This window comes from Eucalyptus grandis, chromosome 5 (assembly GCF_016545825.1).
Source record: "Eucalyptus grandis isolate ANBG69807.140 chromosome 5, ASM1654582v1, whole genome shotgun sequence".
In the NCBI taxonomy this organism is placed as follows: domain Eukaryota; kingdom Viridiplantae; phylum Streptophyta; class Magnoliopsida; order Myrtales; family Myrtaceae; genus Eucalyptus; species Eucalyptus grandis.
Genome location: NC_052616.1, coordinates 54,507,318 through 54,651,496, shown reverse-complemented (window position 1 = coordinate 54,651,496; position 144,179 = coordinate 54,507,318). Strand labels below are relative to the sequence as shown.

The 144,179-nt window shown below is 40.0% G+C and overlaps 6 protein-coding genes and 3 pseudogenes across 6 annotated transcripts; all 9 read right to left on the bottom strand.

Annotated features, from left to right (window-relative positions):
* Positions 1-3,246: 3,246 nt before the first annotated feature.
* Positions 3,247-5,582, bottom strand: LOC104447675 (annotated as a pseudogene).
* A 28-nt stretch (positions 5,583-5,610) lies between these two features.
* On the bottom strand, positions 5,611-13,567 carry LOC120294034 (cysteine-rich receptor-like protein kinase 14). Its single transcript, XM_039313904.1, has 3 exons — positions 13,364-13,567; positions 5,714-6,152; positions 5,611-5,615 (listed from the first exon to the last, which is right to left on the bottom strand). Exons 1-3 carry the CDS (start codon positions 13,565-13,567, stop codon positions 5,611-5,613), a joined length of 648 nt encoding a protein of 215 aa, XP_039169838.1.
* Positions 13,568-17,227: 3,660 nt separating this feature from the next.
* On the bottom strand, positions 17,228-21,547 carry LOC104447674 (annotated as a pseudogene).
* An 18,453-nt stretch (positions 21,548-40,000) lies between these two features.
* LOC104447056 (cysteine-rich receptor-like protein kinase 14) lies at positions 40,001-109,788 on the bottom strand. Its single transcript, XM_039313903.1, has 9 exons — positions 108,703-109,788; positions 108,319-108,447; positions 107,927-108,048; positions 67,966-68,176; positions 67,574-67,811; positions 67,315-67,465; positions 45,622-45,751; positions 40,180-40,349; positions 40,001-40,096 (listed from the first exon to the last, which is right to left on the bottom strand). Exons 1-9 carry the CDS (start codon positions 109,553-109,555, stop codon positions 40,001-40,003), a joined length of 2,100 nt encoding a protein of 699 aa, XP_039169837.1. The 5' UTR covers positions 109,556-109,788.
* A 5,217-nt stretch (positions 109,789-115,005) lies between these two features.
* Positions 115,006-118,930, bottom strand: LOC120293317 (annotated as a pseudogene).
* LOC120294033 (cysteine-rich receptor-like protein kinase 29) lies at positions 118,905-119,583 on the bottom strand. The gene is made up of 2 exons (XM_039313902.1): positions 118,957-119,583; positions 118,905-118,910 (listed from the first exon to the last, which is right to left on the bottom strand). Exons 1-2 carry the CDS (start codon positions 119,581-119,583, stop codon positions 118,905-118,907), a joined length of 633 nt encoding a protein of 210 aa, XP_039169836.1.
* An 11,701-nt stretch (positions 119,584-131,284) lies between these two features.
* Positions 131,285-134,260, bottom strand: LOC104447052 (putative cysteine-rich receptor-like protein kinase 35). Its single transcript, XM_039312411.1, has 7 exons — positions 133,808-134,260; positions 133,424-133,552; positions 133,018-133,139; positions 132,544-132,754; positions 132,142-132,379; positions 131,876-132,026; positions 131,285-131,780 (listed from the first exon to the last, which is right to left on the bottom strand). Exons 1-7 carry the CDS (start codon positions 134,169-134,171, stop codon positions 131,418-131,420), a joined length of 1,578 nt encoding a protein of 525 aa, XP_039168345.1. The 5' UTR covers positions 134,172-134,260; the 3' UTR covers positions 131,285-131,417.
* LOC120293318 (cysteine-rich repeat secretory protein 1-like) lies at positions 134,210-134,692 on the bottom strand. The gene has a single exon (XM_039312413.1). It carries the CDS (start codon positions 134,683-134,685, stop codon positions 134,245-134,247), a length of 441 nt encoding a protein of 146 aa, XP_039168347.1. The 5' UTR covers positions 134,686-134,692; the 3' UTR covers positions 134,210-134,244.
* Positions 134,693-142,640: 7,948 nt separating this feature from the next.
* On the bottom strand, positions 142,641-143,582 carry LOC104446728. Its single transcript, XM_039312414.1, has 4 exons — positions 143,513-143,582; positions 143,247-143,311; positions 143,018-143,068; positions 142,641-142,933 (listed from the first exon to the last, which is right to left on the bottom strand). Exons 1-4 carry the CDS (start codon positions 143,543-143,545, stop codon positions 142,660-142,662), a joined length of 423 nt encoding a protein of 140 aa, XP_039168348.1. The 5' UTR covers positions 143,546-143,582; the 3' UTR covers positions 142,641-142,659.
* Positions 143,583-144,179: the final 597 nt, after the last annotated feature.

The following is a 144,179-nucleotide window of genomic DNA, read 5'->3' as shown; positions in this document are numbered from 1 at the left end:
TTTGCCTTCTTTGGCTCACAACAGTCACGAGCATAGTGACCCTTTTTGTCACAATTGTAACACCTCACCCTTGACATTTTCTTCACTTGAGGACATTTTCCTCTCTTGTGTTAGTTAACTCTTGATTTCTTGCAATAAGGACTTGATCCTTTGCATTCCCACATATTGAACGAATCAATACACTTGCGCTTAGAGCTCAAAGCCCTTTTCGAGCTAGAACCAGCATTGCAAATGTCTATTTTCGACTCAAATGCCGTTAGGCGGTCCTCTACTAGCTCAAGGTGGCGCACGGCATCCTCATAATCATCCATAATATGGTCAAGAGCTTCTAGTACTTCTTGCTTTTCTAGCACATATTGAATCTTCATATTCAATATTTCACAATTGTTGCCGTTCATATAAGCAATTACGTTCTTAGTTGCTGAAACCATCGAACCGAACACATCGGACATATATGCACGAATTATTAATGCCTATCATTTATGTATCCCTATTTGCATAGACCCATCATATTAATGAATAATTTCAAGTAAGGCTTCAGAATCAAAACGTCACTATGTTTCCAATCATCCTCCAAAAATCCTAACTCAAAATTATTATTAATATAATTGTTTTATGCAAATAAATTCTATGAAGTTACAAAAACTTCTATTACTACCCACAGCTAACTACCCACAGCAACTAGCAATAACAAAAAGCAAATAATAATTGACATCCAATAAAACAATAATGCTTTCACATAATACAACTAACATATCAGTTGCTACATCAACAACAATCAGGTAATAAACATTACATAATTAATCTAAGAAATAAGTAGGGAATGTCCTTTCTAATCTATCAGTCAAAACATTTGAGAAAACTGAAGGCACATTTGTCATCAATGGAAAAACTTTTGGAGAGCTTTCATGTCGCCACCAAGGCACATTTACTCTACGCCATGTGGCGCTCAATCTAAGGGTTGAAGTTTTGGCCAACTCAATCCTATAGTACTCTTTTACAAAAGCTTCCACTAGCATCCTATAACCCGAGACCATGTTGACCTTCCATAGCCGATCTAACACCGCTTGCCATTCAAGTGGAAGAGGGTTCATCAAAGCTGCCACCTTCTCAAAATCCGGCATAAGATAACCATTCCAGATGATTTCTTGTATCATCTTATTGACCCCGACCACATGTGATACTAAATCACCGTCATGCCACTAATAATCAACTAACTCTGTCATCAACCTTTTAAGTCTTGCACTTCCCTCGTCCGTTCTCGGGATTGCGGTATTCGTGCATAACGCATCATAGTTCTTGCAACAAATGCAGAACTAAAAATGGATCACTTTATAATCCATAATGAACATAAGAGAAAATACATAATTTTCCATGATTCATGCAACAAATGCATAATTAAAAAAAAAAATGGATTACCTATAACCCACACTAGCATAAGTGAAAAAGAAACAAATTCCTTTTTCTTTTTTTTTTTTTTTCGGGTCAACGGTCAACGGTCGGTCAATGGTCAACTGTAGGTCAATGGGTCAACGGGTCAACGGGTCGGGTCGACGGGCGCACAGGTCGAACCGGTTGGACCGGTTGGGCCGGTCGGACCGACCGGGCCCGGTCGAACGAACCGACCGGCACGTGCCATGCGCATGCACGGGCCGACGTCACGCGACGTCGGCCGGCACGTGCCGCGTGTGAGGGCGACGTCACGCAAACGTTAGCCAGGCGTGTGCGTTCGGGTCGCCGTCAGGTCGCGTCGCCGGCTGGTGACGGCCGGTCAACGGCTGTCGGCGATGACATCATCAATGACATCATCCCAACGGTTACCGTGACGTCACGGTGACGTCGGCACGCGCCGGTTCGCCGACCAGCGCGTGTGCCGCACTTGCCGGGCGAGCAGCGCTCCCGGCGCGTGGCGCCCATGCGCAGCACCTTCGGCCACGCGTGTAGGCGCATGTGGCGTTGCTCGGCAGCGCACGACATGTCGCCGACTTGCCTCGATGACCTCTTTCACCTAGTGCCCTTCAATTGATTTCGACTTACGGAAACTCAGAAAAAGGACGAACAGCGCTCGGGTGTTGGGATTTCGCCCGATCCGTATGGCCGAAAAGTTTTGCAAAAATCAATCAAAAAACATCAAACGGGTCCGGGAAACGTGAACTAGGGCTCGATACCAATGTGGAGAATAACGGATCCCCGAAAACCGGATTCGACACTAAATCGAACCCCTAAAACGAATGTGGAAGCGAAGCCCGGGGAAAATCACGTATCACCGATCATAAAGCACACCACGATTCGAGCGTACCTTGTTAGCCACAGATTAAACACCAACACCGAAAAGAGGAAGAGAATTTATTCTGTTTGATCCAATGATGACAATTCGCTTGGAAGGAAGACGGGCGTCGCTTCTTTTTGCTTACTATTCCTTGGAGGAGAGAGAACGTTGAAAGAGAGGAGACGTACGTTAATTCCAAAAAAGTGCGTTCTCCCTCTCTCTCCTCCCTTTTATACGTCCCTCCATCCACGGGCCCTAATTCTATGGGCTGGGCTTTTAGGCCCAACATGGGCGGATGGGCCTTAAGCCCATCTCATATAAAACCATCGGGGACCATAAAGGCGAAGGCCATCACAAGATCTTCAAATTTAGTTGTTGATTTTTTTGCCAACATTGGGCTTGGTTCAAGTCAAAAGCGCGTTTTGTAATAAAGAAATTATGCCAATGCCAAAGATGGTGCTTCAGCGTGGCGGGGGCAACATTGGGCAACGGGTAGCTAGAAGAAATGTATGAAGCTCAAATGGTTTAATGCAGAAATCTCTCCAGTCGATACACTAACCATCAGCGAAATGCAAGCAACAAATTTGAACGTCCAAGTTCGTACCAGAAACAAATCCGGTGTGAACTCGAGAATAAGAAAAGGGCAAAAGAGTTGGAGAAAGAGAGCATAAATATCTTATCATGACTTAAATTTTTTTTTTTCTAAGAGACAAAAGTTGTTCATGATACAAAGAAAAAAAAAAACAACCGCTTTACTACCAGTTTATTAGTGACTACAACCGCACTCATCAAACAGTTCATGTAAAACTAAATAGTACTTTGGATGCAACATCCACATAATTAGCTTGAGAAGCAGATGAAATCATGTCATGAATAGATGTTCATGTGCTTCATCGAGCGGAGAGTTGTGATCGACACTCCATTGACCGACAAAGGTGTGGAGCCGTTGGTATTTTGATCATGTCCTTGGTCATTTGCTATGATGTTATTTGGTGGTTCCGTCCAGCTTCGGAGGAAAAAGGCAGGTTCCGTGGCTTTGGCAGACTAAGAGCTTGGCTGCTCAACGCAAGAACTATGCTTGCCATGGTCGGTCTATCAGCCGAATCTTCGAACACATAGAAAGCCAATGTGTATGCATCTTAGCACTTGGCTTCGGAATAAGATTCTCCCAATACCGGGTCCAAGATTTCCCAAGGCACATTGTCCCTCCAATGTTTCCAAGCCTAGAGCAGTTCAATTGGACACAACAAGTGAACCACAGAACAATATCGTTGCTTGTGAGCACAAAACAATTAAATCATTTAAAAAAAATGAAAAAAACTTACATAGCTTGCGAGAGCTTCACCTCCATCAGATTGGTAGTAGTAGTCATTCCTCTTGCCGCAAATGATCTCGAGGAGGAGGACGCTGAAGCTGTAAACATCGGACTTTTGAGAGAATTGCCCATGTATCGCATATTCCGGGGACATGTAACCGCTGAAAACCACCACCAAAACCATAAATGTATGGATAACAGTCATCTATACTTATACCCTTATCAATTCTTAACCAGAAGAACCTAGTAGTAAACTTGGAAAAATGCAAAACTTACTAGGTTCCTACGATTCTTCTAGTGCTTGCGTTAGTTTGATCAACTCCGAAAATCCTTGCCATGCCAAAATCCAAAATCTTTGGGTTCATATTGTTGTCCAGCAAGATGTTGCTAGCTTTTAAATCACGGTGAATGATTCGAAGCCGAGAATCTTCATGAAGATAGAGTATCCGTTGAGCAATGCCTGATATTATGTTGTAACGTCTTGGCCAGTCCAATTGTTTGCTTTTCTCAGGGTCTAAGTAGTGATTTAAGGATGTGAATGAGAGTAAGTATAATCTAGGAAGTCTAGGAGTTAGATTCGAAATGTCATACAAGATATAGTAAACAAGTATTTGCTCAATCATCTATATCGGACATTAACTTAAGAGCTGAGCATAAAGCCGGTGAAGTGGAACTAACCGAACATGAAGTAGTCAAGACTTTTGTTGGGCATAAGCTCGTATACCAGTAGCTTTTCCTCTTCTTCGAAGCAAAATCCAAGCAGTCTCACTAAATTCCGGTGTTGAAGCCTTGCGACCAACACAATCTCATTCTTAAATTCTTGGAGGCCTTGCCCTGAGCTTTGTGATAGCCTCTTCACAGCTATTTCTTGCCCGTTGGGAAGCCTACCCTGAAAAAAATTGTTAATGGTGACAAGGTCTCATGAACTCTTCACGTCATTTCCTTTATTTGTTAATTTAGGTTAATGACTTCCTGAACTTTTAAGCGATATTCAATGTTTGTTTACGTCGTCCACACAAGAGTGCCGTGGATACCTTTAATGATAACAAGTAAGCGCTGACCAAAGTCATTCTTATAGCTAGAGAGACCAAATTAGAAACTTTATCATTAAAATTCTTAAGAAAAAGAGAAAGATATAGCCCACTTCTTATACCCGATACACTTTCCCGAATCCCCCTTCTCCAAGCTTATTGCCTTCTGCAAAGGAATTTGTGGCGGCCCTGATCTCGCTTATTTTGAACTGTAAGCTTTCAGCAGTTTTGACCTCGTCTTTTGCTGAAGAAAATGCAGAGCAATCAACATGAGATCTCCAGAATCCGATAAATAAATAAAAAAAGTTAAAATTCTATTGCTCTTAGCATGCCATTTGGGTTTTCGTAATTATTTAACAAAAATGTGGGATTGGTTTTAGATTCTGCACCGTCTCTCAGAAAGGGAATATAAAACAAAATCACGCGTTTCTCCTTCCCACACTACTCCATCCTTATGCTAGGCTTGATAAGAAGTCAGTCAATAACAACTACAAAACTACCAACAAATCCACTAACCAGATGAAACCATCCATGGATTACTTCTTCTCCTTCTAATCAAGCAACACACGGAGACAATAACCAGCACGAAGAAATTTGCCGAACCTACCACAGCAACCACAATGCGTAATGACTTCAAGATATTACCTGCCAACATCAAGCAATAAGTTTAATCCAATTTGAAATCGAAACTCCTGATTGCTAGCATTTCAGAATAAAAATGATTCTTTCTATGGCATGGACATCCAAACATTCAACTCTACTAATCACCGTTGATTGATACATGTATAGGAATTTTCATGTGTCTCGGATAAACTTTATCCCACTTAGCAGGTGCGGACTTTGAATGAGAGTTGGTTTTCATGAATTTAAAATCAGCAGTAACCTTGAAATTGAACCAACCATTGGTGACTTGTGCATTTGCAGGTGGAGGAGCAGCAGGGTCGGCCTTGGTGACTGCAGTTGGTGGTGGCGGACATGGCAGAAGATTGATGGAATCAGACTTGAAAAACGGGTACAAGTCCCATCGGAAAATGCAGCTCGGCTTGCCAACAAACCCGCATCGTCTTCCATGGCAACAATCTTGAAAATCATTTATACATTCCCACAGGCAACTCTGGCAATCAATCTGAGACAAATCAGGGCTGCACTGTGACAGCACGAACATGGTCTGGAAGTTCGGCAACACCGTTCTCCCTGCTGCAAACTTGAGCTCTGACGTCCCCATCGAAGTGCTTGTTGCCAGCTCCTCCGTAAAGTTCCTCCATATTGGATCGAACTGATTCTGATCCATCGTGATGTTGTCTACGTTAGGTGACTTTAGTGTCGGAAATGTCATCTTCTTGCCGTACATCGGACCATCAGCGTAAATGATGATGCAAGGAGGCTCTCCTGTCCCCCAGGTGACCGCAACTTTTTGGTTTGGACACTTGATCATCAAATCTTCAGCAGCAGAGCTTAAGCACTTGAAGCAAGAGTTGTTCGAAGAGTCACCTCTGCAGAAACTGAGCACATAAACAACGTCCGAGCTGTTCCCTACCTTCCCAGAGTAGAACCCACGGTTTGAAGTCACATCGCTAGGGAGAGAAGAGAGGACAAGCTCGCAGTTCTTGGCGTAGGTGCTGGCGGCCGTGAAGTTTCTCGTGTTGTAGTAGTATTCAGCGTTTGAGAGATTGAAAGGTGTTGAGATAAGGCGAGCGATCGAACAATAATATAGACAGAAAAAAAGAAAATAAATCGGACACCAGATTTACGTGGTTCAGTTGTAAAGACCTACGTCCACGGAGAGAGCAGCAGCGAATTTCACTATAGATCAAGCGATACAAAGAGATTACACACTCGAGTCACTCAAACACTCTCTCAGTGTTTTCCAAGCCCCAATTATACCCAATAACACACACAGTGTTTAGCCCCGAAATTCCTCAAGAAATAATATCTCAATCTCACGAAGGAATTACACGCAAATCTTACCACAAGATTTAATTGGCTTTAACACTAAACCTTCTTGGATGTAATTCACGACATAGAAAATCCCTCCCAAGCACTCGACAACGAGGCGATGCCTCAAGACCAATTCTTCACGATCAACGGCGGAACACCAAGCACTCACGTGGCGCTTCAAAACAACTTGTGATCCACATCTATCACCCATGGCCTTAAGTCTATATATAAGTAAAACTCTTATTCTTTTGCCAACTTCTCATAGGATTTTGTTTCCTATCCAAAACATATTTTTGTATATTTTAAACAAAAATCCAAGTCCTAGTCAAAGTTGGACTTTCCTATTTTAACAGCCAGACTCTCCAACGCAGATTCAAATTTGGGAAGTTGATCTTCGGATCTTCTTTGCTCGACTTCGAACATCCACAACATATCCAATTCGGAATATTCGTAATTTTGCATTGGGCTTAAACTCGAGACATATTTTAACAATCTCGACCTTGGCTCGACGTTTGAGCTAAGTCGCAATCGCTTCGTAAAAATTCAAACTCGCTGCTACTTTCCCTAGCCCCCAATGGACTCAACCACCACAGATATTGTGCAAGTCCAAGCCTCGTTTGAACTTCGCCATAACCGAGGACCTCATCAAAATACCAACTCCACATGCACCTTTAACTGCTCCACAAGGATTTTCCGACATAACCTCCTTAACCGCAGATAAAGCAAAACCATTGTTGCATCCATATCTCGTAAGGAGATTGAATACATACCTTGTTAATTTCAGCAGTTACAACAACCATTGGCTCTATAGGCTCCACCTCGCTATGAGCACCATCTGTGTTGATTACTTTGCTAGTACTCGTACTCGCTACCTCAGGAGTTTCTGGTCGCAACTCCACCTCAAGCTGAACACCGTTCAGATCCGTTTGAACACTTGCTATAATCACTCCTAGCCGAAGTACCGGAGACTCGTCAAAAGTAACTTCTCGCTGTTAACAGTGAATTTATATCTAGGCACCACAACCGATCGCCTCGCTCACCTTGTGCATAGCCATGAAATATGCACCTTGCCCTCCCATCGAGCTTACCACCACTCACTTGAAAATAGTACGGGCAACATAACATTCTAATGATAGAATAACCAGCAACGTTACCGACCACACTTCTTTAGGAGTCCGCCATTCAATAGCAAAGTTGATGGGGATCTATTCACCAGGTAGTTTACCGTACTTAGCATATCAGCTAGGATTCTCCTAGCAATACCAGCACTAGAGATAATTTTTTCGGGCCATCTCTAGTAATCTTCTGCTCATCAATTCTGCAAATTATTGTGATTTACTAGCACTAGTGCGGTGTTTCACTATGCTCTCTTTCATGTAGAATTTATTTGTCAGCTCCGAGCATAACTCCATGCTATTGTCAATCCGCACATGCTTGATCGACTTACCAGTCTTCGTCTCGATCAAAGCTTTTGACTGCGAGATCCTAACACTAGCAGCAAACTTGTGCATTGGCACAAACACCCAGTCTTCCTTGAGCAGTCAATAGACTCTCGAACAGATGCATTCGACGTCTCGCAGCGAAATTTATCACTGTCTCACCTTGAAGTTTATACATGCCATTGTGCTTGATTCCTTTCATTATCACCAGGGCACCTCGAACAACCTTCAAAACTCCACCTTTTGAAGAATACCTACAACTAGCTGAATCTAGGGCACCCAAGGAAATTAAGTTCTTTTTCAATTCTAGAACATGCCTCACTCCAGTCAATGTCCTCACGATACCATCATGCATTCTGATTTTAACATCACCAACACCCACAACATTGCACTCAGCATTGTTCCCTAACTGAACTTTACTACTACCCGTGCACCGATAAGTGATAAACCAGTTTTTATTTGGTGTGACATGAAAAGAACAACCAGAATCCATAATCCATCCATCAAGCGATGAATTATTAGTGACAGAGACAAGACATAATCGGCATTATCTGTTACAGCTGCAACATTATCTGCAGAATCAACCATAATTCCTTTACCCTTTTCGTTCTTCAGCTTAAGGCAATCCCTTCTAAGATGTCCCCTCTTGCCATAGCTCCAAAGACAACATTAGTAGTCCTAGATTGGCTACGTCTGTTCATATTAGTACTACCATTACCCACACGTGTTACGAGATCTTCCTCTATTTTCACCTACTAGAGTAGTAGATGCAGATTCACCAGATTCTCTTCTACGAATATCCTCGCTCAGAATCAAATCTCGAATCCCATCAAACGTCAAACTTGTTGACCTAGAGGAATTACTAACAGTAGTAATGGTAGTATTCCAACTATTAGGCAATGAGGATAATAGAATCAAAGCACATACCTCATCTTCAAAATCAATCTCAACTAAACTCAATTGACTAACAATCACATTGAATTCATTGATATGATCTGCAAGCGACGCGCCTTCTTTCATCTTCAAGTTAAACGGACGTCGCATCAAACAGACCTTGTTGATCGCAGAGGGCTTCTCGTACATATCCGACAGGGGCTTGCATCAAATCAGCGGTGGTCTTTTCCTTCAGGATGTTAAACGCAACATTACAAGCCAACGTCGGTCAAATAACACCCATAGCTTGTCTATCTAGCAAATCCCAATCAGTTTGCTTCATCGTCGCTAGTTTCTCCCCAGACAAGGGCAAGTGTAGTTTCATCGATAAAGATAATCTTCAATCTGCATCTTCTAGAAACTAAAATCCTTCCCATCAAATCTGTCGATTCTCACTTTTACTTCTTCTGTTGCTATCGATTCGCTTCAATTTAGCCAAGCCTGGCTCGATACCACTTGTTGAGATAAGGTGAGCGATCGAACAATAATATAGACAGAAAAAGAAAATAAATCGGACACCAGATTTACGGGGTTCGATCGTAAAGACCTACGTCCACGGGGAGAGCAGCAGCGAATTTCACTATAGATCAAGCGATACAAAGAGATTACACACTCGAGTCACTCAAACACTCTCTCGGTGTTTTCCAAGCCCCAATTACACCCAATAACACACACAGTGTTTAGCCCCGAAATTCCTCAAGAAATAATATCTCAATCTCACGAAGAAATTACACGCAAATCTTACCACAAGATTTAATTGGCTTTAACACTAAACCTTCTTGGATGTAATTCACGACATAGAAAATCCCTCCCAAGCACTCGACAACGAGGCGGTGCTTCAAGACCAATTCTTCACGATCAATGGCGGAACACCAAGCACTCACGTGGCGCTTCAAAACAACTTGTGATCCACATCTATCACCCATGGCCTTAAGTCTATATATAAGTAAAACTCTTATTCTTTTGCCAACTTCTCATAGGATTTTGTTTCCTATCCAAAACATATCTTTGTATATTTTAAACAAAAATCCAAGTCCTAGTCAAAGTTGGACTTTCCTATTTTAACAGCCAGACTCTCCAACGCAGATTCAAATTTGGGAAGTTGATCTTCGGATCTTCTTTGCTCGATTTGAACATCCACAACATATCCAATTCGGAATATTCGTAATTTTGCATTGGGCTTAAACTCGAGACATATTTTAACAAAAGGTAATTAGAGAAGACAGAGAAGGACAGAAGTAAGACGGAGAAGAAAAGGACAGATTGAAGGAGGCTGTGCAGACATGGTGGATGCTGGCTGCTTCAGCTCCATTGTTGAAGATGAGACGGAGCCGTCCTCAGTGGAGGTCATGGTTGGATTTTAGTAGTAAATGGAGCAAAAAAAAAAAAAAAAAGTGGTTCATAGAGATTGAAGTAGATGAGAACGAAAAAGGAAGAAGACCATTACAAGACCTACACAGGAAGTGGCCCATGTGAAAGCGCATTTTCATAATCAAGAAACTAGAACAACTGTGGGGGCTTTAATCGCGCGGGATACTTTTCCTTCCACAAAGGGTGGTGCTAGCATTCCTTCTCAAACAGAAGAACTAGGAATTTTCCAAGCAAGACACAAATCCCCGTCTCTCTCATCCAAGATGTGTGGCTGAGGATTCACCATCCATTTTCCAAGCTAAGCAAATTCACAAACGGGTGGTCGCTCTCAACGGGGCCAAAGTTGGTCGTAGGAGCAACGCGTGCATCTAGCTATCATGGATGAGTTTGGAACTTTGGTACCTATAGTCGGGGCTGCCAGAATGCGATTTATTTGCTTTGTCAGACCACGTGAAGAAACAACTTGATAGGATCCCATGAGGATTATAAGTTATGTAACATCAATATGAATATGCAATACACGACACAACACGACACAATACAACACGCTGACGTGTCATTTCTAAATAAAAAATTGAGAATTCGATACATTAAGACACGTTGTATAATAGATAAAAAAATTTCTATATACATAATAAATTATCATTTTTATTATTATTTCAAAATAGAGAGTATAGTCAACTTATTTAGATAAATGATCTTCTACGACGATTAGAATTTATTATTATTCAACATTCAGTCATTTTATTTTCTGAATTTTTTTCTAAAATAATTTTTTATTAATCTAAAAGCAAATCTGATAGAAAAGACAAAAAAGTCCCTAAAAATATTTGGCTTCATCTATAATAACTCTAACCCTTAACAGCTCAAGTATAAACTCAAAGTCATAGAGCTTTCCTTCTCTCTCACGTTGTTAGTTGGATATATGATGGTGTATGTTATATAAATTCTTCTTTACAATAGTGATTGAAGTTACATACGATCTAGAAAAAAAAATATATTTTCACATTGAGTGTGGGATTACAAGCTTTTTGGTTGGTTACTACGAGGAAAAATCGATATCAAGGTGTTTTTGAATTTTTAAAGATGAACCTTACACATTATATAGTATGCCTAAATAAGGATGAAGTCCTTTGATGTAAAATGAAAAAGAAAAAACAGACAATATTTTCCTCTAACCTTGATAGGAGTCCTCCCGCCACATGTCTAATTGATGAATTATAAATTATGAAAGTTAATGGTAAATATTAAATCAAAATAAAATTCATGCGATGTCTATATTTATAAACTCATCAATTAGAGATATGGTTGGAAGTTAGTGGGAGTTTCTTCGGACATGGCAAAAAAGAAAAACATTGACATCAAATTCTGCACATATGAATTTCTTACTCAAATCGTAAGCGGCAATGGTTTCACAAAGGAAAATCGAGGTGATGTCACACACTCGAATAATTGTGTTTGCCATTTTGCCTAGTGCGAAAGTTCAATTCTCAATTTCCTTCTTTGTAGGGATCAAGAAAAATTAAAGGAATAATTGGGTTGTGGAAAGGAAATCAATCGAGTCCACTGATTTCGTTCAGCCCCGAAATTAGGAAAAGGTCAAGAATTGGTGGGTCAGTCAACCCATTCCATAATTCACATCTTTTTTTTTTTTTAGAGATAGGAGGAGGGATCAGTCGCACCGTAAGAAAAATTAGCACAAGACCCACCACCACGGCATCACTCTTAAAACACCTAACATCTCCTGCCAGCTCCCTTGCGTTGCAGAACCTCTTCCCCTCCTATGCAAAGGGTCAAGAAGCCTACCCAGTCAAGCCACCATGGCCGGTGGTATAATTCACATCTTTTGTACCTTCTTCTTCACGGGCTCTTGGAAAAGACATTGCCTATATTTTCTTTTGTCTAGGGCAAAATAAAACATGAAATCACATTTCCCACCATCTAAAATAATGTGTAGTGATAGTTTTAATGTTACTGTTGCCTACGGTGACAATGTTACGTCTATGCGCATCACTGCAACATTATGTAACGCGTTTACATGTATTTAAGCAATTTGTATGAAAATTTGGTGGATGATTTGTACAAATAGTCCCTTCCATATGCCATTGGAAATACTTTCAAGTGAATTGACTTAAAGGATGTGAACTAGTTTGTTCAGCTCAAAAAAAAAGACGAAATGAGAAATTACCACACGATATTATTACTGTGAACATGCAATAGAATTAATACACATATAACGCACTAATTTTTGGATGTGGGACTTTTCAGTACAGCTTACACTTGCATTCAATCGTTCTTTTATTGGTTACTCACGAACTAGCATTGAATAAATAAATACACACGTGCAAGTTTCAATACACCGCTCTTAGGAACATATAATTACTTCATTGTAGAGTAGTTCACAATTATCATGATCCTTTTTCTAAGAGCATTGTAACTTGTAGATCAAGGTTGTGAATTAGAACAATGGTGTAATTCATGGGCATGAATTTCTTTTATAAGCGTTAAATTACCTATGTATGTGCAAGCACCGATTATTTAACATCCATACTATAAAGTATAGGGCAAGAATTTATTCGGGTCATTTATTACTGAAAGCAATAGCAAATCATTCTTCGAATATGTAGTAATTTGCAGGGCATGCGGTGGCAACTCTTGTTCAAGACAGACTTTCTGTGAATTTTGGTACCTGTGCCACTAATTTAGACCCCAGCTTTGTAGTCTTGCCCGATCAAATGGCCATAGGAATTTCCATATTATTTAAACTTGAGTAACGACTTTCTTCCTCATTTGAATCATGACGCTTTGTTTGGCAGACCGAGGAGTAGTTGGTAACCTATTTCTCCTGATTGAAAGAACAATATTTTCCCCCTCTTAATCCTCATTATTTAAATATGAATGAAAACTTTCTTTCCCCATCTAAATCATAATACTCTGTTTGGTACCCAAAGCATCCAAAACTCGAGAATCAGTTAATAACTCTCTTTGGGAGCTACCCTCCGATAGGGAGATTCCACTTGATCTTGTGTTAGCCTAGTGTTGAACCTCTCGTTGAATATTCCTTTACCTTTCTCCTTGCTTCAATCTTTTCAAGATTATAATTATTACTCACATATTCCACGTCCACCAAATTAGCTGCAGGATGATCCAAATCTTCATTACCAACCTCAATCCGGCTCCCATCATCATCCGTATTTCCAACCACATATACAACCACATTACTAGCCGCGTATGCAACCCTTTCCACATTGACATTATCTAGACCTTCCATTTGCTTTGAGTTCCCCCAATCTCAACATTTGTCTATCATCATCACCATAAATATCGATTAGGTCAATGATTTCACAATATAGATGATGATATATGAAATCAATCACTGCAAAGTTATCTCTTAACAACCTAAGACCATCTTTGAAAGTATTATTTGTAGGAACTCTGTAACAGAGTTTAACAATTTTACACCAAACCTCTGTCACAATAGGGTCAGTAATATGAAAGAGTGAACCCTAATCTAGGTCTATTTCGATAACATTGTCTCTTTCACTTCCGCATTCAAAGGACCAAAGAAAACTATAGCAGAGACATTGTGGTACTGGTCGGCCTTTAGACCTGCAAAGGACCAAAACTACGTGAGGAATACCTTTTTATAATTTGCATAAACAAAGCAAGTGGTCCAAAAAATTGAAGATTCTGGCCATACAAAAAACACCAATTTTCGGAAGACCCTAAATGCAGTACGTCTGGATTCCAAAGTCAAATGCAGCATGACAATGGAGCGAATGCTTGATGCGCATTATGTGAAGGAATCTTCGTTCCCTCCAATGCCCTCGCTTTTTTTCCTCTAAATGTCGATTCTTGCATGTAGGGCTCGCGCGGAGAAGATGACCGGGGCATCCCATTTGGAGATGTAATTACGAGACGATGCCATTTTGAAATGTTACAGGGACAAACTAACATCGTTTTAATATATCATGGAAGACATAGTTAAATAAACCACCACATAATAGAGAGAAAATTAATAAATAAAATTATATCATTTCATCCTTTTCTATCCATCAATTTGGACAGAGCTAAGGCAAAAACTTAATTGCACTAGTATTACAAGTTTTAGGATTATATTGCACTATCTGAAAGTTCTAGTATACAATTACACTTTTGTGACAAGTTTTATGAATTTTGGTGCACTTTTCCTAGATATTTACTGCACTATTACATTCTCTTACTCAATGGCACATATATCATTTACGTACAAATATTTGCTTTCCTCTCAATTTATTCCTCTTTTCAGACAAAGTAATTCTTAATTCTTTCACATAATTTCTGTGTTTCGCTCTTGCAAACAATTAGCAGAAATACATTCCTTCAATAATTCTATCCTTGCTCCATATTTCCTTATCTCTTGAAATATCTTTTTTTTTTTTTTCAAACCCCAAACAACGACAGTCTGCAAGACTTTGGTCATGGGGAGGCTTCCTCCCATGACCCAATTGATGAGTCTTCTACGCAATTTAAAGTAGCCACCACGGCACGTCGGTCGTCCTATGGGGTGACCCATCTGGGAATTGAGTGCACATGGAAGAAAAACGCTTCCGCTTTTGTTTCTTTCTTTCTACGTCTCTATTCGCTGACTCGACTAACAACAGTTCCTTTTCCAATTGACTTTACTGCCAGATGGCGTAATGCTATGATAATTTCATGTGCAGTGAAGTTGCTCATCGAGGGTTTCAATTTGTGGTGTATGATTCCAGCAACAGCATTTGCCCTAAAATTAATATGTCGCCTGATGCGACTCATTATTTCACCATGGACTACAAAGGGAAGAGAATTTCTATATTAGAATAATCTCACTTGGGGTGTATAATTCGAAAGGAAAGAAGGGATCTCAATAATGATGAGAAAAGAACAGAGACGATATACAGAAATTGAGTTGATATGGTGTTTGGATATTAGTGAGGGAAAAGAAAGGAAAATAATATCTTTGTTATGTTTCTAGAAATAGACGTAAGGTATAAGTGAGAAAAAGAATAAATTTGTTTGTTAATATACAAATTTTTTTATTTGGAGAGGTTCGAAGAATTTTAAAATGTTCATAAAATTGGCTTTATCAATCCCTTCTAATCATGGGAGGTTTTGAGCTAGTTTTGCTCTCTCCTCTCTTTTGTTGATTTTGTTTGCATTTTATTGTTTTGTTTTTTTTTTTTTTTTACCTTTTATTCTCTCTCAATTTAGATTTGTGAGCTCTCTTTTCCCGATCTAATTCTTGATTTAAGAGGTTGAACTCTCCTGATCTAACTCTAGATTTGGGAGTTTAATAAATATACTTTTGGGGATTCGATACTCTTCTACTTTGTTTGTGTACAGGTTCTCTACCTTAAGCTTCAATAATGATCACAAGAGTTTTGACGTCTCGTTGAATCATGAAGATTTGTTCCTCCATATGTTAGATCTGTGTTTGTTCAACCTATTTTGGTTGTCTTAGTATGGTGGTGGTGAGAAAGCCAAACTTAGGTGCGCACCACCAATTGGTAATGTTGTGGTTATTGGAAAAAGAATTTCTGGCATGTGCTCATCACTAACAAAGACACGGAATCCAGTGATCGGTGACCGATTATTTTGCTTGATAGATCCATTCTTGTTGAACAAGTGTGTGCTTAACTTTGTTGATGCTCCGTTGATCTTCCTTGTTTACTGGATTTGGCTTTGCTTTTTAGTATTCTTGCTCTATCTCGATTTGCTTTATCATAAAAACTATGTACTTATTATTTATCCTTTTGAACAATAAATATAAATTTCTTTAGACAAAAAGAAAAAATCCCTTCTAACCTCTTATAATATTTTCTGTGTCTCTTTCCGTCCATTAAAATAAGATTAGATACACTTTTAAAAAATTCTCTTATGTCCTAATTTCTCCTAACAAACGCTAATGATTAGAAGAGAGGAATGATCGTAATTATTGGAAGAATAATCAAAGGATTGTATTGATTTTATCTCATGATCTGTAATCTAGAGTACTAGTCTTGCCATTTTCTTTTTTTTTTTTCTTTCAAATTTTGAGTATTAGGGACTATGATGTTGGTCTTAAAAGCATTTCAAACAATTCATAATAAATTTCCTGCCCAATCAATTTAATTTACATTTTATATTTACAATGAACAAGTTGAGGTGTTAAAATATATTTCAAATTTACGCCCATTTAACCAAGTCCAATCCTTAAAAGAAAAGTAGAAAGTGGACTTTGGTACGTGATCTTGGTAAAAGTACATAAAGAGAACATATTCTGTTATAGAAGTCATATTTTTAACTCAAACTCTGACAATATCAATGTTCGATGAAAAAACATAATTTGCTATTGATTTGTTCTGTCATTGGTTTGATTGAATAAATATTGGCTTTAAGCCAGCCAAACAAATATGCAAGAAACTACGGCCATGGGTTGCCGAATAGCGTAGCGAAAGGCTGGCCCACGGATCATAGGTTACAAAAAAAAAAAAAAAAAATGCAACAAACTTAATATTTATATATTTTCATAGTTTATATTTCCAATATCAAACGAGAAAGGACAAGCGCCTCCATACATCCATAACAATTAATTAAAACCAAACAACACCAGGACATGTGGTATGAATCCTCGGACCTATTGGATTTTGTAAGAGCAAGTTGTTCTGGCTGTTCTTGTCTTTTCACATGAAGTGTAAGGCAACTATTTGTGAGCATCCTTAACTTCCAACATTCTACGAGTCTGGATCTGATCCCAAGCCGATGAAGCCAGATAAGTCTTTACTAATCTAGAGGAACAATTAAAACACAGGCATGTGATGATAAAAAAAAAAAACCATAACAAACACAAAAATTAAAGTGGAGGGCACGCTGAGCTCCTGTTTTTCAAGGCTAACGTGGATATGGCTCGGTCATAGAGGCCTCGTTTTCGAGTTCAGGTTCGATTTGCTGCTTGATCTCTCAATCTCAGATACCCTCGAATTGTATTGTAATCCTGCATGGATGACATATCAGATTCTATGCCACCATGCATAAAGAATGCAGGTCTCGAGGGCACTTGGAGAGTGACTGAGTGGCTGTTAAGCATGAGAAGGACCGATGCCATTGTTGGTCGGCGAGCCACGTTTTCTTGGACACATAGTAGACCAATGTGGATGCACCTCTCAATTTCGATACTCAAACCAGAAGTTATAGGGGGATCGATAATGTTTGATATTGATCCTTCCTTCCAATTCTTTCAAACCTAGAAACATTTGACAAACATTGAGCAAATTGATCTCTAGAATATTATCCGAAATGAGAAGGTATGTTCTTATACTCACATAGCTTATAAGGACCTCTGAGTCATCGCCCATATGAAAAAGATTGTTCCTCTGACCACTGACAATCTCCAAAACCAGCACTCCGAAACTAAATACATCTGACTTGATTGAGAAGTTTCCGTGCATCGCATACTCTGGTGCCATATATCCGCTGTGCATCACAATAAGTCCATTATATTAGCTCTATAGTATGCCTTTGTTCTTTTAGTAAGTGTTAACTCTAGGATGTTGATGCACTTACTAGGTCCCCACGATTTGGTTTGTCTCAGCTTGAGTTTGGTTCAAATCAAACAGCCTCGCCATACCAAAATCTGATATCTTAGGATTCATATCTGAGTCCAATAAAATGTTACTGGCTTTGAGATCTCGATGGATGATACGAAGTCGAGAGTCTTCATGTAGGTAAAGCAGCCCTCGAGCGACACCCATTATTATCTTGTGACGCGTATCCCAAAGAGATTTGCACGCTTCACAGGATCTACATTTTGGCAAAATCACATTACATAAGATGTCCCTTATTCAATTCATGAGGATCTAATTTCATGAATGAAACCCAAGAAACATACCGATTATGATCTGGTCAAGGCTCGAATTGGGCAGAAATTCGTAAATGAGAAGTCGTTCGACTCCTTCTAGACAGAAACCTAAGAGCCTAACTAAGTTCCTATGTTGTAGCCTAGTTAGTAACATGACCTCGTTCATGAATTCTACTTCACCTTGGCTGGAATTACTGGACAGTCGTTTCACTGCGATGTCCAGTCCGTTGGAGAGCCGGCCCTAAATTTTCATCAAAGTAGGTCCATGTGAGTATTGATTGGTACATTGAAGCATTTCAAAGAGAATCAAATTGATGTCATCTGTGACCATTTTATTGCTAAAATTCTGAATACAAGAGACTGGAGGATGCTTTGTCAATTATTACCATGTAAACAGCACCAAAACCGCCTTGTCCAAGCTTTCGGGAATTAGAGAAGTTATCAGTTGCTGCTCTGATAGTGCCGAAATCAAATTGCAGTGACGCCACCGTGTTAATTTCATCCTCAACTTCACCTAGAGAGAATCATTTTCTTTTCATGGTTTTCTTAATGAAAGTCTCACAAACTTTTAGATTATATAATTGCACCAGCATTCAACTTGCTATTTTGGCCTGCATAATCAGCCAATGGTAACTATGGACAATGAGAAATGTGTACATGGGCATGTACGAGCAGTACGCATGAAAGGAAAAGATGGAACTATCAATTCCATGTTTTTTCGAAATTCTCAACCCGTGCAGCTCTTGCTATTTTTCTGGTGCAAACGCCGTAGTAATTGGTCAACTTCATTATTTTCGTGATCTTTTTAACCTCCTATCAGTTGATGTTCAAATGCCAAAATGCAAAAACTCACCTTCAATTCTTTCTCCGCGCTGCTGCTTCTTCCATTTCTCTATCAAGAGTATGAGAATGCCGATAACAAGTCCTGCAGAAAAACTTGTGGCGGCCGCAATGATCACGGTCCCCGTCGAATTGCCCTTTCCACCTGCAAGAGCAATTTTTGATCATTACTAACTGATTACTGAGTAATACACTGGAGAAATTATTAGAGCAGCAATCTGAATGCGGAAACGAAACGCATGTTGCAAACATATAACAAGAAGACAGAACGCACCACAGGTTACGATGTGAAAAATATACATCACGCCATTCTTCGATAACTCAAGGTAAGTTTACTCGGATTTCTTGATTTCGTCAAGCAAAGATTCTTTCATTGTTGAAAAAACTTTCTGCATTGATGCGAAACATCAAATTGGTGGTGACTGAATGATGAGAAGCAACGAACATCTGCTATTATTAAATTAAATATCTCATGTGACAGCTTGAGAGCTATGATTGTCATAAGTTGTGATAAAGTGACTAGGTTAGTTGACTATTAGCCAAGATAAAGACATGGACTCATGCCCACTTTTACTGAATAAATGGACCGAACCATAATTTAGCAAAAAAGCAAATATCCAACGCGGACAAACAATATTGTGTGGTCTATAGACCATATATCGATCCAAACAGAAGTTGCATGGTAAATAGAGCATGTAGATTTAGCTCATTGAACGATTAACGGTGTGAATCTCAAGTGGAATCCACATAATTGATAATTCAGATGATCATAATCCACTTGGATTGTAGAAAAATAAAAACACAAACCCCGTGTACCTAACTCCAAGACAAGAGCCAATGTACCTGGTGGTGGAGGCGGTGGTGGAGGCAATTGCGGAAGTGGCTCGCCGATGGGGTTGAGGAACCGATAACTGGTCTCATACCGGAACTGGCAACTCGGCGCCATGTAATTCACTCCTATCCTCCCGGCACAGCAGCCCGCGAGCCTCGAGATGACTTTCACCAGGCAGTCAATGCATCGCTGCTCCGTCAAGTCCGGTGTGCACTGCACCATTGCATAGATCACGTCGAACCCTACTGAGGTGTTCCCTGCCGCATACTTGTTGGAGAAATCTTTCCAGAATATTTTGAAGTGACAAAACATTTCTATCAGTCTAAGTTTGGATATCGATAGTTAAAGTCTCAAGCTTTTATAGTCTCAAGACTTTGTTATCTCAAGACTCAAGACTCAAGACTCAAGACTCAAGACTCAAAATTATTCTCACTTGTGAGTCTTTCTAATCCCGGTGTTGAAGAGAATCCAAAGTCGAGGTTTATGGTTGAGGATTTGATTCTATCCTCTGGAATAGATTCTTTGGTTGGATAATCATTTCGGATTCTTTAATTCTTATCTAAGATCAATTGAAGATCCGATGGTCGACGGAATAATCTTGGATTATTCTATTCTTGAAACCGAGATCCCGATTGTATGGGCGAACGGATTGATGGGCTATCATCGATTCCTTAAATAGCTCGGATGATCTTCTTGATTGATTCCGTCCAACGGGTAGATTGGAGGAATTCCTTTGGTAAGTGCCAACGGCTATGATGGCATGAAGGAATATAAAAGGAAGATGTTCTAGTTGTTTTAAGTGTGTGATCGATAGAAAAATTCCAGTCTCGAAGATCCTTGATTGTTAGTCGAGGCGAGCGAAATTGTACACAGAGAGTGTTTATACTTGGTAACGCCTTGAGCGAGTGTGGTAGATCATCTACACCTAGAAATCAAGGAAGATCAACACTGTAACAACTCTTTGATCATAGTGGAATCCAGCCAATCGGCTGTCGGTGCGAAAAGAGTGGATGTAGGCTTGAATCAAGCCAAACCACTATAAAGCGAGTGTTCAATTCTCTCTTTCCCTTACTCAATCTTGTGATTGAATTTTTAACTGTTGCAAATTCTTTAATTGTCTAAATATCGTGCAAGCTTCGAGAAATTTTTTTATATACCTATTCACCCCCTCTAGGTACTCGTACTAGCTATTTCAATACTTCCTCGGTGAGCCGCCACCCGCGGCCTCGCCCTGCAGCCTACCTAGCAGCTTCATCGGTTCCGCGTTGTACGTGTCCGGGCTCGAGACGTTATTCGGGTTGTACAACGGGTAGTCGGGGTCGACCACAACTTCGCCAAAGATTGAGGCGTTTTTGTACCGAAGGGTGCGGTTCCGTAGAAACCTTTGCCTCCTTACGGAGGGGGCAGAGGCGGCGGATGTCGAGGCCGAGGCATCGAGGCAGGCGCGCAGCTCTCGCGGTGAGGTTGCCGCGGCAGGAGCCAATGACATAGATGGTTTGGGAGGTGCCGGAGACGGCGGAGGAGGCGTTGAAGAAGCCGTACTTGAGGGGCACGGAGTTGGTGGTGGAGATGGAGGAGAGGAGGGTGGTGAGGGTGGTTTGGTAGGTGCTGTTGGCGGTGAAGTTGCTGGTGGTGGCACAGATCGCGTGTGGCGTGTAATCTTGGGCACTAATGGCGGAAGCAAACACGAGAAGAAGCAAGAGACGGAGATTTGGAGAATCCATTTTTCTTAGTTTTTCTTTTTATTGGGTGTTTCGGGTCTTTCTTTGATTAATGTCGAAAGGCATACTTTGTGGAAATCTATTTTGTCCACAACTTCTACTCTTGCTTGAGGGCTGTGACGTGTTTTGTTTTCATACTTTAGATTGTGGAAATCTATTTCCTCCACAACTTTTACTCTTGCACGAGGGCTGTGGCGTGTTGAACTTTCATACTGATTAATTCATCATGAAAAATTCAAACCGATATATCTGTGATAAATTTATCAAAAATTAATTTTTAACTGCAAAAAAATCTCAAATTGATATATACGTAATAAATTCACTTTGTTGATTTCCATTAAATTTTATTATCAAATTTTTGAATTAAATAACACATGACAATTAACGGATATACCGGCTTTAGGTTTTATCCTCTATTTATCACAAGTGTATTAGTTTGTGATTTTTGTAGTACTAATATAATTTAACAGAAATTAAGGGGGATAAATTTATTATAAATATGTCGATTTATAGTTTTAACGATTAAAAAATTAGTTTGGAATAAATTTATCACATGTATATTAATTTATGGTTTTTGATAGTTAAAATATTAATTTAGGATAAACTTATCATAGATGTACCGATTTCAGCTTCTTTTTTTCGGTATTAACCATTAATAGAATGGAGGTTAGATAGAATATAACTTTTCGATAAAAAGTATTATTCAATTGGTTAATTCCGTAAATAATGTGACGAAGGTGATCAATATGGTGCCAAAGGAATGTGTTGAAACATTGTACATGGGGGTGGCTACCGAGCCAAGCAACGTTGGACCCAGCGCATAATTGTGCCATGCTAAACCAACGATCTGGGCTCGCTAAGGTTGGGTCAAGCCCTTTTTCAAAATAATATAGAAATAATAATTCTTTATAAAGAGAAATTAAAAAAATAGAGTTGAATTTGTGAATTGTGATAACTGTGATAAATGGAAATACAATAACATCTAGGATAATTAAGAGATTGCATAATACATTTAAACATGATATACTAATATGCTAATACTATTAAAATTTGATTGGACATAGCTACACTTCCCCGGTTAACTCGGTGCTACCCACACGCTCCTCTTGATGGCAATTGTGCTCCTTGTGCCATCACATATGGCCCGTCCCCTTGTTTGGATTATATGCAAAAGTTTGGTGAATATGTTTGAACAATTACCATTTGCTGATGCCATTTCCTCTCAGTCGATTATCCAACTTGAGTACATTAGACGTTCAAACTGGCCATATGTTATTTGGTTGGATTGGTAATGTGAAGAGTGTAAGAATTCTGAACTTATGAATGTCGATTTACAAGAGGTTCGTGAATAGTGATTTGTGGATATGTAATACAGAGTTGGTGCTCTGCTTATACGCCAATTGGTAATGTGTAGTTTTTTTTTTCTTTTTTAATTATAGTGGTTGATTTTATTTTATTTTTTGGTCGAAGTTATAGTCATTGGTTCAACAGCTAGAAAATGTAGCCATTTTTGTTGCCAGTTTTCTTTTCGTTTTATAACATAAAATATAATTCATATAGTTATTGAGGAAAATTAATGAAGATACTTATTCAATTAAACGCGAATAAGTACATCTTCCAATTAGGAATAAAAATTACATGTATGAGTGCCCCAATAAAGATTAAAAATGAACTACACCCAAGAATGGCTAATTTATTCGGTGGATTGGCGTTGTGCCCTCACCAAGATTCAGATCATAAAGTGCGTCGTTGTCCTCTTCTTTGCATTGGGCATCTTTAATGGAGTCAATTTTTGCAATAATCAATCATGCTTGCAGATAACTATTTCTGTAATTTTTGTAGTCAAGCTACAACTATCTCTTTCATAATCCGCTGACTAGCACTGAACATGAACTATGGTATCATGCCCCGTGAGGTTAGCAAGTCATGAGTCATGGTGAGAAGAATCGAGAAACATGGAGCTTCGCTCTGCCACCACTTCAGAATATCAATGTTGTCTTCTCCAACTCTTTCAATGTACTTGGAGTAGGTCGTTGTGAAGTACATCTTGACCTCATTTGTAAATGACGATGAGACGAAGAGCTAGTGAAAGCCAATGGCTTGTTCTTTATTTTACAAAGCAATGGCCAAGAGACTTCTCCTCAATGCTTAAAGCCGGCGCTATCTCCAGCCATGGGTTGGAGTTCATCTTATCAAATTGATAGGCATATGTATCATACAGATTTAGGAGCCAATTCCTCATCGTCTCCAATAGCTACTCCACCTGGACGTCATTGCCTAGCCCTATATTTTCGTAGTATGGACCAATTAGCGTTTCAAATTCCTCCAACTTAAATCTTGAATGCCAAACAATGGGCACAAAAACATGTGGAAAGTTCTCATACCATTTAAGGGATCTTGCCTTTGTGCTACTTCATTGAAAAAATATCACCCTCCTGTTTGCTGATTCAATTGACATCATGTACGAAAAGAAAACCTGCAAGAAGTCCCTAAGGATTTCGGCAACTCTCCAATCTTATTGTGTAGGTTGCGAGCGATGACATTTATACTCCGAGTGATGGACAGTGTTTATATATCCATCTACTTGCATGCCTTGTTCAACATCTTATATGCTGAATTTTTACCTCATTTTCACGTGCAGTCTAATACGTGATGATATATCATAAGTTTATTCATCATCCTTCCATTACCTATCGTGCTGGTATTACATAAAAGACTAGTGGTGTTGCCCATGCTTTACATGGATTACTGTGAAACTCAATTATGTTATAGATAAACCTAATATACGGATGTTAATCCAATCATAAATCTATTAATTTGGATCACGTGAAGCAACTGGCTTGATTGGACCACATGGTGCATTATGATTAAAGAGTCAAAATTATGATAAATTACACATATATTTGACTTACATATTTTAGATTATCTCTCTCTACACACACATATATATATATATATATATATATATATTATGTGGCGGTGCATTGAATGAATTTAATGTACAAAAGATAGTTGTGCTAATATTTATTAGATTGTTATTTACATCTAGCATTATTCTTTCTAAACGATTGACTTCAATTTAGAGAACCTTCCAACTTATCAACTACCAACAATTTGGAAAAACAATTTTACGGGTGTTGTCATTAGCCTTTTCTTTCTCGTTTGGTAATCGTCTTGATGTTGAAAACTCGTGCTTGAACGAATGAAAGCGGTGTTCCAAAAGTGAAGCATGGATTTTGGTCAAAATCAACATTCAATAGTAACATCAACTAATAAAATTCAATATTAAAATAAGTTTACTATACACTTGATCCATCACGGTAGCCTTAATATCAACTTTTTTAAAAAAAAATTTCCATAGAGTTTTACGGGCAAGTGCTCAAAATCTACAAGAGTACGAGTTTGGGCATATATTATTTTAAAAAGATTTATAGTTTATCGTGTGCATTATAAGCTATACTTTCAATTGATCACTTGAGTCCATGACCTTTAAAAAATTATTTAGTTGAATACCATAACTTTTCAATGGGAGAATAATAAAAAAAGTCCTAAACCTATTGTAATTGTATCAATTTAGTCATAAACTTTTTCTTTGGCCAACTTAGTTCTAAACCTTTTACAATTATACAAATTTAGTCCATCGATCAAATTTGGACGCCACTCGACACCGTTCGTCCAACGAATGCTGACGTGGCAATTTTTAATGGCCCTCACCTAGTGGCTGGTGAGCCCCACCGAAACCTCGCTTGCCATTGTTGGGGAGAAGAAGCCAAAGAAGAAGAAGAGAAAAAGAAAAGGAAAAAGGAAAAATAAAAAAATTAATAACAAAATTGAAAAAATGTAGAATATTATTAAAAATTGCCACTACAATGTTTGCCGGACAGCCAACGCCGACGGGCGTCCATGTTAGCAGGTGTCCATGTCGGCACCGGCTGGACAAATTTGGATGGATGGACTAAATTGGTGCAATTGCAAAGGTTTAGGTTTAGAACACCCTTGAAGCCTCTTGATTGCAATGAATTGTCCATTTTCAAGCTTGCCCTATATTCAAAAGAAACAACTTTTATCTCCATGTGATGATGTAATTCCCGGACAACCATTGAATAAATTTTCTAGCTACGATACACTTTTCCGAAAGCCTCCTCTCCAAGCTTATTGCCTTCGAAAAGAAATTTGTGATCTTGATCTCGCTTATTATTTTTTTTTTTTGTCGGAAAAGGAGAACTTTCATTTAAGAAAATGAACCATTACAACCTGCAACTATAGCATCCGAAGCAAGAAGATCAAGTAAGCGGGGAGGGAGTGTAGAGGCCCAATTAGCAGCTAGGGTTCTATTTTTGTGGGCCTTTGCGGCCGTGATCGGCCGCAAAGTTAGCTTCACGCTTGCAAAGCTTCATCTGTAGAGAAGAAAATCGGCACAAAAGGACAGCGGCTTCAACGAGCAGGGGTTGCACCTCCCATGGCGTCAATCGATCATCAAGCCTTTGCGTTAACCAACAACAAGCGGTCGATTCAATCACAATCGGATCCTGTGTTCTACCTTGCTAGATCAAGTGTTCTAGGTGTTGGAGAAATCTTCTTGAAGTGTTTTGAAGTTGACAAATCGTTTCTATCAGTCTAGTCGAAGGCTTGCGAGACTCTGCTATTTAAAGTCGAAGACCTTGGGACAGCCCGGACTCAAGACTCAAAGTCTATCTTCATTGTGAGTCTCTAATCCGTTGAAGAAAGGTTATCCCGAACTGGATGTTTCGTTGAGGATTTAACCTTATCAACTGGAGAAGATCTCATGGCTGGAGAAGACATAAACGGAGTCCTTTGATTGATCGAAGATTGATTCGATAAATTGAAGATCCGGTGATTGCCTAAATATTATTGGAAGGTTTACGCTTATGGAAACCGAGATCCCGATTGTATGGGCGAACGGGATTGATGGGCTATCAACACGTTCCATTTATAGCTTGGACAATCTTCCTAATTGATTCCGTCCAACGGGTAGATTGGAGGAATTCCTTTGGTAAGTGCCAACGGGTATGATGGCATAAAGGAGTATATAAGGAAGACTGTCTTAGTTGTTCAAGGTGTGCGCGATAGAAGAATTCCAAAGTCGAAGCTCCTTTTTGTTTAGACAAATCCTTTGAGCGAATACTTATATACGAAAGAGAGAGTCTATATTTGTGAGAGACCTTGAGGAGGTGTGGTAGAACATCTACACTTTGTGGAATCAAGGCAAAGCTGTGCTGTAACTTCTCTTTTGATCATAGTGAAATCCAGCCGGTGGGGTGTCGGTGCGGAAGAGTGGACGTAGGCTTGGAATAAGCCGAACCACTATAAATCCCTGTGTTCAATTTTCTCTTCCTTACTCTCTCTACCTCAATCGTATTTCATTTTGTTAATTAAGAGAGAATTTACTTTCTATTATATGCTAAGAATCGCTTCCGTATATCGATAAATTGTTTAGGCACCTATTCACCCCCTCTAGGTACTCATACTAGCAATATCAATTGGTATCGAGCCCGTGTACTTACTTTATTTGAAGTGTTTTACTTCATAGTAAAAGATCCATGGCTAGTATGCTAGCACCGGGGCTGATGGAAGGGCAAAGCAATACCGAGACCACCCTACTTTGATGGAAAGGATTACAACATACGGAAGAACAAGATGAAAGCTTTCCTACGATCAAAGGATCCTCTCGGAATGGGACGTTGTAGAAAAAGAATTACTCCTACCCTTTGCATCGAGTCTCGAAAGAGGAAAAGAAAGCGAAGAAACCGGCGGAATGTCTCGGGAAGAAATAATCAAGAGACAAACACTCGATGCGAAGCAATTTACTCCTTATATTGTGCTTTATCACCAACTGAATATAATAGAATATCTTCTTGTGGTACAGCAAAAGAAGTTTGGGCAGATTGCATATCACTTATGAAGGAACGGTCAGTGAAGGAAACAAGAATCAACATTCTTCTCGGTCAATACGAAGCCTTCAGAATGAAACCAGGAGAATCTATATCTGACATGTTTAGTCGTTTTACAGATATTGTGAATGGTCTTGAAAATCAAGGTCAACCAACTTCTGATCCCATGAAGGTAAACAAGCTACTGCGTGGACTCTCCAGGGATTGGAATCACATAAAGACTTCGATAAGAGAGACGCAAAGAATTATGCCACTATCGTCGACGAGCTAATTGGAACTCTTCGGTCTTATGAAGTGGAACGGATCAATGAAGATGAAGATCCAAAAGGTAAGAAATCCATTGCATTAAAATCAAATGATGATTCGATGATACAGATTCGAAGAAGATATGGATGATGAGGAGCTTGCTCTCATGATAAGAAGATTCAGAAAACTGAATAGAAAAGGAAGAAGGTTCAACTCAAAGAAACAAAGCTTTCAAAGACAGCGGACCAAGTACGTTGATGATGAGGAACCAAATAAAGACATAGTCTCGCTTTGAATGTAAGAAAAATGGACACATCGGACCCAACTATCCTCTTCGAAGAAGAAGAAAGGAAAAGCTGAAAGATTTCGAAAAGCTCTCAAAGCCGAAACATGGAGTGACACGAGTGTGAAGAAAGTGATAATGAATATGCCAATCTATGTCGATGGCACAATCGGACTCTCGGACTCTGGATCGGACTCGAGACGGTGAATTTGAGGCAAGTGATATTAAAATTCTGTCAAAGTTTCTAAATATATTGATGAATTATGTTTTAGTCTTAAGACTTCTCTCAAAAGAATTTCCGAACTAAAAAGGAAAACTCAGCTCTAAAACAAAAGGAAAATGTTTTAGTAGAAAGAGTTAAAAGTCTAGACTTGACTATTTCCAATCTTAAAGAAAATGGAGATAATCTTTCAAAAGAAAATGTCTTTTTAAAAACAGACTTATCAAATATATCAAAGAAATTTTCAATAGGGTCTGAAAAACTTGAGAAAATTCTTTCAAAGCACAAAGACCTTACTTCAATAAGTCGGTCTAGGTATGTGAAGAAACAATTCCCTGATTGATTTCCCTAAAGTAAAAGAAAGAATTAAGAAAAGACTCTCGAGTGAGGTTTACAAAAATCACTTCAAGAAAGTCTTTGTTAAATCTGTAGGTAGAAATGCTCTAAAATGTTCAAAATGTAACAGTCCGGATCATTTTGAAAAAGAGTGTCCTATGGTTTGGAAAACTGTTAAGAAAATATGGGCTAATACGCTTATGTTACTAACACCAAAGGACCCAAGAAAGTTTGGGTACCAAAGAAAGCTTGAGACTCTTTTTTAAATGCAGGTCACCGTCAAGAGAAAGGTAAAGTGGTATCTTGACAGTGGATGCTCAAGACACATGACAGGAGACTCAAAATGTTTCATAAAGCTTGCTCAAGTAAATGGTGGAAAAGTTTCATTTGGAGGAAACAGCAAAGGAAGTATTGTGGGATTTGGAACTGTTAAAATTGGAAATCTCACAATAAGTAATGTTTCCTTAGTGGAAGGACTCAATTACAATCTTCTCAGCATTAGTCAATTGTGTGATACTGGTTTCAAGATCTTTTTCAAGAAGGAATATGTTCGGAATCGGTAAAGACTCTACTCGAGTCTTTCATGGGTCGTAGACATGGAAACATTTATCTTACGGATGTGAAACCAAATGAATCGCAATGTTTTATCTCAATTCAAGACGAAGCAAGCTTATGGCACGAAAGCTTGGGCATGTCAACATGAAGCAATTAGCCAAAATCTCATCAAAGCAGCTTGTTCGAGGACTACCTAAATTACCTTATCAAAAGACGATCCATGCACTCCATGTATTCGGGGAAAGCAGGTAAGAAATTCATTCAAGCCAATAAATCATGTCTCTACTAATCACGTACTACGGTTGCTGCATATGGATCTCTTCGGACCAACGAGAACACGAGTAGTGGAGGTAAGAAATATTGCCTAGTAATTGTGGACGATTACTCTCGTTTTACTTGGGTATATGTCCTTGCAAGTAAGTCCGAAACCTTCTCGTATTTTGAAAAGTTTGCTAAAAAGGTTCAAAATGAAAAAGGCTGTGTTATCTCTTGTATAAGAACAGATCATGGAGGTGAATTTGAAAATCAAGATTTTACAAAATTTTGTGATGAATCTGGCTTTAATCATGTGTTCTCCTCTCCATATACTCCTCAGCAAAATGGAGTTGTGGAAAGAAAGAACAGATCTCTTCAGAAATGGCTAGAACTCTTTTAATAGAAAGCAAGATTTCTTCACGATTTTGGGCTGAAATTTGTTTCAACAGCTTGTTATATCATCAATAGAGTCTTCTTAAGACCTATTCTAGAGAAAACCCCTTATGAATTGTTCAAAGATAAGAAGCCTATTGTTTCATACTTTCATGTATTTGGTTGCAAATGCTTTATATTGAAAAATGCAGAAGATCGAGTTGGTAAGTTTGAAGAAAGATCGGATGAAGGTATCTTCCTTGGATATTCTACATCAAGCAAAGCCTTGAGTCTATAACAAGAAGAGCCGTCTGTGGAGGAGTCAATGAATGTCAAATTTCAAGACTCAACACAAGATGAATCAAGTCGAGACTCATCAAGAAGAGTCTCAACTGCTCCAGAACCTTCTAAAGCTTACGACTCAAGAAGCATCTCGGACTACGGAAAACCAGCATCGGGATGTTCGTGAAGATTCAATCAAAAGAGAGATCATCAAACAGAGACATATCAACAAGTAAGCTGGAAGCATAAGTCCAGTCATCCCAAAGATCTTATAATCGGCGAAATTAATGAAGGAATTCGCACCGAGATCCAAAAGGCAAGAAGAGTCTAGTCTTTGTAGCTCTTGTTTCGAAATTGAACCAAAAAGCATAGAAGAAGCTTTGTTTGATGAAAGCTGGATTGAAGCTATGCAAGAAGAGCTCGCAGTTCAGCATTAATGATGTCCAGGAATTGACATCCAAACCAAAAGGTAAAAGCGTTATTGGAGCTAAATGGGTGTTCGAAACAAGATGAATGAGAAAGGAAAAGTCGTACGAAACAAAGCAAGACTCGTGGCCAAGGGATATACGCAAGAAGGAATAGACTATGATGAGACTTACGCTCCGGTAGCAAGGTTAGAAGCTATTCGACTATTACTTGCGTTTGCTTGTTATAAGAATTTCAGGTTATTCCAAATGGACGTCAAAAGCGCCTTCCTAAATGGAGTCATCGAAGAGGAAGTTTATGTGGAACAACCACCAGGGTTTGAAGACCCAAAGAAGCTAGACTCGGTCTTATTTGAAGAAGGCTCTGTATGGTTTAAAGCAAGCACCTCGAGCTTGGTACGACAGATTAAGTAAGTTTTTAATACAAAATGGTTTTGTCAAAGGTAAAGTGGATACAACTTTATTTATCAAAAAGGAGAACAAAAGTTTCTTACTTGTTCAAATATATGTGGACGACATTATTTTCGGATCTTCTAATGAAAATATGTGCAATAAATTTTCTAAGTCTATGCGGGATGAATTTGAAATGAGTATGATGGGAGAGTTAACATTCTTTCTTGGTCTTCAAGTAAAACAATTGAAGGAAGGAACCTTTATTTATCAAGAAAAATATGTTAATGATCTTGTCAAAAGATTTGGACTGGAAAAATGCAAAAAGACCGACATACCGATGTCAAGTTCTTTGAAGATAGACAAAGATGAAGAAGGGAAGAAAGTTGATCAAAAGCTGTACGAAGCATCATTGGTTCACTCCTTTATCTTCGCTTCTAGACGACATCTTGTTGAGTGTTTGCATCCGTGCTAGGTTTCAATCGGATCCTAGAGAATCCCATCTCAATCTGCTAAACGCATCATTAAATATGTTGCTTCATCATCAAGCATCGGTCTTTGGTATCCTAAGAAGGAGACTTTAATCTTCGGGGATATTCAAACGCGAGATCCGGCCGGTTGCGAGTTGATAGAAAGAGTACTTTGGGAACTTGCCGTTGCTTGGAACGGGGACGGTGTCTTGGTTTTCAAGGAAACAAAGCACCTTTGTGTCTCTTTCAACAACGAAGCGAGTATGTAGCCACTGGGAAAGCTGCTGTTCGCAAATTCTATAGATAAAACAATAGCTAAGAGACTTTGAAATTGAAGACTCATGCACCGAGATTAATTGCGACAACACCAGCGCTATCAACCTCACCAAAAATCCAATTCTCCACTCAAGAGCAAAGCACATAGAGATTCGACATCATTTTATAAGAGACCATGTTCAAAATGGAGATGTTTCAATTCAATTTGTTGACTCAAAGAATCAAGCGGCGGATATATTCACAAAGCCTTTGGAGAAAAATCAATTTGAGTCTATACGCTCGAGACTCAACATTTTGAGGTATGGGGATATCAAAGTCTAAAGACTTTCGGACTCGAGACTTACAAGACTTTATCCGAAAGATAGTCTCGGTATGTCCGTCGTCGTAAGTCTTTCTCTCTTGAATCTCAACTTGAAAAGGTACGATTGTCGACTTGTGTTTAAATTGTTGCTATATTTAATTGACAAAAATATTGCATCGTTTCATTTTCAAAAGGAAGTTATTTTTGAAATGGCTATTTTGCGGAAAAAGACAAGTTATTTTGAAAAGGCATATTTTTATTTCCTTTATGACGGTTCGTTTATCCCTCTTTTAACCGATCTTGAACTGTCGATTCCTCTTCACTTTTCTCTCAAAAAACCCTAGAAAGCATCGATCCTCCATTCCCGTTTGTCTTCTTCGCTCAATCCTAAAAAAGTTGTCATCTTTTGGGAAAGTCAAGCAAGGAATCTTCCAAAAGCGAGAAATATGTCATCTTCAAGAAAGTCTTCGAGAATTGCAAGCGGGGGACCACGGCGGATGAGTGAGGGCCTACGCACTTCGATCTTGCGAAGATGAAGTGACTCCCGGATCAGCAAGCGAGCCCACAACATTCTCAACGGCGTCATTCTCCTCCATCTAGTCCTCAAGGCGTTGATCAACAACAACGGGAAGAAATCATCGAGGATGCGGACCACTGTAAGAGTTCAAAAGCCCGCTTATATTTATCGAGTTATATCGTGCCCTAAAAGGAATTCGTACCCCTTTGAACTACATTGATGATTTTCTTAAAGATAAAGGACATGGGAACGAATATATCTTTCTAAAAAAAATGGAAAGTTTGGGAATTGCTCGAAAATGGGTGGTGAGGAAACCCTTGCAAATATCCCAAGTGATCCTCGTATTTGTGGGCCGAATCCACGTAGATGAGAATGATGATGATAAATTGTACGGTCAATTCCAACCGAAAATGGGTGTTGCGGTTGATAACCAAAGAAAAATGGGACATTTGTTCAGATCAAAGGAGTAAAAGGATACGTACTCTAAATTGCTGAAGCGTGGGGTGATAAACCCTAGGAGCGTAGATTTTGATTTTCTCGGATCTTTGTGAATATGAACTTGAGGAAAAGTTCGGTTATCTTCAACTTGAAAAGTTCTGCTCGACTCTCTGAGAGGCCTATGCTGAATTAACTGCATATTTCTATTCAAATCTAAGCTTTTGGATATGAATATGCTAGCGAGATGTGTTAGAAGTCGAAAGAGGAAGATATCGGCCAATCAAAGTTTCTATTGCTCGGGCCACTCTTGGGCGGTGAAGGACGGAAGAACAGATGAAAAGATCACCTACTTAAGGATGGGTGCATTCAACATCTTGCTTCACAAGATTGTGATTAATTGCCTCCGACCGAAATCGACTTCCAAGACTGATGTTTCAAGTTCAGAGGCCAAGTTGATGTATGCCATTCTCTTTGGAAAAAGGTTTTCTCTCCCTCACACTGTGATGTTTCACATGTATAGAGCAATGATGAAGGACAGAGGTCAACTCCCTTATCCAAGCCTTGTTACGAAGTCATTCGGACATCTGAATATTCAACCTCCACAAATCTTTTGTGTTCGACCATGCGATCATATGGTGGTAGGTCTGAAAATGGTGACCAAAATGCGTCTCGAAAGAGGCGAGCAAGGAGTTGGAGAAATTCAGGAGAAGACTCTGCAAAATCTCATCAAATATCTTCGCAGCTAAAAAGAAAAGGGAAGGAGCCCATGGTTGCTCCATCCAAGAGAAGAAGAGCTCTCCTTGTTGAGGATGAAGATGATGAGGAAGACATCACCATCTCGCATTGGCTTTGAAGAATTTAAGTAGTCCTTTCCACGAGAAAGAATCGGAGCAAATGACGAAAGAAGCGAGAGGAGAAGGAAGAAGAAGAAATAAAAGCTGAAAAAGAAACATAAGAGGAAAGACTGAAGAAGAAAGAAGAAGAAGGAGAGAACTGAAGAACACTCTTCTCCACGTAGGCATGGAAACGGGGAGATCGGGGAGAAAGGAGTGAAGTCTTCATGTCGATGCAAGTGAAGGAGTCGATCGCTCACCAGCAGACCCGGAGGATGTTTATGCATCTCAATTTCCAGAAGAAGGTCATGAAGTTTCATCGCCAAACCTGCAAGATTATGCTGATCTACCATCTTACGCATTTACTCCATCACATCGAGCCGAAACAAGTAATCAAGCGATAATGGAGCAGATTTTCGCGAGAATCATGGATATTCTTTTGGAGATGCGAGGTCAGATTTATGCCTTGGGATGCGAAGTTCAAAGCTTGAAGAATGAAGGTCAAGCTTCTTCATGTTCATTGAATGATAAAATGCAAGCCCTCTCTATTCGAATCAGGCCAATGCCAAGAGTGAGGAGGTTGCACAGCTAAAGGAAGACTTTAAAAATTTGGAAGGCATCGTTCGAGTCTATGGAAGATTTCCAGCTTGTCCGCGTTCCCAAGCAATCTTAACTTCATCTCATCCTTTTTAATGATGACAAAAAGGGGGAGAGATGCAAGATTTGATCAAAAAACCTTTCATTCAACTTTTAATTGTTTTTGTTGGATTGTTTTGTGGTTTGAATCTGTTTGACTTTGGTTTGTGTCTAGATGAGAACTGAACTAGACTTGGACTTGATTTGCTTCTATTAAACTAATATTGATATCTTATGGATGGCTTCATCATATCTTTGGACTAACCTATTTTCGTTTGCAGATTCTAGTGTTATTCTGTTAAGACATTTACCTCTATAAGATATGCATATGTGTTTGAGAAATGTTTTGCGGGTCAAAGATATCCAAATCTGCAGGAAAGTTTTGTCACCATCAAAAGGGAGATTGTTGGAGAAATCTTCTTGAAGTGTTTTGAAGTTGACAAATCATTTCTATCAGTCTAGTCGAAGGCTTGGGACTCGCTATTTAAAGTCCGAAGACCTTGGGGCCAGACTCAAGACTCAAAGTCTATCTTCATTGACAGTCTCTAATCCGTTGAAGAAAGGTTATCCGAACTGGATGTTTCGTTGAGGATTTAACCTTATCAAGCTGGAGAAGATCTCATGGTGGAGAAGACATAAACGGAGTCCTTTGATTGATCGAAGATTGATTCGATAAATTGAAGATCCGGTGATTGCCTAAATATTATTGGAAGGTTACGCTTATGGAAACCGAGATCACGATTGTATGGGCGAACGGGATTGATGGGCTATCAACACGTTCCATTTATAGCTTGGACAATCTTCCTAATTGATTCCGTCCAACGGGTAGATTGGAGGAATTCCTTTGGTAAGTGCCAACGGGTATGATGGCATAAAGGAGTATATAAGGAAGACTGTCTTAGTTGTTCAAGGTGTGCGCGATAGAAGAATTCCAAAGTACGAAGCTCCTTTTGTTTAGACAAATCCTTTGAGCGAATACTTATATACGAAAGAGAGAGTCTATATTTGTGAGAGACCTTGAGGAGGTGTGGTAGAACATCTACCTTTGTGGAATCAAGGCAAAGCTGTGCTGTAACTTCTCTTTTGATCATAGTGAAATCCGGCCGGTGGGTGTCGGTGCGGAAGAGTGGACGTAGGCTTGGAATAAGCCGAACCACTATAAATCCTGTGTTCAATTTTCTCTTCCTTACTCTCTCTACCTCAATCGTATTTCATTTTGTTAATTAAGAGAGAATTTACTTTCTATTATATGCTAAGAATCGCTTCCGTATATCGATAAATTGTTTAGGCACCTATTCACCCCCTCTAGGTACTCATACTAGCAATATCACTAGGGTGATCAAGAAAGCTTGAGTTTCAGCTGCAGAGTCGAAGATGCGGTGAATCCTCGAGTAAAGTCTGCTATCAATTTTCCATTATGATCTGGACATAGACATGCCATTAAGCCTTCGTCGCTTGCAAGCTGAAAAGGCCTATCAATATTACACTTCGGGACACCTGGATCGGGAGGTCGCTAGCTATTGGAAGGTAGGATTAAGGTTTGACTGTTGGAGCGGATCGACGATGTAAAAGCCGAGCTGTGTGAACTTTGTGCGAATACGACATTCATAAGATGCATTGGATTAGGACAGTGGTGGCGGAAGACAAAGTTGTTTCTCGCCTTCCGGATCGCGAGAGAATCTCAGCTAGAGTGTCGAACTCGGGTAAGATTTGTTTCGAGCTACCTGTCTACTAGCCATTGATCTATGAGAGTAACATTTTGAGGTGTTAGATAAATGCCAATGGTGGGGTGAGACCAGATCTGTGTTGTCCATGGACAGAATAGGAAGACATGTTCAAAGGTTTCGGGGATTGTTGTTGTTGCATAGAGTGCATACCAAATCTATGTTTATGTGATGGCGAAAGAGGTTTTCCTTAGTTGCCAAAGCATTATGGCATAGGGACCAAAGAAAGGTCATTTTGGGTGCAAGCTTGAGACGCCAAATACTTTTCCATAGGTTCGTGGGTGCTTGATATGAGGATGATGGCATGTCTATTTGAATGCTTGATGCTGCTTTCTTTATTGCTCGATAGCCACTTTCTGCTTGTGTATTGTCCATGGAGAGTGTTTGTCCATATTTGTTTGTCCTCTGTATGGTTGGGTCTAACCGGAATGCTTGTGATTTCTTGGATTGTGTGGGCATCATAGTGCTGGTGTAATAAGCTAACATTCCAAGTTTGTTGTTGCGGTTCTAGTAATTCAGCAAGCAGATGAGGTTCCGTTAGATGTGCGGGACCACCTAAGATTCCTTTAGGAAGCCATCCGTCCTCACATATTCGATAGTTCGTCCATTTCCAACTGACCATTGAAGTTTGGTTGAAATCAAATCCTACCTAATAATAAACTCTACTAGCCCCAAGATGGACACCCCTTTACGCACATATCTAAACTCTCGTCGGTGAAAGTAAAGACCCTTTAGTAATGTGCTGCACGGCGATGATGGGTTCGTATTAAGCGCTAGGCTGTTTGCAGTAGTGCCTTATTGAAAGATAGAAGATCTTGAAAACCCAATCCACCCTCAATTTTGCTTCTCTTTAAAACGTCCCATTGTGTCCAATGAATACCAGATCTTCTTTGTCATTTTGCCACCAAAAGCGGGCAATCTTCTTTTTAATGGATTTGCAAAGCGATGTCGGAAGTTTAAAAATGGACATGGCATATTGCGGTATAACTTGTACAACAGCTTTAATGAGAACCTCTTTACCACCCTTCGATAAAAAATTTGCTTTCCATCCTTCTAGTTTGGCATTTACTTTAGCCATAATCCGAGAAGAACATATCTCTTCATGATTGACCCCATCGGAAGGGATCCCTAGGTATTTACCTATCTTGTGTAACACTAGGACCCTAAATTCAGCGGCCTAGTTGGCCCTTAAGCTATTAGGGCAATCTTGACCAAAGAAAATGCCGGATTTGTTTCTATTTATCAGTGACCCGTAGCCAAACAATATTGATTTAGAATATTGGCTAGGTTTTGACTTTCTGAATTTGTAGCATTTATGAAAAATATGGCATCATCAGCAAAAAATAAATGGGAAAGAGTTGGGCACCACCTGTTTAGCTGTATGCCTTTTAGATGTCCCATTTCAATTGCGTCGATAAAACGGATAAGACATTTGCCACCAAAATGAACAAGTAAGGTGATAGTGGGTCTCCCTATCTTAGTCCCCGAGATGGATGGAAATACTCTAATTGTTCGCCATTAAAATTGATATTGAAAGACGATGTTGTAACACACTACATTACCCATTAAACCCAAATAGCATGGAAACCCAATCTGATTAGATAATCTTGAAGAAAGTCTCATTCCACCCTATCATAGGCTTTTGCATGTCCACCTTTAAAAGCGCTTGAAAATTTCGTTTGCTTTTCCTAATCCTCGATTGATGAAGTACCTCTTGGACAATAAGAATATTATCCTAGATTTGCCAGCCGCTCACAAATGCAAATTGTTCAACAAATATTAGAACAGGTAGTAAGGGCTTAAGACAATTAGCTAACACTTTGAAGATGATTTTATATATATAGTTGCATAGGCTGATTGGTCGTATTAGTCTAGACTCTCTAGTTGAGCAACTTTTGGAATCGAGTAATGCTGGTTTTGTTTAGAGAAGCGAGATAGAGTGCCACTTGTCAAGAAAGCTTGAACAACTATAAAAATATCTTCTTGTAAAATATGCCAATGCTTCGATAAAATAGACCATTCATACCGTCGAGGTCTGATCTTTGTAGTAGCCACAATTTGGAAAGTGGCGCGTCGAACCTCATCTCTAGTAAGCGGGGCCGTTAACATATTGTTCATTTCAGAGTAATAGTAGTTGGGCATTTTGCAAGAATACGATCATAATTCCGATTGCCAACAAATGTATAGAGTGCTGAAAAGAAATTCCTCATCATATTTTTCAAAAGGTCATCATCCCTAATCCATGTATGATTGGCATCTCTCAACATTCATAATTGATTCCAAATTTGCCTCTGTAGAGTTGTCGCATGGAAGAATTTGGTATTTTTATCTCCCAGTTAAGCCGGTTTATCCTATATCGCATTGCCCAATGCTGTTCCTCCGCTACCATAAATGTTGAATGTCTACCTTCAAATTTATAATGAGCTGTTCATCGCCGTAGTTGGTAGGGGAATTGATATGTGTTTGAAGTTGCTGCCCGGGTACAATATTTGATTCGGTGCCTTTGAGAATTTGGATCAACTCCACTTGGTTAGGGCTAGAGCTACATGTTGTAGTCTTCGTGGCAGATTAGAAATAATAATATGTGGGGAATTCCAGGATTTTTCAACCACCTCACTACATTCCTTTTCTGAAGCCGGTAGGCCTCGAATATAAATCTTTTGTATCATCTACTTGGTTGAGCGTCGGTAGTCGGTAAAAAAGGGCTATGATCGAGCCCACTGGTGGAAATGCATACACCTCAGCCTTAGGGTAATTAAGACGCCACTCCATAGAACACAAAACTCGATCCAACCGTTCTTTGACTAGGTCATCACCCACACAATTATTCATCCAGGTGAAGGCATAACCCTTGTTATCCATGTCCATTAAAAAACAATCATGTAAAACTTCTCTGAAGGAATGCATTCTATGTGGTTCAGCTGCCCATCGCCCACCTTTTCCCTAGGAAACAAACTTCATGAAAGTCACCGGCATACACCCACGGTAGATTATTTGAATAAGCTATTAGTCGAAGTTCCGTCCATAGTTGTTGTTGAAGCTGATAAGTTGCTGGAGCATGAACACAAGTTAGACGCATAGTAGTCCCCACTCGAATATATGTGCGGGTTGTATCAAAAAGTGCTGAGAAGCTCTCTCTATATGGATTGTCAAGTCATCATTCCTGACATAGCTAGTCCGCCAACCAGTCCAACGGGATCAAGCACATGTGAATTGCTAAATTTCAAATGCTGTTTCATCTTTAGGATAACCACCTTCGATTCTTGGTCTTCGTCAAAAAGAGTAAATCGGGCTGTTCTTTGGCCACTAAGGCCTTTAGAGCCGAATCTGTCGGGAGAGCCCAAAGCACTGGCAGTTTCAACATAGTAGCTTCATTTGTCTTTTGGTGGCTGTTGAGGGCCAGCCACCAATGCTCATGTTCCGTCGCACACGGCCGATAAAATGGGTGTATCCATAAGTTGCAATTCATCGAGAGATTCTGATATATTCATTCGTGACTCATAAGGATTATATCGTGTAACTTTTTGCTGTTCCTACTTTTGCAGAAATCCTATTGGTTCTCAACTTCTTTCAACAAGGAATGCTCGGTTCAGTGCTGAAGTTCATTGTCCTTCACGGGAATAGGGTGCACCACTTTAGGAAAGGTAATAGGTTAGGTAATTGCTCTGTGATGTTGTTGATCGGATGGTAGTATATTAGTACCCAAAGATGAGCGTTTGAGATATCCTGTAGTAATGTTATAGCTGGAAGGTGGTTCTTTTTGAGTTTCGTTTAGCTTTGCGGGCGGTATGATTACAACATCGGCGAGATGATTCCCCATGTATAAATGCGGGCTGAAGGATCGTTTGAGTTGGGATGTTAGTGGACAGGATTGGTGGAAGTGCAAGGCACCGGAGATGGGTGGAAGAAGGTGGGGTCTCTGGTATGACTTCATCTTGATTATGTGGCTTTGCATAAAAGGTTAGCCAATATGGACTATGTTCTTTTACCTCAACTCACAACCAATGGCCAAAAGCAGTTTCTCTTTACCTTCCATCTTTGCCTCGGTGAAAGGAATAGTTGGGCGACGTAGCGTAATGTCCTATGGTACCACAAGAGTAACAAAAGTGTGGTAGACGCTCATAACGAAAGTCAAGCCATATGGCTTTTACGTGAGATGCGTACTAGTTGGCCAATTTTTAAGGGATCCTTGAGGTTTAGCTCAACTCGAGCACGACCTGTTCTAAGAGTCGTCCCATCTTTGTGGTCCAACTTAACCTGGATAACACGACCTACATGTCGCACAGCCTTTGCAATCATCTCCTCCGAACACCATTCTAGAGGTAAGCCATACACTTGCAATCAGAATTCACAAGTAGAGAAATCATAGCAATGTAAATGTGTGTTGGCCATCCAAGGTTTAAAAATTACTAAATTACTAGAGAATAGCCAAGGACCCTCCTCTAGTACCCTATGTTTGTCTTCTTCCGTCTGAAATTGCGCTACATATATGCCCGCTTCCCGTTGGGAAGTATCAACTCGATCGGTTCGCCATAGGCGTTTCAAGGTACTTTGAAAAGCCGGAAAATTTATAAAGGGTTCGATAGAATTTTACCAACTAGGATCAATTTGCATTCTTCAATCTTTGCCAAGGGCAGAGCTTCATTCAATCCTCTATTTGTTGTGCAGACCATAGACACCCCAATTTGTGAGGTTTTGGTGGTTTCAGCCGTCTTTTGTTGAAGAAAATACAGATCAATTAACGTGAGATCTAAATAATCCAATCAGAAAAAAAGGTTAGCTTATTCTTGTTCTTAACATGCCATTTGGGCTTTCTCAATCATTTTAACAAAACCTTAGGTTTGGTTTTAGTTCGCGCCATCTCTCGGTGAGGGAATGTAAACCAAAAAGGGCATGTAAACCAAAATTGCATCATCGTCCCTCCCACGCTATTTAATCCTTGTGCTAAGTTTGCTAAGAAGTCATTCAATAACAACTCAAATGCAAAACACTAAACAACCAATAAATCCACTAACCAAATGAGACCTTCCACGGATTACTTTTTCTCCATCTAATAAAGCAACATGCAAAGACAATAACCATCGGGAAGAGAACGTCGAAACTACCCCCGGCAATGATGGTGCGTAATGAGTTCGACATATTACTGCCAACATCAAGCAACGAGTTTAATCCAATTTGACATTGAAACTCATCATTACTCACATTGCAGGGGAAAAGTACCAAAAAAAGTCATAAACATTTTGTCTTTATGTCAATTTAGTCCTAAACCTTTTTTTTTTTTGTGTCGATTTAGTCCTAAACATTTTTAGGTTGTGCCAATTCAATCCTTTTCAGCCAATTTTGGCCAGATTTTGCTGATTGGATGCTGGTCGGCTAACACGACTTAATCGGCGACGTAGACAACTTTTAATAATATTTTAATATTTTTGAATTTTTTTCCGTTTTTTTTCTTTTTTTCATTTTTGTTCTCTTCTTCTTCCTCTAGCCGGTCATTTGGACCTTAGTGACCGACCAAAGGTGACGATCGGCGAGGTCGACCTCGACCTCGCCGACCACCTCGCCGGTGGTCGCGAGGGCAGCCTTGCACCGGGCGGTGAGGCTCGCCCTCGCCGGATCTAGCGAGGGTCGAGCCTCGCCCATGGCTGGCGAGGGCGAGCCCCGTCGGCTCATCGGATTTGGCGAGTAAGGGGGTTCAAGCGGGGGAGAGAGTTGGAGGGGTAGACCACTAGCCACCGCACTGAGCCACGGCCGTCGGCCTACGACCGCGCCTGGTTTCAGCGCGAAGCTCCGGTAGGCGTCTGTCCTTTTTGTGCCTTACGTTGGTCGGACCAGGCTGGATCTCGCAGTCATCCATCGCACAAGCTCGTCCCCGACCTTCCTTTGTTTGTTGTGCACATCTTGGATTGTTCTTCAAGGATTCGGTTCGAGATCCGAGGGCATTTGATCCGGGGCGGGAGAGAGAGAGAGAGAGAGAGAGAGAGAGAGAGAGAGAGAGAGAGAGAGAGAGAGAAAGAGAGAGAGAGTCCTTTCCGGCCAAGCCAAGGAAACCCTAGCCACACGAGACCACTGCCGCAACGTTGCCGCCCGATGCCGTCCACCCTTTGCTCGCCACTTCGCTAACTTTGTCGCCATATCCAGCGAGGCTGGCCGGGCTCGCCCTCACCGCCTAGGCTTCGAGGGTGGCCTCGCGGGCGGGAGAGGCTCACCTGGCCAAATCTAGCGAGGGCGAGCCTCGCCGCCTGCGCGAGGCCACCCTCGCGGCCACCGGCGAGGTGGCCGACGAGGTCGACCTCAACCCGGCTAGCTATTGCCTCGTTCGGTCGCCGAGGTCGACCTCGACCTGGCCGACTATCGCCTCTAGTCGATCACCGAGGTCTAGTAACCGAATTTGGAGGAAGAAGAGGAGAAGAAAAAAAAAATTAAAAATAAAAAAATTCTAAAATATTAAAATATTATTAAAAGATATCCACGTCGCGCCTATTAAGCCACGTCGGCCGACCGACATCCACTCAGCAAAATTCAGCCAAAATTGACCGGAAATGACTTAATCAAGCACAACCTAAAAATGTTTAGGACTAAATCGGCACAAAAAAAAAAGGTTTAGGACTTTTTAGCACTTTTCCCCACATTACGAGATTCAAATTATTCTTTTCATAGCATGCACACCTAGACATTTGGCTCGATTACATGGAACCGACAATTTCATGGGTATCTAATAAGGCTTTTTTTTCCAAATAGTAGGCACGGACCCTGGATAAGCATTTAATTCATGATTTTTAAATCACTAGTAACTGTCAAATTAAACTAATCGTTGGTGATTGGGGCATTTGCGGGCGGAGAGGGCAGCCGGACGTCGGGCACCCCGCCGCAACCCATATCCGGGCGGCGAGGTCGCGGGAGGACATTGCTTGCTCTCGGTGCAGGTCACGGCCGGGTCGCGCGACCTTGTTGGATCTGGGGCCAGCGAGGTCGTGCGACCCCGCCGTGACCCAAATCGGGGCGACAAGGTTCTCTCGCGACCTCGCTGCCCCAAAGCCGAGTCATGGCGGTCGCCGAGAGGATTCGCGACCTCGCCACGACCCAAGTCGGGGCAGCGAGGTCGCGTGACCCCACCATGACCTTGATCTCGAGGGCGGCGAGCTCCTCCCGCGACCTCCCCGGGACTGGGTTGCGGCGGGGTCGCCCGACCCCCGGCCCTCCCCGATTACCTCCGAGGCTGCCTGAGTTAGATGTCGGCCGTCGACGACAGATTTCGATTGCCGGCGGCACGCCCTTGCCGATCAATTTTTTTCTTTTAATAATTTTTTTATCACAAAAGTCCTTTGTAAATATAATTCCTCCAAATACCATTTTGTTCAAAGATATTTTTAAATTGTAATTTAACAAACGCAATTTGTATTACGAAAAGTCCCTTCAATGTAAAGTCATTTGTATTTTCCTAATAACTTTCCTCAAAAGTCTAACCAAACGCACCCTTAATAGTGCATGGAGCCAAAAAAAAAAAAAAAAAGTGGTCGATGGAGATTGAAGTAGATGAGGACAATAAAGGAAGAAGACCATTACAAGATCTTCAACTTTCATTGATAGATCTTTCCCTTCACAAGGAGTGGTCAACGATGGCGGCTTAAATGGCGCGGGATACTATTCTTTCCACAAAGAGTGGTGCTGGCATCACCGTCTCACACGGTATGACGGTCAAAGAATGTTTTCCGTCTCAAACACAAGCACTAGGAAGTTTCCGAGCAAGACACAAGTCTCCCTCTCTTTCATCCAAGATGTGTGGCTGAGGATTGACCGTCCATTTTCCAAGCTAACGGTACGGTTAGCTAAGCATTTTCCACAAACGCGGGGTCACTCTCATCGAGGCCAAAGTTGGTCGTAGGAGCAACGCCTGCATCTAGCTTTACGCGGATGAGTTTGGAACTTTGGCACTTGCAGTTGGGGCTGCAAGAATGCAGTTAATTTGCTTTGTCGAACCACGTGAAGAAATGATTTGATAGGATCGCATGGTGCATTATAAGTAAAGAATCCAAGCTATGATAAATCGCACATATACAGTAGAGTTACATATTCTTAAATTCTCTCTCTCTAAACATTTTTTAATTGGAAAACAAAATAATTATGTCATCCATGGCCATTGCGTTAAATGAATTACATGCACAAGAGGTAGCTTCACTTATATTTATAATATTAATTAGTACATCTAGCATTACTCTTTCTCAATGATTAACTTGAAACATTCAATGAGTTTAGAGAACTTTTCAACTTATCACATAACAACAAATGAAAAATGTTTTCTTTTATTAAAAATAATATTCTCAATCTCGTACTAACCAAGATTTTGAAACTTGCCCATAAAATTATGTGGAAATTCAATTATAGGGATGCAAATATAACAAGTACCATAACTCATGTACAATACTCATTAGAGTGCTATATCTTTTAATTGATTACAGAAATGCCATTACTATTAAAAGCATTCGCTTGAATGCAATAATTTTTAAATTTATCACCTGAGTGACATCTCTGTTGGATTTTTGACATTTATGGTGAACAATTATCAAAAGCTATGGCAATAGAGTGAGACTCATAGCGAATGACTACTTACGCATGATTTGTTTTGTTGAATATAAACTTTTTGCTCCTCTTGAATTGTTAATAATTTTTCTTGTCACGTGAGCCATCATGCCCGCGTACGTAAGACTGTTGTCTTGGACATAATTGATTTTGTCACAATTGTTGAACTTGACTTTTGCAATAAATCTTCGTCGAGCCCAGTTTCGTAAGTACTTTAATCACTTTGGTACAAAGGGTCAGAGAATGTCATATCCCATGATAGAGATTGGGATTGGGGTAGAAAAGGACCGCAACAAAAAGTATATGGCGAAATATTCAAAGTTGATCTTTTCCAACACAAGCTCCTATGGACCAGGTCAAAGTGTTTTTGCGTGACATGACTAAACCATGAGTGCTTCGTTTTCTTTACATAATATTAAATTATGATGAAAAAAAGTACAAAAAGATATTTTGATGATATATCAATAATTTTTGAATTTTTATTATTTTGAGTTCTATTATTTTATATTATTTTATTATTATTTCTTTCTTCTTCTTTTTTTCCTTCATTTTGGTTGGTGAGGTGGGCCCTGTCTAGATTTGACAAGGGCCGTGACCCTTACTAGTGGCTAGCGAGAGATTGCTAGCCATCACCCAATGGCTAGGGAGGATTGTTGGTGACCCTCACTGACCAAAACGAAGAAAAAAAAAAAAAAAAAAGAAATTATAAAAAATTCAAAAAATTATTAAAGTATTATTGAAAATGTCTACGTATTTGGTGTGTCACATAAGACAGTCGGTATTCACAGATAGTGACTTTCTACCTAAATTAACTAGATGAATTAAATTAGTACAAATATAAAATAGTTTATGACTAAATTAATTCAATTAAAATGTTTAATACTAAATTGACAACAATACATTAAATTTATGAATTTTTTGGTACTTTTTCCAATTAAGTTATAAACATCCTGTTGACACCTAATTTATTTTTGAAATACATATTTAAAAAAAAAAAGTGAGAGGGGGCTGGGTCGGGCCGAATCTGACCTTGGCCCAACCCGCCCCTCCTCTCTTCCTCTCCTTCTCGCGCAGCCCGGCCCAGCCTCCCTCTCTCTTCGGCCCGGCCTGCTCCCCCTGGCTTGTCTTCTTCCTCCAAGCTGTCCTGCGCGCGCAGGACCTACAAAAAGAAGAAAAAGAATGCAGCAACAAAGGACAGAGGCAGAGGAGGCAGTGGGAGCGTTCGACTGGAGTTGGTGGTCGGGGAAGCCACGCGCACCGGCCGGAGAGGGATAAGGGGGAGAGGACCATCTTCACCGAGACGATTTTCGCCTGGCCCAGGATCTTCTTCCATGCTTCAGAAAAGCGTCATTTCTAAGCATCACAAAGGAGAGCACGGCCTTTCCAGAGGAAGAAGCATCGCTCACCATCTTCAGGGTGCATTTTTCTTTTTAAAAAAAAGGAGCATTTCCCATCTTTTTTTCTCTTGAAACTCACCCGACTAGCCACCTCCACCATCTCCATCTAGCTACCTCCTGCCGGCGACTGCTCTCGCATTCCATTTCCGAAATCTTACTTCACTCCTTCCTCGTCACCTACTTCTCTTTTCCTCCAATGACGTCCCCCGACCCATCCATGGTGTCTTTACTCTCACGGAAAGAATAAAAAGAAGCATCTTGCTCTTTCTCTTACCTGGGCACGGTCGCCTTTGAAACCCCACACAAAACCTTAGAGCACAGCGGATCGACGTCGCCCTGCACCTCCAGAACGTCATCTGCCCTCTGCCATTCGTTGTCGCCATCCCCGACCTCGGTGGAATCAATTTGAAGCTAGGCACGAGTTTGGAGTCGCTATTCTCAACCTTCGCCGCCGGCAATGTCCGCGGCTTGAGGCCGCCAAGCCAGTCACCGATGGCATTTGTGGGTGAGTGGAGAACGGTGTGCCCATGACCTGAGCATTGACTATTGTGGGCATCTAGTTCGGTTTGCTTATGATCCTGCTGCGGTTTGAGCAGCAAATGGTGTCCCCCTTCTTGTACCATTGAATTCACAAGTACCGGCGGAGGATCAAGAAATTACCCGACCCTGTACATATGTAACAGTCACAATCGTATTGTTAAAACTTGCTTGAACATAAATAACTCCCTTTGATATTTTACATGTATTTTTATGTGAACCACTGCGGGCATTCCTACATGAACCAGTTCTTGGTATAGATTTTGCCATACTTTATCATTTCATAAATCAAAATTCGAGATATATGGATATATCCATTTCATGTTGAAACAGTTTTTTTCTTACATGCTTGTTCTAACAAATGCGCTGATGTTACGACGTTAAGAGTAAATCCTGGTAGATGATGGTATGAGCGGAGTAGATAGGTGCGGGGAGCCTAAGCCATTTTGATTAAGCTTAGGTTCTTGTAATGTTTTGAGTCATCAAATGTTTTTAGAGGCAAGGCTGGTATATTGTGGAGACCTTCGGCGAGTTACAGGAGGAGGGAGGTTGAAGACGTAGAGAATAAGACAAACGGAAAAGGACAAAAAAAGAGAAAAATATTAACAGAAAATAAAAAGGGAGAGAAAAAACATGAAAAGTGCGCATAGGTGTTCTGTTGTGGGCTGGGCTCATTTCAAATGTGGGCCAGAAAACGACTTAAAAAAAATAAAAAAATTCACGGGCTTTTATAATTAATTCCGAGCGGCCTTTTAGGGTTAATGTTTATGGTCTAACCCGATACAATAGGGTTCGGGTCTGTTTAGTTGGGTCAGGTCTCTTGACCTGGTCCGAATCCTTTTTTTTTTATCAACAATAAATAAATATTAAAAAGAACAAAAAATCAGTTAAAAAATTGAAAACAATAAATAAAATTAATTAATTAATCAAAATTTTAAAAAAATTCGAAAAATATTAAAAAAAAAATTTCAAAAATCCCAAAAAAAAAAATCGTAAAAAATTTAAATTAATATTCATAAAAAAAAGTTCAAATTAATCCTTTAGGTTAATTTCTTTTAAAAGGTAGGAGTCTTTCGGTTAAAAATTATGCTTAAGGTTGACCAAGTCCTTAGGGCTCTACCTTAGGGTTTCAATTGTCCTTAGAGACAAATGCCCTTGATTGTGCAATATTGATACGTTTATTATGACTTCCCTTAGCTTAGTTAGGAATTAATCTTAATTGTTAAATGCTTCTTTTCCTTGCAATTTAATCAATGCCTTTTCGATTATTGTTTGTTACTTTAATGATTGTGCACTCACATGATTACCTCACACGTTAGTCGAATAGGTGTAAAATTAATGCAAACCGCTTGACAAAAATCATTTTTTTTTTTCAAAATGAACAATATTAGGTACCAAAATGACACTAATAGTTTAATTAGTGTAATCAAATCCCCGAACCTAAATTTTCTAGTCGCGTAGGAAGTGAGGTATACTCTCATGCCTCACTTAATTTCTAGCCGACCTCAATAGGTTAGTGGTGACTCATTCTTTAGAAAATTTTCATACTCTCAATTTGAACATCCAATGTCGTGTGAGGTATGGGCTTGGGAGAGCTTATATCGATCATGGGCTGTAGGCTCGTATTTTAGGTAATGTCCCTAAACCTATTTCCGTCTCCAAGAGGTAGGTCGTAACACATATGGATTGGAATTTACTTTTCCTTACTCCTAATCTTGTTAGGTTCACACTTTAATTTTTTTCTAACTCTAAAAATATGAAACTTGAATAGAATATACTAGTTGACATATAAATTGGCCCATATAATATCTTAATATTTTTCTAAAATTTTTGATAACATTTTAATTTCAACGGGTAAAAAAAAAAAGTACATTCTCCCAACCCCGTCCTTTGGACGAGCACCATCATCTCCTTGAACCTGCCCCAAGATTGATTACCTGGGGATTGGTTTCACGAGGATCAGGCGTGCTGGCTGTGTCCCTTAAAGGGATCGTGGCCGGTCCAGCAATGGGGTTGGGAATCTTTTTAAGGCCCCAACCTTGCATTTACAGGAGACAGCACAGGGGACTCTCACCCCATGGCGGTTCTCCCACCTGTTTCTCCTTTGAGCAGTTTAAGGACCTGCTCAGGTCCATGTCACTATGTTTCTCATTAGATAAAAAGTCTATTCTTCCGAAAAGAATATGTACAATTATTACATCATTATTGCTGGGAGTAAACAAAAAAGAAAAAGAAAGTTGAAACTATTTCTGAAAAAAGAAGATTAGTGGGCAATGCCGATGGGAATGGAATGGGAGAGTACGATATGGTAGAAGGACGACCACAAAGTCTCTGAAGCAATGATTCGACGTAGAAGACTTCTAATATAAGAAGGAAATGACTTGCAAATTGAATGGATCAACCGTATATTGAACTCCTAAGCATAGCCTTGACCTTAAATTTCGATTTACAGATGGCTATTAACCACTAATGATAGAAGTTCTTTGTGGAGTTCTCTATGATACATCGACAGCGATATCGACAGCAAAAGCCGCGAGATACATCACCCGAGTGGTGAGAGGCGGCAGAGTTGTGAGGGGAGAGAGAGTGAGAGAGCTCAAAAAGCTGTTTTGTGGGTTTTTCTCGTTTTGGCTAAAAATTGGCGCATCAGTGTGTTTCTTTTTACTTGTTTGAGTTTGCTCTTCATGTTATGTTGACATTAGAAGTTTCATGAATGATTGAATGTGGTCGAGCAGCAGCATTAACGCGAGTCACTCGAGAGGGGGCCAGCTCTCCATAGGTCGTTAGTGAAGGCCATCCGGCAAAGGCGGGTGGAGGATGCCACCCCTCTGAAATAAGAAAATCAACTTTGCTTTTTACATTTCACTATTTCCCTATATTCCATTGAAAGAAGATATTAAGACATAATATCGTTATGTAGTGTGAAGCAAAAACAAAAATGTCTTTCGGAGATTATATTAAATCGATACAAGTTATAAGGAGAGAGAAGCTAATAAATTACTTGAATAGCTTGTTTTGTACATCATGTTAGATGATGAAGTAATATTTGCATCCTGACATATTTTCTTCAAAAAACCGACTCTTCAAAGCAAATTGCATCTATCAAAAGCTTGAATTAAATATTTATCTATCCGTGTACCTTGCATGGTGTTTTATGGATTTTCAGATAAATGGGTATGAGTTTATACCCTCTGATTATAAAAATAAATAAGAGCTTCCACTCTATTTCACCTTTCTACTGCATATTCTCCGATTAATTTTCTAATGAACTTACCACTTTAAGCCTTTCAAAAGCATAAACTTATCTTAACAACAGCTCACATCGTCTTATTTCCAAAGATCTAAAGCTCTAAAAGTAGCATAAAATTCTTTATCATAAGTACAGTAATTCTTGTGGGAATTATTCAAATTCTGTATTACTACAGAATGCAATAGGCTTTCCTTCTTGACTAAGAACCACACCAATTCTCACATTAGAAGCATCACAATCAATTTCAAAGACTTTATTAAAATCTGGAAATGCAAGAATTGGAGCCACAGTTACCTTTCTAGGGAGTTTGAAGCTTCGTTGTGCCTCTTTAGTCCACTTGAAACTTTCTCTCTTCAAGCATTTGGTGATAGGAGAAATGATGATATTGAAATGCTTGATAAAGTGGCGATAAAAAGATGTCAAACCATGGAAACTTCAAATATCATGAATAGAGGTTGGAATGGGTCAACTTATGATCACCTTCACCTTGCTAGAATCCATCTTGATGCCCTCCTTAGAAATAACATAGCCTAGGAAGACAAGGCTATTAGTAAAGAAGTGACACTTCTTTAAGTTGACATATAACTTTTGCTCCCGAAGAACCTCGAAAACTTGGAAAAGATGCTGCAAGTGTTGCTCATGAATAGAGCTACAAACAAGAACGTCATCAAAATAAACAACAAAGCTGCTAATGAATGGTTTGAAGATATGATTCATAAGGCGCATAAATGTACTAGGAGCATTAGAGAGGCTGAAAGGCATGACCATCCACTCATAGAGGCCATCTCTTGTTCTGAAGGCAGTTTTCCATTCATCTTTAGCTCTCATTCGAATTTGATGATATCCACTTCGAAGATCAATCTTAGAAATAATAATAGCACCATGGACTTGTTCAAGAAGATCATCAAATCAAGGAATAGGATAATGGTACTTGATGGTTATCTTGTTTACCACTCGACTATCGATACACATATGCCACGACCCATCCTTCTTTGGCACAAGAAGAGCAGGATCGCACATGGACTCATGCTTTTTCTCACCATTCATTTAGCCACGAGTTCATCCACTTGTCATTGAAGCTCTTCATGCTTTTTTAGGGCTCATTTGATGTGTTACCTTGTTTGGAATGGTGGCTCCCAAAACAAAATCAATACAATACTGAATTTCTCTTATGGGTGGAAGATCGGGCGGAATCTCTTTCAGAACAACATCCTTAAACTCTTGAAGAAGAGGTTCTACTTGAGAAGGGACATCATGGTGTTCTTCATTCTCTTATAACACCACAAGAGCATACGCCTCTGAGGATTCTTCCAAAGCCTTATCAACTTCAGATTTAGAAAGTAAATTATTTCCTTCCCCATTAGATGGTTTAGGAGTGCTCTTCATTTTAGAAGGACCCAAGGTGATTAACTCCATCTTTCTTAGAAGCATAAGTATTCTTGAACCCATCATGCTTAGTTTTTCTATCCAATTGCCATGGCCTCCCCAAGAAGCAAATGACAAGCATCCATGAGAACAATATCATACCACATTTCATCTTTATATATTTTCCGATGGAAAATTGAACAAGACATAGCTCATCAACCCTTACCTCATTCCCTTTGTGAAGCCAAGAGAGCTTGTAAGGTTGCGGGTGCTTTTCCGTCTTGAGGTGCAACTTCTCCACCATGCAATTTCCTCCATTGATGATGACATCACACACCTTTCCATGAGAAGTGCATTGAGTACAAAAATATTATTTCGAAGCCACATACCATCCTCACTAGGAGTAACATTAAAGACGCAATGAAGAATTAGAAACTCAACTTGATCTCCATAGATAACTTCATCTTTCTCCTCGGATGTTTCATTTGTACCAAGGAAATCTTCACATTGCTCTTCCTCAAGTTCTTATACTAGAGAGATGATCTTGTGATTTGGACATTTGGATGCAATATGTCCAAAACTAGACATTTGAAACATCGGATAGAGCTATGGCGCTTGGAACTTGACACTTCATCATTCTTAGGAGTCAACTTTGAAGCGGTCGCCCGAACATAGAAGTAGATGCTCTCTCGCCCTTAGAAAAGTCTTCTTTATTCCGATATTGAGAGGTATGCCCATGAGCCTCTTTAAGTTGTCGATCTACCTTAAGTGCAAGTTGACAAACATCATTATCAGTCCAATAAGGTTGAAGTTGGATAACATTACTGATTTCATATCGAAGTCCACTAGGGTAACGGGCAATAGTTTGCTCCTCTCCTTAAGAAACATCACAAACCATCATGAGGTGATCAAATTCAGCGGTATGTTCTTCCACGGATAGCTCCTTTTGTTTGAAATTGTGGAATTGAAGGAAAGTATCTTGATGATAGTTTGGTAGTAAAAACTTCTTCTTCAATTCTTGCCTCATCTTCTCCCACGTTACGATACGGCTTCTTTCTTCATGAGCTCTTTGTTTCTTCAAGTGCTCCCACCAAATTGAAGCATTCTTTTTAAGTTTGATAGCAACTAGCTTCACCTTTTAATCATTCGAAATGTCTTTGTAGTCAAAGACTCTTTCTACAGCATGCTTCTGATTGCATCTTCCCTCGAATTCAGGAATATCAACCTTTACATAGGAATCTTGCTCAATTCGATGAAACCTTCGATATTGACGTCGAGGAAGTTCTTCCTCACATGAAGCATGACTTCGAGCATCCACAAAGGGGTTGATGTCCTCTTCATCAAAGGGACCATCTTCTGAATCATGACGCGACTCATCACATTCCAGACGTTCGAAATGTTGCAAATGCTCCTACAGTTGCTGCACTTGTCTCCTTAAATCATCCACCTCCATGTCTCATAGGTCTCTTTCCTGAGCTATAGAAGACACAACTTTTGGTCCACATCGATGATGACCAGCCATTGAACCAAAGCTCTGATATCAATTTGATGCTAAAGAAAGTGTAGAGAAGTAGGAGGTAACACAAGTGAGAACTAAATTGGATATATCGCTTGCCACTTGTCGGAATCCACCTAAGAGATAAGAACATAACAAGAAATACTTCTTGTTCTCAAGCCGAGGATTAAATGACTTATCACTCAAAATAAATCTACATTCTTATTTATCATAGCATGTTTATATAGATGAACTTGGAACAACCCTCCAAGTATGAGTAATTAATAAGACTCTTTGGGAAGACAAATGACTCATAAATAAATACTCTAGAAACCTTATACACATTTACTAAACCTTGAAAATATAAGAAATAAATATTAGTGGGTGTAGCTATCCAAGACTTGCTTGATTTGATGAATGTGGACACCCTTCAAAACACGCGATTACGAAAGTATCGGTATGGTTACTGAAGTATTGGTAACTATGCGATCGATAGAACTTTCGTTGAACCGATATTGCCTCCGAATGCTCCGACATCAAACTTTCAGAGATATATGTAGAGAACTCCGTCGAATTGCTCGTCTGAATAATTCCTTCCACAGAAGTGCCAACTTTATATTCAATTTGCTAATCTAGAACCCAGGGCTCTTTTAGAATATTAATTAGAAGACTATAATTCCCTCAATACTGTGCTTTTGGAATTAAATGGTTTAAATGGTAACTCACTTGTTGTATACGTACAAAATTCAGCCATTTACATCAAGAGGGACAAGTTTCATATATCACTTAGGAGTTTTTATGCACGTTTGACTATATATTGAAAATTCGATGCTATTTTCTCTCGTCTTCAAAGAAAATCTTTATAACCAATCCAATCAAGAGCATACGTAAGGCCACGAAAACAGTAGTTTGTGGCCTTTGGTCACATTTTTATGTTGCCTTTAGTCTGACCAAAGGCGAGAAATTTCATGTTTTTCGTTGTAGATTCAAAAAGTCCCTCTTTGATTGGATTAATAGCGAGTGGCTTAAGTTTTATTTAAGGTGAACAAACTTCATTTTTATCTCCTAAGGGTGTGGTAAAAGGTGACAAACTGGTTCACCCTAAGGTGACAAAATCCAATATAGAGTATTATTTCTAGTGCCACCGGATAGGATTCATTAGCTAATGTTTCCAAATTTAATGTTTTTTCGTTGGAAACATATAAACCAATACCCATAATATAAAAATGGAACCTCCCTCAGTGAAGTAAATTGAAATTTGTCAGCTTTGGTTCATTATGTCGCCTTAACCTATTTTTCTTATAGCGCCTCTAGGCTTCACATTTTAATAGGCTGTTTAGATTCTTATAATATAATATATGCATGGAGTAGCCTGTTTTGTTTTTAAGTTTGAAATTAATTTGATTTTCATTTTCTTTGAATTTTTTAGATGTTGTGGGTGTACACTTTGGTTTTTTCCCTCGAAATCAATGCTCCTTCAAGGCCACTTTAGTGGGTTTAATCTCATGAATTTACATAAAAAAAAATCTCATGAATTTACAAAAAATGAAGAGAGAAAAAATGAAAGAAGAGAAACCAGTTCGATTTCTATTTCAAACTGAACTAAGCCCAAAAATATGGTTCAATTCAGTTCTTAACCACAACAACGTTTGATTTGGTTTCATTTTCCTTTAAATTGTATTTATTCGATGTGATTTGGTTTGACGTCAAAAACCTAAACAAATCATGCCATGCTTATCCCTACACTTTACTATTTTCATGGGGCTTATAAAGTGTGACATCCCGATTTTCCGATTCTATTTTCAATAAATTGAGACGGGCATTTCGTTGGCACGCATATAGTTCTTTTCCTTGAGTTGGCCACTCATGTGGAAACTAGTCTATCGAGTGAAGCTGTTAAGAGTTTCCAATGCATCGACTCGAGAATTTGACCGAAGCGACCTTTCGACCGAGCTAGTTTGCAAGGGTCATTACGGCACAATTAAAATCGATTAAAGATCGGAGATAGGTCGACTCGACAGAGGCATGTGATCAGGTGTGGGTGATTCCACCAGATCGCACAATTCATGTCGATCGGCACTGGACCGACTTTTCTATCAATTGGGTACCTTGTGTTCGTATTTGAAACCTTGAGATTACCCCGACAACCGAAAGTCGCCAATGTTTCAAAGATGTACATTGTGGCTTGAGATGATCAACCATAGGTCAAATGCATAAAAATCTCTAAAGGCTACCCGGTAGGTTGGACCGCGCGGTATCGTGCCAAAGTGAAATTAACCGCGGAATTGAGATCGAATTCAGAAATTGGAAGTCCGGGTGTGTCACAAATCATTTCCAGGATCATTGAATCATCTTTGGAAGATTTTTCATGCAATCAGAGTTTTTCAGCAATTAAATTAGAGAATGGTTATTTTGGCTTGAGAAATTAGTAGGCCCGCCTTTGGTCTTGCTTTTGGGAGTTAAGTTGGTTCTATAGACAAGTGAAGATGTGAATTGAAGTGTGGTGACATCGGACTAATTTTGTGGACTTCAATTTGATTCAATTGGAAGAGAATTGATGAAAATTGAAGAAATTGGATGTACAAAAATTGGACCCCGGAAAATGGAATTGAACCCATTGGAATAAGGTTGTGGGAGTTTTGAGTGAGTGGAGTATGACATCATCCATGAGGTCATGGTGGGCCATTTTTGTGGGATTAAAGAAAAAGGAAAAGAAAAGGGAATGGTCCCATCTCTCTCTCTCCCCTTCTCTCTCCTTCCTCTCTCCCTTCCGTTGGTTTCTCCTCCATCTTCTTTGTGCGAAAGACCAGAAAATTTGCAGAGGAAGAAGCCGAAGCAGTCCTCGTCGTCCGCCTCCTTCGCCGCTCATCGCTCGCCGCCGGTGCCGTCGTTGTCGCCGCCGTTCGCGCGCGCAGCCGCGTGTCCGCTCACCGTCGCCCTCTCTCCTCCATCTCGGGTTCTTGCTCGAAGACCCATCAAATCGAGCTTGTCGAAGAAGCTGCAGCCATGGCCGTCGCTCGTCGCCCGTTCGCCGGAGCTTGCCGTCGCTGCCCGTCCGCCCCGCTCGCCCGCGCTTGGCCGACGCCCAGCCGTCTCGGTGGGCCTGCTCGTGCGTCCCGGGGCTGTTCGGCCAGCTCAGCCGCGATTCAGTCACCTCCGGCCAGCGTGAGTCCCGCCGGAACCGCCACCTCGCCCACCAAGCTGCAGCCGCCGCTTCTCTGCCATTCCTCCGCCCATTCCGCGTCGGATCCGCCTCCTCCAGCCCCAAATCGGTGACTGGAAAAATGGGTATGGCAGCCCATGTTTGGCCCGTTTTGGCTGGCTTCCCGAGCCCGGATGCTCGGCCCGCCTTGAGGAAAGTTGATCCTCGCGTCGCCCTCGTCGTTTTGGTCCGCTCGGCTCGCTAATCCGGTGAGTTTAGCTCACTAAACCTCGCTTAGAGGGTTAATTATGCTTTAGGTGTGTTTAGCTTAAGTTAATTAAGCTTAGGTGGTTAGTTGAGTTTATTTAATTGTGAATTAGAATAAGAGGTTAGATTAACTTAAAGTATGTTTGGTTAAGGTTAAATTGATGTTTATATTAGTATAATGGTGATTTGACATAAATGAATTACTTTTGGGATTAAATAAATATTTCGAAATTGTTTAATAATTTAATAATATTTTATTATTCGAAATGATTAAAATATTATTATTTAATTATTTTCGGAATAAATTTAATTATTTATTAAATTCGAAAATTTTGTCAGGACCCTAAATTCTCGAATTTTCGTTGCATTTCTTTGTGTAGTCGATTTTGAAATTGACGTTTGGATATTATAAATTGAGTGTGGATCGTGAAATACATGGATATTATTATTTAATTAATTTTCGGAATTAAATTTAATTATTTAATAAATTCTGAAAATTATTTTGGAACCTTATTCTCCCATAATTCCGTCGATCGCCATTTGCTTTGTATTTAGAATTTGAATTTGATGACTGATTGTGGCAAATGGAGTGTGATTGTGATAAATAGGGATTCTTTATAAAATCCTAAGTGTAGAAATTGATGGAAGATTGGCTGTGATTGACCACCTAGTAGAGGTCGTGCTCGGTGAGGCCGTGATGTACCACCTAGGAGAGGTCGTGCCCAGTGAGGCCGTGATTGACCACCTATTAGAGGTCGTGCCCAAAAGGCCGTGATGGACCACCTATTAGAGGTCGTGCCCTAAAGTGAGGCCGTGATGGACCACCTATGAGAGGTCGTGCCTAATAGGGCCGTGATGAACCACCTATGAGAGGTCGTGCCCGGTGAGGCCGTGATGTACCACCTAGGAGAGGTCATGCCCGGTGAGGCCGTGATTGACCACCTATTAGAGGTCGTGCCTAGTGAGGCCGTGATGGACCACCTAATTAAAGGTCGTGCCGAGTGGGGCGTGATTGCCTTGTTTGTTAAACCTTCCTATAGGGCCGTGATTGAGAGCAATGATTGATTTGCTAGAATGACATATAATTGGCCGAGTCGATTGATCGCCGAGACGATCCAAGTAGTTGAATTGTTCCGATGATGTGATTGTGCCGCAGCTTGTTTGGTTATCATAATTGCACGTGGTTGAATTATATAAATTGTGCTAACTTGAGATGAAGGCTAATGCGAGGTAAGTCTTACGTGTGATGTGGTTAGGCCACTCGGGCGTATTTTCTTTCTAATAGGGGTTTAGGGGTTGAACTTGCTAAGACATTATCTCATCCCGGTTGTGGGATTAAAATTTCAGGTCCCGGTGGACGGAGTGGCCAGATATCTTTGGTTGGCCTTGAGGGGTTGCAGAGGTGAAGTCATAAGGATTGGAGAGCATGTCCGACTTGTAGGTCGTCGGACAGTTCATTTTAAGAGCCGTCTTTCGTAGACTTTTGGCTATAGGCCTTCGTCTCGTAACTCCGTTGGTTTATGTAAGTGATTGGTTGTGAAATTATTTCCTACTTTTCTATCCCGTTTTTTATTGTCGGGGTTTTATAATACGTTCGCGCAATAATAAAAAGAAATTGGGTCGGCGACTTAACCTGGGACGTCGCATTTGAATGACCATGGTAATTTGTTGACGCTCGAGGTTCGGGCGTGACATCCCCGTTTAAGTGGTATCGAGCATGGTCTGTGTATGGAGTGATAAGGTGCGATGAGTCATGGGATAGTTAGTAGGAAAGGCTTTTAATATGCTGATGCATGTGGTTGATAGGCTGCTTGGTAGCTTGTTTGTGGGGTCACTCAAATTCTAACCCGATGTTGGAATCGGAAAGCGGGTGTCTATAAAGAGCTGTAGGATGAGTGACCAGGAGTGGAGAACTCCTTGGAAGAGGACGATAGGACCTATACCTCGGGGTAGGATGCTGATAAGAGTTGGTATCCGAGGTAAAGCGTAGGCTTAGACCGGCGCGAGTGTGAGAGTACCGCTATAGGCTGGTACTTAGAGTGTAGTAGCACCGAGTGATCCTAGGTTTGATGGGATCATTCGGGCGCTAGTGTTCCTTGGAAGCTTGTTGGGTTAGTAAGTTCGGGATCGAGCCGCCGTTGTTGCCGTTGTTTCTACCGCTGCCGGTGTTGTGACCGTTTTATTCTTGCGCCGCGCCTTTGTTGAGGCCTAATCTGAGTTGTAATCGAGGATCAAGTCTCGTATCGAGTCAAGGTTCAGTTTAGACAGAGATGAAAATCGGTTGGGGAGAAAGGCCGATGTCGAAGAAAGATGCCTGTTTCACCCAACTCGGAAGAGTAGAATTGGAAAGTCGGTGCTCAACTCGATCGATGTGTGTTGTGTCGTAAGAAAAGACATGGATCTGTTCCGTGCTTTGTAAGAGGGAAATGACTTGTTACAAGTGTCGCCGGTAAAGCCATTTGATCAAAGATGGCTCGTATAGATGGATGGAACTATAGCTGTCTCGCCCGCCGTTGATGAGACGAGAATAGAGGAAACATGCTTCGGGACATTTAATGGGGTACTTGGAACAGACCCAGTGCAAAAAGGGTGCATGATATTCCTTGATAAGAGGTAAATGACTCCACGATTGTGTGCCGAGTCGGTGGAAAGGAGGCATGAGTCGGCCTAGTGTCGAGTAAAAAGGGAGCATGAGAGCTGTCGGCCGCAAAAGTTCAGGTGAGCGTAAGCACTTTCTGTTATCGCAGATTGGACACCGCTAGGACGGCTAGAGGAGCATGAAGGGATTGACCATGCATCAATCGGAAGAAGAATGTTTTTGAGATGTTGTTATCGAGTAGTACAGCAGAATTTTCAGTGAAGGTTATAGGATTTTCGTTGTGGTAATAAAGTGATAGAAAGATGAGTCTCTAACTATAGTTGTACTTGAAGGGTTGCTTAAGTATGACTTGGAAGTCATTTATGAAAGGGTTTGGCTCAATGAGCTTTCTATTGTTTTGAATCGTAGTAGTAACATAATTCAGTTTGTTGAGTTAGTGTGTGAAAGTTTTGAATCACTTTGAAAGTTGAAGAGGAACTTCGATCCTCGTTATTCGTCTTTGAAGATGACTTAGTTCTAGTTGTTGGTTACCGAATCTACTTGGTAACTATAATGGATAATGGATGTGTCGGTTGAGGAGCCGAATATGGAAAACTTAATCGTGGTACATACGTCTTCTAAGGTATTTTCGAAGAATTGTCGGGTTTCTTTGTCGAAAAGAGACATAGAGTTCGTGATTGAATTAGCACCGGAACAAAGCTAGTCCTTAAGGCTCCTTACCGGATGGTGTTACCTGAGTTAAAAGAACTAAAGGTGTAAATGCAGGAAGTGTTGGATAAGAGATTCATACTTTCCAAAGTGTATCACCTTGGGGAGCACTGTTCTATTCGTAAGGAAGAAAGTTGGTTCATTGTGCTTGTACATCGATATTTCTTAAGATCGACCGGAGGTCGGGTATCATTAGTTGAGAATCGGGAAGAAAGACATACCGAAGTTAGCATCTCGCACTCAATACGGCGGTTATGAGTTCATTGTAATACCGTGTGGTTTGATGGACACCTTAGTTGGTTGTTTGGGTCTAATGAGTAGAATGTTTAAGGGTACTTGAATCGGTTGTGATCATGCTCGGTAAAGTTATCCTGGTGTGTTCGAAGAGTGTCGAGGGACACAAGAGACATTCGAGGATGGTACTTTAGACCTTGAGTACTTTTGGATTTTACAATAAGCTTAGCAAATGTGAGTTTTGGGATGACTCGTGTTGCGTTCCTAGGTCACGTGATTTCGGAGAAGGAATCTCCGTAGACCCCCCCCAAGATTGAAGTAGTGAACAGTTGGCCAATATTGACTACGGTGACGAGAGATTAGAAGTTCGGGGATTAGCGAGATATTACATAAGTTTTATGGAAGGGTTTTCAGCATCAGCGTTGCGGTTGATTCGACTGCGAGGAAGTAAGAAAAGTTTGTGTGGACATATGAGTGCGGCGTAGTTTTCAAGAGCTTAAGAAGAAGCGACTACCGCACCCGTGTCTTGACCGTTCCATCTAGCCCCTGAAAGTTATGAGATCTATAGAGATGCGTCGTTTAAAGGATGGGGTTGCGTGTTGATACAACATGATAGGGTTGTTGCATACGCGTCCCGTCGATTGAGACCTCAAGAGTTGAGTATGAGACAGCTTATTTGGATGGAACTCCTTAAGGATTATGACTAGGATATTTGATATCACGGAAAGGTGAGCAAAGTTGCGGATGTACCGAGTCGAGAGTCCTTAGTTGCACAGTTGGTACTTAAGGATTGGATCTTATTTAAGTTCGAAATTCGATTTTCAAATTTAAGGTAAGCCACCTTTGAATCTTAAGACTACCCTCGAATTGAGCCGAAAGTTCAGATCGAGAATCAAATCGCTTCGGTGGATAGATTCATAAATTCAGAAGATTCTATAAGAGAATGTAGATGAGAGAGGTTGATTTTCAGATTTTTGATAACGAACGCTAAGGTTCGAGGACGATTGTATGTAATTGTCGATACGAGAGGTTAAAGAAGAGATCTTATGGGAAGCTCATCATAGCAACTTCAGCGTTGCCCAAAAAGTACGAAAATGAGTCGGAATCTATATCATCGGGATTGGTAGATCGGTATGAAGATGGATATCACCGATCAAGTTGTAAGTGTTGGATGCGCCGGTAAGTGAGAATTTGGTAATGTAAGCTAGGAAAGCTTTTCAAACTTGGAGAGAGTCTGTGTGAGAATGGAAGTATAGCATGATGGAATGTTATGACAGGTTATTAAGGAGTCGGGAAGAGTATCGATTCCTTTTGGGGTTGTGGTCGACAGAGGAACAGAGTCAACTCACCTAAGTAAGCCACGAAAAAATCTCGATTAGAGTAAGTATACCGAAGTGTGGGTATATCATATAAATCATCTGCATGAAGTGCCGGGGATGAATTGTATTTCAAATCTAGATCGATGTTCCAAGTTGGCGAGCTTTCGGATGGTTCTTTCTTAAGCGAGTGTATAGCGAGAGAGTGTGGAATTTCGATTGCTGAGATGAAGTTGGGGAAAGAAAGATCGCAGGCCAGGGTCAGTACAGTAGTCAGTGATTGCAATTGCCGAGATCAGTGTGAGAGTTATATCAGATCTTAACTAGAGGTTCCTAGTTTCAGCGGATCGGTCGGATAGTTTCTCTTTAATTAGTGTAGAGTAGAGTGTACGGGACTTAAGTCGGTTGAGATGAGATCGAGATCAGAAAATCGCAGGTCCGAGTTGGTTTAGAAATCGGTGATTCGGTTGCAATTATTAGAGACAGTTTAGAGATCGCTCGGTAATCGCTAGTTTAGCTTCGTAGATTTTGTGTTGAAGACCTTTGGAATTTTAAGTGGGTAAGTGTTTACTATTTTGGATCCGAAGTGGTTTGGGCAAGATAGCAATGATCTAGCAGCATTGTTACAAAAGGAGCAACCTTTGAGAAAGAGAAGATTATATGAGACGATTGTACCTCCACCTTTTTTTTTTGTTTAAGGATTGGTAAAGGTTTAAATTTCGAGGACAAAATTTTTATAAGAGGGGAAGAGTTGTGACATCCCGATTTTCCGATTCTATTTTCAATAAATTGAGACGAGCATTTCGTTGGCACGCATATAGTTATTTTCCTTGAGTTGGCCACTCATGTGGAAACTAGTCTATCGGGTGAAGCGGTTAAGAGTTTCTAATGCATCGACTCGAGAATTTGACCGGGAAGCGACCTTTCAACCGAGCTAGTTTGCAAGGGTCATTACGACACAATTAAAATCGATTAAAGATCGGAGATAGGTTATTTTGGCTTGAGAAATTAGTAGGCCCGCCTTTGGTCTTGCTTTTGGGAGTTAAGTTGGTTCTATAGACAAGTGAAGATGTGAATTGAAGTGTGGTGACATCGGACTAATTTTGTGGACTTCAATTTGATTCAATTGGAAGAGAATTGATGAAAATTGAAGAAATTGGATGTACAAAAATTGGACCCCGGCGGAAAATGGAATTGAACCCATTGGAATAAGGTTGTGGGAGTTTTGAGTGAGTGGAGTATGACATCATCCATGAGGTCATGGTGGGCCATTTTTGTGGGATTAAAGAAAAAGGAAAAGAAAAGGGAATGGTCCCATCTCTCTCTCTCCCCCTTCTCTCTCCTTCCTCTCTCCCTTCCGTTGGTTTCTCCTCCATCTTCTTTGTGCGAAAGACCAGAAAATTTGCGAGAGGAAGAAGCCGAAGCAGTCCCTCGTCGTCCGCCTCCTTCGCCGCTCATCGCTCGCCGCCGGTGCCGTCGTTGTCGCCGCCGTTCGCGCGTGCAGCCGCGTGTCCGCTCACCGTCGCCCTCTCTCCTCCATCTCGGGTTCTTGCTCGAAGACCCATCAGATTTGAGCTTGTCGAAGAAGCTGCAGCCATGGCCGTCGCTCGTCGCCCGTTCGCCGGAGCTCGCCGTCGCTGCCCGTCCGCCCGCTCGCCGCGCTTGGCCGACGCCTTGACCATCTCGGTGGGCCTCGCTCATGCGTCCCGAGGGCTGTTCGGCCAGCTCGAGCCGCGGTCGATCACCTCCGGCCACCGTGAGTCCCGCCGGAGCCACCGCCTCGCCCACCAAGTAGCCGCCGCTTCTCGCCGTTCCTCCGCCCATTCGCGCCGGATCCGCCTCCTCCAGCCCCAAATCGGTGACTAGAAAAATGGGTATGGAAGCCCATGTTTGGCCCGTTTTGGCCGGCTTCCCGAGCCCGGATGCTCGGCCCGCCTTGAGGAAAGTTGATCCTCGCATCGCCCTCGTCGTTTTGGTCCGCTCGGCTCGCTAATCCGGTGAGTTTAGCTCACTAAACCTCGCTTAGAGGGTTAATTATGCTTTAGGTGTGTTTAGCTTAAGTTAATTAAGCTTAGGTGGTTAGTTGAGTTTATTTAATTGTGAATTAGATTAAGAGGTTAGATTAACTTAAAGTATGCTTGGTTAAGGTTAAATTGATGTTTATATTAGTATAATGGTGATTTGACATAAATGAATTACTTTTGGGATTAAATAAATATTTCGAAATTGTTTAATAATTTAATAATATTTTATTATTCGAAATGATTAAAATATTATTATTTAATTATTTTCGGAATAAATTTAATTATTTATTAAATTCGAAAATTTTGTCGGGACCCTAAATTCTCGAATTTCGTACCGTCATTTATTTGTGTAGTCAGATTTTGAAATTGACGTTTGGATGTTATAAATTGATTGTGGATCGTGAAATACATGGATATTATTATTTAATTAATTTTCGGAATTAAATTTAATTATTTAATAAATTCTGAAAATTATTTTGGAACCTTATTCTCCCATAATTTCGTGCCGATCATTTCTTTGTGTATTTAGAATTTGAATTTGATGACTGATTGTGGCAAATGGAGTGTGATTGTGATAAATAGGGATTCTTTATAAAATCCTAAGTGTAGAAATTGATGGAAGATTGGTGTGATTGACCACCTATTAGAGGTCGTGCCCAGTGAGGCCGTGATGTACCACCTAGGAGAGGTCGTGCCCGGTGAGGCCGTGATTGGCCACCTATTAGAGGTCGTGCCCGGTAAGGCCGTGATGGACCACCTATTAGAGGTCGTGCCGGTGAGGCCTTGATGGACCACCTATGAGAGGTCGTGCCTAATAGGGCCGTGATGAACCACCTATGAGAGGTCGTGCCAGTGAGGCCGTGATGTACCACCTAGGAGAGGTCGTGCCCGGTGAGGCCGTGATTGACCACCTATTAGAGGTCGTGCCCGGTGAGGCCGTGATGAACCACCTAATTAAAGGTCATGCCGAGTGGGGCCGTGATTGCCACTTTGTTTGTTAAACCTTCTGTAGGGCCGTGATTGAGAGCAATGATTGATTTGCTAGAATGACATATAATCGCCGAGTCGATTGATCGCGAGACGATCCAAGTAGTTGAATTGTTCCGATGATTTGATTGTGCCGCAGTTGTTTGGTTATCATAATTGCACGTGGTTGAATTATATAAATTGTGCTAACTCGGATGAAGGCTAATGCGAGGTAAGTCTTCGTGTGATGTGGTTAGGCCACTAGGGGCATATTTTCTTTCTAATAGGGGTTTAGGGGTTGAACTTGCTGAGACATTTTCTCATCCCGGTTGTGGGATTAAAATTTCAGGTCCCCGGTGGGACGAAGTGGCCAGATATCTTTGGTTGGCCTTGAGGGGTTGCAGAGGTGAAGTCATAAGGATTGGAGAGCGTGTCCGACTTGTAGGTCGTAGGACAGTTCATTTTTAAGAGCGTCTTTCGTAGACTTTTGGCTATAGGCCTTCGTCTGTAACTCCGTTGGTTTATGTAAGTGATTGGTTGTGAAATTATTTCCTGCTTTTCTATCCCGTATTTTATTGTCGGGGTTTTATAATACGTTCGCTTGCGCAATAATAAAAGAAATTGGGTCGGCGACTTAACCTGGGACGTCGCATTTGAATGACCATGGTGGGATGTTGACGCGCTCGAGGTTCGGGCGTGACATAAAGTGCTCCATGGGTTTTAAATGATCGGATCTTTGCATTAATGGCTCTCGGATAATTAAAAGAAAGCCAACAAAAAAGAACCTTTTGATACTTCAACTTGGAAAACCACTTTTCAGCTCGATTTTCAAGGGCGGGAAATGTTTAATTTGCATCCACGTGAAACACCTACCTAGCTGTTTCTTGTTTTAGCGGTCTTTGTTAACAAGTGAACCAAACTTAAGCATCATTTAGTATATTGGAGCATAAAACAAAGGGTAAGAGAGTTAAAGAAAGAGAGGACAAATAGTTTATCATGACTAAAAATGTTTTTTTTTTAAGATGAAAAAGTTGTTCATAATAGAGATGTGGAATCGGTGAGGATACAATGAGATAGTTGTTATAAGTTTTTTTAGCTGCACATTTAAAGAATCTAAGTTCTGTCATAAGATTCTAAAATGACATGAACTAAGCAAGGTAATAATCCCAAAAGCTCAAGAATAAGCGGTGATTATTAGGTGAAAAAATAAACATAAAATAAAGGACAGAATCCATGTCGCAAACAAGTTAAGTATGTTATAAAAGTACATGGACAAAAATTCCTTGCTCAACCTGACCGCAAAGACCCAAAAATTTCAAGTCGGTTCAATTCACACAATAAGTAAAGGATTTCGGGTAATTCTTCGGTTAGGGTTTTTTTTTTTTTTTTTTTTTTTTGGTGTCTTCTCACTTTTGTTCCCAAGAATTCTCAAAGAGTACTATAATTCATCAAAACAAAATTTTTAAGGATTCAATCCAAAAATGGCAAAAATAAGATTGAAAATAAGAAACTTTACATGGTCTTAGCTTAAGGACAATGAGATTAAAGAAAAAAATGCAAGATACTCCCAAAATTAATCATTAGAGAAATCTTTTTCAAGGTACTCTGGCATTTCCAAGAGAGTGAAACCGAAGTCGAGGGCATTCTGACTTCTTACATCACCAAATAAATGAATAAATAAAACGGAAGACAATCCTTTTCGCATTTTTATATAACTTGAAGAATCATCTGAAGATTTAACACTGCAAAAACATTTCAAGCCAACATCGATCCTTTTTGGAGTGAATGATAGAAAACTTGTCCACATCATGTTGGGGAGTTGATGTCACCGTCATTATCCATACGGACGGGTGAAGTACCAAGATTGATCTGTTAGGAGAGTGAATGATCTGTAAACATTGACCTAGAGATATTTTAGTTGTCGTAAATATTCTCTTTACATAGTTGTAAGATTGTAATATTAGGTAATCTTTTATTTTCATCATATTTTGATTTCCTTACAATTTTATTGTAGAATCCCATTCATTAAGGGATTTCGTGGTGTATATATATTTGCTACAATTGTTGCTGATGCTAACATACAATATCATTTTCCTCGTTAAAGTGGGATAGATCGTGTGGAGAAAATAAAAGATCATTTTTCACTATTTTTTGGGAAAAAATACTAAAATACAAAGGAGAAAAAATCCTCGAAAGCCCGAGCCGGTCTAAACCAACCTGACAACTTGGGGTGTATGTGGTTTTCGGTGGGGACGGGTCTGGCGTGCTTTCATTTAAGGTCGGGTTCGAACTATTGACGCCCCTACGTCCGTGGATATAAATATCACTTAGATTGTTCAATAGAACGAAACAAGACAATAATAGAGAGAAACAAAGATAAAGACAAGAAGTGGCTGCTTTTGAGAGAATGTAGCTACCACTTTTGGGCTATGCGCGCCAGGTAATTAGAGGCATGCCCGACGAGAGCAATACAACGCCAAGCTGCTTCCGGAATGTGACGGAATTGGGGCCCAACCTCACCAATGTTTGTTCTTTCCTTGGTGCCAATTTGTCCATGGTGGATGATATTTTTTACTTAAAAGAAAAATTTAGAACGCGATCCAATCAGAAAAAGGTGGCTTTTCTAATACAAAGAGAAAAGGAAACAACCGCATCGCTACCGGTTCATTAGTAGTGACGACAAGCGCACTCATCAAATAGTTCATATAAAACTAAATAGCACTTCTGGACGCAACATCCACATAATTAGCTCGAGAAGCAGATGAAATCATGCCGTGAATAGATGTTCATGTGCTTCATCGGGGTAGACTTCAGTGATCGACATTCCATTGACCGACAAAGGTGCAGAGCCGCTGTTGTTTTGATCATGTCCCTGGTCATTTGCTATATTCGGCTGTTCCGTCCAGCTTCGGAAAAAAAGGCGGGTCCTTGTGGCACCGGCGAATAAGAGTTTGGCTGCTCGGCGCAAGAACTATGCTCGCCATTGTTGGTCTATCAGCCGGATCTTCTTGAACACATAGAAAGCCAATGTGTATGCATCTTAGCACTTGGCTTCTGGAATAAGATTCTCCCAATGCTGGGTCCAAGATTTCCGAAGGCACATCGTCTCTCAATGCTTCCAAGCCGGATACAAGTGAACCACGGAATAATATTGTTGCTTGAGAGTGCGAAACAATTTAATAATAATAATAATAATAATAATAATAATAATAATAATAATAATAATAATAATAATAATAATAATAATAATAATAATAATAATAATAATAATAATAATAATAATAATAATAATAATAATAATAATAATAATAATAATAATAATAATAATAATAATAATAATAATAATAATAATAATAATAATAATAATAATAATAATAATAATAATAATAATAATAATAATAATAATAACAACAAAAACTTACATAGCTTTCGAGAGTTTCACCTCCATCGGATCGGTAGTAGTAGTCATTCCTCTTGCCGCAAATGATCTCGAGGAGGAGGACGCCGAAACTGTAAACATCGGACTTTTGAGAGAATTGCCCATGCATCGCATATTCCGGGGACATGTACCCACTGAAAACCACCACCAGAACCATAGGATGCCCGTTGTCAATGTTCGTACCCTTATCAATTCTTAAGCAGAAGCTACCTAATATTAAACTCCAAAAATGGAGAACTTACTAGGTTCCTACGATTCTTCTAGTGTTTGCCTTAGTTTGATCGACTCCAAAAATCCTCGCCATGCCAAAATCTGAGATCTTTGGATTCATATCATTGTCCAACAAGACGTTGCTAGCTTTTAAATCACGGTGAATGATTCGAAGCTGAGAATCTTCATGAAGATAGAGCATCCCTCGAGCGATGCCTGATATTATGTTGTAACGTCTTGGCCAATTTAATTGTTTGCTTTTGTCGGGGTCTGTGTAGTGATTTAAGGATGTGAATGAGACTAAGTATAATCTTGAAAGTCTAGGAGTTAGATTCGAAAGATGATATATGATATAATAAAGAAGTATTCACTCAATCATCTATACCTAAGAGATGAAGATAAAGCCATTGTAAGTGGAACTAACCAAACACGAAGTAGTCGAGACTTTTGTTGGGCACACACTCATATATGAGTAGCTTTTCCTCTCCTTCCAAGCAAAATCCGAGCAATCTCACTAGATTCCGGTGCTGAAGCTTCGCCACCAACACAATCTCATTCTTAAATTCTTGGATGCCTTGCCCTGAGCTTTGGGATAGCCTCTTCACAGCTATTTCTTGCCCGTTGGGAAGCCTACCCTGCAAAAAATTTGTAAAAGGGGACAAGATCTCATGAACTCTCCACCTCTTTTTTTATCTTGTAAAATTGTTTGTTTACGTCGTTCACAAGATAGGGCCGTGGACATCTCTTATGATAATAAGAGTCGCTGACCACAGTAATTCGTAGGGCTGAAGAGACAAAATTAGAATAAATTCTTCATAAAAAGAGAATGATATAGCCCACTTAACGTCCATTGCGATTTAAGTGAGCTGAAAGTTCATGACATGGGTTTGGTTCAATAATGGTTGAGTTGTCAATGTACACGGTAAAAATAAACTACATCTAGCACTATTCAGCGAAGAAGCACTTCTAAAAAAATTCAGGTACCCTACTGAGCCAAAATAAAGTTCACGGACGATATTATATCACCATCATTTCAATTTCAATTCCAAACCGAGCATCGAGTGACTTCTGAAAGCATTTGACGTCTTTCATAATCACTAATATACCTGGTAAACCTCCCCGAATCCACCTCGGCCAAGCTTGTTTTCTTGAGAAAAATTGTTTGTGGCGGCAAGCAAAGTATCCCAATCGAATTGCAAGGACTTCAAGGATGTGATCTCGCTTACACCTTCATGAGTGAACAACAAAGTCGTTTAGACTTGGACTTGTTTTTCGTGTCTTCCGGTCATAGCTTCAAAATGTTTTGAGTTTCTCATTTGAAAGTTTCTTTTTGAAAGTTTCATTTTTGTGTTTATTTTTATAAAAGGACAATCATTACCACTTCCTTCTTGTACAGCTTCATATTTCTTCTCTGCTGGCCTCCTCCGAAGGTAACAACAACTGATGAAGAGAAGCATTACAAAAACAGCGACTGAAGAGATGATAGCAGCCAAGGTGCCTGATCAGATGACTGTTTTTGTCAGCATAACTAAAACCATCAATTAAATTGCAATCCTAAAAGAGTGAGTGCCCAGCACACCTAACAGGAATATTATGATTTCCAAAAAGTGTTGATTACACTTAAAAGAGAAAAATATTGTATAGTAGACTTCGAAGTTACTTTAAATGGCTTGTTAACAAGTGCCTTGCAGGCATTCTTTAGCAAAATCCATTAGCTATTAGCCCACTCAAATAAATTGATGAAGGTTTACATACACTTTTGACCTTGATACATAAAAAATTTCATTTAGGTTCTCATAGTTTTTGCCCTTGCAATGCACAAATTGCCCATATTAGCCCATGTACATAGGAGGATATTATTTTTTCCATGAGCTTAAACGCCGTACCTTTGGCAATATCTTCTTTGGGAGACGGCGGAGTAGCTGGATGTGATGGAGAAGATGGAGATGGTGGAGAAGACGAATATGGACTGGGGCTTGACTCGAAAAACTTGTGCAATTCCCATCGGAAATTACAGCTCGGCTTGTAAACATAACCGCCTTGCCATCCGTGGCAACACCTATAGTAATCATGAATGGCTTCCCTCAAGCAACTCTCGCAATCGTTTGGCAACAAGTCGGGACTACACTGTAACAATAAGTAGATCGTCTTGTTGTCCGGCAAGTTGTTCTGTCCCGTGGCGTACTTAGAGAAAGATGTAAAACTAGGATACGACAAGAGCATCATGAATTCTTCGGCTGCACACCAAGTGAATAAGTTTCAGCATCAAGATTCTAATCCAGTAAGAACCGAGCATGGTAATCACCGATCAAGAAAGGACAAGCGATGAGTTTTAGGTGAAGCACGTCATCGTAGACGTCACTACGAAAAGGAGGGCGTGACAATTAATGCTGCAACCGAGCTCAGCATTTCAAAAGGCCCGGGGCATTCCAGCAAAGAAAACAGGAAGTCAGAGAGAAACGAAGGTATGGAGAAACGAAAATGGCTTCTATTAAGAGAATCGTGGCTACTACCATCATCGGTCTTCACTATATCTGCCAGATTGCGAAAGCCTTGACGGATGAAACCGTGGTGCAGCAAATATGCAATGGAGTCAAATACAACGAGGGAGATGATTACTATTACTGTTAGATCTACAGATCAATACCGCAGAATCTGGATATAACTACTATGGACATAACACGGTTTTCAGATTTGGTCATGCGGCTTGCAACGGCGCCCTTGCTGATTATGACTGTACTAGGTGCTTGGAGTATGCTCATGACGTGCTCCTTACACAGTGCTCGGGAGTCGGGGCTCAGCTCCAACTCAAAGACTGCAAAATGAGACACGAGGCATACTCATTTACTGAATAAATCTTTTCTCTATGAAGAAATTGCTCTTTGTGCATGGTCATTACTATACTTCCTTCAATGAATATAGGCGATATATTCTTGCCAATCCCAGAATTTTCTAGCGTTCCATAATTAGAATTTATTCAGTACTGGGGGTGTGCGTGACTGAATTCGTGCAACTTAAGACTACGAGGACTACATCATAATACCTTGGTTTGCAATGTCGTATTTTCTGAACATGTATTGGCAAAAATATCGCGAAGAAAATAGAAGTTGACCATTAGAAAAGGTCGATGGAGTCAACTTGGACGATTTTCTTAGCCCTAGTTCTCAATAACTTTTGGACCAACGTTCCTATTGTTAGTCGTGAATATGGCACCTAAAGTCTCCATAGCTAAAATCTAGAAAATATTAATGGAGAAAAGTGATTTGTGCACTTGATTTGAGGTCACTCGTTTTTATGCGAAATAATGATGATCCAGAGCTCAAGTGCTTCTCTTATATTACCCTTATATCATTGGCTTAATGAGACTGCTCCCCACCATTAGGGTTCGGTGAATGCTCCTTATGTGAGGTTATTTGTGCATCGGGGTTAAAATATAGACTTGAACACTATTTATAGAGTTTTAAATCATAGACCCTCTCATCACTGGCCGGGTTTCACACTATCCCGCCTCATACTAAACCAATTAAGAATCTTTATATATCATCTTATTGGACCAATCCCACAAAATAATAAATTATAATATCAATTTATGTAGCACATGTCACATCAGAAAAACTCTTACACTTGTGGCCAAATAGCTTGTCTCATCTGGTCTCCCATGACTACAAGCTGCCGAAAACTTATTTGTGAAATATCTTCGGTGTTTGCCATGCACACAGACAACATAACACCATGCACGCTCACGAGACAATGCCTCTTTTTAATTGCATGTGAGTACAAGTGTAAAAGTGGGTCAAACACCACTTCTTAACTCACATTTAGAGTCTAACCAAAAAAAAAAAGAAAATATTGCATTTAGAGAGATTGGGTCTTGATGAGTTAGCTAAAATTAAATAAGGAATTGTCATAGGTTTCGAGTAGTTAAGCCTAACTAGATATGAGTTTGATAGATATGGACTATACCCACTTGCAACCAATGTTAATCAAATGGGAAAATTGAAAAGAAGAAACAAGTTTGGAGACTGGAAAAAGCTAATGCAAATATGCTAATAGAGTGAGAGAGAGAGAGAGAGAGAGAGAGAGAGAGAGAGAGAGAGAGAGAGAGAGAGAGAGAGAGAGAGGTGGTGACTAGAGATGGGACTGTTAGCTGAGTTCATTCTTATGTGGAGGAAGCCTAATGAATAGCAAACCCAAAAAGACTTGAGCCCATATGATAATTCATATGGAGAAATAGAGTGTTTCACTATTTTTTAAGTGGTAGCTGCAAAGAAGTTAATAGAGAGTAATTTTAAAAGAAAAGAGAAAGCAGAAAATCTATAGTTTGGAGATTAGTCTAATTTATATCAAGCTAGCGTTAAAGGTCGATTCATGATTCGATTAAGCTGAAATTTTGTCAGCGTGTTCATGGCGCCCTTTTCTCAAATTTGGACGGTTTGATTTTCATTTCAAGCTCCATACACTAATTTTTTCGTGGGTTGAACAAAACTTGCATTTTTTGTCAGATTTATTCTTGATCTCTTATGAAATTTATACATATTGCCAATAATGATGTTCTTGAGGTCTTTGCTGCTATGTACCTTTAATATTTACTATAATAGAACTTTGTTCACCCGATTTTATTGATAGTGAAGATTTTTGGTGGGCTCCGGTCTCATGGTTTTTTATCTCCTCACATCGAAGAGGTTTTCCACGTAAAAAATCGACTTGTATTTGCGTGTTTGATATTTATTTTTCTCTATTATATCAATTCATATTAGGTTTGCATAAGATGAGAGATTATTTTATTACACTGCATTAATTCGATATTGTTCATGTTGTTATTGTTCTCCCATCAAAGTGGTATCAGAGCTTTGGTTATTGCTTGATTTTTTTACCTTGTGTTAAACAATGGAAATGAATATAAGTAGAATGGTTACATTGAATGATTCGAATTATCACATTTGGAAAGATGGAAGACCTTTTATTTGTGAAGGATTATTATTTGCCTATATTTGCTTAAGAGAAGCTAGAGAATAAAACCGATGCTGAATGATCTATATTTCATTGTCAAGTGTGTGTGTGGTTATATTAGACAGTGGGTGGATGATAATGTTTTGAACCATATCATTGAGGAAACACATGCACACGGTTTGTGGAATAAGCTCGAATAGTTATATGCTCGAAAACTAAGAATAATAAGTATTTATGATGAAATAGATTTTGGCTTTGAGATATTAAGATGATACATGTTTGATTGATCATTTAAATTTTTTTTCAAGGAATTATAATCAGTTAGCTGCGATTGGAATCAAGTTTGATGATGAGATATAAGCGTTATGGTTGATTGGTACTTTGTCGGACTCGTGTGAGACATTTTGAACATCTTTATCTAATTATGTGGATTTAACCAAGAGTGGTGCTTTAAATAAAGAGATGAGAAGAAAGATGCAAGGATCATCCTCTTCACATTTTGATGCTTTGATTGTTGAGAAAAAATGGGAATGAGTGAGTCTCGAGATCCATGAAATAGAGATAAAAGTAGAGGCAAATACAATAGATTTGCTAATGTTGAGTCTCATTATTTCCATTAGAATGGACATATCCAAAGGTTTTGCCGTTAGTTCAGAAAGGAAAAAAAATGATAATTACAGTGGTGACAATCATGTTGCTACACTTAAAAGATACATTTTCATTGTCTTTGATGGTGATGTGATGAATCTTGTATGTCATGAAACCAGCTGGGTAATTGATATTGGTGCATCTATTCTCGTAGAGATTTCTTTATATCATACAAGTTAGATAACTTTAGATATGTGAATATAGGAAACAATGGACTAGCTGAAATTGTAGGTTTTGGTAATGCGTGTCTAGAAACCAACAATAGCGCTAGGTTGCTATTGAATAATGTTAGGCATATACCTGATATTCATTTGAATTTGATTTCCATAGGCAACCTAGATGATGAGGGGTATTACAATTGGTGATAGTCGATGGAAGCTCACCAAATGTTCTCTCGGTTGTGGCTAGAGGTGATTCCTCATTATACATTATGTAGGCAAAGTTGTCCATGAACAAAATTAATGCAGTAAACAATGAAGATAAAGCTGAGTTATAATACAAGAGGTTTAGTCACATTAGTGAGAAGAGATTGTCAATATTCGCGAAGAAAAAGCCTCTTTCAGGTATGAAAAGTTCAGTGTTGAAGAAGTATACTCACTGTTTAGTAGGAAAGCAAAATAGAGTTTTATTCAAAAGTTTTCTTCCTTCAAGAAAGTCTGGAATACTTGATTTAGTGCATTTTGTTGTTTGTGGTCCTATGAAGATAAAATCACTTGGTGTGTCACGCCCGAACCTCGAGCACGCCAACATCCCGCCATGGTCATTCAAATGCGACATTCCCGGGTAGTGTCGCCGACCCCATTCATTTATTATTGCGCAAGTGGAACGTATTATAAAACCCATGACACTGAAATATGGGATAGAAAAGCAGGAAGCAAAACCATAACATAACACTAGCAAAATTCAACAGAATTACAAACCGAGGTCTACGGCCAAAAATCTACAAAAGACCGACTCTTAAAAGGAACGTCCTACGACCTACAAGTCGGACACGTTCTCCAATCCTTATGACTTCACCTCTGCAACTCCTCAAGGCCAACCAAAGTTATCTGCCCGCTCCGTTCACCAAGGACCTGAAATTTTAATCCCACAACCGGGATGAGACATTGTCTCAGCAAGTTCAACCCCCTAAACCCCTATTAGAAAGAAAATACGCCCCGGGTGGCCTAGCCACATCACGCAAAGACTTACCTCGCATTAGTCTTCATTTGCAGGTTAGCACAGTTTATATAATTCAACCATGTGCAATTATGATAACCAAACAACGTGGCACAATCACATTATCGAACAATTCAACCACTTGGATCGTCTCGGCGATCAATCGACTCGGCCGATTACATGTCATTCTAGCAAATCAATCACTGCTTCCAATCGCGGCCCTATAGGAAGGTTTAATAACCAGTGGCAATCATGGCCCCACTTGGCACAACCTTTAATTAGGTGGTAAATCACAGCCCGGTTGGGCGCGACCTTTATCAGGTGGCGAATCATGGCTCGATTGGGCGCGACCTTTATCAGGTGGCGAATCACGGCTTGATTGGGCGCGACCTTTATCGTGGCGAATCACGGCTCGATTAGGCACGACCTCTAATAGGTGGTTAATCACGGCCAATCTCCCATCAATTTCAGCACTTGGGATTTTATAAAAAGAATCCCTATTTATCGCAATCACACTCCATTTGCCACAATCAATCATCAAATTCAAATTCTAAATACACAGCAGCGATTGACACGAAATCCCGAGCAATCGGGGTCAAAAAATAATTTTTCCGTTTTTTTATTAGTAATAATTTCGGAATATAATATAAGATTATAAATTCCAGAATTTGAAACAATTAAATAATTCAAAATTAAAATCCTATTATGTCCCATCAAGGTTTATTATTAAATAAACTCTCTTAGCCTTTAATTAAACATGCTTTAAATTAAACAAATATCTTAATCTAAATCACAATTAAATAAACTAAACTAACCACCTAAACTTACTTAACTTAGACTAAGCACACTTAGGGCATCATTAACCGTCTAATCAAGATTTAGTGAGCTAAACTCACCCGATTAACAAACCGATAAGATCAAAACGACGAGGATGATGCGAGGATCAACTGTCATCAAGGCGGGCCAAGCATTCGGGATCGGGAAGGTGGCCAAAACGGGCCTAGACCGAGTTGCCATACCCATTTTTGTAGCTGCTGGTTGAGGCCGAAGGAGGGGGAAACGGTGGTTGGTTGGGCGCAAAACCGGTGGAGATGGAGGGCGGCAGCTGATGTGATTGTTGAAGGCTCCGGCGGTGCTTTGCTGGCTCGACGGTGGGCGCGACCAAAGACGGAGGTGGACGATGGTGCTGGATGCGCGAGCAGGGAACAACAGCCCCAAGTGCACGGGCGAGCCTGTTAGCTTCGGCTGGCCGGTGATGGTGAATCGGTGGCCGTGCGGTGCTCGTATGGGCAAGGGGCGACTCGGCGACTTCCGGGCGGTTTGGTGGCTGTCGAACGGTGAGGTGGAAGACCAAAGAATGCGAGACAACGGCGGAGCAATGGCTGGACTCGCGGATGGGCGCAACGGGTGAAGGAGCGGCGCAGACGAACGGCAACGACCGGACCTCCGGCGACGAGCAAATGGGCGGCGAGCGGGTGAGTTTGAACGAAGAGGGGGAAACCGATCGCTGGTTTCGCTTTTTGCCTTTTTCTCTCCAAGTCCCAAGGAAAAAGATGAAGATTGAAGTGAGAGGTGCTTTTTGGGGACCAATGGGCATCCGACACTTGTCAACACCCCATTTTCTTTGGCCCCAACCATGACATAATGTGACATCACATTCCACTAACTTCAAATCTCCCACAACAATTCTCCAATGGGTCCAATTTCATTTTTCGCCGTGGCACACAAATTTTAAACTTTGTACATCATATTCTTCAATTCTCTTCTAATTGAACCAAATTAAAGTCCATAAAAGTAATCCAATGTCACCACCCTTCAATTCACATATTTACTTGACCATAGAACCATCTTGATCTCAAAAATACCACCAAAAGCGGGCCTACCAAATTTCTGAACCAAATGAACCATACCTTGATTATTTTGCTGAAAAGCTCGGCTTGCATGAAAAATCTTCCAAAGATGAGTCAATATTCCTAAAATGATTTGTGACACACCCAAACTTTCAATTTATGAATTCGATCTCAATTTCATGGTTGATTTCACTCTGGCATGATATTAGCGCTACCTAATCTACCGGGTAGCTTTTAGAAATTTTCGTGCATTTGACCTGTGGTTGATCAAGCCACAATGTACATCTTTGACACATCGGCTACTCTCGGTTGTCGGGGTAATCTCAAGGTTTTAAATACGGACATAGAGGTACCCAATCAACAGAAAAGTCGGTCTAGTGTCGATCGACAAGAATTGTGCGATCTAGTGGAATCACTCACACTCGATCACATGCCTTTGTCGAGTCGACCTATCTCCGATCTTTAATTGATTTTTAATTGTGCCGTAATGACCCTTGCAGATTAGCTTGGTCGAAAGGTCGCTTTCGGTCAAATTCTCGAGTCCGACACATTAGAAACTCTTAACGGCTTCACCCGATAGACTAGTTTTCACATGAGTGGCTGACTCAAGGAAAAGAACTATACGCGTGCCAACGAAATGCCCATCTCAATTTATTGAAAATAGAATTGGAAAATCGGGATGTCACATGGTGGCTCTCTTTATTTTGTTATTTTCATAAATAATTATTCAAGGAAAATATGGGTTTATACCTTGAAAACTAAAGACCAAGTATTATATGTTTTTAAGCAGTTTTAGGCTTCAAAGAGAGAGACAAACCGGAAAGAAGTTGAAATACATTAGAATCAATAATGGGGAGAGTGTATTGGAAATTTTGATGAATATTGCAAACAACAGGGTATTCGATCTCAAAAGGCACTATGTCAATTCAATATTGTTCAGGTTTGTTGACACCTAAATTTTGGCGACCCGTTTAGTCATTTATTGCATTAAAAAAATTAAGGGTTAATTTTATCCTTGAAAAAATAGTCAATTGCATAACATATAGTTTTAGGTGCATTTATGTTTTAATTTGCATTTACATTGGGTCGGTGACAAATTGGTTTGATTTTGTGGTTTTGAACTTTAAGCTGACAAGTCGGACTAAGCCCACGAAGAGAGCAATTTAGCCTAAGCCCATATTTGAAAAATCAATAGAGAATATTCATTTTTTGCAAAGGAAATCTAGAAGAGGTGTGGAAAATAAAAGTGAGATTGCATTCGAAAAACGGAATTTTCATGGATATGAATTTGAAAGAAATTAAAACCCTAACTCATGACCTATAAATAGATTAGATGCGTAGGGTTTAGAGAAGGCCACATATATCGATACACACGACCGTATGTAGGGGAGGCTTCGCACACACACTGAGAAAAAGAGAAAGACGAGAAGTCACGACCAAGTCCCTTTGGCGGCCGTGACCTTGTTATCTCTGCAATCCTCACGTAGCCTCACCACTACGCCTACCCTCACGTCGCTATTGCTGATCCATCAAGAGTCCCGCCACCAGCGACGCACCTCAGGTCGAGGTCCCGGGAGTGTCCAGCGGTCTCGGCAAGCTCCTCTCCAACACAACTCTGGATCGTCTAAGTCACTTTCATCATATTTTAGAGCCACCGAGACTCTGTGGAGTTCCATCTAAGCCCGATGGATTCGCCGATGTCCAGCAAGGCCAATATCTCTCTACATACGTGAAAGTCACGCCAGATTTTTGTGGCCACCACTCGCGAGCCTGAAGTCCGAGCTGCATCTCTCGTTGCCCCGAAGTCCTTAGGCAAAACAAGTACCAAGATTTTGATGAAATAAGCCCAAGTGGTGGATTTGTCTTCTTCGGGTGTTGTCCAGAAAATAAATGGTCAATGCTTCCCCGTCGAGAAGCCTTCACCACCGAGAATCCATGACGATTTGCCATCCAGCCGAGGTGCGACCTTCGACGATGATCATACGCCAAGGAGCCTCCGATGACGAAGGTCGAAAGCTCACGACGTTTGGACTTTGGCGGCTCTAACAAAGCTCCACTTGGCGATGCTTGGAGATCAACATGGAATGAGAGAAAATTTTCCAGGCGTCCTTGACGTGCCCGAGACCTCCACCGATCCAATTATTTTGCTCTCGTTTGAATTTTTATTATTGCAGGTCTTCCTTGACCGAATCCAGTCACCGCCCGGCAGCCAGCGAGTTTTACCACAAGCCAAGCGTCGTCGTTCCTTGAACTCACAGATTCGTGTTTGCAGGTGTCTCCGTGAGCATCGGTCGTCTCCCACGGCCGCCCGACGTCCATCTAGAGGCAATTAATCAAGTCATCCATTAGCAAGTCTTGAACCCGCCGCGACTGCTTTGATGATTCTCTCGAACAACTCAACTTACACCAGATTCTTCGATGGGCACATGAGGGCGTTTCCAATGCAAAGAAGCGGTGGAATTTGTCTCTTATTGCACAGTGAAATCTGGAGACTTAACCGTGAGTTCTTGAGAAAGAAGCATACGTGAGATTGAAGACAAAAAGGTATTGACTTTAGAGCTCTCGGTGGAGATTATTTGGTCCGACTAAAAGACCAAATATTAATTCACTACGATCTCCTTTGGTGAGCTACCTTATCGTGAGCGGTTCCCTCGCAAGTGCGTCGCGTCGCAACCACCGCTCGTGAGCCATCACCTGTCTCGAATCATCGAGGTATCACCGTGAGTCCACCATCTCGGCTGCTGTCCAAGCCGAACCACCGTTTGCAGCAGATCGCCACCACGATCCACCGCTAGTTGTCATCCACCACCCCATTGCCCGCCGATTGCCATCCCGGTCCGATTGCGCAAGGTCCAAATTTGGAAATCAATATCGGAGTAGGTAAAAATTTCGTGTTATTTGATTTCCTAATATTCAGTTTCCTCATTTGAAATATCCGTTGATACACATGATGGAAATTCCCGATATGCTATGATATCCGTAATTTCGAGTAGCCTTCTAAATTGGGAACTCTTCCTAATTTTGCAACGTACATATGATTGATGGTTCGATTTCACGCTCGAAATATGACCCGCATCGTACGGAAAAATCACCAATCCGATCTTACGTTCGAGATATGATTCGTGATTTTGTTAAAATTGGCCAATCCAATCTCATGCGCGAGATACGATTCGTCAATTTATTTCCTAAAATTAAATGGACATGGATGATATCTTGCTTGATTTGGTGCCGTGCCTTCTTGATGCCTCTATTTGATTGTTCCCTTAAAAGAAAAACCCAAAAATATATATTTGAGTTAGATTAGGTTCATGTTAGAATATTACTTATTTAGGATTATGTTGCATGTTTAGAATAGGAAATTTATTTATTTCGAATTCCTTAAATAAAAATCCAAAAAAATGCAATCATTTAGGATGTTAGCTTTAAATTTGAATTGCATGTTTAATTATTTGGCAATTTTAATTTCGAATTTCGTAATAAAAATTAGAATTATGGCATTCTTTCCATGTCATTGCATATTAGGATAGATTGCATGCTTATTAAGAAAATAAAATAAAATCATGTGCACGTCATATAGAATTAGGTTCATACAATGCACGTCATTTAGTGATTTTTGTTAGGTTCATTTAATTAGAAATTGCCCATCATTAGAATTAGGTCATTAGATTAATTTAGATTGCATATTTAAGTGTTGCATTTCTTTAATTTCGATTCTCATGGAAAATACAAAAAAATTATTTTTTAGAATAAATCCATCTCATGCTTCAGGATAGATTACATGCTTATTTATGTCATTCGCTTAGGTCATATAGCTAAGTCATGTTGCCATGTCATATCATTTCATGTTAAATTAGTGGCATGCATTGCATAAAGCATGATTCTCATTAATTAAGTGAAAAAAAAAAAGAAATTGCGTGTTAATTAGAAATCATATCTAGGATTGTTGATGTGAATTCTGATCTAACAACGCAGATGCTTTCGTTGCTATGAGGTAAGTCTTGCAATTTATTCATTGCTTTTCTTGGATGTTAAATTGGTGGTTTGCGCACCCGCATGATCGCCTCACATGTTAGTGAAATAGATTTAAAATTAATTCAAGTTGCCTGCAAAACCCTTTTTTTTTTTTAAATAAAAGAAATGGTACTGAAAGGGCGTTAGAGAAATCTAGCGTAATCAAGTCCCCGTACCCAAATCTTTGGTTCGTAGGAGTAAAGTAAATCTCCCGTTACTTTATTAGGGTTTCTAATCGACCCACCAAAAATAGATTAGTGGCGACTCCTAGTTAAAATTCAATTGCATGTTAACAATTCAAACCTAAGTCGCGAATTGGTATGGGCTTGGGAGAGCCCGAGTTAAGTCTAGGCTTAACAATCCATTAGCCAAACCATAGGTGGTTCACCCCTGAAAAAATTGGGTCGCGACAGCTTGGCGACTCCGCTGGGGACTTGAGATAAAACTCTTAGTGGACTTAGGCCAATTTTTCTTTTCTTTTGAAAAATGTTTTGTTTGGCAGCGAGGATTCCAAGTACGCCCCTAACATTTAAGGTGTTAAATGTTCTTGCAGGATGGGAGGTATAAGTGGAAGTCTTTGCTGACCTTTGTTTTGCAGGAAAGTGTAGGAATGTATGGTTTATTTTTATATACGAAGTGTTGCTTGATATAAACTGTTTTGCGTGCCTTGCATCTTGCACTACACTTTTGCACACACAACCTGCTGCCGGACCTGGGCCGCATAGGATTATTTAGGATGGTATTGAGATGGATACCACTCCGAGCGCATGCTCGCGGTACGAGTAGCCCATCTCAATCCCGAAATTTCTTTCATGGTGTCAAGAGTACCCACCTCGGTCCGCATGCTCGCGACCTGGGTCGGCTCTTTGACCAAGCCGGAGTCATGAGGACCCGACATAGTCCACAAGCCCGTGGCTAGTCCGATCATCCTTGTGGCTCCACTTTGATAAGCCTTATAGAGTAGAAATCGAGCCACTTACCATGCGCATGTCTATGTGCTTGCCATTAATTTTTCTTGGCGAAGTAAGTCTTCTATTCCTATACTATGCAATTTACTTTTGGTCCATCCATGACAATCTAGGTTAGTCGTTTGATCTAATTCATTTGTCAATTAGAAATGAAATGAGGAAATTGCTATGCAATGAATCATTTACCAAAAAAGCTTTGGAGAATTTGTTTTCAATTCATGTTTAGGAAATTTGGTCTTGTTAGGGTGTCTATCTTTATTTTCCTAGTCCATTTTTAGGAAATGCCCTTCTTGTAAGAACTTTTCATGAATAAATGAAAAAAAATGGAAAAATTGAGTAGATCATTGTCATGGATCGACTTTCTATTTACCCTCATGCTTACATGTTCCCGTTCATTTGAATTAGGTGATTATGGAACGATCCCGCTCACCCATCCGTTCACGATTGAGAGTTAAAATGACGGATCAAAAAGAGCTTATCTTGTCAAGCAAAAATGCTGCAATCTATCTTTAGTGAGAAATTGCGACTCCAAGAAGAGAGCCAAGAAGACCTTTTGAATCTTCTCATTTTCCTGAGGTAGTCGAATTTGATGCCATCATGAAGAGGGTAGCGACACATCTAGATGGAAGAATATCTGACCTGAGGGGTTCGTATCACAAGATCAAGGAGGGTGAAGAATTCAAGTACACATGATTCATGGTCCTAAGTTGTTCCATTTCCTCATTTAATTAGGGGCATGCACCTTCCCTTGCGTGGGAATTCTTATCGCTTTTTAGGGATTGATTTCAATTTCTTCTGTGCTTGAGCATCACATTCCAATAAATGTAATTTGATTGATGAATATCAATAAAATTACAAGTTTTGTTTTGAGGACATGATGGGGTACATCAAACTAGCCCAAAGTGACGATATCCAACAATGAAAAGAAAATATCATCCAAGGAGAATTCTGAGGACTAGGCTTCTTCATGCTTCCTCATCCAAAAAAATTCCAAAAGAACAAAAAAAAAAGATCATTTTTCAAGCCATTTCCAAAAAGCATGCGTTAGATTAGCCTTGTTTAATTTTTTGACTCATTTACTTCATGTTTCAGAGCATTACTTTCTTGACCCGATAAGAAAGCATCTGAAAAAGGCACATCAAGTTGCAATTGGTTCAACTCTCACTCAACAAGTTTCTAAAGAGTTAATGTCGGTCACATCTCGATACTACTTGAAATATCCATCTTGAAGAGCCAAACAAAGTGTGTTCCATTTCCATGCTTGACGGAATTTTCATTCTCGCCCATTAAAGAGGATCATCCATCTTTGGTGAAAGAGGTACATCTCGTCTTTGAACATAAATAATTTTGGGAGATGACGCTTTGTTCTTTTCCTTGCAGATGACGAATTGGGGGCACTACAGATTTTAGTAGTGGCATGACTAAGACAAAATCTCGATCCGAGCCAAAATGGTTTTGCAATTTGAATTTACTTTGATGTTGCATAGTATCCTATTCATGCACGTTGTTTTGTGCAGGGGCAAAAACAAGATTTCATCAAATCAAAGATCGGATTTTCATCATCGATTGATCAATTTGTGTGTTTATTCCCTTTCGATAGAGGCAATCTAGGGACATCCATTGCTGAGACAATCCCTTCATGGGACAATTCCTTGAATGAATGCTTGAAATCATGTTTGAGTGTAGTAAATTGTTTATTTTGAAGTCACAAACACTTTTTATGCTTAAAGTTGCTGAACTCTTTTGAAAAGAAAATTTTCATATTGATTTAGCTCACCAATTTCATGGAGATTTGTCAAGATAGACAATTTAATGGAGTGACATCAATGCTTAAGAATGCTGAATGAGACGTGTCAAGTATGATGAAAGGCAAGCCTTATCCTATACACAATCCCCTACTTATACACTTGTGAGATGAGTGAGGAAGTTCCATATTCACAAGGTAAAGAGTTCTCTTGCAAAAGGTACGATAACTGAAATGATGAGGGCAATTCATTTCTCTATCCTAAACACTACAGGTGATCCATTGCTTAACCTTTTTAGCCCCATACACTTATGGAAATTCTTTCAAATTACCCCTGTCAAGAACCACCTCACATTGGGGCAAGTTGGAGGTGAGACAGCATCATGAGATGAGGAAAATGAAAAGAATTTTTCTTGTTCTCACTTGAATCATCTCTAGTCATGCTATTACATTGAATTCATGTGGTAATTTAAGTGACTTAGGATGACGAAGAGCATTTCCTTCTCTATCCTACATACTTATACCCTTTGCATAGCCCACTTGAGCCTGTAATTTCATTTCTTTTAAACCCAGTTGGTGATCATCCCCTACACTGGGGCAAGGCAAAAGACAGATGAAGACCTTGAAAGTTTGAGTGTCATTCAAAGTGTAATTGCTCGACGCATGCATAGAAATCAAAATAGAACTAAGGGGCATGAAAAAGCAATGTGCCTGGTAAAAGCAAGGCCAATGCCCATGAAAAAAAAAGTGAAAAAAAATGAATAAGAACTAGGGGCATGAAAAGCGGTGTGCCTGGTAAAAGCAAGGCCAATACCCATAGATGAAAAAAGAGAGTCAATATAAGTGACTGTTAATTGCAAGAATTGAGTCTCAATGGAGCAATACTCAAAGAACTCAAATGCTGAGTTTTCATAATCAATGGGGCACTTCATGAAGACAATCCCCGATGGTGAAAAAAAAAAAAAAAAACTGGTGGCAATGCCAAGATGATCATCAGCTCTCACCCTTTACACATATTTTGAGCCCGCTTATCCTTCCATTTCTCAACCCATGAACCTAGCCTATATTACATCCCTTACAAAGTCTCTTCAGATTATGGCACTTGAATTAACATAGGAGTTCACATGTTTTAAGCATCGCTCGAAAAGTGCGAGCAAGATTATTTCTTTCCCATTTTGCAGGGTTCTTGACTTGTAAACCCGGAGATGATTAAAGAGTTGTTCTTTCAATAGCCTTGACTCAAAGAGTCCCTTTGTTAAGCCGTTGACCGAGCCCACATTACGGTCCCTATTAAAGACCTCTCAAATTGGTAAGGTCGTACCGCTTGCGAGAAAACTCGGACCCTTGTTGGTATGATGATAGTGAGATGGAGTGATTCTCATAAAATAGCCTCTAAATGAGAGTGAGTGAAAGTCCTTTCTAACTGAAGGTCCCTCATTTGGTATTCTTAGGAAATCCATGTCATGAGTGAAGATTGTCTTGAATGATAATTCTCTCCAAAGTGGAAATTTGGGTGATGCAAAGGTTATTATGCATGAACCCCGATTGAGTTGATGAAAACCTCACTAAATTTTGAAATGTGCATTCTAGAGTAGCTCAGATTGTCTATCTCTTTGATGAATGCATATCGGTTTTGCTTTAAATCATGTCCGAGGTAATTCAAGTTCCTTTCAGAATGTTTCATGATATTAGGAGATGAGAAGCCTCCACCATGAGGTGAAAGACCTCCACAGGATATCTAAATTTCAAAAGACATATCTCCAAGAATCAAAGATATCACCAGGTAAGTATATCTCTACCATACTCTAAAATACTTGTCATTGTGCAGGTATTCTCTCTTAGTGCATCGACACTTGACTTGGTCAAGCTGTCCAGTTATATTGACTCGGCTTGCTTCGTAGCCTGGATTTCTTTTATCGACCTGGCGTGCTTTCGTAGCCCGAGTCCTTTACACCGACACTCAATGGAGTTGTCCCCCAAAGATTTTTCCTCCGATTCAATCTAATTAAGGCGACCGAAGAATGGTTCGGGTCCTAGCCAAGCAAAATCTCAGTCTAGGCGACCGTAAAATGGTACGGGTCCTTGACAATACTTATTCCTTATTCAAGCGACCGTAAAATGGTACGGGTCCTGGAAAATGAATACCCGTTTAGGCGACCGTAGAATGGTACGGGTCCTAGACAAAACATTTTTGCCGTCTTTGGGCGACCATAGAATGGTACGGGTCCTGGGAAAGCAATTCCTTACAAAACTTTTCTACCGTATTGGGCGACCGTAGAATGGTACGGGTCCCGAGAAAGCAGCTCATTTCTACCATATTGGGCGATAGTAGAATGGTACGAGTTCTGGGAAAGCAAGTATCTTCACAAAGTCATGTTACTATTCTAGGCGACCATAGAATGGTACGGGTCTTGGACAGGTAACACCCACTACCTCGAATTACTCTATCCTCTTCGAAGGTAAGTTATTCCAGGTAGGTTCATCTATCATTTGCATTGCATTAAAAAATGGAATTCATTTTCCAACAAAAAATCATTCATTGCATTTGCATGACCAAAATTTAGGTCACAATTTGTCTTTGAAGGCAACCTCTTCGAGCTCACCTTCAAAGAGGGGCAGCTGTTGACACCTAAATTTTGGCGACCCGTTTAGTCATTTATTTCATTAAAAAATTAAGGGTTAATTTTATCCTTGAAAAATAGTCAATTGCATAACATATAGTTTTAGGTGCATTTATGTTTTAATTTGCATTTACATTGGGTCGGTGACAAATTGGTTTGATTTTGTGGTTTTAAACTTTAAGTCGACAAGTCGGACTAAGCCCACGAAGAGAGCAATTTAGCCTAACCCCATATTTGAAAAATCCTATTGCAATTTTTGAAAAAATCAATAGAGAATATTCATTTTTTGCAAAGGAAATCTAGAAGAGGTGTGGAAAATAAAAACTGATATTGCATTCGGAAAAATGAATTTTCATGGATATGAATTTGGAAAGAAATTAAAACCCTAACTCATGGCCTATAAATAAATTAAAACCCTATCGATACACACGGCCGTATGTAGGGGGAGGCTTCGCGCACACACTAAGAAAAAACAGAAAGACGAGAAGTCACGACCAAGTCCCTTTGGTGGCCATGACCTTGTTATCTCTGCAATCCTCACGTAGCCTCACCACTACGCCTACCCTCACGTCGCTATTGCCGATCCATCAAGAGTCCCCGCCACCAGCAACACACCTCAGGTCGAGGTCCCAGGAGTGTCCAGAGGTCTTGGCAAGCTCCTCTCCAACACAACTCAGGATCGTCGAGTCACTTTCATCATATTTTAGAGCCACCGAGACTCCTGTGGAGTTCCATCTATGCCCGATGGATTCGCCGATGTCCGGCAAGGCCAATATCTCTCTATATACGTGAAAGTCACGCCAGATTTTTGTGGCCACCACTCGCGAGCCTGAAGTCCGAGCTGCATCTCTCGTTGCCTCGAAGTCCTTAGGCAAAACAAGTACCAAGATTTTGATGAAATAAGCCCAAGTGGTGGATTTGTCTTCTTCGGGTGTTGTCCAGAGAAAATAAATAGTCAATGCTTCCCCGTCGAGAAGCCTTCACCATCGAGAATCCATGACAATTTGCCATCCAGCCGAGGTGCGACCTTCGACGATGATCATACGCCAAGGAGCCTCCGATGACGAAGGTCGAAAGCTCACGACGTTTGGACTTTGGTGGCTCTAACAAAGCTCCACTTGGCGATGCTTGGAGATCAACATGGAATGAGAGAAAATTTTCCAGGCGTCCTTGACGTGCCCGAGACCTCCACCGATCCAATTATTTTGCTCGTTTGAATTTTTATTATTGCAGGTCTTCCTTGACCAAATCCAGTCACCGCCCGCAGCCAGCGAGTTTTACCACAAGCCAAGCGTCGTCGTTCCTTGAACTCACAGTATTCGTGTTTGCAGGTGTCTCCGTGAGCACGGTCGTCTCCACGGCCGCCCCGACGTCCATCTAGAGGTAATTAATCAAGTCATCCATTAGCAAGTCTTGAACCCGCCACGACGCTTTGATAATTCTCTGAACAACTCAACTTACACCAGATTCTTCGATGGGCACATGAGGGCGTTTCCAATGCAAAAGAAGCGGTGGAATTTGTCACTTATTGCACGGTGAAATCTGGAGACCTAACCGTGAGTTCTTGAGAAAGAAGCATACGTGAGATTGAAGACAAAAAGGTATTGACTTTAGAGCTCTCGGTGGAGATTATTTGGTCCGACTAAAAGACCAAATATTAATTCGCTACGATCTCCTTTGGCGAGCCACCTTATCGTGAGCGGTTCCTCGCAAGTGCGTCGCGTCGCAACCACCGCTCGTGAGCCATCACTTGTCTCGAATCATCGAGGCATCACCGTGAGTCCACCATCTCGGCTGCTGTCCAAGCCGAACCACCGTTTGCAGCAGATCGCCACCACGATCCACCGCTAGTTGTCATCCACCACCCCGTTGCCCGCCGATTGCGATCCCGGTCCGATTGCGCAAGGTCCAAATTTGGAAATCAATATTGGAGTAGGTAAAAATTTCGTTTTATTTGATTTCCTAATATTCAGTTTCCTCATTTGAAATATCCGTTGATACACATGATGGAAATTCCCGATATGCTATGATATCCGTAATTTCGAGTAGCCTTCTAAATTGGGAAATCTTCCTAATTTCGCAACGTACATATGATTGACGGTCCGATTTCACGCTCGAAATATGACCCATAATCGTACGGAAAAATCACCAATCCGATCTCACGTTCGAGATATGATTCGTGATTTTGTTAAAAATTGGCCAATCCGATCTCAAGCGCGAGATACGATTCGTCAATTTATTTCCTAAAATTAAATGGTCATGGATGATATCTTGCTTGATTTGGTGCCGTGGCTTCTTGATGCCTCTATTTGATTGTTCCTTAAAAGAAAAACCCAAAAATATATATTTGAGTTAGATTAGGTTCATGTTAGAATATTACTTATTTTAGGATTATGTTGCATGTTTAGAATAGGAAATTTATTTATTTCGAATTCCTTAAATAAAAATCCAAAAAATGCAATCATTTAGGATGTTAGCTTTAAATTTGAATTGCACGTTTAATTATTTGGCAATTTTAATTTGGAATTTCGTAATAAAAAATTAGAATTATGGCATTCTTTCCATGTCATTGCATATTAGGATAGATTGCATGCTTATTAAGAAAATAAAAAAAAATCATGTGCACGTCATATAGAATTAGGTTCATACAATGCACATCATTTAGTGATTTTTGTTAGGTTCATTTAATTAGACATTGCCCATCATTAGAATTAGGTCATTAGATTAATTTAGATTGCATATTTAAATGTTGCATTTCTTTAATTTCGATTCTCATGGAAAATACAAAAAAAATTATTTTTTAGAATAAATCCATCTCATGCTTCAAGATAGATTACATGCTTATTTATGTCATTCGCTTAGGTCATATAGCTAAGTCATGTTGCCATGTCATATCATTTCATGTTAAATTAGTGGCATGCATTGCATAAAGCATGATTCTCATTAATTAAGTGAACAAAAAAGGAAATTGCGTGTTAATTAGAAATCATATCTAGGATTGTTGATGTGAATTCTGATCTAACAACGCAGATGCTTTCGTTGCTATGAGGTAAGTCTTGCAATTTATTCATTGCTTTTCTTGGATGTTAAATTGGTGGTTTGCGCACCCGCATGATCGCCTCACCTTTTTTTTTTTTTTTTTTTAAATAAAAGAAATGGTACCGAAAGGGCGTTAGAGAAATCTAGCGTAATCAAGTCTCCGTACCCAAATCTCTGGTTCGTATGAGTAAAGTAAATCTCCGTTACTTTATTAGGGTTTCTAATCGACCCACCAAAATAGATTAGTGGCGACTCCTAGTTAAAATTCAATTGCATGTGCACAATTCAAACCTAAGTTGCGAATTGGTATGGGCTTGGGAGAGCCCGTGTTAAGTCTAGGCTTAACAATCCATTAGCCAAACCATAGGTGGTTCACCCCGAAAAAAATTGGGTTGCGACAAGGTTGTTATTATTCTCCCATTAGAGACCACCGCCAAGGTCGCGTGAGCACGACGGCCATCCAATTGCAGTCTCAAGCATGGTGCTTGCCGTCTAAAGGTGACACCCTTAGCAACGGCTACGTCTTTGACCGAATGGACCACTTTCATTGCCTTCTCGGCCACAGCTTAGAGGCCATCGTCAAGCGCGTGTTGTCACCTTCCTCAATCACGAGGAAGAGAAAGAGAGAGGCCGCCCCCTAGAATGGAACCATCTTTTAGCTTTGATGGTTTTATTAATGTGATGGGCCTAAGTTGGCCCGTCCGCCCATGTTGGGCCTAAAAGCCCGGCCCACAATATTAGGGCCCATGGATGGAGGGATATGATGAAAGGGCACGTTTCCTTTTGGAGGGGACGTATATAAGGGGAAATAAAGAGGGAGGAACGCACCTTTTGGCATATTATGTACGTTCCTCCTCCCTCTCTCCCTCCAAAAGAAAAACAAGTAAGCAAAAAGGCGACGGTCTCTTCCCTTCAAAGCAAATTCGCGTCATCGGATCGAACGAGACCAGTTTCTCTTCCTCATATCGGCGTCGGTGTTTAATTTGTGGCTAACAAGGTACGTTCGATTTTGTGATGTGCCTTAGGATCGGTGATGCATGTGTTTTTCCCGGGCTCTTCTTTCGCACAAGTTTAGGGGTTCGATTTAGTGTCGAATTCGGTTTTTGGGAATCCGACAATCCCTACATTGGTATCAAAGCCGTAGTTCTTGTTTTCCGATCCTTTTTCATGTTTTTCCTGACCATTTTCATGTTTATGGATGATTTCTTATTAATTTTTGTGAAATTAATCGGCTGACACCGATCGGGGGCAAAAATCCCGACACCCGAGCCTTTGTTCATCCACTTTTCGAGTTTTTGTAAGTCAAAATCGATTTCTGGTGGCCTTGGATGGAAGGTCTCATCGAGACGATCGCGATGAGTGGCGGAACGCCGCCAATGGCCGCCGGATGCCCCCCCGCGCAGCGGGAACAAACCGAGCACGCGCCAATACAAAGCCGCAAGACGCGTGCGTCGCACGTGCGTGGGGGGCCGCCGATGGCGCGTGCGAGGCACGCGCCAGCCGACGTCATCGTGATGTTAGCCGCACGCGTGCCGCATGTGCCGATAGGTTTGCCCGACCGGGTCCGATGGGCCCGACCGATTCGTCTAGTCCGACTGGTCCAACCGGCCCGCTTGACCCGGCGATCCGACCCGCCGACCGTTGACGACCGTTGACCGTTGACTTCGACCGTTGACTTTGACCGTCGACCATTGACCCCAAAAAAAAAAAAAAAGAGGAGGAAAATAATGTGTTTCTTTTTCAATTAAGTCTATGTGGATTATATGTGATCCTTATTTGTTTTGCATTTGTTGCAGGAACAATGCCTCCCGAAGTTGCGCACACCTATTCGCGCAATTACCGATGAACAAAAGGAAATGCTTTCTAAGTTAATAGCCGAGCTGAGTGATCATCGATGGGAGAGTGGTGACTTAATTGATCACATCCTTGAAGTCAACGGGAAAATTCAAAAGGTCATATGGAATGGTCGTCCTATGCCATAGTATGAGATTGTGCGATTTTTCATGAACACCCTTCCACCAAAATGGCAAGGAGTGTTGAATCACATATGGGATATCAACAAAGCCGCTTCATATAGGAAAATTGTAATGGATTTTATAGATGATTATTACTAGATTGTTACAAGGGAAAAGATCAAGAAATTGAACAAAAGAGGATCTTTCCCGGTTCGTGTACCGACTTGGTGTTAGATGTATTGGCTGGTCTTTGTTAAGTGTGCTTTATGGACATATTATGTAATGTTTTTCTACCTAGTTATTGTTGGTGTGGCAACCTGATATGTTAGTTGTATTATGTAAAAGCATTATTATTCTATTGGATGTCAAATATTATTTGCTTTTTGTTATTGTTGATCACTTTGTGGGTAGTTCATAAAAGTTTTTGTAGCTTCATAGAAATTTATTTTGCATAAGATAATTATATTAATGATAGTTTTAAGTTAGGATTTTTAGAGGATGATTGGAAATATAGTGACATTTTGATTTGAAACCTTACTTGAAATTGTTCATTAATATGATGGGTCTGCACGAAATGGATGCATAAATGATAGGCATTAATAATTCGTGCATATATGTCCGATGTGTTGAGATCAATGGCTTCAGCCACAAAGAGCATAGTTGTCGAGCTGAACAAAGGTGAAAAGCTCAATGGTGATAACTATGAAATATGGCACATGAAAATCCAATATGTCTTTGGAAGAGCAAGAGGCACTAGAAGCTCTTAACATGACCATGGTAGAATCGAAGAATGAAACACTGCACAACACAAGAGAGATAAGGAAGCATTTGCTGTATAGAAAGAAAGAACTCTCTTGCTTGCATTATGTTGCTGAGTAGCATGGAAAATGACGTCATGCGAGAGTTTAGGCGTTTTGAGAATGCCAAGGAAATGTGGGAAGCATTGGCAGCAAGATTTGGTCATACTTCGATGACCAAACCGAAGCAGCTCACTATTAGGTTTGACTCTTGTAAGAAACCTCATGGTCAGACCATGAAGCAACATCTTAGAAAGATGTCAAACATGATTAATGAGCTGAAAGATGATAGCCATGTCTTGACTGATGAGCAGCAAGTGCAAGTAGTGATTCGTTCCTTGCCTCGAGTTTGGAGCATATGAAGGTGCACCCGACTCATAATGAAAATATCAAAACCTTTGAGGATGCCATGCGTCATCTTGAGCTGGAAGAGGACCGCCTCTTGGCGGTTAAGCCAGAAGCTGAAGTCTATCATGCTAGTTTTAGCTCACATGGAGCTTCGAGCTCCAAGTGCAAACATCCTAACTGGTTTGATAAAGGGAAAGACAAGGAAGCGAGGTCCTTCAGGGAAGAAAACTAAGCTTAACCAACATGAAAGAGGAAAGCGTCCTCGGATGAAGAAGCTTACAAGGGTGAAGTGTTACAATTGTGACAAGAAGGGTCACTATGCTCGCTACTGTCGTGAGCCAAAGAAGGTATACACCCCTTGTACTTTTCAGAACTTTGCTTTTGTGTCGAGTTCGTATTCTTGACTCTGAGTTTAATCCTTTGTGGACTGTAGATTCGGGAGCGACAGACCATGTAGCGAAGGATAGAGAATCCTTCGTGGAATTCCGACAAGTACCAACGGAACTAAGTGGATCTATGTGGAAAACAACTCCAAAGCTGAAGTGAAAGGAATTGGCACCTACCAACCGAACATGCGTGGTGGACGCATTTTGTTCCTACATGATGTATTGTATGCTCGGGAGATTCGTTGGAATTTAGTGTCTATTTTAGTGTTGGTTAAAATAAGTTTTAATATGAACTTTTATAATAGAGGTGTGGATTTGTTTTTGGATACAAATTACTATGGTTGTGGTTATTTTTCTGGATGGTTTCATTGTATTAGATATTGACTATGTTAATACAAATGTTTGTTATTCCCTTCTCACGTCTCTTAATTCATATGATAATGATGTGAATGTGTGGCATGCTAGACTTGGTCATATTGGCCAACAACATATGAATAGACTAGCCAAAGAGGGCTTGTTGGGCAACATTGAAAAAGTCGATTTGCCCATATGTGAGCATTGCCTAGTAGGGAAAACGACAAGGAAACCATTTGGAAAAAAGGTAGAAGAGCTGAATTTCATCCGCATTTAATCCATTCTAACGTCTGTGGTCCAATGAATGTGAGAGGAAGGCATGTGGCTGTTTATTTCATCACTTTTATAGATGATTATATTCGATTCGGATATGTCTATTCGATTTCTCATAAATCTGAAGCATTAAGTTATTTCAAAAGGTTTATGAACTTGGTAGAAAATCAATTAGACAAGAAAATAAAAGCATTGAGATCCGATCGAGGTCGAGAATATTTATCGATGAGTTCAGAAAATTATGTGATGAAAAAGGAATAGAAAGACAGTTGTCTATTCCATATACTCCTCAACAAAATGGTATTGCGGAGAGAATAAACAGAATTCTATTGGAAATGGTTAGGTCAATGATGGCGCATGCTAACTTACCTATCACTTTTTGAAGTGATGCGTTGTTAACTGCTGCCTATATACTTAATCGGGTGCCTTCCAAATCAGTTACTTCCACTCCATATAAGTTATGGACAGATAGAAAACTGGACTTAAGTTTTCTTAAGCCATGGGGTTGTGTTGCCTATACTCATGAGTCCTCTCACAAGTTTGGGAAATTGGGTCCTAGAGGAAAGAAGAGTATTTTCATAAGATACTCCGAACACTCGAAAGGGTATGTGTTCATAGGTGAGCAGGAAAGTGGGAGTATAATTGAATTTGAATCACGGGATGTCACATTCTTAGATTATGAATTTCCTAAGAAGGGCGAAATAGGGAAGATTACTCTCTATTTGAAACCTTGGATCAAGATAATGATTTTAATGGAGTTCGTCCAAGTGGGAGTAATATGAGAAATGATTAATTGAATTCAACTCATTCTCAATTACAATCACATGATGAGACGGCATCATCATTATCGAATCTAATGGGAGCATAATGTGGAATGATGTGCAAATGTACAATCTCCCATACGGTGAACAAGTCGCCAAAGTATTCCCCGTCGACGTTTTGACATTGAAGGGGAAACTTTTATGATTGCTCCACAAGATGAGGATGAGCCAAGAAATATTAATGAGGCTTTAAATTGCCCTAGTAAGGAAAAATGGATTCATGCAATGGAAGAGGAAATGGAGTTAATGAAGTCAAACCAAGTTTGGGAACTGGTTGATCTTCCAAAAGGACACAAAGCTATTTGGAACAAGTGGGTTCTCAAAATAAAGCGAAAAGCTAGTGGCTCGATAGAAAGGCATAAGGCTCGCCTTGTGGCGAAGGGGTATAATCAACGGAAGGAATTGATTATGAAGATACATTTTCTCTGTGGTGAGATTTATCTTGATTCGCATTATTTTGGCAATAGTGGCTAGTATGGATCTTGAGTTACATTAAATGGATGTAAAGACTGTGTTCCTCAATGGAGAATTAGATGAAGAAATATATATGGAACAACCTGCTGGTTTCATTAAAGAAGACCAAGAATGAAATGTATGTCGACTTTTGAGATCGATATACGGCCTTAAGCGAGTCATCGAGACAATGGTATATACGCTTTCATAATGCCATAATGGCATATGACTTTACAATGATAGATGAGGATCATTGTGTATATATCAAAATATCCAAAGTTCAATTTGTGATAATATCATTATATGTTGATGATATACTAATTGCCGGAAGCAATATGGAGTTTGTTAATACTATCAAGAGTTGGTTGTCTTCCAACTTTGAGATAAAGGATATGGGTGAGGCTGCATACATTCTTGGAGTTAAGATTTCAAGAGATCGTTCGAAGAGATCGTTATCTCTTTCGCAAGAAACATATATAAATAAGGTTCTTGAACGATTTCGTATGCAAGATTGTAAACCCATAGACACTCCTCTTGCAAAATGTGAAAGATTGAGCCATAGACTGTGTCCAAGGACTCCACAAGAGAAGGAACAAATGAAACATGTTCCTTATGCTAGTGTTGTTGGGAGCTTGATGTACGCTATGATGTGTACAAGACCTGATATATTTTTGCAGTTGGAATGGTGAGTAGATACCAATCCAACCCAGGTCAAGCGCATTAGAAGGCTGTTAAAAGAATACCGAGGTATCTAAAGGGAACTACTAATTACAAGTTGAATTACCAAGGAAATGATCTACGACTTGAAGGCTATTCAGATGCTGATTGAGGAGGAGATTTAGATAAAAGAAAATCTACCTCTGGATTTGCTTTCTTACTGAATAATGGTGCCATATCATGGAGCAGTAAGAAGCAAACGTGTATAGCCTTGTCCACGATGGAAGCTGAGTTCGTGGCATTATCAGTAGCGGTACAAGAAGGAGTTTGGCTTAAGAGATTTTTGGATCATTTAGGTGTTATTGAAAAAGCTGCAAATCCATTATTGGTTAACTGTGATAGCCAAGCAGCTATAGCGTACACCAAAGATCTAAAATATCATGGCAAGACCAAACATATAAATACCAAGTATAACTTTGTCAAAGATATGGTTGCATAAAAGGATGTGAACTTACGGTACATATCTACGCATAGAATGGTAGCAGATCCTATGACAAAGCCAATATCTAGAGATGTGTTTTGTGGTCATGTAAAATCTCTAGGATTGCGTAGAGTCGATGTATTGGATTGTAATTTCCCTGAGTTGTTCACATTTATGAACTAGTGTTTTTTTCATTATTAATGCATATGAATCTTTGTTTGATCTTTATGCATCTTAATGCTCAGTGCATTACTTTAAGTTGAGAAAGTATGTTGGACAGATATAAGATTGGCCCACTCAGACGGGTAATCGCCTCTATTTACTATGTGATAAATAGATATGAGACTATTTTTAAGCTTATTATCTAGATGATAATCGAGAGCTCAAGATTAAAATACATATGTCGCCTTAACTGAGTGTTAAGATGATGACATAATATTTACTATGTCCGAAAGTAAAATAACCCACATATTTTACTGCCAGATGTGAGTTCTAATAAATTTTGTGAATGAGTAGATACGTGAACTCAAGTTAGACATTAGGTATGTCTGAACTATCATCTGTACGGTATTAAAGGTATAGACATATGCTCCATGGGAAATGAGTTAATACCGTAATACGTATTTCCTACTAGGTATGCATGAGACGACCAATAAGAGTGGCAAAAGTTTGATCTCAACTTTTATGCCGTATGAGACTCTTGAGGAAAGAAGTTCCTCAATTTTAGTGCCCTCATGACTTTTTACTTATTCTCAAGATTTCTATTTAGTGTTTGCTATCTTAAGATGTTGCCAATGGTCATGAGTTGATACGACCTAATGGGACATTTCTAGAAAAGCAAGCTGAACTGAAAGAGGAAGATCGAATTTGGAGAATCACATTGTAGTTTTGTATTCTTTGGTCGAACAATTATGACTGTCTTTGGGATAATCATAATCGTGAATACAATATATATATATATATATATATATATATATATATATATCATTATTGAAAAGAGATCAAGAGAGATATAAATGTGATCGATCGATCTACGGTACTGCATACTAAATATACTCAGAATGTGATGCCCATTATGAGCTGCAATATATTCCTAACAGATGTATAGCAACGAGCTCTCAAAGTATGCTGGTCGCACGGATTATTCACCGGTATGAATGTTGAAGAGAGGTAAAGAGAATCCTATTTGACCCACCATGTGCGAGTGGGAGATGATGGTTTTATTAATGTGATGGGCCTAAGTTGGCCCGTCCGCCCATGTTGGGCCTAAAAGCCCGGCCCACAATATTAGGGCCCATGGATGGAGGGATATGATGAAGGGGCACATTTCCTTTTGGAGGGGACGTATATAAGGGGAAATAAAGAGAGAGGAACGCACATTTTGGCATATTACGACGTTCCTCCTCCCTCTCTCCCTCCAAAAGAAAAACAATAAGCAAAAAGGCAACGGTCTCTTCCCTTCAAAGCAAATTCGCGTCATCGGATCAAATGGGACAGTTTCTCTTCCTCATATCGGCATCGGTATTTAATCCGTGGCTAACAAGGTACGTTCGATTCTGTGATGTGCCTTAGGATCGGTGATGCATGTGTTTTCTCGGGCTCGTCTTCCGCACAAGTTTAAGGGTTCGATTTAGTGTCGAATCCGGTTTTGGGAATCCAACAATCCCTACAAGCTTCTCCATGGGGTCCATATCCGCAACAATATACACGGATCGATCTTTTGGTGGGGGAGAGAGAGAGAATCGAACGATCTTTGGTTTGTCCACAAGCAAATTACATGGATCATTGCACATGTATAGAACCATTGGATATACACTGCATTTCTGTTTATATCCAACATTTTGCTTTGAATTTTGTGGTACCATTGTCAGTTCTAAAAGTTTAAACTTAACATCTAAGAACTTATATACTTCACCTCACGTGGCTACGGTTGCCCTATGAATGAGGGTAGAAATCATAATTTGGAAGGAAGCAACTAAGGGGTCCAAAGGACTTGAATTTAAGACCTTCTAATTTGATATCGCATAGGATTGTGAGATCACCACTAACTATTTAGAAAGTTAGGTAGTTGATAAAAACGTGATTTTTAATACATAAATACTTATTTGGTCAAATGAGTAAAGGAATGGCATACATAGGAGCAGGCATGGGTCTTGAAAGAAAGTCTTCAAGAGCCAAGGTCCAAGGTGGTATTTTTTTGGAAATTAAGGAAAAGATAGTTCATTAAGTTAATGGTTACTATGACAACATAACTGTGAGATTTTATGGGACTATTACTAAGAGGAGTGTCGAATAGTCCTAAATCTATTATATTTGTACCAATTTAGTCATAAATCTTTTAATTAAACCAATTTAACTCTAAACATTTTGATTTATTGCCAATTTAGTTATTTCAATTAATTTAGGTAAGAAAATTACTAACATGTATGTCAATCGATCTACATGGCATGGCAAGAGCTGATGTGAACAATTTTTAATAATATTTTAATATATTTCAATTTTTTATTTTTTTCTTTCTCTTTTTCCCTTTCTTCTTTATGTCACCAGTGATTGGCCACCAATTGTAGGTGATGGCTCAGCGAGTTGGCCTCACCTAAGCAAAGGACGGAGGCATAGGAGACAAGGCGGAGCGAGAGGCCGTCGAGCCACCGAGAGTGTCCGGTCGGGGGCCACGCCGGCAGCGGCAGCTGCCATGTGCGCCGGTGGCTTTAAAAGGAGAGAGAGGGTGAGACGGAGAGTGAATGAGTGGCCTTTGGCAATGGACACACTTGAGCCTTCGCCGACGACTCACGAAATTTGCCCTTGTTCCGTGCCAAGCCTCCGGCATTTGTCGGTCATTTGACATGTGGGTGAACTTCCATTGCTGCCATCCGCGGAGTGGCGTGCCATTTCTTTTTGCGTGTCCGTGTGTCTTCGTGGTGGACGGTGATGAAAATAGGGCTGGGACGTGGCCAACGGAACTAGCCTAATGGACGAGGCCGGCGGGCGCACCGACGACGGAGTGAAGGCCGGAGACAAGCCGGCTCATGGCCTCTTATCTGTGGTCTCATGAAAATACGATTTGGTTTTTTCAGGTTAGTTTAATAGCTCGGAGTGAGTACGGTGAGCGGCCAAGACGAGTAGTGAGCTTTGTGGGCTTAGGAAGGTTGGAATTGAAGTGGGCTTGAGGATGAGTTCAATTGCGCCCCTTAGCCTAGACCCTAAGTCTTAAGTTCAACCCATGTTCTGACCGGGCCCTATTTTCGGATTAAAAATTAATTCATTTAGAAAATATTTTAAAAATTAAAAAATTTAAGAATTTAAAAAAATATGAAAAATAGGAAAAAAAGATTTAAAAGTAGTTTTTAGTACTTTTATCTTAAAATGTGTGAAAATCCTTAATAAAAAAAAAAATTGTGCTCAAATTTAAACAAGTTGTTAATGTTTTACAATAGGTTTTGAATAGTCTTAGAGGCAACTATTTCAACATATCTATTTCAACATATTGATTGCTGCTTCCTTTTAGCATGGTCAAGGATAAAAACTTATGTTCGATAATCATAAGAGCTGCCTAAACATTTTAGTTGATAATTAAATTGTCGCGACCAAAATTTCGGGTGTAAACCACCTAGAATTTGGCTAATGAATTGTTAAGCCTAGACTTAACTCGGGCTCTCCTAAGTACATACCAATTCGTAACTTAAGTTCAATTTTTTAACATGCAATTGATTTTCAATTAGGAGTCACCACTAATATATTTTTGGTGGGTCAATTAGAAATCCAAGTAAAATAATTGGAGAATTATCTTACTCATACAAACCAGAGACTATGAGTACGGGGACTTGGTTACACTAGATTTCTCTAATGCCCTTTCGGTACCATTCTTTTATTTTCAAAATTTTTTTGCAGGCAGCTTAAATTGATTTTAAATTTATTTCCCTAACATGTGAGGCGATCATGCGGGTGTGAGCAAACCACCAATATAACATCCAAGAAAACAATTAATAAATTGCAAAAACTTCCCTCAAAGCAACGAAAGCATCTACAATGTTAAATTAATATCCATATCAACAACTTTAGATATAATTTCTAATTAACACTTAATTTTTTTCTTTGTTTTCACTTGATTAATGAAAATCATGCAGTATGCAACGCATGCTACTAATCTAACATGAAATAATATGACATGGTAATATGGCTTAAACTACATGACATAAATAAAATGCAAACTGTCCTAAAGAATGAAATTGATTTATTCTAAGATAATTTTGGTATTTTCCATGAAATTTCGAAATTAGAAAAATGTGAAAATTATCTAGCTAAATAAAGATTATATCCAACTTATATTAAGGATTAGGTCAAGCTAAACCCTAATTTAAACCAAGATATTATCTTAACTTAGCAATCTCTAACCTAAGATGCAGTCTATCTAAATCAATCTACACTTAAAATTATCCTAATGTGCAATGACGTACAAAGGATGCCCTAATCTACATGACATATGCATGATGATTTTTTTAATTAAAATTGGAAATTAAAAATTGCTAAAAATAAAAATCTAATTAAAGTGAAATATTATCTATTTTAAGTTAGGAAATAGACTTATCTGAATCCTATCTTAACTTAGAAATTTATCTCAACATGCAATTTTATTCAAAGAAATTATCTAACCTAGATACTATCTAAACATGCATTTAAAGAAGAATCTAACTATTCCATCATGTAATTCTATCTAGGAAATCAATGCTAATCTAGATGATATGCAAATGCAATTTTTTTTTTTTTTTTTGTATTTTTGGAATAAATAAGGCAACTAAAAGATAAACACCAAATCATCCATGGTCATCAAAGATATTATCCATTGTTCAAGTTTGGAAACGATATCTAATCAAACCTGATTATTTTTGCTAATAAAATCGATAAATTGATTTTAAGCATATCAATTTTATTCCCGCGTGATCAATAATTACATCTAAAGCCTTATAAATGGAATCAAAGATTATATACGGTTGCGAATTAGGAAATAAATCCTAATTGAAAGTTATGTCTATTACTCATGGATATGAACACTAGATATTAATAGACACATATTAGGTAATAAAATACCAAATTTGGATAAAATAATTACCTAATATTGCAAGAATTATTGCCACATTTGAGCTCGACGGAATTGGCTTGACAAATGACCGGGAATAGCTTGTGGGTGAGGCTCGGCACAGCAGATGGGTCTCGGGTCGGCGCATGCCATGGTAAGGATGGCGAGGCTTGGGGGCATTCGCTTGGTGCGACAATATGGCAAAGTACCACAACGGCAACCGATGAGGACATCACTAGAAACTTGGCAATAAATTTGAAACAACGAGATTCGATATTTGTTTCCGATCACTCTCCGTGAAGCCTCTCGGGATTGTTAATACTCAAATGTGGGGGCTCTCCTTGGCGTTTTCTACAATGACGAGGATGTGGGCAGAACTAAAAAAAAAAAAAAAAAAAAGAATTAAGAAAATGAAGGCTTTATTAGTATTGGGCTGAAGGCCCGTCCGCCCAAGTTGGGCTGAAAGCCCGGCCCACGGGAATAGGGCCCGTGGAAGGAGAGAGATATAAAAGGGAGAGAGAGAGAGAAAACTCACCGTTTTACTTTAGAAAAAGACGTAAGTTTTTCTCTCAACGTACACTCCTCTCTCTCTCGTTTTTTTCTTCAAAAGCAAAAGGAAAACAGTGAGGCGCGAAGGCCAATTTGCTTCACCGGATTGAACAGGATCAAGTTTCTCTTCCTCTAACGGCGTCGGTGTTTAATCTGTAGCTAAAAGGTACGCTCGAATCCGTGGTGTGCTTTAGGATCGGTGATACGTGTTGTTTTTCTCGGGCTCGTCTTCCGCATTGATTTAGGGGTTCGATTTAGTGTCGAATTCGGTTTCGGGGATCAGTCATTCCCAACAGAAAAGAATATCAATGGAATGCTAATATGTGATATTGATGAAGGATCGCTTCCCTTTCTTGTCTTTTTGCAAAAGCTTCCTCTGTCTCTCTCGCCTTGGACCACTCCAAACAAAGAGCACCGCTTCAAAGGCTTCTCTTTTTTTCTATGCTTTTGGTTGCTCTCTTTTCCTCTCTGGATCGTCTCTTAAGAAGTGATTACGCGCCAATCGTGAATCTTCCGATGAAGTCGACCCAGACCAGCCACGCGAATTGTAACGCAAATAATTCCTCTAATGGCCGAACTCCCTCTCTATTTTTTTCTCACGTGTATTCCTCATGTGCTCTAAAATTTATAATTTGCCGACCCCGAAAACCGAAGAGAAGGAGGCCCCCTCCTCCACGTCCTGTAGCGAATGTTCCCCAAATGCTTTTGCCTTGTCCGAGATTCCGTTCGTGTATGTGCAAGAATTCTTGGTTTATTCAGCTGAGAATTCCCTGGATTTTACTAACCTCTTTGCGCGTGTGGTGAGGAGCAGCTTAAAGCTCGCGGTGCAGGGACTTGCAGATGGCAATGGACCGAAACTTTTCACAGCGGCTAGCGATGAGTTATCAATGGCAAATTCGAAGCAGCAACAGACAGCCACGAAATTTTGATCTCACTGCGTTGGTGATTGAACTTTGCTGAGGATTGCTCACTGGACTAAGAACTCGCCTGGAATTGCTGAGCATCGGGCTCATGACACGTCTGGACAGCAGCTTCGTCGTCAAGTTTGGAGTGATGCTGGCGGAGCACGGCTGTGCGTTGGTGGATGAAGAACTGAAGGCTGGAACAATAGGCCAGAAATTGTTGGGCACCGGTAACTGCAGGAGCAACGTGGAAGTGGAAGTATGGCAGAAACAATGATGACTTAATGGATCTTGGGAGGCGGTGATAGAGCAATCCCAGAGTTGGGACCGAAAGAGCAGATCTCGTTTCTCAATGTGGCCGTGTATTCAATATGTGTGGCCCCGAAACCCTACGCAAAAAACCTTTTATAGGCTGAAGATTATGGTTTTAATTTCCTTTTCAAATCAGCATCCACGAAAATTTCTTTTCGATTTCAAACAATATTACTTTTTTATTTTCCACATCTCCTAATTTTATCGCCTAAAGATAAGATCGCAACCCGATTTTCTTAAATTCCAAAAATCCACCATAATATCATTTCAATTTTCAAATCTCCATTTAGGTAATTCTTGTCATTAAAAGAAAACAGGCTCGGGCCAATTTACTTGCTTCGTAGGCTTAGTCCAGCCTGCCAAATTAAAGCTTGAAACCACTAATTCAAATCCATTCACCGCCGATCCAATAAAATGCAAAAATGTAAATTAAAAAATAAATGCACCTAAATCTATGTGCAATTAATATATTTTTCAGGGATAAAATTGACCCATAATTTTCTATGCAATAAATGATTGGATCGCCAAAATTTAGGTGTCAACATAAATGAAATTAGGTATCGAAGGGGCACTAGTTAATTGACTAATGTAATCAAGTCTTTGGCCTTAAATTCCTAGTTTTGTAGAAAGTGGGGTATACTCACATATCTCACTTGGTTTTAGTTGGCCACAATAAGCTTACGGTGACTCATCATTTGAAAACCCCGACAGCGTTAATTTAACTTCATATCGTATGCCCTAACGACACGCGAGGTAAGGTTTTGGGAGAGTTCGCACTTAATCAAATGCCTTAAGGTCATCATTTAAGCATACCTCTAAACTTATGTCATTTCCCCTCTGGATAGGAAAGGTTGGTCGCGATAGAAGATAGAGAGATTGATACGGTTTAGGTTGGAGACTTTGGTGAGATCAAAGATGCCATTTGCACTCGCTTTTCATAATCCGAGCTTTCATTTTGGATTAATGCATTCTTCATCTTGAGTTGTTTAATTGTTTAGGATTTCTTTAATGCGGTTTGGGTTGATGCGGGTGTTGTACCTGAATTGAATCAAACTGAATTGTCAAGGTACATATTTTTTTGCTGACTACCCAAATTGGAATGAAAATAGGATTGGAGACATCCAAAATTTTCAATTCAATTCGGTTTGAATATTATTTATACCCTTAGAGTTTACGATCTTCAATTTGCTAAGCTATAAAATGAAATTACACAATTAATCTTGATCACAAATTTATCCAATAAGTATAACCGGGTGCTTCAATTAATTCCAACCATTTTATATGATCGAAAAATGTAACACTTGCCTTTCTAATTTTTCAATTACACTTGAGGTTGATATGATGCTGTCGCGACCTCTTTTTTTCCGGCGCCCGCAATCGGGTACGAGCGCCTAAGGAGGCTAATGGCTCGGCTAAATTTAATTATGCCCGGACCCTCCCAAGTCCACCAATTCACGACTTTAATAGTCCGAGTTTTTTAACCCGTAAATCAATTTTTAAATTGGAGTCGCCACTAATCGATTTGGGGTGGGTTGATTAGAAACCAAGTGAAGTATCGGGAGAAATACTCACTCTGCGCAACCAGAGAAATTAGGATCAGGGATTTGATTACACTAGTTAATCACTAATACCCTTTCGGTACCTAATCTTGTTTAAACCCTAAGGCTTTTGGATTTTTGAGAGATTTTCCATGCATTTTGGGAGGAAAAACATTTTTGAGTATTTTTCTCATTTTTGGACATAAAAGGGATTTTTCGGTATTTTTGGAAAAATACAAGCCTTTTGGCTTTTCTGAATTTTTGGCTTTTTTGAATTTTTGGCTTTTTTTTTGGAAAATATGAAATATTTTTATTTTTTATTTTCGGAAAAAAAATATTTTTTAAATATTTTTTAATATTTTTGGAAAATAAATTATCTTTTGATTTTTCTCGATTTTTTTAATAAAACATTTTTCGACATTTTTTAAATATTTTTCGATTTTCTGGAAATTAAAACATTTTTTATATTTTTTAAAAATAAATTATTTTTGATTTTTTTTTTTTTATTAAAATATTACATAAAATAATAATAATAATAAAAGCCGACCCGGTCGTCGACCCAAAACGCGCACGAGCCGCGTTGCCCGACTCGGATTTTGTTGCTTTTCTCTTAAAAACTCGGCCCCACACACACGGAATTGGGCCTATTAAAAAAGATGCCGGCCGAGTTCGAAACCGGTCCGACGAGTGTGTCCGGCCGGGAAACCCTACCCGGAGGCGGGAAACCGGGTCGGACGGACCCGCGAGCGGACCCGGTTCCCGGCCTCCTTTCTCCTTCGCGCTCGCGCTCGGTGAGGGGGAGAAGCGTCACGCGGCGACGGCGCGCGGCGGCCACAACGGCGGCGGCGACGGGCTAGACGGCGGCCAACGGCGGCACGGCACGACCGACGGCGCGACAAAACGGTTCCGGCGAGGATGAGTGAGGATGGGTCGTGCCGGTGTGGCCGGCGGCGGCACGGTTTGAGAGGGGGTGTGGCTGCGACTACGCGACCGGAGGCGGCGGATACCTAGTGGTGGGCGACAAAGGGCTGCGTTACGGGCGGCGGAATGGCGACGGCGTCCCTGCAATTTCAGATCTGGTGCAACCTTGGCGGGTCGATCGCGGCACGTCGTCGAGGCGGGGGGACAGCAGCGTAGCGAGCCGCGGTTGCAACGGTGGCGCGAGCCTCGCTTCACAGTCATCCGGTGTTCCCTCCTCCGGCTCCCCTCACTCGGCCGGATCCGAGCGTCCACCGGCCGGATCGACCCTCTCGAGTTGTTCGCCGCCAGCCTTCCCGAAGTCTCTCGGTGGAGGGTGGGTGAGCTCACAACTCGAGCTCTCTCTCGCTCGCTCGTTGATTCCTCCCCCGAAGTCTCTTAGTGGGAAGATCTCCAAGCTTGCGATGCCATTCGTCGACGGAGGTGCTCCTCTATTTATAGGCGAGGAGGTCCGGTCGACGGAGCTTCGACCGGCGGTCCCCTTTCGCACGCCGAGCGGTTCTCCTTGGCCGGACCGGCGTCCCATCCGAGCTTATCCAGCGAAGCGTGCTCGGCATTGATGGCGCCCGAGATCTTATCCTCTCCGGCCGACGTCGGCCTACTCCCCTCGGCCGTAGGCCGTCCTTGCGCGCGTCGTCATCTTCGCGCGTGAACTACGAGGCGGAGAAAGAAGGAACGAGGAAGCGAGAAGAGGGAAGAAGAAGAAAGAAGAAGAAGGGGAAAAGAGGGTGGGGCCAAGTCGTGCGAAAGGAAAAAAAGAAAGAAAAGGGGACTGACCGCTTTTCTTGCTTTTATTATTATTTTTTTTGTTTTTGTTTTTTTGTTATTTATTTTGTTTATTATCCGAAAAAGGAAAAACAAAGATTAAAAGAAATTAAAGCCTAACTAACCAAAATTTTAGGTGTCAACGGATGCCAATTAGGTGGTAAATTAGCAAAAGGAAGATTTAGCCGTATATGAAGTTATTGGTCAGCTAAATGTACACATCATATATGTCACAAAGAAAAACACTTACACTAACGGTGACCCAAAACAAACACCAGTACATGAAATCCATACAGCCCAATACTCCCATTGGTCGTCACCATCTCAATCGCCGTCATCACCATGTTGATCTCTCTTGGCCACCTAGTCTTTGACTGGTGCCATCATTTCCTCGTACCATGCCCCAAGCTAAACCTAGGGGAAGGCGTCGCGGGGATCGACGAGGCTGCCCTTTCCCATAAAAGGAGTGGCGGGTCGGCCAATGGGGCCGAAATCTTTATCCGAGCCCGGATCCCCGCTTGGGAGGGGCATAAGGGGTCACTCTCCTCGGGGAGGTTCTCCCTCCGTTTTCCCCGAGCAGTTTAAGGACCTGCTCAGTCCGTGCCACGCCCACTTTAATTCTAACCTTCCTATCTCCAAAAAAAGAATGGGGGGGGGTGCGGGGGCAACATTGGGGCTTCAATGTGGCGGGAGACTTCGGTGATCGACACTCCATTGACCGGGTTATGCCAATGCCAAAGATGGTGCTTGGCGTGGCGGGGAAACATTAGGCAAGGGGTAGCTAGAAGAAATGTATGAAGCTCAAATGGTTTCATGCACAAGTCTCTCCGGTCGATACACTAACCATCAGCGAAATGCAAGCAACAAATTTGAACGTCCAAGTTCGTACCAGAAATTAATCCGGTGCCAACTCGAGAATAAGAAAAGGGCAAAAGAGTTGGAGAAAGAGAGCATAAATATCTTATCATGACTTAAATTTTTTTCTAAGAGACAAAAGTTGCTCATGATACAAAGAGAAAATGAGACAACCGCTTTACTACCGGTTTATTAGTGACTACAACCGCACTCATCAAACAGTTCATGTAAAACTAAATAGTACTTCGGACGCAACATCCAAATAATTAGCTTGAGAAGCAGATGAAATCATGTCATGAATAGATGTTCATGTGCTTCATCGAGCGGAGAGTTCGGTGATCGACACTCCATTGACCGACAAAGGTGTGGAGCCGCTGGTATTTTGATCATGTCCTTGGTCATTTGCTATGATGTTCTTTGGTGGTTCCGTCCGGCTTCGGAGGAAAAAGGCAGGTTCCGTGGCACCTTTGCCGGACTAAGAGTTTGGCTGCTCAGCGCAAGAACTATGCTTGCCATGGTTGGTCTATCAGCCGGATCTTCCTGAAACACATAGAAAGCCAATGTGTATGCATCTTAGCACTTGGCTTCGGAATAAGATTCTCCCAATACCGGGTCCAAGATTTCCCAAGGCACATTGTCTCTCCAATGTTTCCAAGCCTAGAGCAGTTCAATTGGACACAACAAGTGAACCACGAGAACAATATCGTTGCTTGTGAGCACAAAACAATTAAATCATTTAAAAAGAAAAAAAAAAAACTTGCATAGCTTGCGAGAGCTTCACCTCCATCAGTTGGCGGTAGTAGTCATTCCTCTTGCCGCAAATGATCTCGAGGAGGAGGACACCGAAGCTGTAAACATCGGACTTTTGAGAGAATTGCCCATGCATCGCATATTCCGGGGGACATGTAACCACTGAAAACCACCACCAAAACCATAAATGTATGGATAACAGTCATCTATACTAATATCCTTATCAATTCTTAACCAGAAGAACCTAGTAGTAAACTTGGAAAAATGCAAAACTTACTAGGTTCCTACGATTCTTCTAGTGCTTGCGTTAGTTTGATCAACTCCGAAAATCTTTGCCATGCCAAAATCTGAAATCTTTGGGTTCATATTGTTGTCCAGCAAGATGTTGCTAGCTTTTAAATCACGGTGAATGATTGAAGCCGAGAATCTTCATGAAGATAGAGCATCCCTCGGCGATGCCTGATATTATGTTGTAACGTCTTGGCCAGTCCAGTTTGTTTGCTTTTCTTAGGGTCTAAGTAGTGATTTAAGGATGTGAACGAGTAAGTATAATCTAGGAAGTCTAGAGTTAGATTCGAAATGTCATACAAGATATAGTAAACAAGTATTTGCTCAATCATCTATATCGGACATTAACTTAAGAGCTGAGCATAAAGCCGGTGAAGTGGAACTAACCGAACATGAAGTAGTCAAGACTTTTGTTGGGCATAAGCTCGTATACTAGTAGCTTTTCCTCTTCTTGAAGCAAAATCCAAGCAGTCTCACTAAATTCCGGTGTTGAAGCCTTGCGACCAACACAATCTCATTCTTAAATTCTTGGAGGCCTTGCCCTGAGCTTTGTGATAGCCTCTTCACAGCTATTTCTTGCCCGTTGGGAAGCCTACCCTGAAAAAAAATTGTTAATGGTGACGAGGTCTCATGAACTCTTCACGTCATTTCCTTTATTTGTTAATTTAGGTTAATGACTTCCTGAACTTTTAAGCGATATTCAATGTTTGTTTACGTCGTCCACACAAGAGTGCCGTGGATACCTTTAATGATAACAAGTAAGCGCTGACCAAAGTCATTCTTATAGCTAGAGAGACAAAATTAGAAACTTTATCATTAAAATTCTTAAGAAAAAGAAAGATATAGCCCACTTCTTATACCCGATACACTTTCCCGAATCCCCCTTCTCCAAGCTTATTGCCTTCTGCAAAGGAATTTGTGGCGGTCCTGATCTCGCTTATTTTGAACTGTAAGCTTTCAGCAGTTTTGACCTCGTCTTTTGCTGAAGAAAATGCAGAGCAATCAACATGAGATCTCCAGAATCCGATAAATAAAAAAAAAATTAAAATTCTATTGCTCTTAGCATGCCATTTGGGTTTTCGTAATTATTTAACAAAAATGTGGGATTGGTTTTAGATTCTGCACCGTCTCTCAGAAAGGGAATATAAAACAAAATCACGCGTTTCTCCTTCCCACACTACTTCATCCTTATGCTAAGCTTGATAAGAAGTCAGTCAATAACAACTACAAAACTACCAACAAATCCACTAACCAGATGAAACCATCCATGGATTACTTCTTCTCCTTCTAATCAAGCAACACACGGAGACAATAACCAGCACGAAGAGATTTGCCGAACCTACCACAGCAACCACAATGCGTAATGACTTCAAGATATTACCTGCCAACATCAAGCAATAAGTTTAATCCAATTTGAAATCGAAACTCCTGATTGCTAGCATTTCAGAATAAAAATGATTCTTTCTATGGCATGGACATCCAAACATTCAACTCTACTAATCACCGTTGATTGATACATGTATAGGAATTTTCATGTGTCTCGGATAAACTTTATCCCACTTAGCAGGTGCGGACTTTGAATGAGAGTTGGTTTTCATGAATTTAAAATCAGCAGTAACCTTGAAATTGAACCAACCATTGGTGACTTGTGCATTTGCAGGTGGAGGAGCAGCAGGGTCGGCCTTGGTGACTGCAGTTGGTGGTGGCGGAGATGGCAGCAGATTGATGGAATCAGACTCGAAAAACGGGTACAAGTCCCATCGGAAAATGCAGCTCGGCTTGCCAACAAACCCGCCTCGTCTTCCATGGCAACAATCTTGATAATCATTTATGCATTCCCACAGGCAACTCTGGCAATCAATCTGAGACAAATCAGGGCTGCACTGCGACAGCGCGAACATGGTCTGGAAGTTCGGCAACACCGTTCTCCCTGCTGCGAACTTGAGCTCTGACGTCCCCATCGAAGCGCTTGTTGCCAGCTCATCCGTAAAGTTCCTCCATATTGGATCGAACTGATTCTGATCCATCGTGATGTTGTCTACGTTAGGTAACTTTAGTGTCGGAAATATCAGCTTCTTGCCATACATCGGACCATCAGCGTAACGGATGATGCAAGGAGGCTCTCCTGTCCCCCAGGTGACCGCAGCTTTTTGGTTTGGACACTTGATCATCAAATCTTCAGCAGCAGAGCTTAAGCACTTGAAGCAAGAGTCGTTCGAAGAGTCGCCTCTGCAGAAACTGAGCACATAAACAACGTCCGAGCTGTTCCCTACCTTCCCAGAGTAGAACCCGCCGTTTGAAGCCACATCGCTAGGGAGAGAAGAGAGGACAAGCTCGCGGCTCTTGGTGTAGGTGCTGGCGGCCGTGAAGTTGCTCGTGTTGTAGCAGTATTCAGCGTTTGAGAGGTTGAAAGGTAGCATGATAAGATAGAGAAGGACAGAAGGAAGACGAAGAAGAAAAGGACGGATTGAAGGAGGCTGTGCAGACATGTGGATGCTGGCTGCTTCAGCTCCATTGTTGAAGATGAGACGTATGAGCCGTCCTCAGTGGAGGTCATGGTTGGATTTTAGTAGTAAATGGAGCAAAAAAAAAAAGTGGTTCATAGAGATTGAAGTAGATGAGAACGAAAAAGGAAGAAGACCATTACAAGACCTTCAACTTCCTTTGGTAGATTTTTCCCTACACAGGAAGTGGCCCATGTGAAAGCGCATTTCATAATCAAGAAACTAGAACAACTGTGGGGCTTTAATCGCGCGGGATACTTTTCCTTCCACAAAGGGTGGTGCTAGCATTCCTTCTTAAACAGAAGCACTAGGAATTTTCCAAGCAAGACACAAATCTCCGTCTCTCTCATCCAAGATGTGTGGCTGAGGATTGACCATCCATTTTCCAAGCTAAGCAAATTCACAAACGCGTGGTCGCTCTCAACGGGGCCAAAGTTGGTCGTAGGAGCAACGCGTGCATCTAGCTATACATGGATGAGTTTGGAACTTTGGTACCTATAGTCGGGGCTGCCAGAATGCGATTTATTTGCTTTGTCAAACCACGTGAAGAAACAACTTGATAGGATCCCATGAGGATTATAAGTTATGTAACATTAATATGAATATGCAATATACGGCACAACACGTGATACGATACGTGCGATGTGTCGTTTCTAAATAAAAATAGAGAATTCGACAGCATTGAGACACGTATAATAGATAAAAAATTTTCTATATACATAATAAATTATCATTTTATGATTATTTCGAAAATAGAAAGTCAACTTATTTAGATAAATGATCTTCTACGATGATTAGAATTTATTATTATTCAACATTTAGTCATTTTATTTTCTGAATTTTTTTCTAAAATCATTTTTATTAATTTAAAAGCAAATTTGATAGAAAAGACAAAAAAGCCCCTAAAAATATTTGGCTTCATCTATAACAACTCTAACCCTTAACAGCTCAAGTATAAACTCAAAGTCATAGAGCTTTCCTTCTCTCTCACGTAGTTAGTTGGATATATGATGGTGTATGTTATATAAATTCTTCTTTACAATAGTGATTGAAGTTACATACGATCTAGAAAAAAAAAATTTCACATTGAGTGTGGGATTACAAGCTTTTGGTTGGTTGCTACGAGGAAAAATCGATATCAAGGTGTTTTCGAATTTTAAAGATGAACCTTACACATTATATAGTATGCCTAAATAAGGATGAAGTCCTTTGATGTAAAATGAAAAGAAAAAACAGACAATATTTTCCTCTAACCTTGATAGGATTCCTCCCGCCACATGTCTAATTGATGAATTATAAATTATGAAAGTTAATGGTAAATATTAAATCAAAATAAAATGCATGCGATGTCTATATTTATAAACTCATCGATTAGAGATATGGTTGGAAGTCAGTGGGAGTTTCTTCGGACATGGCAAAAAGAAAAACATTGACATCAAATTCCGCACATATGAATTTCTTACTCAAATCGTAAGCGACAATGATTTCACAAAGGAAAATCGAGGTGATGTCACACACTCGATAATTGTATTTTCACAATCACAGTCAAACTCGTGAAAATGGGTCCCACAAATTGATGTATTTGCCATTTTGCCTAGTGCGAAAGGTCAATTCTCAAATACCTTCTTTGTAGGGATCAAGAAAAATTAAAGGAATAATTGGGTTGTGGAAAGGAAATCAATCGAGTCCACTGATTTCGTTCAGCCCCAAAATTAGGAAAAGGTCAAGAATTGGTGGGTCAGTCAACCCATTCCATAATTCACATCTTTTTGTACCTTCTTCTTCACGGGCTCTTGGAAAAGACATTGCCTATATTTTCTTTTGTCTAGGGCGAAATAGAACATGAAATCACATTCCCCACCATCTAAAATAATGTGTAGTGATAGTTTTAATGTTACTATTGCCTACGGTGACAATGTTATGTCTATGCGCATCATTGCAACATTATGTAACGCGTTTATGTGTATTTAAGCAATTCATATGAAAATTTGGTGGATGATTCGTACAAATAGTCCCCTCCAGATGCCATTGGAAATACTTTCAAGTGAATTGACTTAAAGGATGTGAACTAGTTTGTTCAGCTCAAAAAAAAGACGAAACGAGAAATTACTACATGATATTATTACTGTGAACATGCAATAGAATTAATACACATATAACGCACTAATTTTTGGATGTGGGACATTTCAGTGCAGCTTACACTTGCATTCAATCGTTCTTTTATTGGTTACTCATGAACTAGCATTGAATAAATATATACACGCGTGCAAGTTTCAATACACCGCTCTGAGGAACATATAATTACTTCATTGTAGAGTAGTTCGCAATTATCATGATCCTTTTTCTAAGAGCATTGTAACTTGTAGATCGAGGTTGTGAATTAGAACAATGGTGTAATTCATGGGCATGCATTTCTTTTATAAGCATTAAATTACCTATGTATGTGCAAGCACCAATTATTTAACATCCATACTATAAAGTATAGGGCAAGAATTTATTCGGGTCATTTGCAGGGCATGCGGTGGCAACTCTTGTTCAAGACAGACTTTCTGTGGATTTTGGTACCTGTGCCACTAATTTACACCCCAGCTTTGTAATCTTGCACGATCAAATGGCCATAGGAATTTCCATATTATTTAAACCTGAGTAACGACTTTCTTCCTCATTTGAATCATGACGCTTTGTTTGGCAGACTGAGGAGTAGTTGGTAACCTATTTCTCCTGATTGAAAGAACAATATTTTTCCCTTCTTAATCCTCTTTATTTGAATCTGAATGAAAACTTTCTTTCCTCATCTAAATCATAATACTCTGTTTGGTACCCAAAGCATCCAGAACTTGAGGATCAGTTAATAACTCTCTTTGGGAGCTACCCTCCGGTAGGGAGATTCCACTTGATCTTGTGTTAGCCTAGTGTTGAACCTCTCGTTGAATATTCCTTTACCTTTCTCCTTGCTTCAATCTTTTCAAGATTATAATTATTACTCACATATTCCACGTCCACCAAACTAGCTGCAGGATGATCCAAATCTTCATTGCCAACCTCAATCCGGCTCCCATCATCATCCGCATTTCCAACCACATATACAACCACATTACTAGCCACATGTGCAACCCTTTCCACATTGACATTATCTAGACCTTCCATTTCCTTTGAGTTCCCCCAATATCAACATTTGTCTATCATCATCACCATGAATATCGGTTAGGTCAATAATTTCACAATGTAGATGATGATATATGAAATCAATCACTGCAAAGTTATTTCTTAACAACCTAAGACCATCTTTGAGAGTATTATTTGTAGGAACTCTGTAACTGAGTTTATCGATTTTACACCAAACCTCTGTCACAATAGGGTCGGTAATATGAAAGAGTGAACCCTAATCTAGGTCCATTTCGATAACATTGTCTCTTTCACTTCCGCATTCAAAGGACCAAAGAAAACTATAACAGAGACATTGTGGTACCGGTCGGCCTTTAGACCTGCAAAGGACCAAAACTATGTGTTTGGATATTAGTGAGGGAAAAGAAAGGAAAATAATATCTTTGTTATGTTTCTAGAAATAGACGTAAGGTATAAGTGAGAAAAAAGAATAAATTTGTTTGTTAATATACAATTTTTTTCTTATTTGGAGAGATTCGAAGAATTTTAAAATGTTCATAAAATTGGCTTTATCAATCCCTTCTAATCATGGGAGGTTTTGAGCTAGTTTTGCTCTCTCCTCTCTTTTGTTGATTTTGTTTGCATTTTTTGTTTTGTTTTTTTATTCTCTCTCAATTTAGATTTGTGAGCTCTCTTTTCCCGATCTAATTCTTGATTTAAGAGGTTGAACTCTCTTGATCTAACTCTAGATTTGGGAGTTTAATAAATATACTTTTGGGGATTCAATACTCTTCTACTTTGTTTGTGTACAAGTTCTCTACCTTCAGCTTCAATAATGATCACAAGAGTTTTGACGTCTTGTTGAATCATGAAGATTTGTTCCTCCATATGTTAGATCTGTGTTTGTTCAACTTATTTTGGTTGTCTTCGTATGGTGGTGGTGTAGAGAAAGCCAAACTTAGGTGCGCACCGCCAATTGGTAACGTTGTGGTTATTGGAAAAAGAATTTCTAGCATGTGCTCATCACTAACAAAGACACGGAATCCAGTGATCGGTGGCCGATTATTTTGCTTGATAGATCCATTCTTGTTGAACAAGTGTGTGCTTAACTTTGTTGATGCTTCGTTGATCTTCCTTGTTTACTGGATTTGGCTTTGCTTTTCAGTATTCTTGCTCTATCTCGATTTGCTTTATCATAAAAACTACGTACTTATTACTTATCCTTTTGAACAATAAATATAAATTTCTTTAGACAAAAAGAAAAAATCCCTTCTAACCTCTTATAATATTTTCTATGTCTCTTTCCGTCCATTAAAATAAGATTAGATACACTTTTAAAAAATTCTCTTATGTCCTAATTTCTCCTAACAAACGCTAATGATTAGAAGAGAGGAATGATCGTAATTATTGGAAGAATAATCAAAGGATTGTATTGATTTTATCTCATGATCTGTAATCTAGAGTACTAGTCTTGCCATTTTCTTTTTCTTTTTTTCTTTCAAATTTTGAGTATTAGGGACTATGATGTTGGTCTTAAAATCATTTCAAACAATTCATAATAAATTTCCTGCCCAATCAATTTAATTTACATTTTATATTTACAATGAACAAGTTGAGGTGTTAAAATATATTTCAAATTTACGCCCATTTAACCAAGTCCAATCCTTAAAAAGAAAAGTAGAGAGTGGACTTTGGTACGTGATCTTGGTAAAAGTACATAAAGAGAACATATTCTGTTATAGAAGTCATATTTTTAACTCAAACTCTGACAATATCAATGTTCGATGAAAAAACGTAATTTGCTATCGGTTTGTTCTGTCATTGGTTTGATTGAATAAATATTGGCTTTAAGCCAGCCAAACAAATATGCAAGAAACTACGGGCCGTGGGTTGCCGACTAGCGTAAGCGAAAGGTTGGCCCGGCGGATCCTAGGTTACAAAAAAAAAAAAAAAAAAAAAAATCAACAAACTTAATATTTATATATTTTCGTAGTTTATATTTCCAATATCAAACGAGAAAGGACAAGCACCTCCATACATCCATAACAATTAATTAAAACCAAACACCACCAAGACATGTGGCATGAATCCTCGGGCCTATTGGATTTTGTAAGAGCAAGTTGTTCTGGCTGTTCTTGTCTTTTCACATGAAGTGTAAGGCAACTATTTGTGAGCATCCTTAACTTCCAACATTCTACGAGTCTGGATCTGATCCCAAACCGATGAAGCCAGATAAGTCCTTACTAATCTAGAGGAACAATTTAAACACAGGCATGTGATGATAAAAAAAAAAAAAAAAACATGACAAACACAAAAATTAAAGTGGAGGGCATGCTGAGCTCCTGTTTTTCAAGGCTAACGTGGATATGGCTCGGTCATAGAGGCCTCGTTTTTCGAGTTCAGGTTCGATTTGCTGCTTGATCTCTCAATCTCAGATACCCTCGAATTGTAATCCTACATGGATGACATATCAGATTCTATGCCACCATGCATAAAGAATGCAGGTCTCGAAGGCACTTGGAGAGTGACTGAGTGGCTGTTAAGCATGAGAAGGACCAATGCCATTGTTGGCCGGCGAGCCACGTTTTCTTGGACACACAGTAGACCAATGTGGATGCACCTCTCAATTTCGATACTCGAACCAGAAGTTATAGGGGGATCGATAATGTTTGATATTGATCCTTCCTTCCAATTCTTCCAAACCTAGAAACATTTGACAAACATTGAGCAAATTGATCTCTAGAATATTATCCGAAATGAGAAGGTATGTTCTTATACTCACATAGCTTATAAGGACCTCGAGTCATCGCCCATATGAAAAGATTGTTCCTCGACCACTGACAATCTCCAAAACTAGCACTCCGTAACTAAACACATCTGACTTGACCGAGAAGTTTCCGTGCATTGCATACTCTGGTGCCATATATCCACTTTGTGCATCACAATAAGTCCATTCTATTAGCTCTATAGTACGCCTTTGTTCTTTTAGTAAGCATTAACTCTAGGATGTTGATTTTTACCAAAAAAAAAAAAAAAAAAAAAGAAACTCTAGGATGTTGATGCACTTACTAGGTCCCCACGATTTGGTTTGTCTCAGCTTGAGTTTGGTTCAAATCGAATAGCCTCGCCATACCAAAATCTGATATCTTAGGATCCATATCTGAGTCCAATAAAATGTTACTGGCTTTGAGGTCTCGGTGGATGATACGAAGTCGAGAGTCTTCATGTAGGTAAAGCAGCCCTCGGCGACACCCATTATTATCTTGTGACGCGTTTCCCAAAAGAGATTCGCATGCTTCACAGGATCTACATTTTGGCAAAATCACATTACATAAGATGTCCCTTATTCAATTTGTGAGGATCTAATTTCATGAATGAAACCCAAGAAACATACCGATTATGATCTGGTCAAGGCTTGAATTGGGCAGAAATTCGTAAATGAGAAGTCGTTCGACTCCTTTTAGACAGAAACCTAAGAGCCTAACTAAGTTCCTATGTTGTAGCCTAGCTAGTAACATGACCTCGTTCTTGAATTCTACTTCACCTTGGCTGGAATTACTGGACAGTCGTTTCACTGCGATGTCCAGTCCGTTGGAGAGCCGGCCCTAAATTTTCATCAAAGTAGGTCCATGTGAGTATTGATTGGTACATTGAAGCATTTCAAAGAGAATCAAATTGATGTCATCTGTGACCATTTTATTGCTAAAATTCTGAATACAAGAGACTGGAGGATGCTTTGTTAATTATTACCATGTAAACAGCACCAAAACCGCCTTGTCCAAGCTTTCGGGAATCAGAGAAGTTATCTGTTGCTGCTCTGATGGTGCCGAAATCAAATTGCAGTGACTCCACCGTGTTAATTTCATCCTCGACTTCACCTAGAGAGAGAATCATTTTCTTTTCATGGTTTTCTTAATGAAAGTCTCACAAACTTTTAGCTTATATAATTGCACCAGCATTCAACTTGCTATTTTGGCCTGCATAATCAGCCAATGGTAACTATGGACAATGAGAAATGTGTACATGGGCATGTACGAGCAGTACGCATGAAAGGAAAAGATGGAAGTATCAATTCCATGTTTCGAAATTCTCAACCCGTGCAGCTCTTGCTATTTTTCTGGTGCAAACGCCGTAGTAATTGGTCAACTTCATTATTTTCGTGATCTTTTTAACCTCCTATCAGTTGATGTTCAAATGCCAAAATGCAAAAACTCACCTTCAATTCTTTCTCCGCGCTGCTGCTTCTTCCTTTTCTCTATCAAGAGTATGAGAATGCCGATAACAAGTCCTGCAGAAAAACTTGTGGCGGCCGCAATGATCACGGTCCCCGTCGAATTGCCCTTTCCACCTGCAAGAGCAATTTTTTATCATTGCTCACTGATTACTAAGTAATACACTGGAGAAATTATTAGAGCGGCAATCTGAATGCGGAAACGAAGCGCATGTTGCAAACATTAACAAGAAGACAGTACGCACCACAGGTTACGATGTGAAATATACATCACGCCATTCTTGGCAAAAGAACGCTTCAAGTGCCATAACTTTGGCCAAAGGGATACTTAAGTGCCATAACTTATGAAAGGTACACTTAAGTACCATATTTGAAGAAAAACGGATCACTTGAGTGCCACTCGGCCAAAACGCCAACGTGGCGTTTTCCCGCGCGCGCCCAAAACGACGTCGTTTTGCATGCTGAAGTGGTCAAAACGGCGTCGTTTTTTGGCTGACATGGTAAAAAAATTTAAAAATTAATTTAATTTAATTTAAAATTAAATTTAGTTAAAATATTTAAAATAATAATAATTTAAAAAACTTTAAAAAACTTTAAAAAATTTTAAAAAAATTTAAAAAAGGAACGGGGAGGCGGGGAGAGCCCTCGGCTGCCACCGCCGACGCCACGCCGCCGCCGCCGGGGGAAGGGTCGGCCGGGGTCACGGGCCGTGGCCAAGGGCCGCGACCTCGGCCAACCGGCGGCGAGGGCCCCGAGCCCCCGGATCCGGCGGCGGGCTTGCGGCCCTCGCCCGGATCCAGTGGCAAGGGCTCGCAAGCCCTCGCCGCCGATCGGCCGGGTCGCCGACCCCGGCCAAGGCCGGCGACCCCGGCCGACCCTCCCCCGCCGTCGCCGGCCCTCCCGGCAGCAGCGGGCGGCGCGGTGGCGGGCGAGGGCTCTAAGCCGCTTCCCCCGTTCCCTTTTTTTTTTAAATTTTTTAAAGTTTTTTAAAGTTTTTTAAATTATTATTATTTTTAAATATTTTAACTAAATTTAATTTTAAAATTATTATTTTTAAATATTTTAACTAAATTAAATTTTAAATTTTAAATTTAATTTAATTAATTTTTTATTTATTTTTTTCCACGTCGGCCCAAACGACGCTGTTTTTGGCCGTCGGCGTGCAAAACGGCGTCGTTTTGGGCACGTTACCGGAAAATGCCATGTCGGCATTTTGGCCGGATTGGCACTCAAGTGATCCATCTTACCCGATTTTGGCTCTTAAGTGTACATTTCATAAGTTATGGCACTTAAGTGTCCATTTGACCAAAGTTGTGGCACTTGAGAGGTCCGCACGTCCGCCATTCTTCGATAACTCAAGGTAAGTTTATTCGGATTTCTTGATTTCGTCAAGCAAAGATTCTTTCACTGTTAAAAAAAACTTTCTGCGTTGATGTGAAACATCAAATTGGTGGTGATTGAATGATGAGAAGCAACGAGCATCTGCTATTATTAAATTAAATATCTCATGTGACAGCTTGAGAGCTATGAATGTCATAAGTTGTGATTCAATGAAGTGACTAGGATAGTTGACCGTTAGCCAAGATAAAGGCATGGACTCATACCTACTTTTGCTGAATAAATGGACCAAACCATACCTTCTATTTAGCAAAAAAGCTAATATCCAACGCGGACAAACAATATTGTGTGGTCTATAGATCATATATCGACCCAAACAGAAGTTGCATGGTAAATAAGCATGTAGATTTAGCTCATTCGAACGATTAATGGAGTGAATCTCAAGTGGAATCCACATAATTGATAATTCAGATGATCACAATCCACTTGGATTGTAGAAAAAAGAAAAACACAAACCCCGTGTACCTAACTCCAAAACGAGAGCCAATGTACCTGGTGGTGGAGGCGGTGGCGGAGGCAATTGCGGAAGTGGCTCGCCGATGGTGTTGAAGAACCGATAACTGGTCTCATACCGGAACTGGCAACTCGGCGCCATGTAATTCACTCCTATCCTCCCGGCACAGCAGCCCGTGAACCTCGAGAAGATTTTCACCAGGCAGTCCATGCATCGCTGCTCCGTCAAGTCCAGTGTGCACTGCACCGTTGCATAGATCACGTCGAACCCTGCTGAGGTGTTCCCTGCCGCATACTTCCTCAGTGAGCCGCCACCTGCGGCATCGCCCTGCAGCCTACCCAGCAGCGTCCTCAGTGCCACATTGTATGTGTCCGGGCTCGAGACGTTATTCAGGTTGTACAACGGGTAGTCGGGGTCGACCACAGCTTCGCCAAAGATTGAGGCGTTTTTGTACCGAAGGGTGCAGTTCCCGCTGTAGAGCACTGCCTCCTTCTGGAGGGGGCAGAGGCGGCGGATGTCAGAGGCCGAGGCATCGAGGCAGGTGCGGCAGCTCTCGCCAGTGAGGTCACCGCGGCAGGAGCCAATGACATAGATGGTTTGGGAGGCGCCGGAGACGGCAGAGGAGGCGTTGAAGAAGCCGTACTTGAGGGGCTCGGACTTGGTGGTGGAGATGGAGGAGAGGAGGGTGGTGAGGGTGGTTTGGTAGGTGCTGTTGGCGGTGAAGTTGCCGGTGGTGGCACAGATCGCGTGTGGCAAGAGATCTTGGGCGTTAATGGCGGAAGCAAACACGAGAAGAAGCAAGAGACGGAGATTTGGCGAATCCATTTTTCTTAGTTTTTTTTTTTTTTTTGGGTGTTTCGGGTCTTTCTTTGATTAATGTCGAAAGGCATACTTTGTGGAAATCTGTTTCGTCCACAACTTCTACTCTTGCATAGGGCTGTGACGTGTTTTATTTTCATACTGAAGATTGTGGAAATCTATTTCGTCCACAACTTTTACTCTTGCACGAGGGCTGTGGCGTGTTGAACTTTCATACTGATTAATTCATCATAAAAAAATCAAAATCCATATATCTGTGATAAATTTATCAAAAATTAATTTTTAACTATAAAAAATCTCAAATTGGTATATCTGTAATAAATTCACTGTTGATTTTCATTAAATTTTATTATCAAATTTTGAGTTAAATGACACGTGACAATTAACGGATATACCGGCTTTAGGTTTTATCCTCTATTTATTACAAGTGTATTAGTCTGTGATTTTTGTAGTACTAATATAATTTAACGGAAATTAAGGGGAGATAAATTTATTATAAATATGTCGATTTATAGTTTTGACGATTAAAAATTAGTTTGGAGTAAATTTATCACATGTATATTAATTTATGGTTTTTGATAGTTAAAATATTAATTTAGGATAAACTTATCACAGATGTACCGATTTCAGCTTCTTCTTTCTTTTTTTTTTTTTTTTGGTATTAACCATTAATAGAATGGAGGTTAGATAGAATATAACTTTTCGATAAAAGTATTATTCAATTGGTTCATTCTGTAAATAGTGTGATGAAGGTGATCAATATGGTGCCAAAAGAATGTGTTGAAACATTGTACATGGGGGTGGCTACCGAGCCAAGCAACGGTAGACCTAGCGCATAATTGTGCTGTGCTAGCCCAACGATCTGGGCTCGCTAAGGTTGGGTCAAGCCCTTTTTTTTCAAAATAATATAAAAATAATAATTCTTTATAAAGAGAAATTAAAAAAAAATAGAGTTGAATTTGTGAATTGTGATAACTATGATAAATGGAAATACAATAACATCTAGGATAATTAAGACATTGCATAATACATTTTAACATGATATACTAATATGCTAATACTATTTAAAATTTGATTGGACATAGCTACACTTCCCCGGTTAACTCGGTGCTACCCACACGCTCCTCTTGATGGCAATTGTGCTCCTTGTGCCATCACATATGGCCCGTCCCCTTGTTTGGATTATATGCAAAAGTTTGGTGAATATGTTTGAACAATTACCATTTGCTGATGCCACTTCCTCTCGGTCGATTATCCAACTTGAGTACATTAGACGTTCAAACTGGCCATATGTTATTTGGTTGGATTGGTAATGTGAAGAGTGTAAGAATTCTGAACTTACGAATGTCGATTTACAAGAGGTTCGTGAATAGTGATTGTGGATATGTAATACAGAGTTGGTGCTCTACTTATACGCCAATTGGTAATGTGTAGTTTTTTTTTTTTTTAATTATAGTGGTTGATTTTATTTTATTTTTTGGTCAAAGTTATAGTCATTGGTTCAACAGCTAGAAAATGTAGCCATTTTTTGTTGCCAGTTTTCTTTTTCGTTTTATAACATAAAATATAATTCATATAGTTATTGAGGAAATTAATGAAGATAATTATTCAATTAAACGTGAATAAGTACATCTTCCAATTAGGAATAAAATTACATGTATGAGTGCCCCAATAAAGATTAAAAATGAACTACACCCAAGGATGGCTAATTTATTCGGTGGATTGGCGTTGTGCCCTCACCAAGATTCAGATCATAAAGTGCGTCGATTGTACTCTTTTTGCATTGGGCATCTTTAATGGAGTCAATTCTTGCAATAATCAATCATGCTTGCAGATAACTATTTCTGTATTTTTGTAGTCAAGCTACAACTATCTCTTTCATAATCGGCTGACTAGCACTGAACATGAACTATGGTATCATGCCCCGTGAGGTTAGCAAGTCATGAGTCATGGTGAGAAGAATCGAGAAACATGGAGCTTCGCTCTGCCACCACTTCAGAATATCAATGTTGTCTTCTCCAACTCTTTCAATGTACTTGGAGTAGGTCGTTGTGAAGTACATCTTAACCTCATTTGTAAATGCCGATGATACGAAGAGCTAGTGAAAGCCAATGGCTTGTTCTTCTTTTTACAAAGCAATGGCCATAAGACTTCTACGCAATGCTTAAAGCCGGCGCTATCTCCAGCCATGGGTTGGAGTTCATCTTATCAAATTGATAGGCATATGTATCATACACATTTAGGAGCCAATTCCTCATCGTCTCCAATAGCTACTCCACTTGGACGTCATTGCCTAGCCCTATATTTTCGCAGTATGGACCAATTAGCGTTTCGAATTCCTCCAACTTAAATCTTGAATGCCAAACAATGGGCACAAAAACATGTGGAAAGTTCTCATACCATTTAAGGGATCTTGCCTTTGTGCTACTTCATTGAAAAAGATATCACCCTCCTGTTTGCTAATTCAATTGACATCATGTACGAAAAGAAAATGGGCAGTTGCTTGATAAAATCGCTGAACTTAAAGCATCTGTCACATCGTTAAAAACCTGCAAGAAGTCCCTAAGGATTTCGACAACCCTCCAATCTTACTGTGTAGGTTACGAGCGATGACATTTATACTCCGAGTGATGGACCGTGTTTATATATCCGTCTACTTGCATGCCTTGTTCAACATCTTATATGCTGAATTTTTACCGCATTTTCACGTGCAGTCTAATACGTGATGATATATCATAAGTTTATTCATCATCCTTGCATTACCTATCGTGCTGGTACTACATAAAAAGACTAGTGGTGTTGCCCATGCTTTACATGGATTACTGTGAAACTCAATTATGATATAGATAAACCTAGTATATGGATGTTAATTGAATCATAAATCTATTAATTCGGACCACATGAAGCAACTGGCTTGATTGGCCACATGGTGCATTATGATTAAATAGTCAAAGTTATGATAAATTACACATATTTGACTTACATATTTTTAGATTCTCTCTCTCTCTCTTGATATATATATATATATATATATATATATATATATATATATATATATATATTATGTGGCGGTGCATTGAATGTATTTAATGTACAAAAGATAGTTGCACTAATATTTATTAGATTGTTAAGTACATCTAGCATTATTCTTTCTTAACGATTGACTTGAGTTTAGAGAACCTTCCAACTTATCAACTACCAACAATTTGGAAAAACATTTTTACGGGTGTTGTCATTAGCCTTTCCTTTCTCGTTTGGTAATCATCTTTATGTTGAAAACTCGTGCTTGAACGAATCAAAGCGGTGTTCCAAAAGTGAAGCATGGATTTTGGTCAAAATCAACATTCAATAGTAACATCAACTAATAAAATTTAATATTAAGATAAGTTTATTATTATACACTTGATCCATCACGGTAGCCTTAATATCATTTTTAAAATTTCCATAGAGTTTTATGGGCAAGTGCTCAAAATCTCGAGAGTACGAGTTTGAGCATATGTTATTTTAAAAGATTTATAGTTTAGCGTGTACATTATAAGCTATACTTTCAATTGATCACTTGAGTCTATGACTTTTAAAAAATTATTTAGTTGAATACTGTAACTTTTCAATGGGAGAATAATCAAAAAGTCCTAAACTTATTGCAATTGTACCAATTTAGTCATAATTTTTTTTTTTGGCCTACTTAGTCTTAAACTTCTTACAATTATACCAATTCGGTCCATCCGACCAAATTTGATCAGCCAGCGCCGCGTGGACACCACTCGGCACCGTTCGTTTGACAAATGCGACATGGCAATTTTTTAATAGCCCTCGCCTAATGGCTAGCGAGCCTCATCGGAGCCTCGCTGGCCACTGTTGGGGAGAAGAAGCCAAATTAGAAGAAGAGAAAAAGAAAAGGAAAAGGAAAATGAAAAATTAATAAAAAAATTCGAAAAAAAATGTAAAATATTATTAAAAATTGCCACTACAACATTTGCCGGACAGCTAGTGCCGGCGGGTGTCCATGTCGGCATTGGCTGGACAAATTTGGATGGATGGATTGAATTAGCATAATTGCAAAGGGTTTAGAATTAAATTGACAAAAAAAGAAGTTATGACTGAATTGGCATAAGTTTATGACTTTTTAGTAGTTCTCTCACTTTTCAATCAATCACTTGAGTGCCATAATTTTTAAAGAACGTTCAACACAAGTGCCATGTCATGTTCGATTTCGACATCGTGGTGCACAATTCTTCAAATTTACAGTACTTAAGTTATTGATTGAAAAATAAAGACAATTTAGATGAACGTTCTTTAGATGAATGTTGTATAAAAGTTACAATGCCTATGGTGTTCTTTCCCTTGTGCATGATCTGTTCTACCGGATATCAACTTTTCCATTCCTCTCAAATTGTTAATGATTTTTTTACGTTAATTATCACGCCCACGTACGTATGGCTGGTGTCTTAGAGACATGAAGTTTGGCACAACCGTTGATCTTGACTTCTGTGATAAGACGTTTATCTTTGCCTAACGCCGGTCCACTACGATACAATGTCGTCTTATGACCGCTGATAGAGAATTGGAGTAGATGAGGACGATAAAGGAAAGGGAACAATAGTCTTCAAAGTTGATTTATGAGTCGTCCTCTCTGGAGGTCATGGTTGGATTTTGGTAATGCCCGGAGAGGAAAAAGTAGTCGATGGAGATTTGTTGACACCTAAATTTTGACGATTTAATTTATTTATTGCATATGAAATTATGGTTTAATTTTATTAATTGCATAACATATAGATATAGGTTGCATTTATTTTTGTTATTTGCATTTTTTGATTTTTATTGGACGGAAGGCGGATGGTTTCAAATTAGTTGGATTTAAGCGAAACAGCAAGTCGGCCTAAGCCCATATTTTTAATGATCGAAAATTATCTCGTGGGAAAATTAATTTTGAAATTTCAATCGGGATATGAATTTTTTTTTTTAGATAGAGGCGGATAGCTAAAAAAAATATTGCGATTTGGCTTTGAAAGATTTGGATTTAGAGAAAATCTTTATCTTAATCTCGAATCCTTATCAATAAGGGATGAATTTTGTGAAAAATATTGCGGATGTTGATTCGAGAAATAATTTGAAAATCCAATTCCTTCCCTATAAAAGGCCATCCGCGTATGAGCGCAAGGGGGAGCTTCTTTTGGAAAAAATTCAGAAAAAGTGGAGAGAAGTTTTGTCTCTGCAGTAAAAGAAAGAAAGAGTACGAAGGAAGAGGGAGAGTGACGTGAGAGAGAGAGGAGAAAAGTAAAGGGGTGATTTGACCCCTACTGTTCATCATCTTCCCCAAATCACTGCCCCTCATCTGCAACCTCCATACGCGAAGCTTCCGCCACCGTCCTTCCCCGACGCCGCGCCGCGCCTTAACGCCTTGCCTCGCGACGACCTAAGCTCGAGTCGAGCCACTCTCCAACGCACCACCGCCCCACCGTCAGCCGCATGCCGTTTCGCCCGCAAGCTCGCACCGCCGCCCAGCCGCGCTGCTCGCGCCAAACCGACGCTCCGCTGTTGCTGTATCTTCGCCGGCCACCTCTGTCCGTGAGCACCCGCGACCCCCTCGCGAGCCCAGTGCCCGAGCTCCGCCCCTGATCTGACCACGATCAGCTCCGCCCGAGCGACAACGCCGTTGCAGCCCGAGCCGATCTCGCCCACGAGTTGCTGGTTCAAGACGCCGGAGTGTCCCCGAGTCCTCCGCCCGAGCACTCTTGCTCCACGAGTTTTGCTGTTGCTGCTCCCGTGCCGTCCCCGTCCTGCCTGACACGCAACTAACCGTGCTTTCCCTTCGCCAGAGCTGCCCTGCCGGACCGACGCCAATTGCCGTGCCGATTAACCCGCTGCCTTGGAGACTCACGGTTACAAGCAGGAAAAAGAAAAAAAAAAAAAAGAAAAGGAAAGGGAAATTAGGTAGTTTTATTTTCTTTTTTTCTATTTACTTTATTTTATTTATTTCTTTTAAGTTTAGGAGTGATCTTTATTTCACGGATTTTGTAGGCATTATCCACAGGGTCTTCCCTAAAATTATTGTAATTATTAATTTGATCCGTAAGATGTCGGATCATTTTTAATTATATTAACTTTTGGGGTTTATTGATAGTATTTTAAGTGTTGAATCAATATAACTATTAATTTGATCCGTAAGAATTCAGATCAGATTTTTAGTTATTTTGATCTTTTGTCGTGATAATTAGGGTTAAGATAATCGTTAATCGACTGTGAGACAACGGGTTATTTTTCGATTATTTTAATCCTTTATTTGATTGAATATCTTGATTGTTTAGATTTAGTTAATTGATTGTTTTTTTTGAAAACCACCAAAAAATCTAAAAAATATTTGAATTAGGATTCAGTTTGTTTTGGAATATTTCTTGTTATTTGCATATCTAGAATAGGGATTTTATTCCGAATTTTAAAAAATAAAAAAATCAAAAAAAGAAAGTGATTCATTTAGGTTGTTAGTTTTTTTATTTGAATTGCATGTTTCATTTTAAATTTAGATCATCTTTTTAGATAAATTGCATCTTAGATTTAGATAATGTCTTAGTTTAAATTAGGATTTAATATGACTTCATCCTAGTTTAAATTAGATAGAATCTTAATCTAGCTAGAACACTTTTGCATTTTTAAATTTCGAATTTCATAAAATTTGTCTTAGGATAAATTAGTTGCAATTTTCAGGAATAGATTGCAATTTTAGAATAGAAAAATCATGTGCACGTTATATAGAATTAAGTCCATGAAATGCACGTCATTTTAGTGATTATTGTTAGGTTCATTTCTAATTAGAAATTGCCCGTCATTAGATTATGTCATTTAATAAATGTCGCTTGACATATAGCTCGCATGTCATTTTAGGTTAAATAATTTTGTATGTCATTGCATCGCATTGCATGTCATTAGAATTAGGTCATTTAGATTGCATTTAATTATTGCATTTCTTCATGTCATATAGTTTAGGTCATGCTGCCCGTCATATTAGATTATTAGCATGCATCGCATGATTTTCATTAAATAAAGTGAAAACAAAAATTGAGTAATTGCTTGTTAATTAGAAATCATAATTAGGGCTTGATGTGAATTACGATTTAACAATGCAGATGCTTTCGTTGCTCCTAGGTATGTTTTGCAATATTTAATTGTTTTCTTGAGTGTTAAATTGGTGGTATGCGCACATGTATGATCACCTCACACGTTAGGAAGTTAGTTTAAAATCAATTCAATTGCCAAACATTTTTGAAAATAAAAAGAATGGTACCGAAAGGGCATTAGAGAAATCTAATGTAATCAAGTCCCAGTACCCTTAGTCTCGGTTCGTAGGGTAATGTAATTCTCCCATTATTTTACTTAGGTGTCTAATCGACCTACCATAAACTGATTAGTGGCGACTCTAAATAAAATCAATTTGCATGTTAAGAATTCAAATCTAAGTCGCGAATTGGTATGGGCTTGGGAGAGCCCGAGTTAAGTTTAGGCTTAACAATCCATTAGCCAAACCTTAGGTGGTTCATAACCCGAAAAAAAAAAAATTGGTCGCGACAAGATTGAAGTAGATAAGGACAATGAAAGATGAAGACCATCACAAGATCTTCGACTTTAGTTGGTAGATTTTTCCAGCACAGGGCATGGTTCATGTCAAAAGCGCGTTTCATAATCAAGAAATTAAATGCATATGAGAGAGAGAGAGAAAGAGAGAGAGAGAGAGAGGACAATGGTGAAGGCTGAAGAGGGGGCGAGCTCCTCCATTGGCCATTAGCAAGGGCGGTCCAGCAAAAGCGGGCGGCGGGCGCCACCCCTCTGATGTAAGAAAATCAAGTTAGTTTGTGTCCTACACTTTTTGGGAGAAGATACTAACAAATCAAATGCTTACGCAGTGTAAAGCAACCAGAAAAATAAATAAATAAATAAATACTCTTCAGGAAAATTAAATTACAAGCTTGCAGGAGAGAAAAGCTAACAAATTACTTGACTAGCTTGATTTGTACATTATGTTAGACGATGAAGCAGCATGTGCAATCCTATATTATATTTTTCAAAAGATTGACTCTTCAAAGCAACCTGCATAGATGAAATACTTGAATTTAACCGATTCGAGAGAGAAAAGAGTTTTCATTCCACATTTCCACTGCATATTCACCTATTAGATTTCTAATACTCAAAAGAATAAACTTATCTAAACAGCAGCTCACATCGTCTTACTTCCAAACTCAGCTTCGGTCCTTTGGTAATAATATCATCCAGGGTGTGAATCCGTCATGGAAACTTCGTTTATTGATGTCGGTGACGAGGGATGAACAAGTGAAGTCGACATTTCTCTACCACTGGCCTCTATCAGATATGCCGGCCGTGTCGACATTGGGAGGGTTGTGCTTTGGCTCCCAAGCATTAAAACCACCAAAGCCATGGTAGGCTGTCTCCTTACGTTCTTTTGAACGCATAACAACGCAATGTGGATGTATCTTAACATCTCGCTTGTTGAACTGCCATTTAACATCAGACCTATAAGGCAAAAAGGTGTTCCATTTTCCAATTTTTCCATGCCTGCAGTGTAGAATCACAAGAGCAAGTAAAGGGGTTTGTAATTTTCACAATTTCAAACTCACATAGCTCAGTAGGTGCTCTCAATTCCCCGAATTGCTGAAGTATGAATTCATCTTGCCACTCATGATCTCTAATAACACTACACCAAAACTATACACATCAGTCTTCCTAGATATCTCTCCATGCTTTACATATTTAGGAGCCATATAACCACTGCATCACAGAAAACAAAAGGATCCAAGAATCATCAATCAGGATGCAGAAACTGGTGCCTATTTTCATTATGTACTTTTTAGAAAGGTTGAAATAGACGACAAACGATTAGCAAAGTTCATTTAAGACTCACAAAGTTCCAGCGATTTGTGAGGTATTCTCTCTACTTTGGTCCAAAATAATAACCTTGCTGCGCCAAAATTGAATATTTTAGGATTCATGTTCTCATCAAGCAGAACATTGCTAGGCTTTAGATCATGATGTATGATCCGAAGGTGTGACTCCTCGTGCAGATAAAGAAGTCCTCGAGCGATTCCTCTTATTATACTCATACGCCTCTCCAAAATTAACAATATATGCTTGATTGAATCTGCAAAATAGCGACCATTTAGGTTCTTGACCATTCTGTGTATAATACAAAGTATCGCTAACGGGTTTCAGGCACGAATCTCTCCAATTGATACCTTGCTAGCGAACAACTATCATGGAATTGGAAGTGACGAGTTTGAACGTCTAAGTTCGTATCAGAAATGAATCCTTCAAAGGCTCGCATTGCATGCAAACTCGAGTAAGAAAAGTCTTTCCCCTTCTGGCCATTAGAGCGACCTCATTCCTGAACTGTTGTTGACTATGATTAGAACACCCTTGAAGCCTCTTGACAGCAATGGATTGTCCATTTTCAAGCTTGCCCCACAGTCAAATTTTCATTCAAAAGAAACAACGTTTATCTCCATGTGATGATGTAATTCCCAGACGACCACTGAATAAATTTTCCAGCTGCCTGATACACTTTTCCGAATCCCTCCTCTCCAAGCTTATTGGCTTCTGAAAAGAAATTTGTGGCAGTCCTGCTCTCGCTTATTTTGAACTGTGAGGTTTTGGTGGTTTCAGCCCTGCCTTTTGCTGAAGAAAATGCAGAGCAATCAACGTGAGATCTCAATAATCCAATAAAAAAAAAAGGTTAGATTTTTCTTGTTCTTAACATGCCATTGGGCTTTCTCAATCATTTTAACAAAAAATTAGGATTGGTTTTAGTTCTGCGCCATCTCTGAGTAAGGGAATGTAAACCAAAATCGCATCATCATCCCTCCCACACTATTTAATCCTTATGCTAAGTTTGCTAAGAAGTCATTCAATAAAAACTCAAATGAATAACACTAAACAACCGGTAAATCCACTAGACAGATGAGACCTTCCACGGATTACTTCTTCTCCTTCTAATAAAGCAACACGCAGAGACAATAACCATCGTGAAGAGAACTGTCGAACCTACCCCAGCAATGACGATGCATAATGAGTTCGACATATTACCTGCCAATATCAAGCAACGTGTTTAATCCAATTTGACATTGAAACTCATCATTGCTAAAATTGCAGATTCAAATGATTCTTTTCATAGCACGCACATCCAAACATTTGGCTCGACTACATGGAAATCGACAATTTCATGGGTATCTGATAAGGCTTTTTTTCCACATAGCAGGCACGGACGCTGGATAAGCATTGTAATTCATGATTTTTAAATCACTAGTAACTGTCAAATTGAACCAACCACTGGTGACTGGGGCATTTGCAGGCGGAGGAGCAGGAGATGTCTCGGCGGCTGCAGTTGATGGCGGCAAAGATGTCGGGGATTGCCAGGATTGGACTCAAGAAATGGGTACAATTCCCATCGGAAAATGCGGCTTGGCTTGTAAATAGACCCGCCTAGTATTCCATGGCAACATCCTTGATAATCATTAACGCATTCCCTAAGCAACTCTGGCAATCACCCTGAGACAAATTGGGGCTGCACTGCAATGACGAGTACATGGTCTGGTTGTTTGGCAACACCGTGCTCCCTGCTGCAAATTTGAGGTCCAACGTCCCCATAGAAGCCCTCGCCGCCAGTTTCTCCATCAAGTTCCTCCATATCCAATCGAACTGATCCTGATCCATCAGGATGTGGCTGGTGCGATAGAACTTTAATGTCAGAAACGTTTTCTTCATGCTGTACATTGGATTATCGGAGTAATGGATGAAGCAAGGAGGATTTTATGTCCCCTTTGAGTATGCAGCTTTCTGGTTCGGACACTTGATTATCAAATCTACAGCAGTAGCGCTTATGCACCTGATGCAAGTGTTGTTTGAAGAGTCGCCTCCGCAGAAACTGAGCATGTAAACGACGTCTGACCCATTCCCAACATTCCCAGTGTAGAACCCGCCATTTGAAGCCATGACGCAAGGGAGAGAAGAGAGGACAAGCTCGCGGTTCTTGGAGTTGGAGTATCCGCTGGCAGCAGTGAAGTTGCCTGTGTCGTAGCAGTGTTCAGCATTGGATAGGTCGAACGCTAGGATGTGAAAACAGAGAAGGACAGTAGGAAGACGAAGAAAAGGGGAGGGAATGAAGGAGGCTGTCCAGACATGGTGGTTGCAGGCTGCTTCAGCTCCGTTGTTGAAGATGAGACGTAGTCGTTCACTATGGAGGTCATGGTTGGATGGCTGTAATGCCTGGAGAGAAAAAGTGGATGATAGAGATTGAAGTAAATGGGGACCATAAAGGCAGAAGGCCATCACAAGATCTTCAAATTTAGTTGTTGACTTTTTTTCCCAACACAGGGCATGGTTCAAGTCAAAAGCGCGTTTTGTGATCAAGAAATTATGCCAATGCCAAAGATGGTGCTTCAGCGTGGCGGGGGCAACATTGGGCAAGGGGTAACTAGAAGAAATGTATGAAGCTCAAATGGTTTAATGCACAAATCTCTCCAGTCGATACACTAACCATCAGCGAAATGCAAGCAACAAATTTGAACGTCCAAGTTCGTACCAGAAATGAATCTGGTGCCAACTCGAGAACAAGAAAAGGGCAAAAGAGTTGGAGAAAGAGAGCATAAATATCTTATCATGACTTAAAAAAAATTTCTAAGAGACAAAAGTTGTTCATGATACAAAGAGAAAAGGAAACAACCGCTTTACTACCAGTTCATTAGTGACTACAACCGCACTCATCAAACAGTTCATGTAAAACTAAATAGTATTTCTGGACGCAACGTCCACATAATTAGCTTGAGAAGCAGATGAAATCATGTCATGAATAGATGTTCATGTGCTTCATCGAGGGAGAGTTCAGTGATCGACACTCCATTGACCGACAAAGGTGTGGAGCCGCTGGTATTCTGATCATGTCCTTGGTCATTTGCTATGATGTTCCTTGGTGGTTCCGTCCAGCCGGAGGAAAAAGGCAGGTTCCGTGGCACTGCCAGACTAAGAGTTTGGCTGCTCAGCGCAAGAACTATGCTTGCCATGGTCGGTCTATTAGCCGGATCTTCCTGAACACATAGAAAGCCAATGTGTATGCATCTTAGCACTTGGCTTCTGGAATAAGATTCTCCCAATACCGGGTCTAAGATTTCCCAAGGCACATTGTCTCTCCAGTGCTTCCAAGCCTAGAGCAGTTCAATTGGACACAACAAGTGAACCACAGAACAATATCGTTTCTTGTGAGCACAAAACACTTAAATCATTTTAAAAAAAAACTTACATAGCTTGCGAGAGCTTCACCTCCATCAGATTGGTAGTAGTAGTCATTCCTCTTGCCGCAAATGATCTCAAGGAGGAGGACGCCGAAGCTGTAAACATCGGACTTTTGAGAGAATTGCCCATGCATCGCATATTCCGGGGACATGTAACCGCTGAAAACCACCACCAAAACCATAAATGTATGGATAACAGTCATCTATACTAATACCCTTATCAATTCTTAACCAGAAGAACCTAGTAGTAAACTTGGAAAAATGCAAAACTTACTAGGTTCCTACGATTCTTCTAGTGTTTGCATTAGTTTGATCAACTCCGAAAATCCTTGCCATGCCAAAATCCGAAATCTTTGGGTTCATATTGTTGTCCAGCAAGATGTTGCTAGCTTTTAAATCACGGTGAATGATTCGAAGCCGAGAATCTTCATGAAGATAGAGCATCCCTCGAGCGATGCCTGATATTATGTTGTAACGTCTTGGCCAGTCCAGTTGTTTGCTTTTCTCAAGGTCTAAGTAGTGATTTAAGGATGTGAACGAGAGTAAGTAAAATCTCGGAAGTCTAGGAGTTAGATTCAAAATGTCATATAAGATATAGTAAACAAGTATTCGCTCAGTCATCTATATCGGACATTAACTTAAGAGCTGAGCATAAAGCCAGTGAAGTGGAACTAACCGAACACGAAGTAGTCAAGACTTTTGTTGGGCATAAGCTCGTATACCAGTAGCTTTTCCCCTTCTTCAAAGCAAAATCCAAGCAGTCTCACTAAATTCCGGTGTTGAAGCTTCGCGACCAATACAATCTCATTCTTAAATTCTTGGAGGCCTTGCCCTGAGCTTTGTGATAGCCTCTTCACAGCTATTTCTTGTCCGTTGGGAAGCCTACCCTGAGAAAAATTGTTAATGGTGACAAGGTCCCATGAACTCTTCACGTCATTTCCTTTATTTGTTAATTTAGGTTAATGACTTCCTGAACTTTAAGCGATATTCAATGTTTGTTTACGTCGTCCACACAAGAGTGCCGTGGATACCTTTAATGATAACAAGTAAGCGCTGACCAAAGTCATTCTTATAGCTAGAGAGACAAAATTAGAAACTTTATCATTAAAATTCTTAAGAAAAAGAGAAAGATATAGCCCACTTCTTATACCCGATACACTTTCCCGAATCCCCCTTCTCCAAGCTTATTGCCTTCTGCAAAGGAATTTGTGGCGGCCCTGATCTCGCTTATTTTGAACTGTAAGCTTTCAGCAGTTTTGACCTCGTCTTTTGCTGAAGAAAATGCAGAGCAATCAACATGAGACCTCCAGAATCCGATCGAAAAAAAAAAAAAAAGTTCAACATTTTATTATTCTTAACATGCCATTTGGGTTTTGATTATTTAACAAAGACGTAGGATTGGTTTTAGATTCCGCACCATCTCTCAGAAGGCGAATATAAATCAAAATCACGCAGTTCTCCTTCCCACACTACTTAATCCTAATGCTAAGCTTGATAAGAAGTCAGTCAAACAGAACTAAGATGAATAACACAAAACTATTAATAAATCCACTAACCAGTTGAGACCATCAATGGATTACTTCTCCTCCTTCTAATCAAGCAACAAACGGAGACAATAGCCACCACAAAGAGAGCTACTGAACCTACCACAGCAACCACAATGCGTAGTGACTTCGAGATATTACCTGCCAACATCAAGCAATGCGTTTAATCCAATTTGAAATCGAAATTCATGATTGTTAGCATTTCAGATTAAAAATGATTCTTTATATAGCATGGATATCCAAACATTCAGCTCAACTAATCCCCATTGATTGATACATGGATAGGCAATTTCATGTGTATTGGATAAAACTTTATGCCACATAGCAGGCAGAGACTTTGAATGAGAGTTGTGATTCATAAATAAAAATCAGCAGTAACCTTGAGATTGAACCAACCATTGGTGACTTGGGCATTTGCAGGTGGAGGAGCAGGAGGGTCGGCCTGGGCGACTGTAGTTGGTGGTGGTGGAGATAGCGGCAGATTGATGGGATCGGAGTCGAAAAAACGGTACAAGTCCCATCGGAAAATGCAGCTCGGCTTTTGAACAGGCCCACCTTGTTTTCCACGGCAACAATCTTGATAATCATTTATGCATTCCCGCAAGCAACTCTGGCAATCAGTCTGATTCAAATCAGGGCTGCACTGCAACAGTGCGAACATGGTCTGGAAGTTCGGCAACACCGTTCTCCTGTGGCGAACTTGAGCTTTGACGTGCCCATCGAAGCCGTTGTTGCCAGCTCCTCTGTAAAGTTCCTCCATATCGGATCGAACTGATCCTGATCCATCTGGATGTTGCCGGTGTTAGTAAGCGTTCGCGTCGGATATGTCTGCTTCACGCCGTACATCGGAACATCAGCGTAACGGATGATGCAAGGAACATCTCCAGTCCCCAGGTGCCCGCAGCTTTTTGCTTTGGACACTTGATCATCAAATCTTCAGCAGCAGAGCTTAAGCACTTGAAGCAACTATCGTTCGAAGAGTCGCCTCTGCAGAAACTGAGCACGTAAACAACATCCGAGCCGTTCCCTACGTTCCCAGAGTAGAACCCGCCCTTCGAAGTCACATCGCTAGGGAGAGAAGAGAGGACAAGCTCACGGTTCTTGGCGTAGGTGCTGGCGGCCGTGAAGTTGCCCTTGTCGTAGCAGAATTCAGCGTTTGAGAGGTCGAACGTTAGGATGAGAAGACAGAGAAGGACAGAAGGAAGACGAAGAAGAAAATGAGGGATTGAAGGAGGCTGTGCAGACATGGTGGATGCTGGCTGTTTCAGCTCCATTGTTGAAGATGAGACGTATGAGCCGTCCTCTGTGGAGGTCGTGGTTGGATTTTAGTAGTGCATGGAGACAAAAAGAAAAAAAAGTAGTTGATAGAGATTGAAGTTGGTGAGAAAATAAAGGAAATAGACCATCACAAGATCTTCAACTTTCGTTGGTAGATTTTTCCATCCACAGGAGTGGTCAACGATAGCGGCTTAAATGGCGAGGGATACTGTTCCTTCCACAAAGAGTGGTGCTAGCATCACCGTCTCACACGGTGTGACGGTCCTGTGACGGTCAAAGAATGTTTCCCTTCTCAAACGCAAACACTCGGAAGTTTCAGAGCAAGACACAAGTCTCCCTCTCTTTCATCCAAGATGTGTTGCTGAGGATTGACCTTCCATTTTCCAAGCTAACGGTACGGTTAGCTAAGCGTTTTCCACAAACGCGTGGTCAGTCTCATCGAGGCAAAGTTGCTCGTAGGAGCAACGCGTGCATCTAGCTTTACGCGGATGAGTTTGGAACTTTAGGTCGGACCACGTGAAGAAACGACTTGATAGGATCGCATGGTTCATTATAAGTAAAGAATCCAAGCTATGATAAATCGCACATATACAGTAGAGTTACATATTCTTAAATTCTCTCTCTAAATAATTTTTTTTATTTGGAAGACAAAATAATTATCCCATGGCCATAGTGTTAAATGAATTACATGTACAAGAGGAAGCTTCATTTATATTTATTATATTAATTAGTACATCTAGCATTACTCTTTCTCAACGATTAACTTGAAACGTTCAATGAGTTTAGAGAACTTTTCAACTTATCACCTAACAACAAATGAAAAATGTAGCGGCACAGCTGGCTCAAATTCTCTCCTTCTCACGAAGGGAAAAAGTTCGAATCTTAAAGACGTCGTTAGAGATTTTTACTTGGAGTACTTGTGGTGGTGGGAGTTTCTGGATTACCAAAAAAATGAAAAATGTTTTCTTTTATTAAAATAATATTCTTAATATCGTACTAACCGAGATTTTGAATACTTGAAATTTCAATTATAGGGATAAAAATATAACAAGTGCCATAACTCATATACGATATTCATTAGAGTGCTATATTTTTTAATTGATTACGGGAATGCCATTACTATTAAAAGCATTCACTTGAATGCAGTAATTTTTAAATTTATCACTTGAGTGACATCTCCTATTGGATTTTTGACATTTATGGTGAACAGTTATCAAAAGTTATGGCATTAGAGTGAGACTCGTAAGCGAATGACTACTTACGCATGATTTTTTTTTGTTGAATATAAACTTTTTGCTCCTCTTGAATTGTTAATAATTTTCTTGTTACGTGAACCATCATGCCCGCAAACGTAAGACTGTTGTCTTGGACATAATTGATTTTGTCACAATTGTTGACCTTGACTTTTGCAATATATCTTCCTCGAACCCAGTTTCATAAGTACTTTAATCACTTTGGTACAAAGGGTAAGAGAATGTCATATCACATGATAGAGATTGGGGTAGAAAAGGACCGCAACAAAAAGTACATGGTGGAATATTGAAAGTTGATATTTTCCAACGCAAGCTCCTATGAACCAGGTCGAAGTGTTTTTGCGTGGCGTGACGTGACTAAACCGTGAGTGTTTCGTTTTCTTTACATAATATTAAATTATGATGAAAAAATACAAAAAAAAATATTTTTGATGATATGTCAATAATTTTTGAATTTTTATTATTTTGTGTTCTATTATTTTATATTATTTATTATTTTTTCTTTCTCCTTTTTTGTCCCTTCATTTTGGTTGGTGAGGTGGCCCTTGTTTAGATTTGACAAGGACCACGACCCTTACTAGTGTGGCATCCCAAAAATTTCATAATAATCCCTGGATATACCATGAACCATGAATAGGTGATGGGAGTGTTATTGATTTATGTTATGGCCTTTAGATCAAAGAATTTTAATAGATTAATGCCGAGTATTTTAATGGAGAATTATTTGGGTAGAAATACATCTTATGTTAATGGATGATCAAGGTTGGTGCTATAGGACAATTTGATAAAGAAGACTTTGTTCTTGACTATGCACTTTATAGATTTGATTTTATGGATTAATGTCACAAAGTCTTTGGGCCATTTTATTATGCAATTAGGTATTTATTTAAATGAGGATTAAGATATATTATTAAAAATAAACTTGGGCCATTTAAGTTTGGACTTTAGGCGCAAGAGTGTTGGCTAAAGTGGGCCAAGAGGCCCGGCCCAAGGAGCCCATCAAGTGGTCGACCAAGCTGGCCCAAGCCCGGCCCATTGAAGGCCCATCATGTGCATGGCAAAAATGCCAAGTGGCAAGAAAAACTTGCCAAGTGTTGCCCCTTTGTAACCAAGTGTCCCTCCATGCAAAAATGGGAGCATGCAAGGGTTTTAATTTGACTAAAAGGAAAATGGGGAGGGGGATTTCGACCAGGAGAGAGAGAGAAGAGAGAGAGTAGCGTCCAAAGAAAGAAGAGAGAAAGGGAGGAAGAGAGAAAGAGAGGAAGAGAGTTCGTCCGCCTGTTCATCCGCCGTTCGTTGCTGCTTTGCCTCTGTTTGCTGATGTTTTGTGCTTGAATCTAAGGCAAGTGAAGTCCTAAAACCTACTCTTTGCATTGCTGTGTGTATGTGTAGTATATGGTAAGTCTTGGTTGTGGTAGATGGGATGAGATTTCGGAGCTTTGAAGAGAGATTCATTGGTCATGCATGCTGATTTCGGAAAGACCAGTCCGACCTTCCGCGATTTTGTGTGTTGTATGTGACTTTTTAGTTGGAATATTGTTTCTACCTCTCCATAAAAGTTGTAGAGAACATCTTGAAGTATAACATACTAAAATTTGAGACAAAACGGACAAGTATTGAGGGTGAAACCCTTTTTCTACGAAAACATTAGATCTGGAAACTGTTTTGTTGACCTCTTGGTGATTTCGTGTGTTGCATGTGACTTTTTATTTGGAATTTTACTTCGACCTCTTCATGAAAGTTGTAGAAAACATCTTGACGAATAACATAATAAAATTTGAGGCAAAACGAACAAGAAATGGTCAGTGAAATGATTTTTCTTTGGAGAGACTAGATCTGGAATTCGTTGTGCTGACCTTCAGTGGTTTCGTGGTCTGTAAAGTAACCTTCTTGTGAAAATATCACTTTGGTCTCTTAACAAAAGTTGTATTATACTTCCTGAGGTTTAACATATCAAAAATTTAGAGAAAACTAACAAGAATAGATAGGTGAAATCGTGGTTTTTCGAAAGTAGTCAGATCTGGAAATTACGGTATTGAAACAGAAGTTTTATCCGCCTATATTTAATCACCTGGAACGAATTTTACTTTGGTTTCTTCATGAAAAACCTACCTTAGGATCTTGACTACAAAATATTCAAATTTCATGAATTTTGAAGGTCATTAGGGTATTTAATCGGAAATATTTCTAAAGCCCTGTAATCTGATGCATTCGGACTTAATCAGTTTCAATGCATGGGTCATATCATTTTATATGAAGCTCTTTTGGCAAAGTGTTCTTCATGAAGTATTTTATTTATGTCTTCCCTGCAAAATATTCAAATTTCATAATTTTTTAAGTTCATTTGCCTATTTAACTGAAATTGTTTTGAAAACTGTGCAAGTTAAGTGGTTATGATAATGGTGCCGTGATGTTCGGTCTATACCGGATGATATGAGGGTCTTTTGGTGCAATGTCCTTATGAAATATCTGCCATTAGGTCTTGACCATCACATGTTCGAATTTCATAATTTTTAAAGATCATTTGGGTATTTAATGGAAATATTTTCTAAAACTGTGTAAGCTGTATTGTGCAAATTTCAAATGCTGTAAATTATGATTATTCTGTTTTGGATGAGCCACATGAATTATATTGATTGAGGTGATTAAATCTTGTTAAGCACGTGATGATATTTGGCATTACATATAGAATCAAATGCTAAATTTGACTTTGTTGCCATTACATCATGTGCCATGTTGATTGTGAGACATAAATTGGTGAATATGAATTATGATGAATGAGGAAACTGTTGGAGGTGGCCGATAACGCCCGGGAGTGTCGGGATGCCCGGGATGGGGGTGCCGGATGCCCGGTTATATTGTGATACATGCTCGGATTATCCTCGGGAGTTTTGAGATGCCCGGAATGGTTGGGTGCTAGAAGCCTTGGAGGTTTGTGCCTAGGGAATGCCTCGTGATGCTAGTTGGGATGCGAGATGCCCGGAATGTGGGGTGCCGGATGCCCGGTGGTGTGTGCCGGAGGTTTCTTGCGATGCTAGGTTGGGGTGCGAGTGATAAAATATGGGATGCAATTACGATCCCGGAAAAGAGAGATATGGTGATCAAATTGAAAGATAAAAAGTGGAAATTAAATCATGCACATATGGTATGATTGCATATGCATGGCTATGGTATGATATGATGATGAGTGCATGGTTGTATGTGCACCTATGTCATGATAGTATGCGTACATGAGGCATGGTATATGTGTGGATGATTGATGATAAGTGCATGGTGGTATATGCACATATGGCATGGTGATATATGCATGACTGCTTGATGATAAGTGTATGGTGGAATATGCACATATGGCATTGTGATATATGCATGAATGCTGGATGATGAGTGCATGATGGTATATGCACATATGGTATGATGACATATGCATGGCTGCAAGGTAAGTTATGCTTGAATGCATGAATGATATGTGCTTTGTTATGATGTCTTGATTGTTTTGTGTGACGCAATGAGTAGTTTGGTGGATCTTCTTCTTTGAGTGGTTGTACTCACTCCTTCGGGGACCAACATTTCAGACTAGATAAGATACCTCTGCTGCCACTACCACCGGTAGATGGATCCGATGATTGGATATGACCGCGAGAAGGAGGATAGCAAAGGAATGAACTTTTGGACGCCGACACGATCGATAGATTTTAAGTATACGATGTTGAAGGAGATGTCGGTCATCTTTTGAAGTATAACCAAGTATAGAAAACGACCGCATTTTGATGTACCAATGAATGATGTCCATCTGGTTTAAGTAAATAAAAGTATTCGGCTTTTACCTATGAATGTTTAGTTGATGTGCATTGTTTTCGAATATAGGGAAGGGAGTTGTTGGATATGCTTCCGTTATATGAATTGTGCAAGGGATCGATCTAAAAGATGTAAACCCCCGGTTGTATGGATCCACCGCAATTGAAATGGTAGCGAGTGACATGTTATTAGGGAAAGTGAATGGTAAGCGGCGTGGCGACCTAACGGATCGGGGCCATTGAGGGGTGCCACAACCGGTGGCTAGCGAGAGCTTGCTAGCCATCACCCAATGGCCGGTGAGGATTGTTGATAACCCTCACCGACCAAAACGAAGAAAAAAATAGAAAATAAAAATAAAAATGAAAAAAGAAATTATAAAAAAATTCAAAAAATTATTAAAGTATTATTGAAAATGTCTACATCAGAACTGGTGTGTCATGTAGGATGGTCAACATTCACATTAGTGACTTTCTACCTAAATTAACTAGATGAATTAAATTAGTACAAATATAAAATAGTTTATGATTAAATTAATTCAATTAAAATGTTTAAGACTAAATTGACACAAATGCATTAAATTTATGAAATTTTTGGTACTTTTTCAATTAAGTTATAAACATCCTATTGACACCTAATTTATTTTTTCAAATACATATTAAAAAAAAAAAAAAAACGCGAGAGGGGTTGGGTCGGGTGAATCGACCTTGGCCCAACTCGCCCCTTCTCTCTTGAGCTGTTTGGTTCGACTTTAGGCAAATGCCTTTGGCCAAATGCAAATACCTTTGAGGTAAAGGGATTTTCAGGAATGCTTGAACGTTTGGCAAATTATAATTTAAAGGGCATTGGAAAGTGACTTTAGTATAAATACCATTTGGTAAACCCAATATTTGCAAATGGCTTTTATTATTATTTCAAAAAAAAAAATCTGATGAAACTCCATCGCCGACTACCCGACCAGATCGGCCACTTTGGCGAGGCTAGACGAGGTTGCATGAACCAAGATCTGGCCGCGCCGAGGCTGCCCGAGGTTGCGCGACCTTAGGCCTCCTCGTCGGCGGCCGATCTAGGTTCCTAGACCTTGGGCAACCTTGCCGACAACCGGATCTAGCCGGCGACGGTTGGGGTACGAGGAAGATGCTTAGTAAAGAAAAAAAAAGTTAATAGATGAACAGTAGAGAATGACTAGCATGTTGAAAATGCTAGGTGCCAAAGTAGGTCGCTTTGGGCTTTTAGCATTTCAAAGGGAAGCATTTGGGAAAAGAGAGTTCCAAATTTCCCAAATGCTGAACTAAATACCAAAAAATTTCTCCCGAAGCCCATTAGATGGGCTGAACCAAAAGAGGCTTTCCTCTCCTTCTCGTGCGGCTCGGCCAGCCTCCCTCTCTCTTCGGCCGGGCCTGCTCCCTTGGCTTGTCTTCTTCCTCCTACTGGCTGGCCTTCGCGTGCGGGACCGCAAAAAGAAGAAAAAGAATGCAACAACAAAGGTTAGAGGCGAGAGGAGGCAAGGGGAGCGTTCGACCGGAGTTGGTGGTCGGGGGAAGCCACGCGCACCGGCCGGAGGGATAAGGGGGAGAGGACCATCTTCACCGAGACGATTTTCGCCTAGCCAGAATCTTCTTCCATGCTTCGTAGAAGCGTAATTTCTAAGCATCACAAAGGAGAGCACGGCCTTTCCACGAGGAAGAAGCATCGCTCACCATCTTTGTGGTGCATTTTTCTTTAAAGAGAAAAGAGCATTTCCCATCTTTTTTTCTCTTGAAACTCACCCGACTAGCCACCTCCACCATCTCCATCCGGCTACCTCCTACCAAATGGCCTTTCACATTCATCGTCACCTACTTTCTTTTCCTCCAACGACGTCCCCTACTCATCCTGGTGTCTTTACTCTCACGAAATGAAAAAAGAAGAAGAAGAAGCATCTTTCTCTTTCTCTTACACGGGCACGGTCGCCTTTGAACCCCGCACAAAACCTTAGAGCCACGGGATCGATCGACGCCGCCCGCACCTCCGAGCGTCATCCGCCCCTCGCCATTCGTTGTCGCCGTCCCCGACCTCGGTGGAATCGACGAAGCTAGGCACGAGTTTGGAGTCACTATTTTCAACCTTCACCGCCGGCAATGTCCGCGGCTTGAGGCCGCCAAGCCGAGTCACCGATGGCATTTCGGGCGAGTGGAGAACGCCGTGCCCATGACCCGAGCTTTGACTATTGTGGGCATCTACTTCGGTTTACTTATGACATCCCTTTATTTTTACTTGCTTGTTCTAACAAATGCGCTGATGTTACGACGTTAGGAGTAAATCCCGGTAGATGATGCTCGAGTGGAGTAGATAGGTGCGGGGAGCCTAAACCATTTTGATTAAGCAAAGTAGGGGAGGTTGAAGAATGAAGATGAAGATAATAAGACAAAACGGAAAAGGACAAAAAAAAAGAAGAAGAGAGAAAAGAATTAAAAGAAAGTAAAAAGGAGGAGAAAAATGGAAAGTGCGCATTAGGGGTGAGCGGTTCCCGGTTCCTTACAGTTCCGCTTGGAACTCGGAACCTACCCTTGGGCATGTACGGGTTCCTCATTTTTGGAACCTAGAACCTACCGTGAGAACCAAGAACTTGGAACCTACCCCGTCACGGGTTCCGGGGTCGGTTCCGGGTTCCAACAGTTCCAACGGGTTCTTTTTTTCATTTTTAGTTTTAAAAAAATGCTTCTATTGGAACTTACCGAATGATTAATTAGCCAAGCTATATTCCCTTTATTTGTGGCATCGATTACAAGTTCTTCATCGATCTTGAAGAGCTGCATAATGTCTCGGCATGTTTAGAAGACAACCGACGAGATAATGCAGATCATGATTTCAATGCTAATCAATGAACCCGATGAGCCAAAGAGACAAAGCTTTGGGAGGGAAAATCATGAAGAAACACACTTCCTAAACTCCACTCTTTATGGTAATGAAAAAACGAAAAACATTTGAGAATATAAATCGATGTACTTGTCTCTTTTTATCATGTCCTCCATTTCCAAGAATAAATGAAAAGTATAATGACAAATATAGCATTTCCGTCCAACTAAAGCATAACATGCAAATAATGAGGTAGTTTTCAGAAGAAGGTACCATTTCTCCTTCCTGAATATTTCTTCGAGCAAAGGGTCCCCATCCATGTATACCAGATTTAGAAACATATTCGATGCTTTTCTGTCCTCTCGAAACAGTAATTTAATATTAGCCATTATGAAAGACACATCAAGCAAAAATGCGATGATAAAAATTGGAGGAGCAAACGTACTTGTTAATGACCATGACATAGTTATAATCAACCTCTTGGCTGTCGAACCTTCTGCATAATCATCCAAGTAAAATCATATTTTTCCAGGACAAGGCAGCATGCACCATATAGTTTTTAGTCAATGGATCATAGTTGTTAAATCTTCTAGGCAATAGACTTAACAAAACGGCTCTGGACATGAGATTGAAGCAGAGAATTAAAACATGTAGACAAGGGGAACCAATCTAACCTATGATCGGCGCAATATATCAACTTCTTTGTTATTTGACTCCCACTCTTCTCCAGGCGGTGTAACTGAAAACAAAGATATAGAATCGGTGTAAACTTACATGAGTATCTATCTAACATATCCTTCCTTGAAATCTAACGCCAAAGAAAATAGAAAGAAAGCAAGAGCGAGCGTCGAATAGATTAAAAAATCCAGCTCAAGAAATTCTACCAATGTTAGTTCTGATAAAAGTCATGAAAATAATATATATCTATATAAGGACTTACTTCCATGCTGTGTCCTGCTCTTGCAGCACACATAACTTGAAAATAAGTAGGACATCTGCTGCATTGAGTGCAGGGAACCATGAGTCCGCTTACATATTACACAACTCGCACCACAAGCAAAGAAAAGCATTTGAAAAGAAGCACCGAGCATCTAGAAGTTAATGGCAAATAAACTAAGCAAAAGAGACAACAAACAAAATCAACACATCGAGACTCAAATACTCAACTCGAACAAGTAAGCTGCTATAAAGCTATTATGAAATCAGGTTCTCCTCTATTGCTAAACGCTTTTATCATTTCCACAATAAGTACAATCCACCACATCAAAGAAACAGCAATCTTCAAAACTGTAAATCTAAATAAGTATGGATTACCTTCAAAAAAGAAGTTGGAGGAATTCTAAGTATTCCGGTGGCTGGTTCCATTTTCTAATGATTCGAAAGCCAACTTCGGGGCAAAACCACGCGCATGTGACATGAACCCAGAGCGGCTCGATATCCGTTGGCTTCAAAGCACCCCTAGAGACCAGCATTTAAGCAGTCAAAATAATTTCAAGCAAGAAAATACTAACTCACACAACACCAAGACATAGATTTAGAGCAAAAGTCGACAACTGTGATAATGAATTTCATATGATACGGCTTCCTCAAAATCCCAATAGTAATAT

Excerpts from the sequence above, each read along its gene's own strand:
- LOC104447056 (XM_039313903.1), bottom strand. The coding sequence starts at position 109,555 with ATGTCTGCACAGCCTCCTTCAATCCGTCCTTTTCTTCTTCGTCTTCCT. Across the intron at positions 45,752-67,314 it reads GTGAAACTCTCGAAAGCTAT|GTCCTGCGCGCGCAGGACAG; the intron begins GTAAGTTTTTGT and ends TTCTTTTTGTAG. Across the intron at positions 40,097-40,179 it reads CCTTAAAAATTGGCCAACTA|GACATTACGCTACGTCGCCC; the intron begins GTACGCATCTCA and ends GTGGTACCATAG.
- LOC120294033 (XM_039313902.1), bottom strand. The coding sequence starts at position 119,583 with ATGGATTCGCCAAATCTCCGTCTCTTGCTTCTTCTCGTGTTTGCTTCC.
- LOC120293318 (XM_039312413.1), bottom strand. The coding sequence starts at position 134,685 with ATGGAGCTGAAACAGCCAGCATCCACCATGTCTGCACAGCCTCCTTCA.
- LOC104447052 (XM_039312411.1), bottom strand. The coding sequence starts at position 134,171 with ATGGAGGAACTTTACAGAGGAGCTGGCAACAACGGCTTCGATGGGCAC. Across the intron at positions 132,027-132,141 it reads AGAAGAATCGTAGGAACCTA|CGGTTACATGTCCCCGGAAT; the intron begins GTAAGTTTTGCA and ends GGTGGTTTTCAG. Across the intron at positions 131,781-131,875 it reads GTGAAGCTCTCGCAAGCTAT|GCTTGGAAGCACTGGAGAGA; the intron begins GTAAGTTTTTTT and ends GAACTGCTCTAG.
- LOC120294034 (XM_039313904.1), bottom strand. The coding sequence starts at position 13,567 with ATGGAAGGTCTAGATAATGTCAATGTGGAAAGGGTTGCATACGCGGCT. Across the intron at positions 6,153-13,363 it reads AGATTGAAGCAAGGAGAAAG|GTAGGGAACAGCTCGGACGT; the intron begins GTAAAGGAATAT and ends TACTCTGGGAAG.
- LOC104446728 (XM_039312414.1), bottom strand. The coding sequence starts at position 143,545 with ATGTGTGCTGCAAGAGCAGGACACAGCATGGAA. Across the intron at positions 143,069-143,246 it reads ATATATTGCGCCGATCATAG|AAGGTTCGACAGCCAAGAGG; the intron begins GTTAGATTGGTT and ends ATGATTATGCAG. Across the intron at positions 142,934-143,017 it reads TATGTCATGGTCATTAACAA|AGGACAGAAAAGCATCGAAT; the intron begins GTACGTTTGCTC and ends TACTGTTTCGAG.